The 144,179-nt window shown below is 43.0% G+C and overlaps 1 non-coding gene across 1 annotated transcript; it reads right to left on the reverse strand.

The window, feature by feature from the left end:
* Nucleotides 1–11,898: 11,898 nt before the first annotated feature.
* LOC132514151 (small nucleolar RNA SNORD82) lies at nucleotides 11,899–11,965 on the reverse strand. The gene has a single exon (XR_009538643.1). It is a non-coding gene; the product is annotated as a small nucleolar RNA SNORD82 (small nucleolar RNA).
* Nucleotides 11,966–144,179: the final 132,214 nt, after the last annotated feature.

Raw genomic sequence — 144,179 nt, forward strand, 5'->3', positions numbered from 1 at the left:
GTTTGATGTCTGTGAAAAATAAAACTTTTTGGACATTGGAATCAATATGTTCTGGTACAACGTAACTACAAATTATGCTTGTCATAGCGGAGAAATGCTGAGTCTGTCTCATTCTCTGTCTACCGTACAGTAGCCTTCCCCCCCCACTTGTGAACCTGTCCTGCATGTTTTTATTAGTAGATCCTACACTCTACTGTAGACTATTTCAACGGCTATGTTTAAAGTGACTTTGGTCTATCTTTACACATTTCTCCTGGTTTGTCCGTTTTAGCTGACAGTTTCTTGATTTTATCAAAGGGAGTGTGCACAAATTAAGATTCCCAATAAAGCGACATAAGGTCATTGATTTCAAAATAAATCAATTACCGTAGAACGAGCTAGGGCTTCAGCGTCAGAAGATCTGGGTTAAAACGCCAAACTCTACCAGCGGCTAGGCACTTGGCAGCCCTGATGCAGTTAGATTCTTTCTCTCCCTCTCTCTCCCGGGTACATTTATCTGATCCAACTCCCTAGAAGATTTTTTATTTTGTAAAATGCGGCCGAGATCTGTGAAAGTTCTCAGCCAAGTGAGAAGTCCTGCACGATGACGTCAAGAGAGTGTAACAGAGGTGCCGCAATGCACGGCAGAAGACCAGGCTCTAGACGGACGCTGACACGCAACCAGCTGCGTGCCCCCGAGGAAGCCCTGTAGCCACAGCGGTGCTGCGGAAACGGTGCAGATTGGCAGAGAGGGGAGACGCCCTTCCAATCCCCGTGTGCTGTTGGACATACTTGTTAGCTTTTCCCTCAACGTCCAAATTTGTAAAGAGCAAATGATACACCGGAGTCTCAGGGTTCGGTGGGAATTAAATCACATAAGGTGGTAGAGCACGGACGCCCGTCCCAGGGACTGGCATCTTCTCCGTGAGCGCACGTCCCCTCGAAGGCCCAGGCGGTGACCACACACCTGCCACCTGTGCCAGCAGGGGGCGCCCTCCGCAGGCCTCGCACCTGCCGACCTGGTGTCGCTCGCGACTCCCCTCCTGCAGGGGGCTGCCCACCGTGCCCTGAATGCACAGACCGTACCCACCCCTCAAGGCCGAGGTCGAAGTCACCTTCCCAGGAGAGCCCTCACTGTCCGCCAGCCTCAGCCAACTTCCCCTCTGAATTCCCAGAGCCATTAAGTGATTTAATGTATGGTATCGTGTATGAAAGATACGGCCTCACGCCCTCTCTAACCCTGTCACACTACCAAGCACTACGTGCCGCTCCCAAGGTTTTGAGATTCTTATTTAAGTACCGACTTGTGGGCGCTTCATGTTTTAAATCACTCTATTGACCCCTACATTCTAGAGTCCCTCGCAGTGTCGTAAGCAGCACAGGGCTCAACAAGTAATTTTCGACCTCACTGCTTATGGCTCTTCCATGTGTGCATTTAAACTTACCATCTTTAGTTTGCAGCAGGTTGACAAAAACAGAGGTAACTATAGAACATCGCAAGATTTATTTTTCCAGCTTTTATTTTCAAAATACATTTCCTTATGCCTGTCATTTCAACCTTCTACCCTCTCGGCAGTGAAAGACGTTTCAGACAGACTGAATTCCATTTTTTAAGGTGGCATCATCATTCATCAAGAGGTGCTGATCTGGGCTTCCCTGGTGGCGCAGTGGTTAAGAATCCGCCTGCCAATGCAGGGGACTCGGGTTCGAGCCCTGGTCCAGGAAGATCCCACATGCCACAGAGCAACTAAGCCCGCGCGCCACAACTACTGAGCCTGCGCTCCAGGGCCCGAGAGCCACAACTGCTGAAGCCCGTGCTCCGCAACAAGAGAAGCCACCGCAATGAGAAGCCCGCGCACTGCAATGAAGAGTAGCCCCTGCTCGCCACAACTAGAGAAAGCCTGCACAGCAACGAAGACCCAATGCGGCCAAAAATAAAATAAATAACATAAATAAATTAAAAAAAAAAAAAAAGAGGTGCTGATCTGACTTGACCAACATTTCACATAAGGGACACTGTTGCCTCTGTTTTTTATCAGTTTTCATTATGATTACTTCTCAATCCAAAAATCACATTAAAGATAATATTTCTCAATTAAAAAATCAAAATACACAGTTTAATAAAATAAATTTTAAAGCAAGACTGTATAATTTATATATACCTTAGTATTTCTACAGAAAAATTAACATTTAATTTGCATATTCAGATACCTGTTAACACTGACCTGTTTACTTGGAAGGTTTTGCTGTGCACATCTGTAGACCTAGCAGTTCATATTCACTGAACTCAAAAAATGGGGGGCAGTGTGTTATAGTCATATAGCTGTAGATGCAGCCAACCTGTGTGTGTGTGTGTGTCTGTGTGTGTGTGTGTCTGTGTGTGTGTGTGTGTGTGTTATTTTCCACTGAGGATATTTAGACACTTGACAAAGTAGAGAGTTCTCTATACAATATATTACTGAGTTTGACCACAGCAAATTCCCTGCCCAAGAACTCTTCTGAAGCATATTTTTCTGTCTTCCCAGGTCTTATGTCTAGTTCCCAGTTCAGTACAGGCAAAAAAAGATGGTGATGTTAAAAAAAATGAAACTGACACTTGCAGAAATAATCAATATGGCTTCCTGGCTGTGGATCACAGTACCAGTCCCATAGCTGTACTCACAGTAACTGCAAGATGATGATTGTTGTGGGAAAGCCCTACCTCAAGACACTGCGTGACGCAAAGACGGGAGATGAAATAAAAGGTAAATCATTTGAAAATTCACCTGGTCTGACCATGTTGGAATACAGAGTTGGAATGACTAATGGCAAAGCAATTTTAATGTTCTTAAAAGTAACAAGCTTTTTTCTGGGCTGGGGAGTGGTGCATTAATTTAGCAAATGCAATAAAACCCCCTGTTTTGCATTTGAACATCTCTTGAGATCAGAGTACAGCAAAATCATTCTCAAAACTTACCCAGATTAATATTCTGCTTTATCACCGTGCTAATGAGTATGACTCAACCAGGTTACAATATGGGATGTGGTCGGACTACAGCATGAAGTTGAAACAGTCCTTATTCACCAACAATAGTTTAAATCACTCATTTGAGAAAGGAGGAAATATGGTTCTGCTTCTGGTAAGTCATTAGAATACTGTATCTGACCACTTTTCCACTGACAGATTAGCATATCTTCACTTCAGTATGAGAACAAATTCGAAGAGCTTAGACAAAGAGACTGTGACACTATTTTTTTCGACAAGCCAGTACCTTTCTTTTTTTATTTAGTTTTATTTTTTTTTAATTTTTTTGCGGTACGCGGGCCTCTCACTGCTGTGGCCTCTCCCGTTGCGGAGCACAGGCTCCGGACGCGCAGGCTCAGCGGCCATGGCTCACGGGCCTAGCCGCTCCGCGGCATGTGGGATCCTCCCGGACCGGGCCACGAACCCGCGTCCCCTGCATCGGCAGGTGGACTCTCAACCGCCAGTACCTTTCTTATCTCCAAATGTGAGGGCCTGAGTATAACACATTCCAAACACCCTGATTTAGATGGGATGGAAGAATTTAATATATTTTAGAGGAGAGTATCATACCCAAAGTGGTTTAAAAGATGACAATTTTTTTCACTTAAAGTGCAGGAACCATTTATTCAAAACAATGTTCATATATAGAACACATGGCTTACCCAATGGAACTGGATGAAACAAACTCTTCTTATACCACTAAGCACAGCTACATATGGATTTAGTAGTTTTTCAGTGTGCTACCCCAGGAATTTTTCTAGGGTTCATAACAATTTATATGAGAGAATGTGTTCTGAGTTCTGAACAACCACTTACAAAGGGATTGCTGGAACTTTTCTAATGTAATAAACATCACCATGACAATATACAATGTTGCTTAATATTTGGGGCAGTCTTTATTTACCTTCAGTGATGATACAACTTGCAAAACCATGTGGTATTAAAGAGAAGGAGTCTGATTGTCTTCAATGAAACCGTTATGAAACTGGGAAGGTTTGCCTAATGTGTTTGACTCTTAAGGAGTTACTTACGGGAAATAAGAAAAATGGTTAATAGGTGCTTCCACATATGTGACAGGAATATTGCAGAGCTGGAAAATGACAAAGATGTGCATTTGTCTTGCAGGGGCCACAAAAGACTTACTTAAGTGAAAATCTAGGTCAAAATGCACTTTGGAACCCTGCTCTCCTCTGGGTATTGAAATAGAGATTATTGCTTTTATATCTCAGGACCCTGCCAGGCATGGTGTGAGTATCAGGGATGGGACAGGTGACACCAGATTGGAAGACAGTTAGAAACTAAACCTGCCCAGTTGTTAAAGGTGAGCTGCTCAAAACCCCAATCCAACAAAGGGAAGACACACCCACTGGTAAGAAGAGAGCCAGACAGGTGTACAAGAAAAGCCAAGAGAAGCCATCCGGAAGGACGGTAGATCGGCCTCAGGTTAAAAATGCAGGCTTTGGAATAGGTCAATCTTGAGGGTACGGTCAGACTCTGCCACTTCATAGGTATGCAACCTGCACCAGGTTTTTAAACTCCTGACTCTGAGTTTCTTCTTACGTAAGGTGGGAATAACACTTCACATCTGATACAGCTGTCGTAGAGCTCAAGGGCATGAGGTGTGCTAAGGGTCTGGTGCACCACAGTGACTCATATTAGTGCACCAAGCAATAGGACTTGATGCAGACGCACTCAGGTCTCATGGGTCACTAGACCCACGCACACCAGACGAGGAGATGCAGCAGGACAGGGTGCAGGCAGGCAGCTCTGTAAGCTGACAGCAGTGCCTCAGGGAATTCGGCTTGGAACCCACACCGGTACCAGCACCACCACCAAGGTGGCCTCCAAGATCGCTCCAGGAAAACAAATTCAAAACCAAAGGCACGCGAGCTACACAAATGCACCTTTCCGAGAAGTCCGCTGTTCCCTCCCTTCCAATCACCCCCAAGCCCTTACCAGGGAGAGAGACACTGGGAAGATGCTCACTGGTTAGCTCATCCTCAAAGCAAGGTCTGGGAGATTTCCAGCTTCTGGAAGTTTAGGGTTCCAGAAAGGACAGTGAGCTCACAGAGCATGGATCTGCTGACCAGAACCAGAAAAGGCAGCCAGCATGTCACAAGAGAAGGGCAAACTGGAATCTGGTTACTGCATCATTTGTGCAAAACCAAGGTTAGACTAGTAGATGGGGGCTTGATGCCAGGTACCACAGTGCTCCTGCAGCTAGAAGGGGATTGCATTTAGAGGATTAACTGACCCAAGCAAGGGACGCAGAACATTGCAAAAGAGCAGAAAACTGGCTCCACCAACAAGGTAGATACCCAAGTGTAAAGGGCACACTGCCTGTCAGTGTACCAAATGTGTATGCCCTTCAAGACCATTAACACATCTGGCTCTAGTTTAGTTCTCAAAACTGTTGCAAGGTGTAAAATTGCTTCTGTCCTTTCTCAACAGTTGCGTTGGCGTCTAAAATGACACGGTAAAGGTAAACCTCTGTTAACCGGGACAGAGAAGCTTTGAAAGCTTTGGTGTTCTAATGACTAACTTCAACATCTCATGTATAAACATGTGTTGTGTTTTAACTACCTGACCTCCCAACTGAGATTTATGTGTCTCCCTCTTTCATTTTCCCTTTATTCATAGTGCTCTCCCAACTCCTAACTGTAGCTAGTTTGATATCTAACCCGTGATTGTAAAGGACACACACCACTTGGCCAATAAAGATGGTGATAATTGGATGGGGGCTTCCATCTGGATTCGTTACTTAACCCTTAGCCAACAATTGCTTTCCTCCCAGAACTTTCTTTCCCACTCAAGAAATTAAAACCCCATTGTGACATCAAAAAACAGGTGAAGGCTCAGCTCTTTTCAGATCGTCTGCTGCCATAGTTTCAGGCCTGCATTCTTCTTGCTCCATTCTGCAAAACAGTGGGATTTAGCTCCCTTCTAAAAGGTGAGAATAAACCACACCATGAGACTTCCGGAGACTTCATTCTCTTTGCCTTTTCCGTAACGTTGGACAGGAGTTTCCCCACGTAAGTCAAAGGAGCTGTAGCAATTAGGCACAACAGAATCTCCTCCACGTACCGTTTTATCGAATGACTTCCTGAACGGTGCAGCATTCAGAGTTGTAACTACCACATGGCCCACGGTCAGCCCACACTGATCTACACCGGCCCTTGCAGATCATCTATCTTTTGGCTCAAAGTAATCCACATAGGAACAGCAGGACTCAGTCCAGAGTTTTATGTTTTTAAATACGATATATCCAGAAGAGTGGTGACCACAGTTAAGTAGCCACAACACGGGCAGCGCACTGCTTTGTTCTGTTAGCGGATCAAGTTAATGCTGTTTCTCTTCATACACGGTACACAGGGAAAGCGTTAATCCAGTTCAGGGCAGTTCACAAAAACCGGCGACGGGAAAGCAATGTAAAGCCAACTCTTCTGCAAATGTTTATCTGCGTACCTACACGTGCCTACATGTAGAGAATCTACACTGCTGCATATAGTGTCTCAGGTCCAGCTAGTTAACTAACTATAGATCGTTAACTAGCTATCTTCTCATCAGTCAGGACTCAACAGCATGAAAATGCTTCCACTTTTTAATTATTCATGTTCTGAGTGCCTAGTTTAGCCACCAAATTGGCTAATGGCTGAAACTGCTGTACCAACTTAGTGCTGGCTTAGCAGTCAAAGGGAAGGAGCTACGAGAAGTCCTAGGGGCTGAATTTATACCAGTGTAAATAAATAAACCGTGGATGAAGTCCTCCCTTCACAAGCTGCACTTGAGTACCCCCAGCCATCACCCAATCACTGCTCTCAGCAGGAACTGGATCCCTGCCTGAATCAGTACTTGAAATCTACAAACCATGATGCAATTATATTTTGTTTGGCTTTCACAGAAAATAAATCGCAAATCCTTCCGGCCCATTTACTTGAAAGGGTGACCTTCGTAAGATTTTCTCTATTGGAGCAAAGCTGTCTGTTAGGTGTCCCTGGTTCACACAGACACACGACACGGATCAACTGGTGAAAATGCGCCTACAAGTCGTTAACACCAGTGGATTCTCCCTCCAGACGACGCTCTGTGTGGCTCCCAGGCCGCTCATCGTCAGTCACTTAACCAGACAGGACAATGCTGTGCAACGCCACGGCTGCAGGCAAACCAGTTCTTCCGCAGGAACGTGTCGGTTTAGTGACTCGCGCTGAGCAATGAAGCTCAGGGGCCTGGCAACCATTTTTCTCCATGACTCGCAATTCCACACGGCTGGGCCCACCTCAACTTCTGTCAACTCATTCACAATCCTCAAATACATACAGTACTTGCCCAAAGAGGAAACCTGTTAGGGTGAGGACTCTGTGTGTAAGTTTCACTTTAATGTACTTCACACGTGAAAAGGAAGCTGAGTCTGTTTTGCTTGTAAATCTGAAGAAGCAATAGAGAACACAAGTTGAGACACGTTTCAGTGTTTAAAGGGGAACCAATTGGAATCGTGATATAGGAGTACTGCCACTAATTCTCCACATTTAGCACTGAGGATAAAAAAAAAATACACTGCACTTAGAAAGTTCTACTAAACAATCATCCCTAAAGTCTGGGGAAGACACAGTTACCTAGGAATAAAAGAAACTGTTCTGTTGCTAGTTAACAACTGAAAAATAATCCACGCAACACTGTGTCAGGTTTCACTTTACAGCTACTCTGTATCAGGGTTTCTCAACATCGGCAGTACTGACACTCTGACCCTAACCATCCTCTGTCATGAGGAAGGACCCTGTGTGCGCACTGTAGGCTGTTTAGCAGTCCCCCTGGCCTCTGCTCGCTTGACGCCATGATCACTACCCCACTCGGGTTATGACCATCGAGAATGTCTCCAGACACTGCCAAGTGTTGCTTGGAGGGCAGAATCAAGACGAGCTGAGGACCACTGGCTTACGGGAATGAGTAAACGGGAATGTCAGCGTTGGAGGCCTATCGGTTAGACGGTTAATTAGTTAGCAATTCAGGAATTTGTTCGACATTTACGGAGCGCAGTGCCAAGCGCTGTGCAAAGTACAGAGGATCTAACCGTGAATAAGACATCTCTCCTTGAAAGGCATACCGTTTACAGGGAGGGGAACAAGAGACCAACGGTGAGAACCTGAGCTGCCCCCGCGGAAGGGCTGGGCTGGTACCTGAGCTCTGAGGCGCCTCAGGATACGCACGAGGCCACCACGGGCTCTTAAACTGGAGATGCTGTAAGTGGCCTGAGCTGTATCCCAGGAAGTGTTGCCGGTCTCTGCTGGTACAGTGGGTTGGCAGAGAACAAGTCTGGGGCCCCAGCAGAGCTCTCAGCCTGTAACTATATCCCGGGAAATGGAGAGACGGGAGACAGGTCGGCAGAAAATGCTGTGACACGATGAAGGATAATGGATGGGTGTGTGCTGGGGTGGGGCTCGCTGAGGGGAAGAAAGAATCCAGCAAGAATGGGTCTTCCTGTCCCGGCTAGATGGTGACCTTGGATAACCCTGGAGAAAATGGGGTCTGAAAGAGGACTGCTGACGTGAGCTGATGTCTTAGCGGTCAGCTTTCTCCAGACAAAACCCAAAAACAAAAACCCAAACGGTATTTTCAACATTTATAAAAGTAATGTTTGAACCACTCAAATGACTCTGATATTCTAACAAAACATGTCTCCAAGAAGTTAAGTAATTTTTTGTAAATCAAATAAATTAAACTTATAAGCTTACGAAGTCTCTGGTTTGCAATCATTCCAACATTTTTTTATGAGCTTGGTGAAATACTCTTATACCTTTCATCTCAAATGTATATTTTATATTGGAATTATAGAGTCAATATGTTCAGGTTTTTATTGGGCACTGTTCTCTTAAACACTGCCCTGATTTACTCCCCAAATTAGCACAAAATGGGTTTGAATCCAATGGGCTCCTCTAATGCCTCTATGTATTTGGTGTCCAGCTTTCCCAGGTAAGGACACCCTTTACCGGGGAAAGTGGGATTCTGCTAACTAGGGTAATTTACTTACCTTCCTAAGCGTCTTCCTAGGGTGTCTCCTCAGCAAGCAGGTGTGTAATGTGAGACCTGGGGCACAGATGTACAGAGCTCCTTTTCTCCAAGACTTCTTCTCAGTCCCTCGTCTCGTTGGAGACAGACGGCATGTTCTCCGCATTTTGTGGTCTCACAACCCGCATCCCTTATCCAGGCTGCAGATTGCCTAATCACCTACTCTAGTCTGAGATTACAACACCCCAGTCCAGCTCCATCACCAGGACGCTCCAACTCATGTGTTCAGTGTGTAATTTTATTCTCAGTTCTTCACAAGACTCACTCTGTTGGAGGAACCAACACTCTTAGGATCATCTAAGTGGTCAGTGATTGGATGTTGTGTCTCTCTCAAGGCTGTGTTTTGATCCACTTCACAACACAAACGTGAGGCAAAAGGCCTCTGTGGAGAACAGTAAGGAGGTTCCTTAAAAAACTACAACTAGAACTACCAAACGACCCAGCAATCCCACTACTGGGCATATACCCTGAGAAAACCAGAATTCAAAAAGAGTCATGTACCAAAATGTTCATTGCAGCTCTATTTACAATAGCCCGGAGATGGAAACAACCTAAGTGTCCATCATCGGATGAATGGATAAAGAAGATGTGGCACATATATACAATGGAATATTACTCAGCCATAAAAAGAAACGAAATTGAGCTATTTGTAATGTGGATAGACCTAGAGTCTGTCATACAGAGTGAAGTAAGTCAGAAAGAGAGAGACAAATACCGTATGCTAACACATATATATGGAATTTAAGAAAAACAAAAATGTCATGAAGAACCTAGGGGTAAGACAGGAATAAAGACACAGACCTACTAGAGAATGGACTTGAGGATATGGGGAGGGGAAAGGGTAAGCTGTGACAAAGCGAGGGAGTGGCATGGACATATATACACTACCAAACGTAAAATAGATAGCTAGTGGGAAGCAGCCGCATAGCACAGGGAGATCAGCTCATGCTTTGTGACCACCTAGAGGGGTGGGATAGGGAGGGTGGGAGGGAGGGAGACGCAAGAGGGAAGAGATATGGGAACATATGTATATATATAACTGATTCATTTTGTTGTAAAGAAGAAACTAACACACGATTGTAAAGAATTATACTCCAATAAAGATGTTAAAAAAAAAAAAGCAAGGTCTTCGAATAGTGAATTTCATTAGACACAGAATGTGTGTGAAGTGCTGAGTAATCGAAAATGCTACTCTCTGGAGGCTTCTGTCCATAAGCTGCTGAAACAGAATTTCCAGTTTACATATGCATGGATTGTTTAACAATACACCCAGTTGCAACCATAAGTATGAGGTTATTTAACTGTATTTTTAAATGCTGTATTTCAGAAAAAAAGGAAAAATTCTACCTTTTATAAAATTTGTTTCCACAAATAAGCCACTTCCCAAACATCTCATTCTGAGAAAAAATCTGACCATACACTAGTACCTTTGTGAATATCACATGATACTCAGAGGTTTCTGTCTTAGGTAACGAACACGGACTTGTTCCCCCAAGTGAGATCACAAAGAGAAAGAGAAGACTGTATAGGGGATGGGGAAGATAGTGGATTCAGTCTGGGGCATGTTGAGTTTCATAAGAATTACAGTAAATCCATAAATTATTCTTTACCTCTCTAAAATATCCATTCCTTCCTTCCAGGCAAAGATAGTAAAATGAAGTCATGTGATAAATTACCCATATTCCAATGACATATGTCAAAAAAAGTGAAACTGACCACCTCCCAAATTGATCAAAATCTACACCACAAACTTTCAGAAAGTACTAGACAAGGAGAAAAACTAGTCCTGATAGAACAGAACAGGACTGACTTCTAATTATTTGCCTATTCCCATCCCTCTGAGAACATACTTGAGAGTCAGCAAGTTCTTGAGAATTCTTAATAACACTCCTGCATTTGGAAAGCTGCATAGAAAACACTCTGGGGGGCGGGGGGGGGGGAAGGTGAAATGAAAGGAAGAAGCAGGTGAGTCTGACTTCTGTGCAGGAAGGGAAGACTCCAGGGCCACATCTTGACGGGTTCCAAGTGTCTTGTGTGAGAAAGAGAAAGAGAAAAGGGCATAAATCCATTCTGGAAGAAAATATAAGAGAAGTTTAAAACTCCCCCAAAAGTTTATATTAGCTCTTTGAAAACCCTTTTAAGAACACGACTTCCAATTGTTAAAAAAAAGCTTAGAGGTAAGATGATACAAGTACTGAATTGAGATAAAAAAGAAAGACTGCAGAACCAAGGGAACAAAGGCGTCATGATTTACAGAATCAATGAATAAAGGAATCATCAGAAAACAAGATAGGGTGGACCATAAACTGGATTTAAAGGAAAGCTTTAAAGGAAAGCCATCAGAGAACCACACTGAATGAGCTGAAAAGGACAATGTGATTGAAGTAAAATCTGAAAGAGAGATGACGACCATTAAGAAGGATTAAGATGGGGCTTCCCGGGTGGCGCAGTGGTTGAGAGCCCGCCTGCCGATGCAGGGGACGCGGGTTCGTGCCCCAGTCTGGGAGGATCCCACATGCCGCGGAGCGGCTGGGCCCGTGAGCCATGGCCACTGAGCCTGCACGTCCGGAGCCTGTGCTCTGCAACGGGAGAGGCCACAACAGTGAGAGGCCCGCGTATCGCCAAAAAAAAAAAAAAAAAAAAAGAAGGATTAAGATGATCCAATGAAAAGATTAAGGACTGCCCCCAAATAAAGTAGGATTTTGAAACACATGAATTTGTGGATACGTACATATTATAGTTAAAATATTTTAAAACCTTTACAAGAAGAACAAGTGTCACTTTTACAAGCTGATTTCCTTGAGGAGGGAGGAGAAGAATGGGAGAATGTCAATGTAACTTTTTTCTTCATAGCACATCAGAACATTGCAATATAACATCAGGTTTCAGTATTAAGTCTCTTGGTTCATCACACGCGTGTATCTTTTTTTAAAATCTGAAGCAAATATGGTGAAAATGATTTAAAAAATATGTGAAATCAAGGCATTTACATTGTTTAATACATTAAACTGTGAAATGGATGATTATGAAAAAAATAATTTTCTCCTGAAATAATATAAAAGGAAACACACAAATCCAAAGAACCTAATTTTGGGGAGAGATTAGGTAAGACTTAACGGCGCTGGGATACATTCCAAAGCTTTTGCTTTAAGGATAAAAAGCCATTCAGGGGTTTAGACAGAAAAGAGAGACACCTTCACTGGAGGAGGAGAAAGTCAGGTTAGGCTCAGACTTCAAAGTCAGAAGACAACAGTGAGGTATCTATAGTTTTCAGCGGGGAAATGTGTCACCCAGTAATTTTATACTCCGAGGGTATTAAAAGGAATATAAGAGTAGCAGGCACCCTGAGGTGCCAGGGAACCACACCCTCCCTCTCTACAGCCTCCATGTCAACCAAAACCTGTGTCTGGAGAGGGCAGGACACACAGCTTCTCTGGAACAAAAGCACCCTGATGTGCAGAGCAAAGGACAGCCGCGGGTAACACCCTCTCAGTTGAATCCTGGGACCACACTTAGAAACAAATGTTTCCATTTCCCACCATGTTTCCCACCCAGCACAGGTGTTTGACAGCTCAAGCCGCAGCGGCAACAACACAAAGCAGAATAAAACAGCAACGAACAACACAACACTAAAGATAGGGTCCCTCCACTCAGGCTGAAGGACATGCGCTACCTCATGCAATCCTCAGAAGCCTCGGAGGGAAGCACCATGTCACGCACAGATGAGCTAACTGGGGAGAGAAACTTCTTATGTTGCTCAAGGTCACATAGAAAATTAGTGGCAAAACCTAACTTTGGAACTCGGTCTCAGTCCAAACCCGTAACTACTACAGTACCGAACATGAAAAACCACACGATGCTCTCAGAATTGCTGAATTTCAGACTTCAGGAAATAAGGAGAGAAAGATTGTTCAAGAGTTATTTTCAACACCTTGGAATTACATACCATACACAGGTATGGATAATCACACAGGGAACAAGTGTAAGGTGTTGGGAAGATCCACAGCTGAGCTGAGTCTCTCAAAAGTTGACCCTTTCTTGTTACTTAATATTCCACGTGTTCTCATTTGTAACCTTTCTCACTGTAGATAATGTACATTAGCTGCCGTTCACATTCAATTTACCAGAAATACATTTGAAAATAAGGTAATCTTATTTTATACGAGTCCTAAGAATGACTCAAGATGCACATGAGAAAATCTCCCTTTTCACCTAATTGCCAAGATTTCGGGAGACATGGGGAAAAGGAAATTAAAGGCAATAGGTATTTTTCATGTTGTGTTGGAATACACTGAAATTATAATCTCAGGATTCATATTCATTCCTATTTCCTAATATTTCCCAGGGGCCTATTATGCAATCACGAGCACGCATGTGCATGTGTACACACACACACACACACACACACACACACACACACACACACACACACACACACACGAAGTACCTTCCTCCCCTCCCTCCAAATGAAGGCAACAAATCAGTTTCTCTGGTAAAATCAGATTCATCAATTCTGGGCTATAGAAACATTTTCTGTTTCCCCAGTTTAGAAATTCTTAGAGATGTTCATGTAGTCATGTGAACCTTGAACCTTCAAGAATGAATTACAATATGCTCTACTTCCCATACTTATATGACTTCCTCTCCAAAACACATTACTTTTACTATATTTTCCCTCATACTGAGCAGCTGCTATGCTGTGATATTGAATCAACTTGGCTTTTATTGACCAAATAACTTCATATGTGTGAAAACAGGTACCACTTCAAGGGTTGTCAGATTTAGCAAATAAAAATACAAGATATCACATTAAATTTAAGATTCAGATAAACAGCAGTTAATTGTTTAGGGTATGTATATCTCATGCTCAAATGAAACAACTGTTCGTCTGAAATTCAGATTTACCTGGGTGTCCTGTGTTTCACCTGGCGGTCCTGAACACTACAGAAGAAAAAGAGGACAGAGCTGTGGCATTTACTGGGGATGATGCAAACCTAAAATGCTTTGAGTCGGTGTTGGTAGACTCCCACATATGGACAATATTCTAAAAACTGAAACTACCTATCCTCAGCCCCAAACTTTCATGCCACTCTGTCCCTTCGGTCCATGTTACTTTAAAACATCATTTTGACAAGCTTTTTCCTTTTTATTTACTCCCTCACTGAAATGATAAGGAATCAACCATAAAGGGAACTTACTGGCTAACAGTAAACTCTGCAGGTAAAAAGTTTTTTCACTGCAAAATCGCACTTCAGAGGGGCACAAAATAGCTGTAAAGGCCAAAGAAATTATTCGTGGGATGTTCTGAGAGGTACATGATGGCGTTACACTTGAGTCATGATTAACATTTTCTCAGAGTTTTCTTTTTTTCACAGCGACTAACACATCATTATTCCTCTTAAGTAATGAAAAGCTGGGAGCCTTGCCAAAAGTTACCTTAACAGATGCTATTTTATCATTTCAGTGAATTCCATCATTTTTCACATCTTGGTAATTATATTTCAGAGGCAGAATTCATGCTGAGTATGGTGGGCTGCTGCTACAAAACTAGACCCCAGAAATAAATTAACCAGATAGCTCCAGCAAGCCTGGGGGCGCAGGGGCCCCGGCCCACCTCACCTGCGGCTTGGTTTTCGGGAATCCACTGTTTCCTATTTTGTGCTTCATTTCAACTCACCTTTTCACACTTGCTCCAAATTGAATTACCTGTGGGGAACCATGAAACTCTTGGTTTCCTTTTGAGAAGCTTAACTCATTGCAAATATTCTGGAGTTTGGAGAAAAAAGAACTACAGGTTCTATCTCATTAGGTACTCATGCTTGAATTAAACCACGATAACATTCCCAAAGGACGCCAAGAGCACAGAAGGGCAGACTTATTTTTAAATGTTTGCTGAGGATGATGATAGTTCATATTTGTCTAATCTGACTTCAAATCACTTCAGACCTGAATCCAACTGGCCTGGATCTATAATAATGCCTTCACTAATATTCATTTGTTTCTTTGACATACCCGCAAATTCACAAAAGGAAACTCTCGGCTTTCCAGAGGTCAGTGCTTATGAGACCAAATGGATTATCTGTCCTGATAGCAGGGGATTCACAGAACATGCAAACTCCGTGCCAAACCAGCCTAGACACTAAGAGTAATGCTACTGATACTAGTCGGTGAGGAGGTAGCAATGGCTCAGGCAGATGTTCAGAGCTGCTCACCACGGCACTTAGGACTAGGAGGAAAGGAACATCTGCTCTCACACTTGTGAGACCTGGGGGGACAGTCACTTTTCATCCTGAGTGTCATTCATAACCAAGGACGGTCATTCCTGTTCTAAGGCACTGGGAGGTTATCTAGGCGAGGTCACCCTGGTAGAAGTTTGCTTTTCCACTGCTTTCAACATCAAATATCAACACCGTGGGGACAGACTCGCTGGCAGACGGCAAGGGATCCTTGTGCATGGAGGGAACTGAAGCTCTTTAAGGAAAAAAGAAACAAACGTCCAGCTGACGGGGTTGTATGGCCTGGAAAGCTGGCTGGGTGTCATTCGCTTGCTTCATTTGTTCTGGAAATTAGTAGGATGCTTTCATTAGCTGTCCTTTCAATTTGGCGCCAGAGCCAGTTTAAGAGAATCCTCATCTGAGAAGACACTCCTAAGTGTGGGATATAAGAGAGACACAGGACCTGAAAGCAATCAAGAATCCTCCTTCCTTTCTCTACGATTACGATAAAAGTGGGATGTAGAGGTGTACTGACCTGCTGCTGAAAGCAAAGAGAAGAATTTCTTCTAGAACAGGCAGTTAAAGAGAAAAATCTACCATCATCTTTAAATTAGAAAATGTCAAATGTGAGAATGGGGTAGGGGTCATAAGAGCAGCAATTAACAAACGCTTTATAAAACTGTTGAGGAAGGAAGAGGCACTCCTCTGCCTCCGCCCACAAGACTGTGAACCTGCTACATTTGCAAAGTGGAGCTGTTCGACCCTTGAGAAGCAGGAAGAAGTTATTCACGCTAATAAACGGGCAATCTCTGAAGTGTTTTTCACGATACCTTCCTATATGTCTAGAGGCTAAAAGGTTTTCTCTCCTCTCCCCTCCTTCCCTTTCATTTGTTTTTTCTCTTCTAAGTCTGAAGTCCAAAAGTTTACAGCCTGTTCTGAAAGACAGTTGGTTGCTTTGCATTAGTATTAATTTGGCTGTGTTGACTAAATATTCAGCTGCCAGCTGGATGCCTTACATGGTTTGAAATAAAATCCATACAAGTTATGGAAATGTTGAAAACTAAAATGAGCAAGGCTGTTTTGGCCTGAACATATTGTTTCCAAATTAGATTTTATGTGTAAAAATGTAAAATTTATGTCTATAAAAACTGTATGAAAATATACTTCTATGAGTTATAGCTATATATATATATATATATATACACACACACACACACGTTATATATATAATGGTTCTATCTATTGTGGCAGCTATAAATATAAAAGCAGTATATAATCAACAGTAAATTATGTATCACTCATCCTTTCTAGGAATAAATATTTTCTTTAAAAAATTATTTCAACGGGCCAATATCTGATTTATGTTTATTTTATTTCAAGTTTTTAGTTCTTCTCAGGTTTATAAATTTGGATCTTAAAAACATTTATAGTTCTGGCAAACAATTTTATGGAGTTTATGTATAAAAATACATGGAGACCATTTTAAAATCCATAATCCCTGATTCTGGGATAAAAGGGTGCCAGTCATTTCAACCCAATGGTTTTACTGTGACAAAAAGTACTGAAGGAAATCAGCAAGCGAGACTGGTGGGGAAATAACTGCAGCATAAGGAACAGCCTTTACTTCATAACCTGCAGAGCGGTCTGTATCCCGTAACTTATGTTGAAGAATTCACACGATCACCAATTTCTCAATACTCATTCCTGAGATCATCAGGAAACCTAGAAACAGATATCACCCCTTGGCAAACTTTTAAAATAATAATTTGGGATGCGGTATCACCAATCATTCCCTTTTGACTCTAAATCAAACGTGGTTAATTGTTGAGAAGCTACAGTTGACGTTGCACATGTAAATGCAATATTTGCTTTTTCATCACAACCCCCAACTCTCCTAACCCAGGACGAATTGTGTGCAGGGACCTGTCGCTTGAGGTCTTCCCGGTAGTGACAGGGCCTGTGCCACGTGCAGAAGGCAGCTCGCATGTCGGTCATCAAGTAGAGTTGCTCTCCACGTCCGATCACCCTTCTCTGCCCTGCCTAGTGAAGCCTGGAGCTGGGCCCTTCAAACACTCTTCCTGACGCACATGCACAATGTCAGGCTTGTCAGTAGACAGTGCAGGAGGGACCCTGCAGGGGGAAGGGGCTTCTTCCTCTCCAGGTTCTAATGACTCCCCTCCCTTGTTGCTCCTATGACCAGGTTTCCAGGGGTCTGCATGGGCCACCGAGCGGTGGTCACCCTGCAGCAACTTCTGTTCCTCAATAGCTTCAACCCGCTAATTTGGACCAGTCCTCTTCCCGGGCAAAGCAAAACTTATCCACAGTGGACTGCAACCACACCCTCTCCAATGAGTCTGAATCCCATCCACGGGGAGGAGCTCCTTCCCAAATTTATTCCCTCTCGCCTTCAACACTCTTCCTCGGGCCCTATCGTATTCTTTAGATAGATTCTCTTCTGCCTTTTCTTCACAGTTGACCTTCATTAGTTGTCAAAATAATTGTTTACTTTTCCCTCTGCCAATTACTGCTGTGGTATTTGTCTCCTGTCTGGAGTGTGATGGGTAACGTTCCCCAAATCCCCTTCATGGCACCAGGTAAAGGTCCACCCCACAAGAAGTAAGCATATTTTAAAAAAATCTTTTCCCGGGCTTCCCTGGTGGCGCAGTGGTTGAGAGTCCGCCTGCCGATGCAGGGGATGCGGGTTCGTGCCCCGGTCCGGGAAGATCCCACATGCCGCGGAGCGGCTGGGCCCGTGAGCCATGGCCGCTGAGCCTGTGCATCCGGAGCCTGTGCTCCGCAACGGGAGAGGCCACAACAGTGAGAGGCCCGCATACCGCAAAAAAAAAAAAAAAAAAAAAAAATTTCCCAAGTGCAACTCAAAAAGTATGAGCACTCCCACAAACACTTTCCCTAAAATAAACTAGTCCCTTCACAGAGTCTCCCAAACAACTCCAACATGGAGGCTTCTGGGGAGATGAAGAGGGTTACGTTACACAGAAATTTCTTCTTTTGACGTCTTGATAGTGATATCTTCAGACTGACCTCGATGGAGTGACCTGCGTCAAGACTGCCTCCCCTTAAACACAGCTTCTCAAAACTCCTTACCACTTATCCACATTTCATGTCTCATATTCAGTTTGTATATCTTATTTCAGCAAAACCGAAGTTAGGTTTGGAAGTGACCCTGGGCAGTTCCTGAGGGAACCTCGGTTTCTGCTGCCATGAAAGCCTTCCTTCGCTTTGATTTGGACGAGTATGTTTACTTTCCGTTACTGTGCTACCCTTTTCCAACAACTGTATCCCTTATTTAAATCCTTGTGCTTTCCAAAGACACAAAGAGGTATTCTGCATCGTTACATCTCTAAGGTATTTCCATAACATAGGTTTAAAAAATGTATTCCTCAGCATTTCATGCTATGCTATTTTTTTCCCCTGCGGAAAGGTTCCTATCTTTGAAAAATGGCACGTTTTCCCCCAAATCATAAACTACGAGCTAGCATTATGGTCCACAAAGATAAATTAGGTCTCACCGTGGGGCTATCTCCTCGCCTTCCTTTCTACAAAACAAGTTTATGTTGAATGACGACTATTTCCCAGGGGCTGTGAGGGGCACAGCATCAGAACAGAAAGGTCTCCGTGCTGAGAGCCTAACCTGCCTCGTCAATAAACAAGTCCACAAACGAATTAACCACCTGAAGGAAGCAGGTCGAGATGGGCTTGAACGTCTCAGCAGGGCTGGAATGTGCAGAGTCTTGCAGAAGTGCCAAAGGAAGTCAGCAAAGGCTTTACAGAGGGAGAGGCTTTTGTCCAATTGTTTTTAAGGATTTTGCTTTGGCTGCTTGTGAAACATGAATCGTAGACAAGCGGGAGAGAATCATGGGGCCATCTAGGAAGTTATCACTAGGTCCAGGGAAGAGATGATGGACATCTGAACCAGATTCAGTAGAGATGACGAAAATGGACCCGCTGGGATACACTCGAGAGACCAAGCACGGGGACTTGGGGGTTGAAGCAAAGGAATGAAAGGGTGACTCAGAGGTGTTTGGCTTAAGAAACTGGGCGGATAGTGGTATCATTTATTAAGATCTGGAAAACTGAGTAGATACTTTTAGGCAAAATTAAATGATCAGTTTGGGATCTATCTAAGCAGAAATGTCAAAACAAAACAAAAACAAACAAAAAACCCCCAACCAGTTGGATACAGCTCTGTAGCTCGTAGGAGAACTCTACGCTAACAGGATACGTGTAGGTGCTATGAACCTGTAACTGGCATCTGACGCGAGGAGAATGGATGAGACCGCTTCCGATGAGAGAGCAGAAACGAAGGGAAGGGCCTGGGAAGCAGGGAGCCACGCATAAAGCTGGAAGGAGGAAGGTGTAGCTACAGAATGAATCCCTTTCACATCGTGAACGTCCTGCTCAGCTCAGTGGGGATTCCCCTCACCCCGTACACGTCCTGGGCATTTCGCTGCTGCATGGGCTGCGTTTTAGATTTGCCCAGGCACTTTGAAATAACGCTGATGCCTGCGTCCCATCCCCAGCTACTTCTCGTAATTCGTCCACCCAGGTGGTTCCAATGTTCAACTCAGGTTGAGAACCATTGCTGGCAGCTGTGGACTCAGGCGATCCTGCTTAGATAAATGCCATTGCTATCTGGCTGAAGGTGTATCAATAGCTTCGCTATTTTCCAATATATCCGTGTCATTAAAGCGTCCCCTCATCTCTCCATCAAAATGTTTTATTAGGGGATGAATTTCGTTTAAGTATTCCATGTTCTGATCTAGAAAGGCAACCTTTTTTCACTCAGATTTAAAAATAGTGCTAATTTGAAATGGTGAGTATGGTCCTATATAGGTAGCTGGAGGATGCTACCAGAATCCAAGTGGTGGACACTACTCCCAACTAGAGCACATAAGAAAGATTTCCTGAGGATAATGACGCCTGAGCTACCATAATGGTACCTGAGCCTGATGAAAATGGACGAGAAGGGAATCCCAGACACAGGGAAAATGCAGGGAGACGTCAAAGAGCATGGCCTAAGAGAACTGCAACCTAGTTTCAGCTGGAATGTGAGGGACATGGAGAATGGCAGGACAGGGAATGGATCACTGCATACCACGTCTGCATGGCGGCCAGCCTGCACTTTATTCTTCAGGTGACGGAACCAATACAAGGATTTTCGCAGGGCAATGATAAAACCTATTTCTGTTTGGGAAAGATGACAAATCATGAGTGGGACACGGGTTTAAGGCGGTCAAAGGTATATTCAGCGACACCGGTTAGTATAATTAATTGCGTCTTGCAGATGAGAAATGACAAGGGCTTGAACTAAAGCAGTGGCAGAAGGAACCTGAGGCAGATGCAGATCTGGAATAAACGACTGGGTACGGAGGACCGAGACAAAGAGGACAACTGTATTTCCTAACGAGGCACAGAAGGGACAGGGTGCTTTCCAGTTAGGGAATTGGAGAATTCAGTTGGATGCCTGTAACACGTCCAGGTAAATGTGTCCATCAGAAAGGGGACCTATGCACTCGTTTCCTAGGGCTGCTGCAAAAAACTATCACAAACTCAGTGGCTTAACACAACTCAAATTTATTACCTTACAGTTCTGAAGGTTAAAAGTCCAAAATGGGCTTCACCAGGCCAAAACCAAGATGTCTGCAAGGATGCATTTCCTTCCGGAGACACAGGGGAGAATGCACTCTTTAGCCTCTTCCAGCATCCAGAGGCTGCCCACATTCCTTGGCTAATGGCCCCTTCCTCCACATTCAAAGCCAGCCACGGCTGGTCAAGCGCTTCTCATATTGCATCACTGTCTGCCTCGTCCACTTTAAGGATCCCTGTGATTACATTGGATCCGCGCGGATAATCTATTTTGTGTCGGCAGACAGGCAGCCTTAATTCCATCTGCAACTTTAATTCCTCTTTGCCACGTAAAGCAACAAGTTCACAGATCCCAGGAGTTAGAATGCAGACATCTTTGGCGGGTAGGGTCACTATTCTGCCCTTCTACAGTCTGAAATACGGCGTAGCTGTGAGGGGTTGGACATCCAACTTGACACTCCCCAGCACAGAGCCCAGAACAAGAAGCTGAGATTTCCCAGCAGGCTGAGGAGGAGAAGTGTCCGGGGATGAATGTTCAGGCTGGAGAAGGGAGAGGTGGCCATGACACAAGTAAGAACAAGCAGCTGGAGGAGAAGATGGAAGCAGGTGAGAGCAGCAGCAGTAACATATGGGTGAGGGAAAAGGTGTGAGTAATGGTTTTGAGCTGGATACAAATCTGTGCCTGGAAACTCTTGACATGTCGAAATAGCCCCGGAGGTAATGGCTTTAATTCTGAGCCACAGCAAAGACACATAAAACATTCCTTTTTGTTTTATACATTCATTGTATAAAACAGAGCAAACATATATACATCACTTCACATTTCTCTTCATGTCTGAATCACAACAAAAATCCTGTACCCATAAATGGAGTGTCTGACTGAGGAGAGCTATTCCAAGTAAGAATTTTCCATGGATTTGTTATGGCTGAATGTAGTGAAGTTGAAATAAAAGAATCTTCTTTGTGGTTCCTTTTAGATTAATGCGGTCCATTCCGGTGAAATGGCTGTATCTAACAATAATCAACCCTTCTTAACTCTAACAAAAACTTCATCATGTAAGGAACATGTTAGTTGTAGTAGGGGTTAGCAAGTCTTTGGACGGTAATTTTTTCTTGTTGTTCTGTAAGTTTGTTCTTATCTCCTTTCATTAAGTCATTAAAACATCCAGGTAATTTGGTAACTCTTTTAAGATGCAGTACGCACGCGCGCGCACGCATACACACACACACACACACACACACACACACACACACAGTTGATTCAAGGCGCATGGCGCACACACACACACACACACACACACACACACACAGTTGATTCAAGGCGCATGGAATGAAAAGACAAAGATGAGGAAGACTAATGGGATTAAATTAGGTATCTAGGGCTTCCCTGGTGGCGCAGTGGTTGAGAGTCCACCTGCCAATGCAGGGGACACGGGTTCGCGCCCCAGTCCAGGAGGATCCCACGTGCCGCAGAGCAGCTGGGCCCGTGAGCCATGGCCGCTGAGCCTGCGCGTCCGGAGCCTGTGCTCTGCAACGGGAGAGGCCACAGCAGTGAGAGGCCCGCGTACCGCCAAAAAAAAAAAAAAAAAAGGTATCTAAGATGTGTTCAGGGAAACATATTTACTATGCCGAAAGCCTCAAGGAAGAGTCAAGGCTTTTGTTAGAATTTTTAAACCATTTTTTTACATAACACAAATATTAGACAAAAAATATACAAATTATATATACATGAATGTAGGCAAATTATATATATACACCTAGAAAGAGGGAGAGGGAGAAAGACAGAGAGAGAGGGCAAGTCTTCTGAAGCATGTGCTGTGATAGGCTGCTGCCAAGCTGGCCTCCCTGGTGCTAAAGATCTGTATCCCCTCCCGTTCAGTGTGGGCGGGAGCTTACTTCTAACCACAGAACATCCAGGACCGCAGAATCCACTGATGACACTACGTGAGACTCCATCTTAGCAGACTGTCTGCTTAGAGTCCTGAAGAGAAGCCCATACCAGCCTGGAAGCAGCAAACGGCCCCGTCGTGAACTGCAAACAGAGAAAGGCACGTGCCTGAGAACTGTGGGCAGCCTTGAGGCTGTGAAAGTGGCCTCCAGCCGAGAGCCAGTAAAAAGTCAGGGCCTCGTGCGTTCAGCCCCAAGGACGTGGCTTCTGCCAACATCCTAAGTGCTCCTGGAGGTAGACTCTTCCCCATTCGGGCCTCCAGGTGAGCACACAGCCCAGACGACACCTCGGCTGCAGTTCCGGGAGACAGGAGAACACCCAGCTAAGCCACATCTGGCCTCCTGTGTCACAGAGATGGTGGGATGACAGACGCGTGTTACTGTGAACCAGCGCATCTGCGACAACTTGCGAGGCAGTAGAGAAAACTCGTAAGAGGCACTTTTAGAATTAAGTTCCATTCCATTTTTGTTATGAAGAAAACACCACATTTGCTAAAATAGTTATTTAAAATTAACTATGTTTTCCCTCTGATTTGTATGAATGGAAATTGGATAAATACTTTTTCTCTAAATTGGAAGTCTCAGTTTGAAGATGGGAAATTGTGCAGACTTTAAACAGCTGCCCTCATATCTAGCAAGGCAGTCTTGATAATTACATCTGTGGACCTAGAATCTCAGTGTAGCTGACCTATCCATGACCTTGAATTTTGGTAGTTTAATTTCTTAAACAGACAGCAATTATTAATTATATGTTATTGGATTACTGAATTTTTAATTTTTTACTGATTAATGGTTTTCATAAAGGTAGATACAATCTAAAGGTGTGTGTGTGTGTATATATATGTATATATATATATAACTATGAGATTATTTTCATCCAACATCAACCTTTTTCTAGTTTTTATTCAATGATTTATTTACCATCGTATACAAACACACGAGGAAGACTTGGTAGGCATAAGATAAGAAGAAGGAAGGTACTTTATCTCTCAAAGGATCATAACTCATTGTAGACTCTTTTCATTTCATTTTATTTATTTCTTAAAGTTTATTTATGTATTTATTTTTGGCTGCATTGGGTCTTCGTGGCTGGCGCGGGCTATCTCTAGTTGTGGTGAGCTACTCTTCATTGCAGTGCGTGGGCTTCTCACTGCAGTGGCTTCTCTTGTTGCAGAGCGCAGGCTCTAGGTGCATGGGCTTCAGTAGTTGTGGCACACAGGCTCAGTAGTTGTGGCTCACAGGCTTAGTTGCTCCGCGACATGGGGGATCTTCCCAGACCAAGGATCTGGGAACCCGTGTCCCCTGCATTGGCAGGCGGATTCTTAACCACTGCGCCACCAGGGAAGTCCACTGCAGACTCTTTTCTTATGCAGATATTGAATTCATTCTTCATTAACGCTTCTTTTCTTGATTCTACACAGAACCTACCAAAACTGCTCTCTTTCTACAACTCAGCTACACGTTGGAGAAGAGAAGTAGTTTATCCTCTCGGGTAGAATCTGAAGGGTCACATAAGGTCCTCTAGTCAAATGGAGTGAGCTGTAATATCATCTGATCCCGAAACTGAATGTCTCAAACACACCTGCTCGCTGTTAACCGCTGGTGCATCAACAACAAAGCTCTGCTGTGCTTTCACAACTGTGCTAAGACCTGTGGGAGATGTAGATGTGCCTCTCCTTGGCTGTACCTGGTTCAGAGGAGTGCTAGCATCCTGACCCATGAACTCACCTCTGTGATGTGGGTTAGGGGTTCCTAAAAGTGCCCCAGACCACAAATTTCTCATCACCACCCAGTCTCAGTGCCAACATTTTCACAGGTAACTTACTGAACTTATTTAGTAAGGAGCCAAACTAAAATGGAACTGACCTATTTGAGAGAAAATATATGAATTCATTATCAGATGCTGACTTTAGGATACATTGATTTTCTAGGGTAGGTGCTCCCCAGTTAAACTGATCACTAGTTAAAGCCAGGATAACATCAGAGAGAGAGTATTTTATTACAGAGAATATGATCAGGGATACATCCTGTGTTTTTCTGGGACAAACCTCAGTTATGAATCAAAAGGAAACAGCACAAATATTTTATTGAGCTGCTATTATGTACAAGGTATTTTCTTAAGTAGTGGGTATGTTAAAATGATGACTAATATATGACACACTGTTTTTATTTTTTTGCAGGGATAAATTGATTTTTTAGGGTAGGTGTTCTGCAATTAAACTGATCACTAGTTAAAGCCATGATAATATCACACAGAGAGTATTTTATTATGGATATCAGGGATACATTGTGTGTTTTTCTGGGACAAACCTCAGTCACGAATCTAAAGGAAACAGCATAAATATTTTATTGAGCTGCTACTATGTCCAAGGTATTCTTTTAAGTAGTGGGTAGGTGACAATGACGACTAATATATGACACACATACTTTATGTTTTTATTTTTTTGCAGGTATCAGTATCTTATTCTTTTTATTGCTGAGTAGCATTGATTATGGGAATATACTACAATTTGTTTATTCATTCTCCTGTTAGTAGACATTTGGGTTGTTTCCAGTTTGGGGCTATCTTTTGGGGAGCGTACACATTTCGCTTGGATATATACCAAGGAGGAGAAATGCTAGGTCATAGGGTAGGTGTGTCTCTATTAGGAACTTCCAAACAGCTTCCCAGAGTGGTTGTATAAACTTACACTGCCACCAGCAGTGCATGAGACTTCCAGTCGCCCCATATCCTCTCTGACACTTGGTAACGTCAGTCTTTTTAATTTTGAGAATTCTGATGGGTGTGTAGTGGTGTCTTTATCTTTTGGTTGAAGTATAGTTGATTTACTGTGATGCATACAAACACGTAACGAGATAGGGTACCGTGAAGATTTTGATGATGCTATAAATCAGTTAAAAACAAAAGGTCAGCGTAGTCATAGGGTTTGAGCAGGTTTAAGGTGTTACACAGCTGGAAGAAAGTCACCGAAGTGGGAATGTGCTCGGTGTACTTGGAGGATGGGCAGGTTTCTGTGGGGCTGAGACTTCAGTGTCGGGGAGGGAGGATGTGAAATGAGGATAAACGGTGGACTAGTCCTGCCTAGGGAATCCGCATGTCAAGTTATACTTGACATACTTGAATATACTTTATAGGTGTGAGAGGCAATGAGAAGGCTTAGGTCTACGAAGGTAACTCTCTTGATGTATTCGGGATGGATCAGAGTGGGAGAAACCGGAGGCAGAGACAGCTGTCGGAAAGTGAAAGAGAGGCTGTTAAGTCTGAGCAGGGAGGCGGGGAACTAGAAGCAGATCCTACGAGTCCCTGAGAGATCAAATCGGCAGAATTTCGCTACTGAAAGACATAAGCAGCAAGGGGGAGGAGAGTGGAGATAGTTCTGAGGTTTTGAGAAGAGCCAGCGGCAAAGTAACCAATTCAAACTGGAAAAAGAAGGAGTCGAGCTGTGGGGAGACACTGACCAGCCAGCCGGCCACTTTAAGACTCACAGAGCCTAGGGAGCAGAGTGGAGAAGAGGCAGGTTTGAAACAGACGCCAGCCGCCCACATGCAAGCGGTCATGGGAGAGACACACCTTTTTAATTTACAGGAGACCTAGCTTTGATCTGACCCCGACTCTTAGAGTTTACCTTGTCCAACTTGACAGTTAGATGAAGGGGGTTGTGCCGACATGGTATGTCACTGACTTCTTGTTTAAATATCATGGGTACGGATTTTACTAGGTCATAACCAAATGTGCTCTTAGATGAAGCTAACAATGCTTCAGAACCACAGGGCAAGAGTGAGGGAGGACATTGGCAAGAGATGATCAGCGTGACATAGCCGTATAAATCACCTCGCAGTGGACCAGCAGATATAAACGTCATCCAGTGTGACAATACGTGAGGCTGACTTGGCTGACATGCTAGCTTGGTGAATCTCTGTGTACACTCTTTTACGATGAGGTTCTAAATTATTTTTGTTGGCTTTACCACAGTTAAAACTTGCATCATGGAGTATCATTTGTACTTGTTTACCCAATATTTTCTTCTCCTTAACACAATAAAAAATAAACCTTTCGCCTTAACGTTATGCTATTGCTTTACATGTTTTATTTGTAATTTTTATTTATGCTTATTCCTTCAATGCTACATTGTAAAAAATTAATGTGTTTTTGCCTCTTCAAGCTTAACTATAAATTAATTGTTATGAACCAAAGACATTTCACCTATCATGAAAAACATAAGACAAACTGGCAGTCTGTTCTGTTCTCTATATGTGTATTGGCCTTCTCTGAAGTAAATGCATTTGAAAAGATAATGCATGTGTCTAGCACTGTGACTGGCCAATGTGCAACTGATAAAGAGTTTTACTCTTCCCTTGCCTCCCAGGTCTCTCACTTCTAACTCTTGGAGGTGGTGTTATGTTTCACACAGTTCAAAGACAGTTCTGGTCCTAGCCAGGCTGCCACGTAGTTGTTGGAGCTTGAAAGAGCGTTTACGTTCTCTGGTCTCAAAGTCTTCACGTACAGATTAAAGTGCACCTCAGCTCCTTGTCCTCTGACTTGTTGTCCAGCCAATCACATGCTTATTTCATGTTCATCTTGTTCCCTCTCCCTTTCTATGGTCCTCTTCATGAAACAAAATTGACATTCTCTCCTGAAAGACTCTATCTTTAAGCCAAGTCTCTAATGACTTTTATGGAAAGGAATAAAGCCATCCATTGATTTCATTTACCATCATTAAATGCCTATTAAATAACAGGCCCAGTTTCAGAAACTGGGAATACAGCAATGAACAAAATAGAGAAAGCTCTACTCCCGTGGAGCTTACATTTCCAACGTGGAGAGACAGAAAACAATCACGCAGTTACAATATAAATACACAGAATATATAACAGGGCAAGTGATAAGGAAAGCTAGCAGGAAAAATGTACCAGGTTGTGGGGATAAAGAGTGATAGGGTGGGCGGAATTTACGACAGAGCAGCCAGAGAGAAAAGTCTCTGATAGTGGCAGTAAAGGAGGGAGCAGTGCAAGCACCTGGCGGGGACACGGTCTAGGTAGCGGAAACCGTAAGCAGAAACACCCCCCAGCGCACAGCGGTGTGCTTGGCCCCACCTCTTTACAACAGGTAAAGAGGCTGAAATGACATCGGAGAGATCGCTGGGCACAAGACCACGTAGCTGACGCTGGTATAGACTTTGGATTTCTTTTCGATAGAGAAGGAAAACAACACAGGGCTTTGTTATGACTGACGCTGAAATATGTGAGTACAATAACATACAGTTTAATATAGAAGAATGATAATTTATACATTAAACCGACTCACTGTGGCTGAGTAGGAAGACAAGGGTAGAGAGGGGTAGACCAGTTAGACGGCCCTCACAGCCCTCAAGGTGAGTTATGATGCTTGTGTGGTAACTTGGTTTAGGGTGGTAGGGGCAGAAGTGGTGAAGAGTCCTTGTATTCTGCAGGGAGCTGGAAGACAGCCTGCGAAGTACGTGAAGGATTTAGATACAGAGTGCAAGAGCAGCAGGGAGCTCAGGAACGGCCCAGCTACCGAGGAGGAGCGAGTGGACAGAAGCTGCCCTTTGCTACAAGGGGCAAGGCTGCGGGAGTATCAAGACTCTTTTGTGGGTTCAGAAGCCGGGTGGGTGTGGGGTGATGGAACTCAGAAGTTCTCACACACGGACAGTTTCTCTGTGTAAAGAAACGAAAATATAACTACAAATCCAAATCTTGCTTTTACACAAGCATCGAGGTCATGGGTTTTGAGACGTCCTGGGCAGTCTGACTTAGTTTATACCCGGCGTGCCGGGGAGAAGAGGCAGTTTCTGAACTCCCCTCACTCCAGGTGGCGGAAGACTAGGCACAGAAAAGACACACTGCTCGTGATTCATTCAGCAAACGTGGATGGGGCGCCTGCCATGCGCCCGGCACTCTCCCATGGCCTTGGGTTACAGCAGTGCACTAACGGACCGTATCCCTGGGTTCAGTGTTGAACTCGACACCGCCTGACAGAACGTGCCCTGTGCTTGGCAGCCTGCCCCTCCACAGCTTCGGGGAGTAAAGGGCCGCCCGATGCCCCCTTCCCACACTGTGTCCTAAGGGGCTAGGAGAACAAGCAACATTGGGTGCTGTCAGGGGACCCCAGCGGGTTGCCCGTCTGCCTGCCCTCATCCTGGTACCGACCCTACCCCTCCTTTAGCCTGCCTCCCTGTCCCTCCCCACCCCCCTTCTAAAGCCCCCCACGGTGCTTTTGCACCAGGTTTCCATGCTCAGCAACCCCTCCTCGTCCTCACATCTTCCCCGGAGATTCTCTTCACCTTCTTTCCTTGGCACAAACCTCGTTTTTGCAGGATGACACAGCTTCACGTGCAGCCCTCCTTTTTCTCCCACAGCTTACAGAGGCGGCAAGGCTTGGAGGTGCCCTTCACTTTGCTCTGTCCTCTTTCAGCCGAGCACTCTCCTCCTTCGCGCTCCCTGTCATGGCCACTCCTCTCCTTACTGAGCCCCGATGCCCACTAGCGTCCTTTCCTAAAGCACAGCTGAACACTCTCGTGTGTTCTGACGTGATGTCGCTCTCCTTGCGCCCCTTGCCTCCGAGCCCTCTGTACATCTCTCCTTCGCTTCGTTTACCAGCTGGAGAAAACTGTGCTTTCGTACGGCCCTGCGAATAGCTTAGTCCTGTCCTCATAACCCCCTCTCTTAAGGTCAAGTGATTAGGAACCTGAATTCCATCTGCGAAGTTCCTTTGGGCATGTACACAATGCGATGGAATAATGACAGTAACACCTGGGGCAGAAAGTCACAGGTGCCGTCTAGAAGTCAGCCTGCCACGTCTCCCGATAAGAACTTCCAAGCTGATGTTTTCTTCTTACCAGTGGGAGTGCGACTTAACGGGCCTAACCCTGAAATGGAGAAACTAGCATATGTGTATAGGAAGAGATTGCTGATTGACTGAACTCACTTCCAGACCGTGTTTTCATCTAAACATGGCTGACAAAGCCTGCTAGCAGCTGACAATACTTCCAGACGGTGCAACAAAGTCAGGCCACAAAGACCAAGAGGAAGTAGCCAGATAAAATGAATAAGGGGGCAGGGAATGAGAGCAGGAAAAAACTGTGCATCTGTAAAGATTTTATTTTTTTAAACAATAATGAGAAGAGAGCAAGTACCAAACACTTGAGGTCTATGTTTTTGGCTGATCTCAACTCATTGATCTGAGGAGCAAAAGGTCAGACGTTTCAAGGGATCATTACATGGTGTTGAGTTGGATGAATCACACCATTCGTCATGGTTACATGGATGAACAGGCCCACAATGAGTGATGCTAGGCTCAAAATAATACTCTTTTTTTCACATATATTTTACATAGACTCAAATGTTTAAAAACAGTGGGGAAATTAAACAAACACTAGGTGGCTGCTGCTTCTATGCTCTTAAAACAACAGTTATTAACCTTCTTTTTTTTTTTTTTTTGCGGTACGCGGGCCTCTCACTGTCGTGGCCTCTCCCGTTGCGGAGCGCAGGCTCCGGACGCGCAGGCGCAGCGGCCATCATGGCTCACGGGCCCAGCCGCTCCGCGGCATGTGGGATCCTCCCGGACCGGGGCACGGACCCGTGTCCCCTGCATCGGCAGGCGGACTCTCAACCACTGCGCCACCAGGGAAGCCCTATTAAACTATTTTTAAAACGAAAAATAAGAGGCAGTGTGGTATATAGAATATTCACTGGAATCTAGAAAAAAATAATTTCTAGTCCCTGTTTTTTCTTTAACTGTCAACATGACCTTGGACAAGCATTATACTCTCCCTAAAGCATTATCTTCCGCATTTAAAATAACACATGTGACCTATCAGCATCTTCGATCACTTTCCCCTTAAAGCGATAGCCAGAGTGTATCCCTGGCGTCATGAAATACTGCAGACACGTTCACTAGTTTTCACTATTGTGAAGCACCTTCCAAAGCTCCAGGGATTCCTTTCTGCCCAAAGCTCCAGGTATCGCCCAACCCCATTTGATGGATGTAAACAAACGGCCTGATTCGATCACCCCTTGGCATCACCCACTCCCTCTCCTGATCGAAGAAGATTCATTGCTCTTGTCTGACCACAGTCAGCCTTCCACCCGAATAGACCCACACAGACAGCTGACTGAACTATTTTATGGCCTTGATGTCTGTCCCAGGACTGCTGTTTTATATGACCGCCATTTAATTGATCAGGCACTCGGCGTGATCCCACGGTGTCTGCTTACCTTAAACCTTTACACACCCAATCGACCTTGCTCTATAACTGAAGCCAAATCTAGGGGGAAGATTCTAATTTGTATGACTTTCTGTTAAAGGGGTGAATACTAACAATTGTCAAGATTTCACTGATTCTTTCTGGGGAATTCAAATATATTTCAATCACCTGTTGTTTTATTAAGTAGAAAATGCATCAAAACCCTCCATTCTACTAGTCATTGTCTTCCTAGGCCTAACTCAACATGAAAAAAAAAAAAAATTCCAGGCACAGGATACTGGGAATACAGAGCAAGTTCTTAGCAATGTGCACGGCACACAAGACTAAAAATATAGCCTTACTGGGTTACAGAGGATCTTCACCATATTTTCCACGTAAGCAGAACTTTGTTTTCATTATGTTATTTTTTGGGATTAGTGTTGGCAGAGGGATAATGGCAGAAAATATTTGGCTTGTGGTTAAAAACTTCACATGATAAAATTCCATGTGAAAATGTTTTTTCTCTTTTCTGCACCAGTACTTAAGTGGCTGATAACTTTTTCTTTTCTGTGTTCCTGGAATGCACATTTTAGACCCTTTGTGTGAGTTTCTGTGTATCTAAAACTACATATACACGGCCATAAATATCTGAAGTGCATACATGAACTACACACATCTGATTGCATACGTACATCTAAATGCACACAATATATATAGATCAGAATATATATTGTAAATATACAGCCTTCTAAACGAAATCACCAAGTAATGTGATAAACTCAACCCACCATGACGGGTATCAGAAGAAAATGAACATATTTCGCAGTTATGAGTTCCTGGTAAGGCTAGTGAGCCTTTCATCTAGAAATATTCACTGAGCATCTATTAAATACCTACTTCCTAAAGTGAGGCAGCTATAGGTGAAGGGATAGAAAAATAAAAGTTCTTTCTGCTTTAGTTCGAATTGTCTCTCTACAAAATTATTATACTCTAAAAAGAGTTGCTGAAAACAATTATAGAAAAGCGCTGGGTACACTTTTACAAAATTCTGTTAAAGCTAGGCCACTTGTTACATGAGGAAGAAAAATCCCTCTTTTTTTTTTTTTTTTGCGGTGCGCGGGCCTCTCACTGTTGTGGCCTCTCCTGTTGCGGAGCACACACTCCGGACGCGCAGGCTCAGCGGCCATGGCTCAAGGGCCCAGCCGCTCCGCGGCATGTGGGATCTTCCCGGACCGGGGCACGAACCCGCGTCCCCTGCATCGACAGACGGACTCTCAACCACTGCGCCACCAGGGAAGCCCGACAATCCCTCTTTGAGTAAGCCCCTTTCATCTTGTTGCTTTGGGGCTTTACCCATTCTGGTGTATTCAAAGCAATCTTCCGTAAAAATCTCCTTCAATATTCACCACAGGTTGCTTCCTCTCCATCTGGCTCCTTTCTCTTACCTTCTCCATCAATGTGCTCTGACAGACCTGATTCACCTTGTCCTTGTCCATTTTCCTCACCGCTTGAAGCAAATCTATCATCAGTGCCTACCAATTCTGCCTCTATAGTATCTTGATAATTCGTGGTTTCGCTCTCAGATACACTGTGCCACTTTCTGCCTCTACTATTTGTAGCAATGTCTTTGCCTGTCTCTGCCCCTACAATACTGTACCTACAGCAGTATGGCTGAGTACTCCATCAGGAAACACTGCTCCCTTCTGGCTTCTTTCAGTTACTTTTCTCTTTTGTTGTTACTGCTATTGTCTAACAGCTTTATTGGAGTATAATATAGATACCAAAAAACACATGCATTTAATGTATACAATCGATGAGTTTGCATATGTGGAAACCTACGTATGCATATACTCAGGAAACCATCACCAGTCACTAGAACTCTCTGCTCTCAAGGAGATTACGATTTCCTTTGAAAAATAAGTCCTGCTCACTTGAGCACCAACAACACGTTTGAACTGGAAGAATTCCAGAAAGACCGAGCCATGTCTGCGTGCACATCAGCAGTCCTGGCCCCCGTGGGGAGACTGGCTCAGGCCCCCAGGGTGGAGTGACAGCTCATTTCTACCTCCCTGAGCTGGATGCATGGACAAGGGGAGGAGATCACCTATTTTCAGCGCTGGAGTCAGAGGACCCCAAAGCCTCAGCAATTAGCCATTCGACCGAGCTCCTGCAACAGTTCATTTGACCAATGGCTTCTCTGCGAATCCCGTCTCCTCATGGTGACTGGCCTCTGCATTTCCAACTGGGGTGGTTTCTCTATCCCTGTCAGCCTCCAACCTAGTTTAAGACAGTTGTGTCTAGGGTTACCACGGGCTGGATGGCTCAAGCCTGGACATCTTTTTGAGCAGAAGGGGTTATACTCAGGCCTTGCTCTGAAACAAAGGGCAAAATCTAAGACTGTCCTGGACAAGCAGGGCTCTTTGGCCACCTCATCTCTTACCCTATTCTGATCTACCCAAAACCTCTGTTTGTCACAAACAGAAAATGATCAAAACAGGTTTTATCTAATGTAGCTGTGTGGAAAATACTGTCTTGATAAAGAGGCTATGGCAACAAGCTAAGGCTGGCGTCGTTAAGAAAGGTGTCTCGGGCTTCCCTGGTGGCGCAGTGGTTGAGAGTCTGCCTGCCGATGCAGGGGACGTGGGTTCGTGCCCCGGTCCGGGAAGATCCCACATGCCGCGGAGTGGCTGGGCCCGTGAGCCATGGCCGCTGAAGCCTGCGCGTCCGGAGCCTGTGCTCCGCAACGGGAGAGGCCACAACAGTGAGAGGCCCGCGTACCGCAAAAAAAAAAAAAAAAAGAAAACAAAGGTGTCTCTTGGAGGGAACGAGCTTTGGAAGAAAATGCGGAGTAAGCAATGCGCTCTGCTCCTCTAGTCCACGCGAGGGACTGCTTTTGCCTAATGAGTCTTTTTACTCAAGGCACACACATCTGCACCGCATCTGTTCTCTGTGGATCCTGACGAGCTGTGACCCTCACAAAACAGGCTCCAAGGCTCACACTCGCTGTCCAAATTCACACACTCAGCAGACTACATTATGCAGTCCTCCATTTTGGAGGTGAACACTGAAATGTTTATTGAAGAAACAATGTGAGTACAGACTTGGCTCCAAAAATATCCAAACTGGAGGGAGGGGAGGTACAGCTGAAAGCAGAGCGACCGTGAATGCATGCTTCGAAGCTGAGTGATGGAAAGTTTATTATACGATTATACTATTTTCTTAAGTTTTGTATTTGTCTAAAATCTAAACATTTTTTAAACATGCTTTTTCCCAGCCCTTTATATCTCTCACACCCAAATTCAATCATGTCTTCGCGTCTTGAGTCAGCCGATTTGAACTTGGCTTATTGGTGATTTCCATTTCCGCTTTCCAGCTCCTTCTAAAACATTAATATGCTGTTTAATCATTTCGCATTTGCACAGTGATTACCTATCATGGGTTCGTTACTGTCCTAGCACTGTGTCTAGAACAACCAATACAACATGACTCCTGCCCGCTAACAGCTGCGCAGGTGCTCACAGACATGCAGGTATGCATACAGGTAGGCAGGTGTGACCAAGTGTCAAGTGTGCTGGGCTCGTAGTCCACAACAGGAGCCGTGGTGCTTTGTAACTGGGGTGGCGTGGGGTGTGAGAACTCAGCAGACAGCAGGTGACCTCTGAGTAAGGAGATATCTGGTGACACCGTTCTAGGCAGATGGAGATTCAGGACCAAGAATCGAGAGATGTCATCTACAACTGGAAACAACTATAAGTGACCACAGTGCTGTTTATTTTGTACACTATATATTGACAGTCATCATTCTACCTGTAAAAAGAGGATGAAGAAAACTGAAGAATTATCCTAGGCGCAAGGCCATCATCGTATGACAATTTACAATATCTCAAAACAAAGTTAATTTTAAAGATCTATTTTTCTCCTTAAATTTTTCATTTCACTAATTTTGTTAAAGTCCAGCTCCTCCTTTCTTGATATTCACGGCTTACTGCTCTGCATCTCTTGGAGAAAGAGATATTTTGAATTGAAATAACACTGCCTAGTTCTCCGTGAAAATCCCAAGCAAATATTAATTATGAACAGTGACGCCAAGTTTTATTCCCAGATGCTCCATTATTTTCTGACTGCACCCAAACCACAGTATGCCACAATGTACAAAGTACATTAAACAGACACACGTGCCCTGCTGCAGCTGCTTGGGTATCAGCATTCTGTTATCTTCATGGACAACTGCCATGTCTTCTCATGATAATGGTAATAGTCAAGATAACAATTATGCCACTAGTCACAGTTACACTAAGAGACAGTATTGTTTCTTGAATACTTAACCCCCTGAAACCAATTTATGTAAGTTATCTGACTTTAGTATCAACACACTATGATCAGAGGAATCATTTAGTCCATTTTACAGAAAAGAAAAATGGGACTCCCTAGAGTTTATATAAGTTGCCCCAAGGTGCTCATCCAGTAAGTGACACAGGTGATGAATCTACAGCTCTGGTGCTGAGCTAATTGCTTCTTCCCCATTGTGTACCCACATGTCTATGTCAGGGACACAGCAAGTACACAATGATCTTTAAGCCAGTAGATAACACGCATTCCAAGATAACAAAATTCTAATTAGTAAGGTGCTTTCCTCGTCCCATGTGGGTAACAGCTTAAGAACAGTGATTGAAAATCAATGGAAAACAAATGAAAAGGTTCGACATTATATGCGCAAATGATATTATTTACAAATTGATATTCTATGAGAATTTTGCAAATTTCCAAGGGTGAAATATATTTATCTTGTATCTTGACTTAGGAAAAACATTATTTCACAAGCACCTAGGTCATTTTGTAAATTGAGTGTGTGGTTAATGGAGCGTGAGTTCCCTCAATTAGTGCTTCCCTGACTTGCCTGATGATAGGAAGCACTTTGGGAAACTTGTAAAAAGTACGTATGCTTGGGTATTAAACCCGGGGACACCAAAGCAGAGCGTCTACGGGAATTAGTTCCCAGCTTAGTGTGTCAGTCGACTAATCCACGTTGATTCAGGACAAGCAGAGAAAGGAATACACACAAAGATAAAAACACAGAAGCATTTTCAGGTTAGTCTATGGTCCCTCAGTTACCTTTCAGCAAAAATACTAAAAGAAGGTAGAAACAGACATCTGCCCATCCATGTGCTGCATGTGCAATTTAGCAAATTCCCAAAGACCAAATATATTAATTTTGTAACTTGACTTTACTGCTTAATAGGAGAAAAAAAAATCTCCCCACGCATAAAGATAATTTTTAAAAATTTCCATGCAGATCCTGGCTTGAAGTACGCACGCAAAAAGATAACTATGTGATACCTTTCTAAGCTTGAGGATGATAAAAAGTTTCCACTGCCCAAAACTTATCTTTAAGAAAACTTGCCTTTGTACAGAAAAGCAAAGCCATCTTCTTTATTCTACAAACACAATGCCATTCGATTAGAGGACAACTGTCAGGGTAGAAGATGATGTGTCCCAGACTAACATTATCAACATTTTCAAGTACTCTGGATACTAGGTTATACTCAAAATCAGTCTCTAAAAAGAGCACAAGCTTTTCCTGCAGTCTCCACCTCTGCTCCTTCCCACCAAACATGTACAGTTTATAGATTTCACAGTTTGAAGGTTCAAAGGCACCTTTATGAAGTGTCTCTACCTCATAGAGACAGATCCAAAAAATTACATTAAAAAAATTACAAACTGTATGATTTCCCCCTACCAAAGTGATAGTCATTAGAATCAAACAGTAGGATATAACCCCCAAAGATACCAGACATTAAAATTATCAATGCAGAATATAAAATAAATATGTATTAAATATCTAAACAAAAATAGAAGGAATTAACAACATGAGTAAGATACCATAAAAATGGCCAGGCAGGGCTTCCCTGGTGGTGCATGGTTAAGAATCCGCCTGCCAATGCAGGGGACACAGGTTCAAGCCCTGGTCCTGGAAGATCCCACATGCCATGGAGCAACTAAGCACGTGCACCACAACTACTGAGCCTGGGCTCTAGAGCCCACAAGCCACAACTACTGAAGCCCACATGCCACAACTACTGAAGCCCCTGTGCCTAGAGCCTGTGCTCTGCAACGAGAAGCCACTGCAATAAGAAGCCCGCGCACCGCAACAAAGAGTAGCCCCCGCTCGCCACAACTAGAGAAAGCCTGCGCACAGCAACGAAGACCCAAAGCAGCCAAAAATAAATAAATAAAATAAAAATGGCCAGGTAGATTTTTGAGAGACTACCAAGTAAAATGTTTTAAATGAAAACAAAAAAAAATTGAAAGTAAAAAAAAAAAATCAATGGAAGGATTATAGGCTGATTAAGATAGCTGAAAAGAATACTAATGAATTATAATATAGATGTGTAGAAATAACGCAGACTGAACTACAGAAAAGTGAAGAAGTATGAAAATTAAACAGAAGTTTTAGATTTAACTGACCATACGACAAGATACAAAATATATTCAAGTGGATTATTTTTTTAATGCAGAAGAGGCAATACTAAAAGAAAATGGTTGAGAACTTTGCAGGTTTGGTGAAACACACAAATCTTCAGAATCAAAGATCAACCAATCTCAAACTGGAAAATTAAAAAGATGAATCATATGCTAGTCAAATTGACAATATCAAAGACAAGGAGACAGAAATTTTGAGCCTAAAATGCATGTAATAGAAAAAAAATAGTTAAAGATTCCTATGCTAAGAACTCAAACAAAGCAGTTGAAGAAACAGAATAAACTCAAGGGAATTTACTCAAAGAAAGTAAAAGGATGGTAATAATAAAGATAGCACTGGGGCTTCCCTGGTGGCACAGTGGTTAAGAATCCGCCTGCCAACGCAGGGGACACAGGTTCGAGCCCTGGTCCGGGAAGATGCCACATGCCGCGGAGCAACTAAGCCCGTGCGCCACAACTACTGAGCCTGTGCTCCAGAGCCATCGACACAACTACTAAGCCCACACGCCACAACTACTGAAGCCCGTGCACCTAGAGCCCGTGCTCTGTAACAAGAGAAGCCACTGCAATGAGAAGCCCGCGCACCACAATAAAGGGTAGCCCTGCTCGCCGCAACTAGAGAAAGCCCGTGCACAGAAACGAAGACCCAATGCAGCCAAAAATAAAGATAAATTTATTAAAAAAAAGATAGCACCAACTGATAAATAGAGCAAAAAGACATGAAATAGAGTAGAACAGAGCGAAGTACTCAATTTTTTAACAGAAAGGTAAAATTAATAATCAACTGGAAAGCTGACCCAGAAAAAAAGGAAAAAAATAAATAAAGCACAAATAATTGATGCTGGAAAGAAACTGGGAAGATATCTACATTACACACAAAATTTCAAAATTTAAATCATACACATTCCTTTAAAAACATTAAGACGAACTCAAAAAGAAACTGAAATCCTACATCATCTGATACACATTAAGTAAAAATGGCATAATTACGTTTCTGCATAATGTGTGTATGCGTTATATTTCACAAAAAAAAAATTTAGAAAAGGAATATCAAAGCAAGGTAGCAGGATACAAGATTAACATACAGAAATCAATTGATTTCTCTATGCTAACAATGAAATATCAGAAAGGGAATATAAAAAAATAATACCTTTTAGAATTGCACCAAAGAAAAAAAAATCTTAGAAAAGGAATATCACAGTGTGACCACAGCTCCCCAGATTTCGTCTTTCCTTAGTTTGTGAGGCAACCAAAGAACTCTTTCATGCACCCAACAGAGCAGCCAATAGCCATATGTAGCCACGTAAACTAGTTAAAACTAAATAAAATTTAAAACTCAGTTCTTTCGTCGTGGCAAGCACATTTCAAGTACTCTCTACGCACGTGTGGCCAGTAGGAGACTTTTTCCTTTTTTAAGATGTTTTTGATGTGGACCCTTTTTTAAAGTCTTGATTGAATTTGTTACAATACTGCTTCTATTTTATGTTCTGGTTTTTTGACCACGAGGCATGTGGGGTTTTAGCTCCCCAACCAGAGATCCAACGTGCACCCCCTGCGTCGGAAGGCGAAGTCTGAAGCACTGGACCGCCAGGCAAGTCCCGGGATACTTTGCTAAAGAGATGCCGGGTTAGCTTCTGCCAAGGAGAAATTCGCAGATGAGACAGTGAAATGCAGACCGTGAGCAGAGTAAGGGTCCTTCACACGGTTGGTCAGCAAAGTTTTCTGTAAGTCTTAAATAAAAATCGTAGGCTGTCAACCAAAGAATGTTTTTCACAACAACTCAGCTCTACCGGTGTCTGACAAAAGCAGCCATAGACTGCTCGCCCATGAGTGGCCATGTCTCTCTTCCAATAAAACTTTATTTACACAACAGGCCGTGGGTCACATTCGCCCCAGAGGCTCAGGTTTGCCAACCCCCAGAATAGCGGGAGGGGCACACAGTGAGGACAGTGGTTTCACATTTCCTTGGAACGCTGTTCTGCTAAGGTGAGAAAGTGACTGCATTACAGGGGATTAATATTTATCCGCTCATGGTACTTGCTGAAGTACAACACATTCAACCAAAAAAAAAAAAAAAATCAGACCAGGACTTTTTTTCTCTCTCTCCCACGAAAGCAGTCCTGCACTCTAAATGCGCGTAAGGCCAGTTGAGATGTTTATCATCTCTTTCCCTCACGTTATGCTTCACAGACTCCCTTAAAGAATGCACCGGGATCACATGGGTCAGGCTGGCTTGAACTGTAAGCTACCTGGGGAATGTCATGTCCCTTTAACACCAATGTTTTCCAAACCTAAGAGGCGCTCCTAAGAGGCAGCAGCTCGGACAAGGCGCTGGACTGAGGAGCCCCGCTGGAAATGCAGCAGCAGCTCGTCAAGCAGAACCCTTGACCTCTGCCTTCCACGCCTCGAGACAAGCCTCCTGTCATCTCTGGCCCCTCGTTCTACGTTTGCTCCTTACTCCAATGAGGAATAAAAGCTCTGCTCCCTCTTGACTGCCACAAAGACGCCGTTCGGAAGGCCTTAACTCAGAGTTCAGGGCATACAGATTCAAAAAAAGCCTCCCGCAACCTCCCCAGACCAGAGATTAATTTAGCAGCAACCTTGGCCCCCTAGAGGCAGAAACACTTAAGGCTCTGCTGCTCTATCGGACGCCTTTACCAACAGCAGGGGTTGCAGGCACGCAAGGGAAAACACCGCTCACTGCTCAACAAATGTGAAATACAACACCAGCGCAAGACAGACAAAGCCCGTGTTTATTGAGAAACCATTCTGTGAACCACAGTGATTTCCTTCATGTGTAGGGCTGGGGCTCAGGCACGGGTTTCCCTATAAAAACACTGTGTCACCGTCTTGGACGTAACTCCTATGCCTGTCTCCACTCAGCTTTGTCTTCCCGGCAGCTCGTGAACAAAGACCATCTATGTAGAGAAAACCCAAGGACGGCAATGACAAAACCTGGGCTACTTTCTGGGTTTATAAATTTAGGAAATGTGCACTACAATTCTTCACTAATTGGGGGTCATATTTAGTAACCTCTTTTATGAGCTTTGCACAAAGTTGATACTCATTAAATAATTGCTGAATCCATAAATAACTCTCCAGCTAACATTACTATCTGACTGTACCTCTGTTAACCCATACTGTGTCTCAACCACATACTGCATCTTCAGAAATGCCTGAGATAGACAGATACACACATACATAATACATATATTCATAGATAGATGATAAATACATAACTAAATACTAGAGACATGATAGATAGAGGCATACATAATACATAACAGATAGATGATAGACAGATTGATTGATAGATAGGAATAAAGTAAATGAGCATTTACTCAACAGCGCTAAGTCTCAAAGTCTCTCTATATAATCTGCTTTTCAGTTATCCAGATAAACAAATTGAAGCTCACACAAGTTAAAATGGGATCAGATCACATGGATAAAAAGGAAATGAGTCGCATCCCAACCCTTAACTTCGCTTGACTCATATACCTGTTTTCTTCTTCTGTTTCCTTTAAGAGTGGGGTTACAGTTACTGATTCTTATAGGCTATTTACTTAGATGAGATAGCTTAGGACTATGTATTGCTTCTGCATAAAAACTGCTACCATGATACATATATGTGTGTATCATATACACGTGTTCTTTTTTTTTTTGCAAAGACTTCCTTCATTTCACATAAAGTTGACGTCAGCTGCTCTCAAAATTCAAGATTAATCAGGACCAGAAAGGATCTTTACATATCTAGCACAGGAAGAACCATCTTCCAAAACTTTAACAGATTTACTTAGAGTATGTATAGGTTTATCTTGAATTTATATCTTCAGGACAGGCTCAAAAGAAGTCCTACGTGCAGACATGTGCAGACGTTGTGGAGAAAAGGGATACAAAGTGTGTAGTTGGGAGTCCTGGGTAACGGGGACTTGCCCCAGTTTACTCCTGATGCATTTGAATTGGGTGGTTCCCAGGCTGGGAGGAGCCTCCCCGCACTGCAGAAACGTCCCTGTGTGGGCGCCCATCCGGGTGTGGCTCTGCCACTTCAACCTGCCACTCCACCTCTAAGCCTGGCTCCACCGGCACGCAGCGGAGGGCACTTTTTCTGATGTTTGCTCAATCAATCGCCTTTTTCTGCCAAGACAGGAATGTTCTTGGCCACCCTCCCAGTCTTTTCAAGGAGTCAGCAGCACTTCTGTGTCTGCAGAGGGTCCACAAGTCCAGTCACAATAGATACAATACACTCTCTTCTGAATTTGTCAACATGCGTCGCTCCGATCAGCCAGCTTTAGCTGCTGCTTTAGAAGGTAACCTGACTTGTCCTTGCAATCAGCCTTGCATCTGGAAAGATGTGTGTGTCGTGAGCATTTGCCGTCAGCTCTAAATTTCATGTCAGTCCCTACCACGAGAGAAAGCCACTGCTTGGCCGAAGGGCAACTCTCCTAAGACTTTCTAAGCTTTATTAGTTATTGTTACTATTCTTCTCCCGGTCCCACAGAAATTGATATTCTTCGTGAAGGTGCAGAGGCCAACCTTCAGAGTCAGATGTCTGGGTCACATTAACTGACGTTTCCAACAAGCAACCTGTCCAGCATTACTGGAGATCTGAGAAGCTACAAAGGAAACTAACCACATAGCACTTAACACTGTTTAAGAAATGAATCTATTCTTTTCTCTCCACGGTAAAAACATGATGTTCCAAAGCATACGGACATATACATTTTCTGACAAGATCTCTGCCTCCATTCTTGAGTGCGTTTTGATGTGAAAGGCCCTAATATACGTCAAGAATGCAAACACGCATTGTCAGCGCACGGCAAATCTGCTCCCTAAGCTTTTTCTTCAAAAATAACAGAGTTTTGTCTTGCTGCTGCTTATAAAACCCACCTTACAGGGCTTCCCTGGTGGCGCAGTGGTTAGGGGTCCGCCTGCCGATGCAGGGGACACGGGTTCGTGCCCCGGTCCAGGAGCATCCCACATGCCGCGGAGCGGCTGGGCCCGTGAGCCATGGCCGCTGAGCCTGCGTGTCCGGAGCCTGTGCTCCACAAAGGGAGAGGCCACAGCAGTGAGAGGCCCGCGTACCGCAAAAAAACAAACAAACAAACAAAAAAAACTCCACCTTATGGTTACCAGGGGGGAGGGCGGGGGAAGGGACAGTCAGGGAGTTTGGGACTGACACATCCACGCCGCTATATTTAAAATGGATAACCAACGAGGGCCTACTGTAGAGCACAGGGAACTCAGCTCGATATTATGCAACAAGCTACTTGGGAAAAGAACTTGAAAAAGAATAGATACATGTCTATGTATAACTGAATCACTTTGCTGTACACCTGAAACGATCACAACATTGTTGATCAACTATACCCCACTATAAAATAAAAAGTAAGAAAAAATGAAAAACAAACCAACAAACCCCCCCTTCCCCCCAGCAGGAGAGGCAGGTGGCAGGAAGACCTGGAATTAGGACGAGGACAGATTTGCAATGGGACAGGAGCCTTGCAACATGGTTTTTGGAATGACGGGAAACTATTTTTGAGGGGACATTCAAACTCTACATTGTTTCCTCTAATCTAAAAGAAAAGGTGCGCTATAAATCCTCCCCCTTCCTCATCTCTACCTCTTCACGTACCTTCCAACAGGGCACACACAGAAGAAACTACTCCCTCGTAACAGCCTGCAGGTGGGGCACATAATTTTGCACACATGCGTAGCAGGCCTCAAATTCTGCTAGCGTGATCGTGTACAACATGCTAATAGGAATCTAACAGAACTACAGCAATGCAGTGAGCGAAGACCCTGAGCTTTAGGACCTGGACGGCCGTGGAGACTGATCCTTGCCAGAAAGGACTGCGTCAGCCCGATAAAGGTACAAACATCCTCATCGGGATGGGACAGGAACCAAAACGGGTCCCAGAAAAGGGTTTGGCAACACAGAGGACTGGACAGATAACAGAGGACGGTGATGTTCCTTCTCCCTCACCTTTTCCTTCCACAGATCTGTATCAAAGGCCTGCTCTGTGCTGCGCAACACAGCCCGCATAGAGCTCAGCCTACGGGGGATCCCAAGCAGAAGAGTCCCCACCCCAAACCTTGCTGAGACCTCTGTCAAGTTCCTGAATAAAAATAAATTCTCAAATGTGAGCCCAAGAATCACACAGTGTTTTTCCTGTACATAAGCTGTGTGCAGACATGCACACATACGCTCATGAGAAAACCATGTCCATTTCGCTGTGCTCACCTAATACCTATTTTACAGTGCTAAGTACCGGAACAACTTCCGGGATCACTAAGGACACGTCCCACACCAGGAGGACGCCGCTGACAGCGGCTGCTGAGATGAGTGGCAGCGAGCTGACTTACAGAACGTGCCTACCGGGCTTCACCTCTCTTTGCAGGAGCAACTGTGAAGTCAGCCTCTCGTGACCCAGAAAGAGGAGATCTTTCTCCCCAGTCTGTCAGCGGGCTCTCCGTGTAACTGTCCTTTTCCTGGACTCACTTGCCTCGCTCCTGCACGACTGCCTTTTACAAGTTTATCCTCTCAGATAACACAGTCTTGTGGCACAGAAGAGACAGTGAATGAGTAGGAATTGTGGGTGAACTAAATGCCTACTAGATATAGGGACATAATGTGAATTTTCGAGATAGTAACCAAGTCAAAACAATTTCAATGGCGTCAATTACACCAGCTCATAAAGCCTGTTGGAGACGGGCCGTCATTTGGATTCTGCAATACGCTGCGTGCAGGCACTGGTGCACTGGTGGTAGGAGGCAGCCAGGAATGGCATCCTAAGCTGTTTCCATCTATTAACTCACTGAATGGAGAGCCAGGCTGCAGACCTTCCAGTCAACCTCCCGATCAGCCTCATCAACGTCATTCCCTTCTGTCTATAAAGCTTAGTGAGGACAGCATGCATCACATGGTAGCTTTATTTTCACAGCATCGTATACTCTTAGCACTAGCGGTGATGTCGTGTACCATGTTCTCAAGCTTTTATTATTTTATAGATGAAAAGACTGCAGACCCCAGAAGATAAATGAAATCCTAAGTTTCACAATCCTTTAGTGGTGAAGTAAAAACTAAAGCAAGGGGCTTCCCTGGTGGCGCAGTGGTTGAGAGTCCGCCTGCCGATGCAGGGGACACGGGTTCGTGCCCCGGTCCGGGAAGATCCCACATCCTGCGGAGCGGCTGGGTCCGTGAGCCATGGCCGCTGAGCCTGCGCATCCGGAGCCTGTGCTCCGCAACGGGAGAGGCCACAGCAGTGAGAGGCCCGCGTACTGAAAAAAACACTAAAGCAAGATGCCTGATTCTTTTTCAGCTAAATCTTGGATGCTCTTCAGCTTTTATTTGTTTTCATTTCAGTTAAATTCATATTTTTCAGAGTTTTTTAGCCTAGACCTGTGTAAGTCTTATGTTCTGACCTTGGCTTGAAGCAAGTTGACAGTAAAGTTTATGTCTTACGGACCTGGGAAATAAATACGCTATTTGCAAAGTCAACATGAAGGTTGCCTCGGTAACAAAAATAAGCCAAAGATGTGATTTGGTCTCAATTACATAAAACAAGAAAGTATTCCTTCTTTTCCATTTAACTAGAGCTGTTGAAGCGTGATACACATACTTAAGAGCTAAACGTGTTGGAAAGCATGAGCTTAGCTATCTGTGGGTACATCTACCCTCTTTCTTCATACAGCTCCTGAAAACGATGAAATACTTGCTTTGTTCCTCTGTGTGGAGGAACACTTCACAGAAATACACCCTACTTGACAGGATTATGCTCCAGAACACCCCTAAATCCTGCCCATTCCTGACCTGACTCCTCAGCATTAGACAGAATCTATGAAGAACTGTACCACCCATAAGCAAAACTGACTGAACTGCAACACTCCCACACGCCATTGGGGAAAAACGTAGGGCCCTTGCAGGCTTACAGTGAGTTCTGCCTACTTTCACTACACATTCATACCCTATATGCACACCTACCTGCTGCCCTTCTTACAGCTCATACACCTACACCCCTGAAGAAAGCTAAATTCGCACACAGGGAATACCATGATACGTCCTGGGAGGAAGGTCCTTTTGCTTTAAGGCAAAAACAGATTTCTGCAAAAAATGATAATTTCTTGTCTTTGGGGGACAATTTCATCTCCACATTTAAACAAAATTATGCAATAAGAATAGTACACTGAATAGGGCTGGTACTAGGTTCACATTTGCCTGTATCACCCCCCTGGCAGGCTGTTAGAAAAGGTGGAGAAACTCTATTTCTCCAGAGCCCACTCCGCTTCTCTGTACAGGCCTTTTCCTCCGTCTTCATGTATGCTCAGATCACCCCCACTTTAAGGGGGGGAAAAAAGGGCTTCCCTGGTGGTGCAGTGGTTGGGAGTCCGCCTGCCGATGCAGGGGACACGGGTTCGTGCCCCGGTCCGGGAGGATCCCACATGCCGCGGAGCAGCTGGGCCGTGAGCCATGGCCGCTGAGCCTGCGCGTCCGGAGCCTGTGCTCCGCAACGGAAGAGGCCACGACAGTGAGAGGCCCGCGTACCGCAAAAAAAAAATAGGTTGCACTAAATATCAACACCTCACTGCTTCTTCAAAGTATGCTGCGATTTTTCTGCATTTCTCATTCTCTCGCCTCTCTCCACACCCTCCCTCCTGAAATGCCTGTGATACGACTTCTATCTCCTAACTACGGACACAAATCTCCTGGTGTTAGGAAATGCCTCCAGTTGTCTGTTATCGCCCATCTCTGGACCTCTGGTCCACCCCGACCTCTGCTGGCAGCCTCTCCTGCACTGTGGCACTCTCCTGGCCCCATCGTGCTGGCCCCATCACTGCTGGCCCCGTATCAGGTCACCCCCTCAACTGTCTTTCCTTTTCAGCAGGCTGTGCCTTAATGCTGAGCTTATGCAAGGTTCTGTTGTGTTATTGTCTCTAGTTCTCTATATTCTCCCCTTTAGAAAATAAATCCACTTTCTTCTTCCATTGCAACCTCCATGATACTAAATCCCATCTAATCATTTGCAGACCCCATCTCTCACCCATGTTCTGCTCTTATATTCTTGGTGCCTATAGCCTGCTTGACTATTTCTTGGTCAACCTGAGCATATTGACCATCTTTATCAAATCAATCTTGATCAACCTTCCCCAAATGTGTTTCCCTCTTCTCCTCCAAAATACGTTTCTTCTTTACAACCTTCTTGCTAGTCATGCTACAATTCTGCTAGGTTGCTAGAAAACTTAGAATGCGTAGTTATCTTTGATGGTTCTGTTTCCTGTTACTTCTGTTGGCACAAGTTTGCTGCATACCTATTAATCTAAGGTGACAGGCAAGATTCTTTGAAATATTCTTTTGATTTATTCCTTCCTCTATTTATCTCAACAGTCAATCCTTTTTTTCCTTGGTCTACATGCAAGACTTCTCAATTCAGAGCAGGAAAATTCCCAGAGTCTAAGTCCCCAAGTCATTGGTCTGCAAAGCAGTCCGGGGGTACCTACATCCTGAGTTCTTGATATATGGAAACAATTAAACAAAGCCCCACTTCATTCCATCACTATGGCCTCATTTTGCTTTTACAGCTGCTGTACCACATATTCTGCTTCTGCAATGTTGCCAACTTCATACATTTTATATATTGCATTCCCAACTATATTAAAGAACTTATCAAGTAAAAAGAAACTAAGTATCATCTTCCTAGACTCAAATGGCTAGCTTCTTTAAGCTCAGTTTCATCCATTAACTGCAGAACTTGCTTTTCAAATTGTGTGAGTTCCCTGACATCTAAGAGTTCAGAAGCTAATGAACGACTTCTGTAAACAGTGAGAGTCATTAAATTAGGCATCCCCCCTCGCCTTACTTTAGAAATCACAAACTTTTGCCAAATGACGTGGAAAACTGTCTGAGTTAACATCACGTATCAGTGAGGCTTAAATATTCTCGGTATTCGGCTTCTCCACCTCAACCCCCCATGCATTATGTTCTTTTACTGTAGGACACGGTTCTGTGCCTTCTAAGACTCCATCTTTGGACAAAGAACCGTGCTCACTGGGTATCAGATTAGAGCAGGTGTCGCATTAGGTGCGGGGTCCAATCTAGGTGTTTGTGGGTGGCTCTGCTGTTCTTTCAAGGGGCTGTAACCAAACCCCTTTGCTCTCAAGAATGTCACCGCACCTGGGGTAAAGACAGAGATTTTTTGGAAGGCCCCGTGGGCAAGGCAGGACAGAACAGGAGGGCCTCAGGCTCTTTCCTCTTATCCTGTCCAACGGTTTCCTCTCAGCAGTCAAGAAGCGCTGAGAGTCACAGAGGAGAGATGAAAGACATCCCTGGAGGGCTTCAGACCCCTGAGATGACCCCTTTGTCATCTTTCGGAGGACAGCTCTTTGAGAGTGAGTGTCATCAGTCATCTTCAAATGGAACCTTTAATCTGTCCCGTGGAATCCGCCCTGTTCACTGATCCCTCTGTGATAAGGGCCATCAAGAAAGGAGCGCTGTTCACGCAGGACCTTCTGAGGAAGCTGAGCTCAGCCACACCTGTCACCAGGAGTCTCTGCCAGGGGTACCTATCGAGCAGCTGCTATCAATGGGGGCGGCGGCCCGTGTCAGCCTTAGTCTGTGGCTTCCAGCCATCCAGGCAACTTCTCAGGCCCGACAGGAGAAAGCAGAAGACGAGAGAATGAGATTCTGCATTGAGAACACAGCGTTCACGTACCGGACTCTCAGTCAAGACAAACTCAGAGGCACATATACACACACCCCCAGTGGGGAACACTCTGCTGTCTGACTCCAAATACCATCAGCCTACTCTGAAATGACAGAACTATCATAAACCACAGAGCCTATGCAACTTAAATAATTTCAGTTGCATCATATATATTTATCTTTTTCAAATAGCGTTAAACTTCATTAAAACCGTCCAGGATAATGCAAAAAAAAAAAAATGAAGAAAGGGATCTATGTTCAAATCAGCAGGTTCTATTTGCAAAAAGAGGGGTGGGAAGGTAAAACCCAAGTTGTTACTTGCAACTATAAATGTAAAAAACAGTAAAAATGTAGAGTTCCTAATTAACCCTGGATTAATTAACCACGTAGTAACCAATTAGCTATTATTCGTTATCCTTCCAAATAATTTAGAATTAGCCATAATTCCCCAGAGCTCCAGTGGGTTTTTACAAATCTTATGGTGTACAGGTGTGCTGTGCATTGCTGGATAAGTTCCAAATAGAAGCAGAGAAATTCCTTTTTTCCTCTCCTGGACAGTTCCCACATGGGGACATCTGAGCCATAGTTTGCTCTGTCCTTAAAACGTAAGGCACAGAAACTGATCACCAGAGGTCTTTTCCTGCTCCCACAATGTGTCCTGGCTGGTCTTTGGTAGCGTCTAAACCCGTCTGAGACTCAGACTTTCACCTTTCACAAGGGGCTTCTAGGGTGCTTATGGGGCTAGTCTCAAAAAGCCATTTTCATAGAATTCAAATACTAAATCACAAATACCCTCCACTACACACCCTGTATAGACTTCAGGTCATTTTTTTCAAACTGAGTATATTTACAAAATTTATAAATAAATTTGGGGCCTGTATTTTTAAGCAGGAGATTAAATGTTCTCTCAGGCTACACTAGCTACATTCGTCCACCTTATTTAACTCACATTTGGTACCCAATGACTGTACTGTTCTTCTCCAAGTATTTCCTGATAACTGCCATACTTTGGGTAATCAGCTTCCCTGTCAAATGGACATCCTTTGTCAATGATAAGGACAGCTGTGCCTTGTTACTGACGGAAGACAGCAAAGCATGAAAGTTTGGTACAAGGCATCCTAGTCTAGCTCTTGGAGTGTTGAGTTCTCTACAGAAAGCGAAATAAAATAAAACCCCAAACTTCAGAAGACAAAACGCCGGACTTCATAAGTATTTCCGCAGTTGAGAAGCCTTTCTCTTCAAGGATGTAACACAGCGTAGAGAAGAAGGAAGAGCAAGAAGGAGACAGCAGGGAGACAGGAACCTTGTTTACGTCCCATCTTCCTCGTTATCTGCCTTCGTGTTCGTTCATTTATGAAATACAGAAACTGCAAAACATCTTGAGAACTAGTTTCTCTAGATTCACTTTTCTACGGTCAGCTTGATTCAATAAGCATCATCTCGGGCTTCCCTGGTGGCGCAGTGGTTGAGAGTCCGCCTGCCGATGCAGGGGACACGGGTTTGTGCCCTGGTCCGGGAAGATCCCACATGCCGCGGAGCGGCTGGGCCCGTGAGCCATGGCCGCTGAGCCTGCGCGTCCGGAGCCTGTGCTCCGCCACGGGAGAGGCCACGGCAGTGAGAAGCCTGCATACCACACACAAAAAAAAGCATCATCTCCAAAACTTCATGTGAATCTTGAAAAACTTGGTGTGATTTCCCACAATGGCCAGAGTTTCATCAATTCAGTCTTAACCTTCCAAATGATTCTTTACGATATCTTCCATTTCCCCCAATCCATCATATTCCCTTAAATATAAAATTTTCGCTTTTGTAAAACTTTCCCTTATAACTGGCTACTTGTGTGCCTCTAATGCATTTTACTCTTTTAGTATGAAAAAGAATCTTAACGTGTTAGAAATCCAGATGCCTCGTTAGCACAGTAGGTAGCACGTCAGCCTCAAAAAATATTAAAAATCCCATTCCTTCTCTCAAAAGTGACTTCGATAAACTAGTACTTAACCTGGGCAATTCCAGGAGGAGCTAAGCCTTCTCAGAACAGGTACTACAAGGTCTTTTCAGGGTCTCCAGTTCTAAGACATAATCCTTAATCTCAGTGTATTTAAATATGGATCTGAAGAACTGACCTATTCAGTACTGTATGGAGCCCCTGAGATTTGATGAAGGAAAGAAAATGGAAGTAACAGTGTAGATACAAACCTTACTTCACAAACTTGGGGATGCACGTAATTGAATCACCGTTATTTTACTTAATGTACCTTAGCATTTATTTGTTCCTGGAATTCATGGAGCTGATGAAACAGTTTAGCTTTAGCTTCTCTTTGTGTTTAGGGGTTCGTGGGCGTGGATTCAGCCTACTTCCCCAAGGTTCTGTTAAGTGTCTGGAGCTTGTGTTCTGGGCTCCCATAGTAACCAAAGAGTGGATGTCAGGTGGCTGTGAGAGCGACAGTTCATCAGTCAGGGGTCAACCCAATATGCAGACCAGTAGAATGCCAACATCTATAGTTAGCTCTAGATCCATGGGAAATATACATACACATATGTGTGTATGTATATATGCAATTAACATGGAGATGGATGAGATATACCTATGTATGGTATCTGTATCAATACTATATTGACAGATAATATGCATCATATAGGTATATCTATAGATATGTAGCATGTAGATTGATAAATGTACATAAGATATAGAAAGATATAGCTATTACATATATTCCATATACATAAATATAGGGCATATCCTTCTATCTATATACCATATATATTCTCCATATTTTATATCTACATCATATATATATATATATATACACACAGACACATATATATCTCCCTATCCAATATATCCTATAGATACAGACAAACTGGTTCTACATATAAGCTATACTTCTCTCCAAGCCGTCACAGGCTTTGTAGAGTTACACACAGTTAGAGGGATTTGTTCCAGAGCTTTGCTGACACCCCTGCAGGGCTGGGCGAGCTGCTGCCATGAGGCTGTTGTCTCTGCGTCCGATGCTTCCAGCTGGAGCCGGAAGCCCACAGGGCAGCAGTCAGGAAGGGAAGAGGAGCCCCAGGTGGGAGGGATGGGAAGCAGGCTGAGCCCACAAGCGCTAGCGGAACCACACAAGGGTGGACCGACGCTGGTCATGATTGCCGCCTCGACCCTGGCGATGAGGGCTTCCTGCAGAACGCGGGGCCCCTCCCCAGGGAGCTGACAGACATCCACGCCTGACCTGTGACTTGGAGAAGCTGCGGGGGGAGCCGGAGAAAGTGGAGGACGTGCAGACCCAGCCGCTGCTTCACACCAACACGGTGAGTCAGTAGATCAGAGACAATGGGCGTGACCCGCAAAATGGCGGCTGCTTCCCTCGCACCCTCCTGATTCCCTCCCCCCACCCCCAAGGATGATCTCCTTTGTGGTGATTCATACAGGAGAGGGATTTCTGGGAAACATAATTCAGCCTAGCCATGCTGACATATTGCAGAGCCAACACAGAGGAGGACATGGCACAGGCTTCCAATAACTTTGCCCCAAATTTTAGTAACAGAATCTCCATATGCCCATAAAGTTTCCCGTAAAGGAGACTGCATTTCCTAGCCTCCCACGCAAATACATGTGGCTGTGTGGTTAAGCTGTGGCCAATGAACAGAAGCGAAGGATTACTTCCGGAGAGTAGCTTTTGAAGACTAGGAGGGAGGGCATCCTTCCTCTTTCTCGTCTCTCCTTCTGCTTTCTAGAATGTGTATCTGAGGGCTGGAGACCCAGCAGCCATTCTAGTGCATGAGGCACGGTAGAGCGGAGAGCACGGAGAAACCTGGGTCTTTGATGATTTGTGAGGCCACCATATCAGCCCTATATGGCCTCCGATATGTGAGTTAAGAGGAACTTTGATTGTTTCAAGCTACTACTAAATAATGTGTAATGCTAAATGGACACAGAAGCCTTGTGAATCAGACATGGGTGCACCTAGGAGGTTTCCTGGAAAACTCTAGCCTTATTCTCCAGCCCTATTCGCGTGACTCCTGGTGTTCTTAGCTTGAAGAACAGAGGAGCCCTATATGCCTTTTCTGTGCTGGGCATAGGAATCTTTTGCGCGAGTCCCTAAGGTCCTATGCTGCCTGCTATCTCCCTTGGGATCTGCTGAGGAAGCAGGGTTCCTATCTCAAGGATTTCCTGAAAAGGGGTGTGGTAAGGTTGCCAGGTAAATTATAGGACTCCTAGTTAAATGTGAATTTCAGATAAACAGTGAAAAAAAAATATTGACACGTCACACCGGCTTGCCCCTTCCATCAGCTGCAAAAACACAGCAGTTGCTGGAATGAGAGAGAAGGAAGCAGGAAAACTATAAAACGAGAGCCGTAACTCAAGAAACAAGGCATGTGAGGGCTATTGAATGTAAAGGCAAACATTCTGATGCAGCCCCGTCTATCTTGAGGAGTGCCCTGTGCCCTGCGTTTTAAACAAAATCAAAGGTTCATGGTGGTGATGCTGGATCTCTGGCCACATACATTAAATCTCCAGGTTCCATTCAAGGGTAAAAATATTTTATAAGTATTTTTCTTTTGCAAAAATGGATAATATGCTTTAAAGACACACGTGTTTTAAAAGGCTTCTGTTTTTGATAAAATTCACACCTATGGGAAAGCCTCAAAGACACTTGCTTTTTTTTTTGCTTTATTTTCAATAAAGAGTCGTCTAATAACCTAAAGTATTGATATACTTTCCCAGGTGCCTAACTGAATTACAAGAAGAAGAAAAACATGGTTTTACCTGTATCTACATGTCTCCATTTTGTACAGCGCACCGATATTTTCCGACATGTCATTTTAAAGACCTGAACCATTTTGATCTGGAAAAAAAATCAGGCCATCTACCTCAGTGAAATGAAACTAAGGTGCTGTTGAGGTGTAGTCCAGGAAGAGGACGGACGCCCAAGCGAGTTTTGAATCACACCGCGTTCATCGTGAATCTGCGTCTGATGAACCGTCCTCCTCCTGTCTGTTTCCTTTCCCCGGGAACAGAATCTGTTTAATGTCTTTAGAGTCTTCCATGTTCCCATGTATTTCAACAGCAACGGACCTGAATAGCACACTCCTCGCCACTTGACTGCGAAATCACAGACAGTATCAACCTTTTGTTTCCACTTCAACAGCCTCTAGCACACTGGTCCTTATATGAACTTCTTCTTTTAGGAAATCAAATGCCCGTGATTTCATCGGACTATCATGATTTCCCACCCACTGCATTCTTCACTGAAAGAAACCTTCCCACAAACGTTTTCGTTGTTCTGGTTGTTGATGGTGAAACCAAAGCACCAGAGAGTGTACAAGCATGCAGTGCACAGCTGTCGGCAATAAAAAGACGCAAGGCAGGAATATGAATACAACCTTTGCCCTGAATCGTCACTGGCGTCCAACGGATGCTTTAAGGTAGAGGGCCTCTTGACGCCGATTGCTACAACCTAATTAATGCAATTCTTCATTACGCACCCAAAACCAGAGACAGATTCGAAAACAAAACAAAGAAGGAGAGAACACCCGTAAGACACTTTTGATGACCTACCAAAGCTTGTGCCAAAACCAACAACAATCATATGCTGAAATCTCTACTTGAGACACTGTCTGGCAGAATCTCTCCTGCTACTACTGTTCATAAAAATGAAAAGCAACACTTTTCAACGTTCTTAAATCTCAGAAACGCCTTTTATTGAGTGTGACTCTGCTGCCTTATTAGATAGGGCTGGTTTATATCACAGACACTTGGGGCCTTTGGTGCTGAAGTTAACAGTTTACTGAAACAAGCTCTTCTAGTGTGTAGTGCAGACCTGTCCATATGAAGAAGTTGCACTCTACCATTTTACACCAAATCCTTCAGTTCACCTCAGTATTATACAGTAAATTACCCGTGTGGTGATGACTGTTATAAATTTTCACGGTTTTAAAAAGTTGTATTCTGAAATGATTGCTTTTGTGCAAGGTATGTCTCTAAAGGAGAGCAAAAAAGGGGCTTTATTTCTTCCAAAGCAGCTCTGTTCCTGGGTGCAGATATTCGGGGTGTTATTTATCCAAGGGAATCCAAAGGAAAGTATCTTTGAAAGTTTCCTCCAAATAATCGTATCTCAAAAACTATCTAAATCCATTCTGTTCATGAATCTGGAGAGCAAGCATTCAGGTTACAAGAATTTGCGTAGTGAAGGACAATGCATATATCCTGTTTAGCTCATATATGTTTGTCATACTTATTATAATGCCCCCCCCAATTTTTCCATTAAACTTGGCATGTGTGGTGATAATGTATAAGTCAGAGCAGATATCAGACTGTAGGTCTCATGTACAGTGTGAAGGAGAGAACATCACAGCTCATTTGCTTTTCAACAAACTATTCAACTCTGACAATTTATACTGAGTCTAGTCAGCATTGTTTCATTCAGTTTTATATCTATACATACAATATAATTTATGTATAGTTATATAAAATATATACATAAACATATAAATATCTATGTTTATATAGATCATATACACCTTATAAAGGAAAGATTTAACTTGTGTTATGTGGAAGCTCTAGTTAACACCGCAAAACAATTCTGAGTCATAAGGATTGAAATCAGAGTTCAGAGGGTAAATGAAAATACAAATGGAAAGGCAAAAGCCACAGGGGGAGGAGGCCCAGTAGGAAGGGACTTGAAGGAGGGGGTCTACACAGGTCTGTTAACCCTAAAACGTACACAGTGTCAGAGCTCGAGCTGGACGTGGGAGACTCACTGAGGCTCACAGTCAGCTGAGTCCAGACGGTGCCCCTGACTCACTCACAGCTAAGAGTCACCCTTTCAGCACCAGGACGCTGACCTGCTGACTCTGGCCAGGTTTCAGAGAAGCCGCCGTCCCCCCCCATATCCTCCCCTGGCCAGGGTCCCGCCTTCTTGCTGTCCCGCAATCACTCAACCCCCCAGGGCTCAGTGTTCCACAGATTCTCACGCCCACTAATCCCAGGAGGTGTGAGAGAACACGCATCATGAAGAAGGGACGCTGACGTCGAAAGGGGGCAAAGAGCAGAGAGAAACAGTCCCAGGAGGAGACAGAGAAGGAGGGAGGGAGGCTCCCAGGTCTGTAAGCAGGGCTGCACGTGCTCAGACTGGGGAGGACAAGAGAATGGACTCAAAATGGAAAAGCAAAGAGACAAGAAGGGAAGTGCTCGCCAGCCAGGCTCCAGAAGTCCCACCTCCATTTCCTCAGCACATCGAACTTTCCCGATTTTTAGAAAAGTACACGTGCATACACAAGATTCACACCCCAAGCCACAGAAATTTCTTTGAGAACCTACTTAGAAGCCCTATTTACATTCAAGAAATCTCTTTGGGATTCATAGAAGAGACAAGTCCCAGATCTCAAAAGTAAACATATTTCAAAAGGGTATTACAATGGTAAATGGGAGTGTTTCCTTAATTTCTCTTTCAGATTGTTCAGTGTTAGTGTATAGGAATGTAAGAAATTTCTGTGCATTAATTTTGTATCCTGCCACTTTACCAAATTCACTGATTAGCTCTAGTAGTTTTCTGGTGGCATCTTTAGGATCCTCTATGTATAGTATCATGTCATCTGCAAACAGTGACAGTTTTACTCAGCCATAAAAAGAAACGCAACTGAGTTATTTGTAGTGAGGTGGATGGACCTAGAGTCTGTCATACAGAGTGAAGTAAGTCAGAAAGAGAAAAACAAATACCGTATGCTAACACATATATATGGAATCTAAAAAAAAAAAAAAAAAGGTTCTGAAGAACCTAGGGGCAGGACAGGAATAAAGACGCAGATGTAGAGAATGGACTTAAGGACACGGGGAGGGGGAAGGGTAAGCTGGGACGAAGTGAGAGAGTAGCATGGACTTATATACACTACCAAATGTCAAACAGATAGCTAGTGGGAAGCAGCCGCATAGCACAGGGAGATCAGGTCGGTGCTTTGTGTCCACCGAGAGGGGTGGGATAGGGAGGATGGGAGGGAGATGCAAGAGGCAGGGGATATGGGAATATATGTATATGTATAGCTGATTCACTTTGTTATACAGCAGCAACTAATACACCACTGTAAAGCAATTATACGCCAATAAAGATGTTAGGGCTTCTCTGGTGGCGCAGTGCTTGAGAATCTGCCTGCCAATGCAGGGGACACGGGTTCGGGCCCTGGTCTGGGAAGATCCCATATGCCGCGGAGCAACCAGGCCCGTGTGCCACAACTACTGAGCCTACGCGTCTGGAGCCTGTGCTCCACAACAAGAGAGGCCGCGATACTGAGAGGCCCATGCACTGCGATGAAGAGTGGCCCCCGCTTGCCGCAACTAGAGAAAGCCCTCGCACAGAAACGAAGACCCAACACAGCCAAAAATAAAAAAAAATTAAAAAAAAGAAATATAAGTGTTGTAAAATCAGAAAAAAACAAAAAAAAGATGTTAAAATAAAAACAAGCAGACACACCGCATGGCCCCATGCTAGCACCTGAGCTCGTCTGCCTGAGGGCTCCCTCTCCCTGTCAGAGCCCACTTTACCTGCCTGGACCTGCTGACAGACTGACACAGCACAGCAGCTCTGGTCAGTGACACACAGGTGAGACTGTGTAAAAATGCTCCATCTTCCTTTGCCCTCGGGTGGGATGATTACGTGGTACGTTCCACTCTCCTGTGCAGAATCTCCAGGGGATACTAGGCTCCAGTCACCTGTGGGGTCACCTGAGCGACAGCAGACACCCTGCTGGCCACCCTCCCTCCCTTGTCTCAGCCCCCAGGCCCCCCCACCACCGTTCCACTGGACCCCCTCCCAAGTAACTAATGCATGGGGATGTTCTTCTCCGGGCTTTCTTCTGGGGTAACAAAAACTCACACAAGAAGTCCTTTACAGAAGGTAAGATACGCATTTGAAAAGAAGGGGATTTCCTTCCGAAGACAAAGGGATACGGTCACGATCCTGGGAACTGTAAGAGTAAAGATTGCTTTGTTAACTAAGGTCTTCTGTAGAATACAGGAGTTGGCGTCCTGATGTTTATGGAGAGAGTGATTTCATACATTGAAGGGCCGCAAGCCAAGGAATGCACGTGGCCTCTAGAAGCTGGAAGACAAGAAAAGACACCTCTGGAGACCCCAGAAGGAAGCAGCCCTGCTGACACATCGATTTTAGCCTGTAAAAGCAATTTTGAACTCCCAGTGTGAAGATCCGTACGGTAACAGAGGTGTGTTCTTTTAACTGCCAGGTCCGTGATCGTTTGTGACAGCAGCAACACCACCGCCACCAAGCTGATGTCTCTGGGGACACTGGGCGCTAGGAACGAACTCATGTGACAGCTCACTCATTTGGGGAAGAGCGCTCTCCTGCCCACCTTCCCCGGATACCTTCCTCTTCCCTACCTGCCTTCATTTTCTGCTGCTGTGTAGCCAACTACCACCAACTAGGCGGCTTCCGGCAACAGTCAGTTATTAGTTCACCGTCCTCCAGGCTGTGCTCTCTCATCCTGGCTACGGCGAACAATGCTGAAGTGAACATGGGGATGCAGTGATCTCTCCGAAATCCTGATTTTAATTCCCGTGGCTCAGTACCCAGAAGTGGAGTTGCTGGATCGTGTAGTAGTTCTGTTTTAGTTTTTGGAGGATCCTCTGTACCATTTTCCGTACAGAAGATGGTACAGAGGATCCTCTTGTAACTTGGCTGCAGCAATTCACACTCCCACCAACAGTGCACAAGGGTTCCCTTTTCTCCACACCCTTGCCAATCCACTCCCCCTCCCCCGCACAGCCTTGGCGGAGGTCTCATTTTTGGTTGTTCTACCCAGAGGAGTTAGGCTGAAATTATTTTGTTACTGTTTCTGGGTTTCTACGTTTTAAGAGCGAATCTGTTTTTCAGACTAATCATTTTGTACAGAAAAATGTCTTCCTGACCATTTAATCCATGAACTCATGGCTATGAAAGACTGTTAATTTCTTTGATAGATATTTAACTGACTCCAAAAAAGGACGGCCGATTAACAGGCCAATGTTATAGCTGATGCTGACTTGTGGAGAAATGGGACTTGGTGGCCATGGATTCATTCCTCAACTTGAACTTTTCTGACAGCACCTTTGGTCACCTGGATGATGATATAGGTGTTCCAAAGGACGTGATTTGGAAAGAACAGTCAGTGAGTTAGAAAAGAGAAATCAGATCTCAACCATCTGGAACAAGCTCTTAAGACCAACATAATTTTTTTTTTTTGAAAATGCGAGGGCACGGATATTATATCAACATTAACAGAAACTCAACAATAACAATTAAAAAGATAAAAAAAACTCTACCCTCAACCTTGCAACCCCATAATATCTTTTATACATTTTTGACTCAGTTTTCCTCAACATTATTTTACTCACAGATATTATTTTAACATAACAGTGAAATATATAAAGTCTTGAATTTACGATTTTAAAAAATCCATAAATATTAGATGTGGGAGAGTGGCATCTAAAGTTACTTTAAAAAGTTACTTCACTACGAGTTCAATGTAAATCAATAGAGTAATTATTGTCTCAAAAGCTAATGCAATTCTGACTTCATTAATGAATCTAGGAACACGAGAAAAGTAAATAAGCAATAACTCCATTCCTCATGTTTAGAATACCCCGAGGGTGCTGTTCTCAGTTCTAAGCCATTTGACACGGGTATTAACAATTTGGACAGATGCTCTAAAGGGTGAGGCTCACAGCTGGAGCACGGGAAGCCCTCCAATGGAAAAGAGAGTTGGGAAAATGGAGCAAAGACCTGGAGTAGAGACACAGTCACAATCCTCGAATAACAGAAATTGTTTCATTTAAAGCTGTTCAGAGTCGCTGGCAAGGATGGCCCAAGAAATAAGGCAGCGGCATTCCAGAGAGATCTTCTGTTTCAGAACAAGTAGGAGCTTTCGATCTGCTCAAAGCTGGAAGTGATTGTCTCAGAAGGTAATCAGTTCCTGATTCTTTAATGAAGGCCTCTGTAGGGATTTTGGTGAGAGTATCTGTGAATGGGGTAGACAGCTGGATTGGAAAACTTAAGTCCCTTCCAAATATAACATTCTGTACTCCTATGAGATACAGATTTCCAGAAACTAAAAATTAAATTTTTGTGCTATTCTCCTTCCCTCTTCTGCCCACCCTCCCACTGCAGTCTGTGCAAAATGAGTACCATGGCTTAACTTTCCTACTTATATAATTCTAGAATTTGTTGCTGTAGCTCTCTGAAAATGTGGACGCTGGAGTATGTAACCCTACTTTTATAATGTAAACAGTTCTCTCTCTTCTAACGCACAGGAACAACGTTGAACATTTAGTCAAGTGATGGAAAAGAGATGTATTAAAGGACAATGGAATTTTGTTTCAAATTTTGGCAAAATATGAGTATTTCCCAACTAAATGAAGGAGAAAGCATTTGGCTAATCCAATATTTTCTGATTTTTATTTAAGACTCATTTTTCTATTCTACTTGGCTTTGCTGTAACCTATTGAAGCCAAGAACAATTAGAACACCAAGGGGGTTTTGAAAATATTTGAACTTAATTCACAAAGTTAAAGGTAAGTGGACGTTATAGACTTAGAAGCCAAGCTGTAAGAAGTAAAATACATACCAGAAAATGATTCCCTTGAAATTTCCTACGGTAACAATGATCATAAAAATTCCAAATGTCATCAAGCCAAATATAACACTAAACACCTGACTAAAAGGCACCATAGGAAACACACCATAATTTTTATTTTTGTAATGTTGAAGTAGGGTGTGTCAACACTGAACAGTTAGAACATTCCAAAGTGAATTTACCTCAACATTATTGAAATAGACACTTCTCCAATCTAACAAATGTTTGTGTGTCTCCTTCAAGCCCTGATTGAAGGTCTTCCCACTTGATAATGGCATAGGATAGCACGGAGCCAACTGGGTGCTACTCAAGATAGCTGGGTTGGCACCCAAGAACAGGACAGGGGAGATTACAGCTTAGGAAAATGGCCAGTAGCACAAGCGGTGCCTTATGCCCCCAGGACTCCGCGATGACAATCCAAGACACTAAACCATTTACAGGGTGTGTCTCTAAGCCAGTACGTTTTGGGCAAACACACTGAAGTGACACACCAAATTCACCCACATCCTTCTGAGCAGTCATCTTTAACACTTATTTAAAAATGCTTCCCCGCCCTTAATCATTTTTGGATTCTCTCCTCTTTTATAGTATCCTTATATAGAAGGATGCAGCCAAAAATCATCCTGGGCACAGAAAGGCTAGCAGATGTGGTGAAATCATGACGCTAATTCAATTTGCAATATATATTAAAAAAAAAAGTGAAATGTTTTCTTGAAATAACACTTGACAGCAATCACAAGAGTTTCCAAAAATCATGGTTTGAAAAGTTTACACACTCACCCCAGGCACCTCTGCAAAAACCTATCAAAATTAGGAAACAGTGTTTTGTAAATACCAGTCTGAAAACTGTCACTACTGAAAAAGAAATTTTTACAAACCCACAAAACTTGACTCTGAAAACCTAATTTTCTAACATGTATTGACTCACTGAATGACTATACTAGGATTTCTTTGCTATTGTGTTTGGGAGATACAGGGAGTCCTGTAACTATACTGAAGGCGCGAAAAGGGACAGCAATATGTTATAGGCATGTATTTTTAATCTTAAAAAGATCATTTTCCATGAACACTCCAATCTGCTAAATGCACGAACCAGCAGCATGACGGATTTCAGTCGTTTTCCTGGAGCACGCCTCACTGCCGGCAGTGCAGGACCTCTGTCTCCTACGATTGCTGTGCAGCTCTCATGTCCTTCCCCGCAGCTCACCAGTCAGGCTGCCCGTCTCCCACATGACGCCCTGTCACCTCAACTTTACAAAAAAACCAGCACCTCTCCCCACTTGTCTCTGCAGAGGGCTCTAGCGGTCCCTTTCAACCGCTGAACACCTCCTGGCTGCTGTCAGAGCTTGGCCTGCCCTGGAACCGCCAGCCTGGGCTGTCCGTGGGTCCCCACCAGTCAGCTGCAGACTGTTGACACATCACTCCAACAGCTCCTAGGGGGCCTCCAGTCGCCTCTCGGGCGCTCTGCCCTGCAGCGAGAGTCGTTAGGGTGGGACATAAAAAAGGCTCACTGGATGCCTCTTCCAGTTAGCGCTCAGTCAGTTCCCCACTTAAGCAACTGAGTGCAGTAACCCCTGCAGCAGTCCTCATGTTTCAACAAGAGGTAGTAAATGCTTCTTTGAGAAATTGTATGGTGAGTCAAAAACTCTCCTGAGAAAAGCTTTATGATGTACAGAAACACCTCTGAGCCACCACCTTTAGAATAATTGATCTAAAAATAGTATGTCTTGGGGCTTCCCTGGTGGCGCAGTGGTTAAGAATCTGCCTGCCAATGCAGGGGACACGGGTTCGATCCCTGGGCCGGGAAGATCCCACATGCTGCGGATCAACTAAGCCCATGCGCCACAACTACTGAGCCTGCACTCTAGAGCCCACGAGCCACAACTATTGAGCCCGCGTGCCACAACTACTGAAGCCCACGCACCTAGAGCCCGTGCTCCACAACAAGAGAAGCCACCGCGCAATGAAAAGCCCACGCACCAGAATGAAGTATAGCCCCCGCTCGCCGCAACTAGAGAAAAGCCCGCATGCAGCAACGAAGACCCAACGCAGCCCAAAATAAATAAATTTTTAAAAAAGAGTATCTCTTACTTTCCTTTCTTTTTTCAAAACCTAACATAATCCCTGACACTCTGCTCTAATCAATATGTGCTCTCTCAACTGAAAATTTTAATTAATCAAAGAAAGAAAGAATGGATGGATGGATGGATAGATGGACGACCCACTCACTTAATCAATCAACCAACCAATCAGTGAAAACCTGGCTTGCTGTAGTTCTGGCTTTGCCACTGGCCAGAAAACTCCCTTTTTATATAATTTCCCTCATTTGTTGCAGGGACTTAACATGAAAAACGGAGATTCTGCATTTTATTTACAAGTTACCTTTTAAACTCACTTAATTTTATTGAAAACATATTTTTACCAAAAAAAAAAAATTGCCTATCTTGAGTTTAACTAAATCAGTGGGGGGTCATCAATATTGACTGTCTCCAAAGCTAGTGGTCAGCTCGACCTCCTACAGTAAACATGTTTTAAACACTTAGGTAAACAAAAAAGTTTTCTGAAGCAAATGTTCTAACAAGTGTCTGTCAATAATAAACATATTCTAGACTCCAGGTTATAGGTCAATGATCTTTGGAGCTACGAAAAAAAGTCTTTCAATGCTACAGAGAGGTCACACTTTCAACTTTATGAAGATGAAATTCAGAATAAAAATAGATTTCTCTTTAATTTTTAATAGCACTTGTGTAACTATTTATTGACCTCCGCCTGTCCGTCTAAAAAATGTAAGTTACTATCTCAAAACAAAAGTGTGCACATATTCCCTTTTATCTTCAGGGATTTCTAATAATTGCTGCTTGAAGCCCATCGCTACTGCTTTGGTGACAAGTCTCAACGAAGGATGAATTTAAATTTGTTTCTAATTTTAAAGTAAATTTTTAAAAAATAAAATAGGGACCAATGAGGGGCTTATAATTGGTCTAGGATCACTCGTAACCCTACCAATGAGTGGGGTTCTGACCAATAAGTTTCTTTACAGGGGGTCTCTTGTGTGATCAAGTTTTGAATCTCCCACAGGGCCCAGCAGTGTCCTCTACATGTATTAGAGGCTCAAAAGTTCTTGACGAATTAATACAGAAGTAACTCTTGTTCCTACCCTTGTTTTCAGATAGGTCCATCACATCGTCAGTTGCTGGACCAGCCCCACATTCACCGGCGTTTGGCAAATACTCTATTTATATAGAGAGAAGACTGCAGTGGGAGGGATGCAAGTTACAATTCACATTCTCTGACTTCAGGGGTTTTTGAGACCAAAGACAAGTGCACTCTTTAAGAAAATGAACAACATCAGAAGGTGATGGGTGAGAAATACGAAGAAGCTACGCAGACCATGAGTGTTGAGGGACTAAAGCAGGAGGAACCATCGGGACTTCCCTGGCAGTCCAGTGGTGAGACTCTGTGCTTCCACTGCAGGGGCGCAGGTTTGATCCCTGGTCAGGGAACTCAGGGATGTCTCCGGGTGGTTAGCTGATGACCACCTGCGAGTGGACAGAGCCTGGCTTCACGACAGTGTGCAGCAGATCTGCCGGTCTGAGCGGCTACATTACAGGTCAGAACTCAGGACTGGGGTAAGGCAAGTCCTAAGCCCCTCGAGAATTAAGATACTACTAGGACACAGAGACGGACACAAAACGATGGCTTGGTGGCTAGCGGCAAGCACAGCCCAGTTGCGGATCACAAGTGTAAACTCCAGGCAGACTGGTTTCAAGCCCCACTCTCTCACCACATCCCTCTCCACCTTTCCACCATCGCCTGCCCTACTCCACAGGTGTATTTACTTCGCGGGGAAGCAGGAAGCTTGGTTCCAGAAACCAATATAGCACAGGATGTGCCTTGATAACTTGAGAGTCCTTCTCACCCATAGGCTAACACAACATAATGCAGCTTCGAAATATTAAACTCAGTTTCCTTCATGTGCTCCCCCAGTCCTCGCCCCGGCCCCCCCACAGGACAGCACTCTGTGCCTGGTGCCTTCTGAAATCCTCACTTATAAGGCTTCATGACCTCACCCCAGCTCCATCAATGTGTTCAAGAATCAGAAGTCTCCATGTCCTGTTCAACCCAAGTATTCGAGCACCTCCTAGATTTATCTAAGCTCTTGGCTTGTGTACTCAACTACCAACTAGATTTATACAAAGCAATGCCCCGCCATGACCCCAAACGAGTATATCCCTAACTAGAATTATTTTTTCCCGTGTGACGGTCATCCTTTCTCCTTTTTCCAAGCCACGCAACAATCAATCTTGGACATCTCCCTTGCCTTTCCTCAAACCTCCCTTTGACTCTCCTTAACACGCAGCATCATCCCTTTGTTCTAATCCTACTGCTGTGTGTTAGCTCCGGGTCTCAAAATCTCCCTCCTGGAGGGTGGCGCCAGTGTCCTAAATGTCGTATCTCCCCTCACACACTAAGTTTATCCACACCGCCAACGGACGGGTTTTCCTAAACGCGACCCCGACCATGGAACTACCCAACTGAGACTCTGGAATAGCTCCCCAGGGTCAACCTAAAAAGATACAAAGCAGGGCACGCACAGCCCTCTGCTGTCGGTCCCGACCAGTTCCACAGCCCCGTCTCTTGCCATGTACCCTTGCTCGCTGATGCGTGTGACAAACTGCTGACTTCCATCTGCCCCAAGTCACAACTGTGTCACGGGTCCATGCCGTTGTTCCTAGTGCTACTGTACCAAACTACCTTTTTCCTCGCTGCCTCGACTATCGTTTCCCAGTTCCAATATCACCTGTTAAGAAGCAGTCCAACTGTCTCCACTGAGAAACTGTTCGTAAGCATCTTCTCAAGCACCACACAGAAGCCACCTCTCCATTCTCTGAAACCCCAGGAGGTCAGAGGGCACACCTAGCACATCTGTAAGTACTGAGAGCCTCATGTGGTACCAGGCCCTCACTAGCCATCTGAGAGAAATTTGAAGGCATAACGTGAACAACATTTTGAATAATTGCAAGTCAAACGATAGGGCTTACATTTGCTCCTCCGTAATCAAATCCTCCAGTAAGACAGAAGCGAAATATAAGGCCGAGTAAACACAACTACCCAATATAGGCAAAAAGCTATTCCCAAGACATTTGCAATATTATCTGACATAATTCATATCTCAGGGCAGACCATTAACTGTATACTGTGACTCCTGGGAGCTCTGGATAAAGAACTATTTCTAATTTTACTAAGAATAACTGTTCCATAGCCATGTGATATATATTTAAGTAAATACTTTAGTTATTGTAAACAAGAACAACTTTTACAATTAAAAACTGTATTACCTTTAAATAACTTTACAGAAACCTTTTGAATTAAAGCTTCGTTCTGCTCAGTTAAATGTAAAACCCTAGACATTCATGCAAGGAAATGATCTACCATAATATCCATTCAAATTCCCTTCCCCAGATTGTTTTTCAAAAAATAATGAAACTGTGTCCAAGAGGAGTTAAGAGAATTTCCTGTGGTTACAGTCGTGTTAACAACAGAATTGAGATTTAAATCTTTTTTTTTTTGCCTACTTCTCTATGTCACAAACAAAAACAACTATTATTAAAACAGCAAGAAAAATGCAACGTTCTCTGCTTCAAACACAAACGTTCATTCATTCGAAAAAATAGTTAACAAGTGTGCCCCACATATTTGGCAATACTCAGGGACAAAGGAGGTGAGATGCAGGGGAAGTGCATTGGACTTGGCATTATAGAACATGATTCTAGCACTGATGAAGCCACCTCCTAGTTACTAACGTGTTAGGAAAACCTAAGCGTTAACCGACATCTTACTCTTCGACAGTCTATTACTGGAATCTCAAACATCTTCAAGTATCAGCCAGGATCTTTGGTGAGAGCTGCTGAGTGGCTCAAAATTGGCAAAGTCGGATGCAACTGACAAATATTTTACACTGATTACTGTTCTAAATGTCTAAAGGAAGGAATTCTCATTTCTTTATATCTTCAAGACCAACTCATGGTATCTGTTTATACAAGAATAGGAGACCGAGTTCCTGAATCTAATAGTTTAGGGAAGGATCTCTGCTGCCTAGGGGTAAGTTACAGATTCTTAATTGGTGCACTGCTGGAAGCCAGAAAACAGGAAATTGCCTTTCTGTAAGAGTGCGCTATATAAATCAGCCCAAATCCATGGATTCTGACAACTGTGCTAAGATCTGAATGTGGACCTATTTCTCATCAGCTTTTCTTCCCTCAAATCCAGGGGTCTGGGTTTATGTTTTAAAGTCCCTGAGTTCCTATAGTTAGCAAGGACCATATGATCATTTTGGAAAACAGTCCAGCCCAGTGTTCATGGGTAGAACACTGCCCCAAAGCATACAAGGTCTTCACAATTAGGTAGAAAACAATAAGTGATAGTGTCCTCTTAGAATAACAAAAGAAGCCCTAAAGCGCCTTTACAGTACGATTCAGCTCACACAGAATGCACCGATGTGGCTTGTAAAAGCAGCATGAAAACACTCCAGGAGACTTCCTTTCTCTCCTAGCTTGGACGTAGCTAATCTCTTCTCCGGAGGACAGCTCTTCGTATTCCGTGATGAAGCTCAACTGTCCACCAAGGGGAGAATATGCCAAGCTTAAACACCAACTTCAGTTGTACTTCTTTTTTTTAAGTGAAAGAAAATTGTCCTAAGACACATATCAACTGTGTAATATTTATACATTCCAAGATAAGTAAATAAAATAAATACAGCTAGTGTCAATAGGAGAGCTATTTCTACAACCTAAGCTGATAGCAATTAGGCTCAGGCCTCCATCTTAACTGTCAGTGACTCCAAGTAAGCTATGGAACTTTACCACACTTTCTCCAACTTGAATCCGGGGGCAAAGGGTGAATGTCAGAGAAGAGAAAATAAACAATGAGATAGAGAAGGTTGAAATAAGTCTGGAACAATTTGAATATAGAAAGCATAGTAAGTAATCAATTAAGAAAATCAATTTTTGAAAGGCTTCAGGAAACATGGCAAGAACTGTAAATGTAGAATTATCTCAAGACAATACTATTTATATTGAACAAGGTTTCTGAAACTTGGAACTATTAACAGTTGGGGTAATTTGTTGCTGGGAGGAACCATTTAGCAGCAGCACCGTGGCCTCAACCTACTAGATGCTACAAGCATGCCCCCTTGGCACGGGGGGAAAAAACCCACCTCCGGTTTAGAACCACTAATAGATAAGTATTCCAGTGGTCGTTAAAATGTCTCTCAAGTCAAACAAAACATTAAGAAGTGGGTTACCCACTACACGTGTGTATATTTTCACTGAGCAGTCGGCAAAAGTGAGCCTTGGTAGTACTTTAATGACTAGAAACCAGACCAAAGACCTCCCGTGAGCCCCTCAGCCTCAAGTCTGGGGTGGAAAGGGAAGGATGATGTGGGAAACTGAAGGAAGCATGCCCAGGACATGGTGTGAAGGGAAGCGGGGGGAGAGGGGAGAACTGAAATGAATCCTGTTGGGGCTGCTGAAACACTTGGTACAGGGGAGAAGAGTGGGGTGTGTGCTCGTCATGTGCCAACACTCGTTTCCTAAGTTACCAGGCTGGCAGCCATCACCAAGCTCATGGCTGACATGACAACGGACAGAGCCCTAGGTCAGCCTGGGTAGGTGAGTGTGTGATCGCGGAGAATGCTGGATTCCCCTTGGCAGTGACAGTCCTGTTGCTTAAGTGGTCTGAGGCCAAAAGGCAGGAGAAATCAGAACACGGCAAGGTGAGAACTGGCGCGTGATTCCCTCTCGTCTTGGGACTTTCTTGAGATGCTGGGACCGTGGATCACAAGCTCATGAGACAGTTGCAAAGGTGGCACCGTACTGCTCCAAGAGAACCCAGGTGGAACTTGTGTCATTTAAGCACCCACATTGAAACAAGAGAGGCTGACAGAATTTAAAGAGATTCATTGCATTAAGCTTGCAGGGCATACCATTACAATATGTAGAGATGAGTACAGACTAAAAAGTTACAGAAAAGAAATCTAAGACAGGCACTGCCTGAAAAAAGAGTTAATGCGTGAAAGAATGTATGAATACATTGTTGGATTTAGTGGAAAATAAGCATTACATAAATAATGACAAAAAGAAATTATAATCCTCCAAATAAAATAGGAATCTGATAGCTAGTGGGAAGCAGCCGCATAGCACAGGGAGATCAGCTCGGTGCTTTGCGTCTACCTAGAGGGTGGGAGAGGGAGGGTGGGAGAGAGACATAAGAGGGAGGGGATATGGGGATATAAGTATAGGTATAGCTGATTCACTCTGTTATACAACAGAAACTAACACAACAGTGTAAAGCAACTATACTCCAATAAAGATGTTAAAAAAAAATAGGAATCTAAGTCCATATTGAGATCATTAAATATGGAAAGGAGAAACCTCTTCCATACAGTACAATGTTAACCAAAGAAAGTAGAAGAAATGATGGAATTAGGACATCATTCTTTGGCAACCATCATTCAAGAAATATCAATGGATTATAAAACTAGTGGTTGCAAATTTGATGAAGAACAGAATGTATTCATACCCTCAAAGCACCTCTGCACAGAATACTTATTGCTTACAACAGAAACACCTGTAAATGTCCTCTGTAATCAAGTGATCACATTTAAAAATCACAATCACAAGTCATGGGACGAACCTAGCAGCACAGGGGACTCAAGGAGAGTGCAGAATCCCACTGACGATGGTCCTGCTAAAGATACACAACCCAAATCTAATCAAAAGCAAAGACAAGACAAACTCCAAGCGAGACCCAGCGGACAAAATACGTGACGTGTAACCTTCAAAAACATCAAAGTCACAAAAGGTAAAAAAAAAGGCTGAGGGAACCTATATCCGGTTGAAAGAGACCACAGAAACAGAAAAACTAAATGCAATGCACGATTCTGTACTGAATCTTTTTGCTATAAAGATCAGTATTAGGACAACTGGAAAAACTTGAGTAGGGTCTGTGGTTGTCGCGTGCCAACATTAATTTCCTGATTTTGATGGTTGTATTGTGGTTTTGTAGGAGAATGTCCTAGTTTGTAGGAAACACACACATAAGTATCATGTCAACAGTTGGCTTCAAATGGTTTGGAAAAATAAAAATTCCTGGAATTGTTTTTGCAACTGTGCTTAAGTTTAGGATTATTTCAGGGACTTCCCTAGTGGCTCAGTGGTTAAGAATCTGCCTGCCAATGCAGGGGACACAGTTCAAGTTCAAGCCCTGGTCCAGGATGATCCCACATGCCACGGAGCAACTAAGTCCTTGCGGCACAACTACTGAGCCTGCGCTCTAGAACCCTCGAGCCACAACTGAAGCCCATGTGCCTAGAACCCGTGCTCCGCAAAAAAGAGAAGCCACCACAATGAGAAGCCTGCACACCACAAAGAAGAGTAGCCCCGGCTCGCCACAACTAGAGAAAGCTCGCACACAGCAACAAAGAACAAAGACCCAATGCAGCCAAAAATAAATAAATAGATATTTTTTTAAAAAGATTATTTCAGTCAGCTCTACCCACCACCAGTCCCTCCCATCAGGAAACTTACACAAGCCTCTTAGATAGCCTCATCACCAAAGGGCAGAGAGCAAAAGCAAAAAGAACTACAATCGTGCAGCCTGTGGAATAAAAACCACATTCACAGAAAGATAGACAAGATGAAAAGGCAGAGGGCTATGTACCAGATGAAGGAACAAGATAAACCCCCAGAAAAACAATTAAATGAAGTGGAGATAGGCAACCTTCCAGAAAAAGAATTCAGAATAATGATAGTGAAGATGATCCAGGACCTTGGAAAAACAATGGAGGCAAAGATCGAGAAGATGCAAGAAATGTTTAACAAAGACCTAGAAGAATTAAAGCACAAACAGAGAGGAACAATACAATAACTGAAATGAAAACTACACTAGAAGGAATCAACAGCAGAATAACTGAAGCAGAAGAATGGATAAGTGACCTGGAAGACAGAATGATAGAATTCACTGCTGCAGAACAGAATAAAGAAAAAAACAATGAAAAGAAATGAAGACAGCCTAAGAGACCTCTGGGACAACATTAAATGCAATCAACATTCGCATTACAGGGTCCCAGAAGGAGAAGACAGACAGAAAGGACGAGAGAAAATATTTGAAGACATTATAGTCAAAAACTTCCCTAACATGGGAAAGGAAATAGCCACCCAAGTCCAGGAAGCGCAGCGAGTCCCATACAGGATAAACCCAAGGAGAAACACAGAGTAATCAAATTGGCAAAAATTAAAGACAAAGAAAAATTATTTAAAGCAGCAAGGGAAAAGCGAAAAATAACATACAAGGGAACTCCCCTAAGGTTAACAGCTGATTTCTCAGCAGAAACTCTACAAGCCAGACGGGAGTGGCATGATTTATTTAAAGTGATGAAAGGGAAGAACTTACAACCAAGATTACTCTACCTGGCAAGGACCTCATTCAGATTCGATGGAGAAATCAAAAGCTCTGCACACAAGAAAAAGCTAAGAGAATTCAGCACCACCAAACCAGCTCTACAACAAATGCTAAAGGAACTTCTCTAAGTGGGAAACACAAGAGAAGAAAAGGATGTACAAAAACAAACCCAAAACAATTAAGAAAATGGACACAGGAACATACATATCGATAATTACCTTAAACATGAATGGATTAAATGCTCCAACCAAAAGACACAGGCTTGCTGAATGGATACAAAAACAAGACCCATCTATATGATGTCTACAAGAGACCCACTTCAGACCTAGGGACACATACAGACCGAAAGTGAGGGGATGGAAAAAGATATTCCATGCAAATGGAAATCAAAAGAAACCTGGAGTAACAATACACATATCAGATAAAATAGACTTTAAAATAAAGAATGTTACAAGAGACAAGGAAGGACACTACATAACGATCAAGGGATCAATCCAAGATGAAGATATAACAATTATAAATATATATGCACCCAACATAGGAGCACCTCAATACATAAGGCAACTGCTAACAGCTATAAAAGAGGAAATTGACAGTAACACAGTAATAGTGGGAGACTTTAACACCTCACTTACACCCATGGACAGATCATCCAAAATGAAAATAAATAAGGGAACAGAAGCTTTAAATGACACAATAGACCAGATAGATTTAATTGATATTTATAGGACATTCCATCCAAAAACAGCAGATTACACTTTCTTCTCAAGTGTGCATGGAACATTTTCCAGGACAGATCACGTCTTAGGTCACAAATCAAGTCTCAGTGAATTTAAGAATATTGAAATCATATCAAGCATCTTTTCTGACCACAACGCTATGAGATTAGAAATGAATTACAGGGGAAAAAAACGTAAAAACACAAAAACACATGAAGCCTAAACAATACGTTACTAAACAACCAAGACATCACTGAAGAAATCAAAGAGGAAATCAAAAAATACCTAGGGACAAATGACAGTGAAAATACGATGATCCAAAATCTATGGGATGCAGCAAAAGCAGTTCTAAGAGGGAAGTTTACAGCTATACAAGCCTACCTCAAGAAACAAGAAAAATCTCAAGTAAACAATCTAACCTTACACCTAAAGGAACTAGAGCAAGAAGAACAAACAAAACCCAAAGTTAGCAGAAAGAAAGAAATCATAAAGATCAGAGCAGAAATAAATGAAATAAAAACAAAGAAAACAATAGAAAAGATCAATAAAACTAAAAGCTGGTTCTTTGAGAAGATAAACAAAATTGATAAACCACTAGCCAGACTCATCAAGAAAAGGAGGGAGAGGACTCAAATCAATAAAATTAGAAATAAAAAAGGAGAAGTTACAACAAACACTGCAGAAATACAAAGCATCCTGAGAGACTACTACAAGCAACTCTATGCCAATAAAATGGACAACCTGGAAGAAATGGACAAATTCTTTGAAAGGTAAAAACTTTCAAGACTGAACCAGGAAGAAACAAAATATGAACAGACCAATCAGAAGTTATGAAATTGAATCTGTGATTAAAAATCGTCCAACAAACAAAAGTCCAGGACCAGAAGGCTTCACAGGTGAATTCTATCAAACATTTAGAGAAGAGCTAACACCCATCCCTCTCAAACTCTTCCAAAAACCTGCAGAGGAAGGAACACTCCCAAACTCATTCTATGAGGCCACCATCACCCTGATACCAAAACCAGACAAAGATACTACAAAAAAAGAAAATTACAGACCAATATCACTGATGAATATAGACGCAAAAATCCTCAACAAAATACTAGCAAACAGAATCCAACAACACATTAAAAAGATCATACACCATGATCAAGTGGGATTTATCCCAGGGATGCAAGGATTCTTCCATATACGCAAATCAATCAATGTGATACGCCATATTAACAAACTGAAGAAACAAAACCATATGATCATCTCAATAGATGAAGGAAAAGCTTTTGACAAAATTCAACACCCATTTATGATAAAAACTCTCCAGAAAGTGGTCATAGAGGGAACCTGCCTCAACATAATAAAGGGCATATATGACAAACCCACAGCAAACGTAATTCTCAATGGTGAAAATCTGAAAGCATTTCCTCTAAGATCAGGAATGAGACAAGGATGTCCACTCTCACCACTATTATTCAACATAGTTTTGGAAGTCCTAGCCATGGCAATCAGAGAAGAAAAAGAAATAAAAGGAATACAAATTGGAAAAGAAGAAGTAAAACTGTCACTGTTGGCAGATGACATGATACTATACATAGAGAATCCTAAAAATGCCACCAGAAAACTACTAGAGCTAATCAATGAATTTGGTAAAGTTGCAGGACACAAAATTAATGCACAGAAATCTCTTGCATTCCTATACACTAATGATGAAAAATCTGAAAGAGAAATTATGGATATTATGGAAACACATTTACCATTGCAACAAAAAGAAGAAAATACCTAGGAATAAACCTACCTAGGGAGACAAAAGACCTGTATGCAGAAAACTATAAGACACTGACGAAAGAAGTTAAAGATGATAACCAACAGATGGAGAGATACACCATGTTCTTGGATTGGAAGAATCAATATTATGAAAATGACTCTACTACCCAAAGCAATCTACAGATTCAATGCAATCCCTATCAAACTACCACTGGCATTTTTCACAGAACTAGAACCAACAATTTCACAATTTCTATGGAAACACAAAAGACCCTGAAGAGCCAAAGCAATCTTGAGAACAAAAAACGGAGCTGGAGGAATCAGGCTCCCTGACTTCAGACTATACTACAAAGCTACAGTAATCAAGACAGTATGGTACTGGCACAAAAACAGAAAGATAGATCAATGGACCATGATAGAAAGCCCAGAGATAAACCCCCGCACATATGGTCACCTTATCTTTGATAAAGGAGGCAGGAATGTACAGTGGAGAAAGGACAGCCTCTTCAATAAGTGGTGCTGGGAAAACTGGACAGATACATGTAAAAGTATGAGATTAGAACACTCCCTAATGCCATACACAAAAATAAGCTCAAAATGGATTAAAGACCTAAATGTAAGGCCAGAAACTATCAAACTCTTAGAGGAAAACATAGGCAGAACACTCTCTGACATAAATATAGCAAGATCCTTTTTGATCCACCTCCTACAGAAATGGAAATAAAAACAAAAATAAACAAATGGGACCTAATGAAACTTCAAAGCTTTTGCACAGCAAAGGTAACCATAAACAAGACCAAAAGACAACCCTCAGGATGGGAGAAAACATTTGCAAATGAAGCAACTGACAAAGGATTACTCTCCAAAATTTACAAGCAGCTCATGCAGCTCAATAACGAAAAAACAAACAACCCAATCCAAAAATGGGCAGAAGACCTAAGTAGACATTTCTCCAAAGAAGATATACAGATTGCGAACAAACACATGAAAGAATGCTCAACATCATTAATCATTAGAGAAATGCAAATCAAAACTACAATGAGATATCATGTCACACCAGTCAGAATGGCCATCATCAAAAACTCTAGAAACAATTAATGCTGGAGAGGGTGTGGAGAAAAGGGAACACTCTTGCACTGCTGGTGGGAATGTAAATTGGTTCAGCCACTGTGGAGAACAGTATGGAGGTTCCTTAAAAAAGTACAAATAGAACTACCATATGACCCAGCAATCCCACTACTGGGCATATACCCTGAGAAAACCATAATTCAAAAAGAGTCATGTACCAAAATGTTCATTGCAGCTCTATTTACAATAGCCAGAAGATGGAAACAACCTAAGTGTCCATCATCGGATGAATGGATAAAGAAGATGTGGCACATATATACAATGGAATATTACTCAGCCATAAAAAGAAACAAAATTGAGTTATTTGTAGTGAGGTGGATGGACCTAGAGTCTGTCATACAGAGTGAAGTAAGTTAGAAAGAGAAAGACAAATACCGTATGCTAACATATATATATGGAATCTAAGGGAAAAGAATGTCAAGAAGAACCTAGGGGCAAGAGACGGGAACAAAGACACAGACCTACTGGAGAATGGACTTGAGGATATGGGGAGGGGGAAGGGTAAGCTGGGACAAAGTGAGAGAGTGGCATGGACATATATACACTACCAAACGTAAAACAGATAGCTAGTGGGAAGCAGCTGCATAGCACAGGGAGATCAGCTCGGTGCTTTGTGACCACCTAGAGGGGTGGGATAGGGAGGGTGGGAGGGAGGGAGATGCAATAGGGCGCAGATATGGGAACATATGTATAACTGATTCACTTTGTTATAAAGCAGAAACTAACACACCATTGTAAAGCAGTTATACTCCAATAAAGATGTTAAAAAAAAAAAAGATACGCACTGAATGATGACATTATATAAACGTTAAAAGGCACACAGAAATACTTCATTTTGTTATATCTATGTTTGTTTGTGTATGCGTATGGATACGTGTTTATTACAGGCCAATTTCAGTACAAGTGTTACCTTTGGGAAACGGGAGAGAAGGGGAATAAAAGAAGAGCTTTCGATTTAAAATGTAATATATATTTTTTTTTAAATGTAATATTTTTTTGTGTGTGTGTGTGTTTTTTAAATGTCGAACCAAATGTGCTAATTGCCAACAGTTGAATTAAGGTATGAAATATGAGGTTGTCCCTTGTAAGACAGTCTATATTTTTCTTTTTCCAGAATGGAAAAATACTGTACAAGGAAATAAACTGTTTTCCAAAGGAGAGTTCATTGTGACAAAATAAAGCAAAAAAAAAAAAAAAAAAAAAACCAAGGGTGGGGTCATGCCATGAAAGGAGAGATGTATGGACATGGATGCCTATCTCTCTGATGCAGCATTCAGAACATTTCTGACCACCCACACACAACAAAATGAAAAAGAAAATGCATTATTATTATTCATGATTTTGCATTATCTGCGCCCACACCTTATCAATCTAACCCAAGAGGAAAAGCATGCAAAGAAGGTCCATCACCAACATTACCACCCCCACCACAGACACAGCCAAAGTACTGCAAGGCGGCATCTCTAACAACGTCTACACAATGGCACCTGCGTGTGGTTCGGCAGGTGTTACGCACAACAAAAACATGGAAGATCGGCAGTACAATGAGAAAAATACAGTAACTTCCCAGCAGATGGCAAGAAAACACCTTGAGGAAATGGAGCCATGTTTTGAACTCCTAGGAAGGTGGCAGTGGAAGAAATGGTGACACTATCTGAGGCCACTCCTGTTATTCTGTAGCACAGTATTCTATTTGTTTTTGTGATTTAATACCATCTGCCTTTCCTAAACCTTGTTTATTTGCCCAGCTACCTGTTACTCTCTTCCACGGTCTTACCCGTTAAACAGATATTCCATGAAGCCAGGGACCCATTCCGTTTGTTCACGTTCGCATCTCAGCCATCTAGCACACATGCTGGCACCCACTAACTTCTCAATCAATACTGATGGCATAGACCCAAAAACAACAGATGAAACATCTCCTATCCGGTCCTTCTAATGCATGTAAACATCTTGCAGATCACTGGTATTTTGAAATGTACATTAAAACTACATTGGCGCTGGGCTTCCCTGGTGGCGCAGTGGTTGAGAGTCCGCCTGCCGGTGCAGGGGACACGGGTTCGTGCCCCGGTCCGGGAAGAACCCACATGCTGCGGAGCGGCTGGGCCCGTGAGCCATGGCCACTGAGCCTGCACGTCCGGAGCCTGTGCTCCCCAACGGGAGAGGCCACAGCAGTGAGAGGCCCGCGTACCACACACACAAAAATAATAATAAATTTAAAAAAATTAAAAATTATATTGGTGCCATACCAATACTTAAATGACACTGAAAAATAATATGGATGTTAATGAATGAATTATTGCCTCTGAGCAAATGGGACAGATCAGTGTAAAACCTGATCTTTAAGCAACGTATTTCACCATATTGCATATGGAGTTGATTCTAACTCCATATGCATTCATTTTTAATAGCAAGCTTATATTTTACTGACAAAGAGAGTACAGCCATTGTAAAACATAACAAAGTATATTGCTGGTGTATCAAATAACAAATGACAATGAAATCAACGGTACTCTTTCATACAAAAATTGTATGAGCTTGCAATACTAAATTGTTCAAGACAGAATCTAGCCAACTGATTATATAATCACTGTTCAAAGGTGACCATGACCTATGTAAGATATCAACTATTTACATATTTAAAGCTAAAGTCACTATTTGAAAACCCACAATGTGGCTGAAAAATAAAAATTACTTTTTGAGTTGTATTATTAATTGATTAAAGACTTACATTATGGGATTACTATCACCACTTCAGTAGATATTTATAGATGAAATAAACTAAGGCATTTTTATTTATAGCTCTCTTACAGCAGGTAGTAAAATAATATATTAATAGAAAACTGTTGTGGTTTTGGAGTAGAAATTATTTCTGTGCAATGTTCTACAGCCATAAAGTTAGATCAAATATATTTAAGAACTTAGGCTGAGATGATAAGACAGGGAGGAACCAAGATGGCGGAGTAGAAGGACGTGCTCTCACTCCCTCTTGCGAAAACACCAGAATCACAACTAGCTGCTGGACAATCATTGACAGGAAGACACTGAAATTCACCAAAAAAGATACTGCACATCCAAAGACAAAGGAGAAGCCACAATGAGACAGTAGAAGGGGCACGATCACAGTAAAATCAAATCCCATAACTGCTGGGTGGGTGACTCAAAGACTGGAGAACATTTATACCACAGAAGTCCACCCACTGGTGTGAAGGTTCTGAACCCCACGTCAGGCTTCCCAACCTGGGGGTCCAGCAACAGGAGAAGGAATTCCTACAGAATCAGACTTTGAAGCCTAGTGGGAATTGATTGCAGGACTCCGACAGGACTGGGGGAAACACAGACTCCACTCTTGGAGGGCACACACAAAGTAGTGTGAGCATCAGGACCAAGGGGGAAGAGCAGTGGTCCCATAGGAGTCTGAACCAGACCTACCTGCTAGTGTTGGAGGGTCTCCTGCAGAGGCGGGGGGTGGCTTTGTTTCACTGTGGGGACAAGGATACTGGCAGCAGAAGTTCTGGGAAGTACTCCTTGGCGTGAGCCCTCCCAGTGTCCGCCATTAGCCCCAGCAAAGAGCCCAGGTAGGCTCCAGTGTTGGGTTGCCTCAGGCCAAACAACCAACAGGGAGGGAACCCAGCCCCACCCATCAACAGTCAAGTGGATTAAAGTTTTACTGAGCTCTGCCCACCACCAGTCCCTCCCATCAAGCTTCTTAGATAGCCTCATCCACCAGAGGGCAGAGAGGAGAAGCAAGAAGAACTACAATCCTGCAGCCTGTGGAACAAAAACCATATTCACAGAAAGAGAGACAAGATGAAAAGGCAGAGGGCTATGTACCAGATGAAGGAACAAGATAAAACCCCAGAAAAACAACTAAATGAAGTGGAGATAGGCAACCTTCCAGAAAAAAATTCAGAATAATGACAGTGAAGATGATCCAGGACCTCGGAAAAACAATGGAGGCAAAGATCAAGAAGATGCAAGAAATGTTTAACAAAGACCTAGAAGAATTAAAGAACAAACAAACACAGATGAACAATACAATAACTGAAATGAAAACTACACTAGAAGGAATCAATAGCAGAATAACTGAGGCAGAAGAACAGATAAGTGACCTGGAAGACAGAATGGTGGAATTGACTGCTGTGGAACAGAATAAAGAAAAAACAATGAAAAGAAACGAAGACAGCCTAGGAGATCTCTGGGAAAACATTAAACGCAACAACATTCACATTATAGGGGTTCCAGAAGAAGAAGAGAGAGCGAAAGGACCCGAGAAAATATTTGAAGAGATTATAGTCAAAAAATTCCCTAACATGGGAAAGGAAATAGCCACCCGAGTCCAGGAAGCGCAGTGAGTCCCATACAGGATAAACCCAAGGAGAAACACACCAAGACACACAGTAATCAAACTGGCAAAAATTAAAGACAAAAAAAAATTATTTAAAGCAGCAAGGGAAAAATGAAAACATACAAGGGAACTCCCATAAGATTAACAGCTGATTTCTCAGCAGAAACTCTACAAGCCAGAAGGGAGTGGCATGATATACTTAAAGTGAAGAAAGGGAAGAACCTACAACCAAGATTACTCTATCCAGCAAGGATCTCATTCAGATTTGATGGAGAAATCAAAAGTTTTACAGACAAGCAAAAGCTAAGAGAATTCAGCACCACCAAACCAGCTCTACAACAAATGCTAAAGGAACTTCTCTAAGTGGGCAACACAAGAGAAGAAAAGGATGTACAAAAACAAACCCAAAACAATTAAGAAAATGGTCATAGGAACATACATATCGATAATTACCTTAAACATGAATGGATTAAATGCTCCAACCAAAAGACACAGGCTTGCTGAATGGATACAAAAACAAGACCCAACTATATGCTGTCTACAAGAGACCCACTTCAAACCTAGGGACACATACAGACCGAAAGTGAGGGGATGGAAAAAGATATTCCATGCAAATGGAAATCAAAAGAAAGCTGGAGTAGCTATACTCATAACAGATAAAATAGACTTTTAAGTAAAGAATGTTACAAGAGACAAGGAAGGACACTACATAATGATCAAGGGATCAATCCAAGAAGATATAACAATTATAAATATATATGCACCCAACATGGGAGCACCTCAATACATAAGGCAACTGCTAACAGCTATAAAAGAGGAAATCAACAGTAACACAATAATAGTGGGGGACTTTAACACCTCACTTACACCCATGGACAGATCATCCAAAATGAAAATAAATAAGGAAACAAAGCTTTAAATGACACAATAGACCAGATAGATTTAATTGATATTTATAGGACATTCCATCCAAAAACAGCAGATTACACTTTCTTCTCAAGTGTGCACAGAACATTCTCCAGGATAGATCACATCTTGGGTCACAAATCAAGCCTCAGTGAATTTAAGAAAATTTAATCATATCAAGCATCTTTTCTGACCACAACGCTATGAGATTAGAAATGAATTACAGGGGAAAAAAACATAAAAAAACATAAAAACAAATGAAGGCTAAACAATACGTTACTAAACAACCAAGACATCACTGAAGAAATCAAAGAGGAAATCAAAAAATACCTAGACAAATGACAGTGAAAACACGATGATCCAAAACCTATGGGATGCAGCAAAAGCAGTTCTAAGAGAGAAGTTTACAGCTATACAAGCCTACCTCAAGAAACAAGAAAAATCTCAAGTAAACAATCTAACCTTACACCTAAAGGAACTAGAGAAAGAAGAACAAACAAAACCCAAAGTTAGCAGAAGGAAAGAAATCATAAAGATCAGAGCAGAAATAAATGAAATAAAAACAAAGAAAACAATAGAAAAGATCAATAAAACTAAAAGCTGGTTCTTTGAGAAGATAAACAAAATTGATAAACCACTGGCCAGACGCATCAAGAAAAGGAGGGATAGGACTCATCAACAAAAGTAGAAATGAAAAAGGAAAAATAAAGAAATAAAGAATAAAGAAATTTACAATTTATAAGAAATTTACAATTTCTTTACAATAAAGAAATTTACAAATAAAGAAAATTACAAACCAATATCACTGATGAATATAGATGCAAAAAATCCTCAACCAAATACTAGCAAACAGAATCCAACAGCACATTAAAAGGATCATACACCATGATCAAGTGGGGTTTATTCCAGGCATGCAAGGATTCTTCAATATACGCAAATCAATCAACGTGACACACCATCTTAACAAATTGAAGGAAAAAAAACATGATCATCTCAATAGATGCAGAGAGAGTTTTCGACAAAATTCAACACGCACTTATGATAAAAACCCTGCAGAAAGTAGGCATACAGGGAACTTACCTCAACATAATAAAGGCCATATATGACATACCCACAGCCAACATTGTCCTCAAGGGTGAAAAACTGAAAGCATTCCACTAAGATCAGGAACAAGTCAAGGTTGCCCACTCTCACCACTCTTATTCAACATAGTTTTGGAAGTTTTAGCCACAGCAATCAGAGAAGAGAAGGAAATAAAAGGAATCGAAATAAGAAAAGAAGAAGTAAAGCTGTCAGTGTTTGCAGATGACATGATATTATACATAGAGAATCCTACAGATGCTACCAAAAAACTACTAGAGCTAATCAATGAATTTGGTAAAGTAGCAGGATACAAAATTAATGCACAGAATTCTCTAGCATTCTACACACTAATGATGAAAAATCTGAAAGTGAAATTAAGAAAACACTCCCATTTGCCATTGCAACAAAAAGAATAAAATATCTAGGAATAAACCTACCTAAGGAGACAAAAGACCTGTAGGCAGAAAATTATAAGACACTGATGAAAGAATTTAAAGATGATACAAATAGGTGGAGAGATATACCATGTTCTTGGATGGGAAGAATCAACATTGTGAAAATGCCTCTAGTACCCAAAGCAATCTACACATTCAATGCAATCCTTATCAAACTACCACTGGCATTTTTCACAGAACTAGAACAAAAAATTTCACCATTTGTATGGAAACACAAAAGACCCTGAATAGCCAAAGCAATCTTGAGAACAAAAAACGGAACCTGAGGAATGAAGCTCCCTGACTTAATACTATACTACAAAGCTACAGTAATGAAGACAGTATGGTACTGGCACAAAAACAGGAATATAGATCAACGGAACAGGATAGAAAGCCCAGAGATAAACCCCCGCACATATGGTCACCTTATCTTTGATAAAGGAGGCAGGAATGTACAGTGGAGAAAGGACAGCCTCTTCAATACGTCGTGCTAGGAAAACTGGACAGCTACATGTAAAAGTATGAGATTAGAACACTCCCTAACACCATACAAAAATAAGCTCAAAATGGATTAAAGACCTAAATGTAAGGCCAGAAACTATCAAACTCTTAGAGGAAAGCATAGGCAGAACACTCTATGACATAAATCACAGCAAGATCCTTTTTGAACCACCTCCTAGAGAAATAGAAAGAAAAACAAAAATAAACAAATGGGACCTAATGAAACTTCAAAGCTTTTTCACAGCAAAGGAAACCATAAACAAGAACAAAAGACAACCCTCAGAATGGGAGAAAATATTTGCAAATGAAGCAACTAGAGAAAGGATTAATCTCCAAAATTTAGAAGCAGCTCATGCAGCTCAATAACAAAAAAACAAACAACCCAATCCAAAAATGGGCAGAAGACCTAAACAGACATTTCTCCAAAGAACATATACAGATTGCGAACAAATACATGAAAGAATGCTCAACATCATTAATCATTAGAGAAATGCAAATCAAAACTACAATGAGAGGGCTTCTGTGGTGGCGCAGTGGTTGAGAGTCCGCCTACCGATGCAGGGGACATGGGTTCGTGCCCCGGTCCTGGAGGATCCCCCATGCCACGCAGCGGCTGGGCCCATGAGTCATGGCCGCTGAGCCTGGGCGTCCGGAGCCTGTGCTCCGCAATGGGAGAGGCCACGACAGTGAGAGGCCTGTGTACCGCAAAAAGAAATAAACAAAACAACAACAACAACAAAAAAGAAAACAACTACAATGAGATATCATCTCACACCGGTCAGAATGGCCATCATTAGAAAATCTAGAAACAATAAATGCTGGAGAGGATGTGGAGAAGAGGGAACACTCTTGTACTGTTGGTGGGAATGTGAATTGGTATAGCAACTATGGAGAACAGTATGGAGGTTCCTTAAAAAACTAAAAATAGAACTACCATATGACCCAGCAATCCCACTACTGGGCATATACCCTGAGAAAACCGTAATTCAAAAAGAGTCATGTACCAAAATGTTCATTGCAGCTCTATTTACGATAGCCAGGGCATGGAAGCAACCTAAGTGTCCATCATTGGATGAATGGATAAAGAAGCTGTGGCACATATATACGATGGAATATTACTCAGCCATAAAAAGTAACGAATTTGAGTTATTTGTAGTGAGGTGGATGGACCTAGAGTCTGTCATACAGAGTGATGTAAGCAAGAAAGGGAAAAACAAATACCGTATGCTAATACATATATATGGAATCTAAGAAAAAAAATGTCATGAAGAACCTAGGGGTAAGACAGGAATAAAGACACAGACCTAGTAGAGAATGGACTTGAGGATATGGGGAGGGGGAAGGGTAAGCTGCGACAAAGTGAGAGAGTGGCATGGACATATATACAGTTCCAAACGTAAAATAGATAGCTAGTGGGAAGCAGCCGCATAGCACAGGGAGATCAGCTCAGTGCTTTGTGACCACCTAGACGGGTGGAATAGGGAGTGTGGGAGGGAGGGAGACTCAAGAGGGAAGAGATATGGGAACATATGTATATGTATAACTGATTCACTTTGTTATAAAGCAGAAACTAACACACCATTGTAAAGCAGTTATACTCCAATAAAGATGTTAAAAAAAAAAATTGTATGGAGACACAAAATACCCCAAATGGCCAAAGCAGTCTTGAGGGACAAAAACGGAGCTGGAGGAGTCAGACTCCCTCACTTCAGAGTATACTACAAAGCTACAGTAATGAAGACAATATGGTACTGGCACAGGAACAGAAATATAGATCAATGGAACAGGATAGAAAGCCCAGAGATAAACCGATGCTCCTACGGTCAACTTATCGATGACAAAGGAGACAGAGATATACAATGGAGAAAAGACAGTCTCTTCAATAAGTGGTGGTGGGAAAACTGGACAGCTACATGTAAAAGAGTGAAATTAGAAGACTCCCTAACACCATACACAAAAATAAACTCAAAATGGATTCGAGACCTAAATGTAAGACCAGATACTATAAAACTCTTAGAGGAAAACATAGGCAGAACACTCTTTGACATAAATGACAGCAAGATCCTTTTTGATCCACCTCCTAGAGTAATGGAAAGAAAAACAAAAATAAACAACTGGGACCTAATGAAACTTCAAAGCTTTTGCACAGCAAAGGAAACCATAACCAAGACGAAAAGGCAACCCTCAGAATGGAAGAAAATATTTGCAAATGAAGCAACTGACAAAGGATTAATCTCCAAAATTTACAAGCAGCTCATGCAGCTGAATAACGAAAAAACAAACAACCCAATCCAAAAATGGGCAGAAGACCTAAATAGACATTTCTCCAAAGAAGATATACAGACTGCCAACAAACACATGAAAGAATGCTCAACAACATTAATCATTAGAGAAATGCAAATCAAAACTACAATGAGATATCATCTCACACCAGTCAGAATGGCCATCATCAGAAAATCTAGAAACAATAAATGCTGGAGAGGGTGTGAAGAAAAGGGAACACTCCTGCACTGCTGGTGGGAATGTGAATTGGTACAGCCACTATGGAGAACAGTATGGAAGTTCCTTTAAAAACTACAAATAGAACTACCATATGACCCAGCAATCCCACTACTGGGCATATACCCTGAGAAAATCGTAATTCAAAAAGAGTCATGTACCAAAATGTTCATTACAGCTCTGTTTACGATAGCCCAGAGATGGAGACAACTTAAGTGTCCATCATTGGATGAATGGATAAAGAAGCTGTGGCACATATATACAATGGAATATTACTCAGCCATAAAAAGAAACGAAATTGAGCTATTTATAATGAGGTGGATAGACCTAGAGTCTGTCATACCGAGTGAAGTAAGTCAGAAAGAGAAAGACAAATCCCGTATGCTAACACAAATATATGGAATCTAAGAAAAAAAATGTCATGAAGAACCTAGGGGTTACACAGGAATAAAGACACAGACCTACTGGAGAATGGACTTGAGGATATGGGGAGGGGGAAGGGTGAGCTGTGACAAAGCGAGAGAGAGGCATGGACATAAATATACTACCAAACGTAAGGTAGATAGCTAGTGGGAAGCAGCCGCATAGCACAGGGATATCAGCTCGGTGCTTTGTGACCGCCTGGAGGAGTGGGATAGGGAGGGTGGGAGGGAGGGAGACGCAAGAGGGAAGAGATATGAGAACATATGTATATGTATAACTGATTCACTTTGTTATAAAGCAGAAACTAACACTCCATTGTAAAGCAATTATACTCAAATAAAGATGTAAAAAAAAAAAAGAAGACACTGATGAAAGAAATTAAAGATGACACCAACAGATGAAGAGATATACCATGTTCTTGGATTGGAAGAATCAACACTGTGAAAATGACTATACTACCCAAAGCAATCTACAGATTAAATGCAATCCCTGTCAAATTACTAATGGTTGGGCTTCCCTGGTGGCACAGTGGTTGAGAGTCTGCCTGCCGATGCAGGGGACATAGGTTTGTGCCCCAGTCCGGGAAGATCCCACATGCTGAGGAGCGGCTGGGCCTGTGAGCCATGGCTGCTGAGCATGCGCGTCCAGAGCCTGTGGTCCGCAACGGGAGAGGCCACAACAGTGAGAGGCCCGCGTACCACAAAAAAATTACCAATAGCATTTTTTATGGAACTATAACAAATCATCTCAAAATCTGCATGGAGACACAAAAGACCCCGAAGAGCCAAAGCAGTGTTGAGGGAAAAAAACAGAGCTGGGGGGATCAAACTCCCTGACTTCAGACTATACTACAAAGCTACAGTCATCAAGACAATATGGTACTGGCACAGAAACAGAAACATAGATCAATGGAACAGGATAGAAAGCCCAGAGATAAACCCATGCACCTATGGTCAACTAATCTATGACAAAGAAGGCAAGGATATACAATGGAGAAAAGACAGTCTCTTCATTAAGTGGTGCTGGGAAAACAGGACAGCTACATGTAAAAGAGTGAAATTAGAACACTCCCTAACAGCATACACAAAAATAAACTCAAATTGGATTTGAGACCTAAATATAAGACTGGACACTATAAAACTCTTAGAGGAAAACATAGGAAGAACACTCTTTGACATAAATCACAGCAAGATCTTTTTTGATCCACCTCCTAGAGTAATGGAAAGAAAAACAAAAATAAACAAATGGGACCTAATGAAACTTCAAAGCTTTTGCACAGCAAAAGAAACCATAAACAAGATGAAAAGACAACCCTCAGAATGGGAGAAAATATTTATTTGCAAATCAATCAACGGACAAAGTATTAATATCCAAAATATATAAACAGCTCATGCAGCTCAATATTAAAGAAAGAAACAACCCAATCCAAAAATGGGCAGAAGACCTAAATAGACATTTCTCCAAAGAGGACATACAGATGGCCAAGAAGCACATGAAAAGCTGCTCAACATCACTAATTATTAGAGAAATGCAAATCAAAACTACAATGAGGTATCACCTCACACCAGTTAGAATGGGCATCATCAGAATATCTACAAACAACAAATGCTGGAGAGGCTGTGGAGAAAAGGGAACCCTCTTGCACTGTTGGTGGTAATGTAAATTGATACAGCCACTATGGAGAACAGTATGGAGGTTCCTTAAAAAACTAAAAATAGAATTACCATATAATCCAGCAATCCCACTACTGGGCACATACCCAGAGAAAACCATAATTCAAAAAGACACATGCACCCCAATGTTCATTGCAGCACTATTTACAATAGCCAGGTCATGGAAGCAAACTAAATGCCCATCGACAGATGAATGGATAAAGAAGTTGTGGTACATATACACAATGCCATAGAAAGGAACTCAGCCATAAAAAGGAACGAAATTGAGCCATCTGTTGAGACGTGGATGGACCTAGAGACTGTCATACAGAGTGAAGTAAGTCAGAAAGAGAAAAACAAATATCGTATATTAACGCATGTATGTGGAACCTAGAAAAATGGTACAGATGAACCTGTTTGCAGGGCAAAAGTTGAGACAGATGTAGAGAACAAACGTATGGACACCAAGGGGGGAAAACCACGGTGGGAAAACCACGGTGGGGTGGGGATGGTGGTGTGCTGAATTGGGCGATTGGGATTGACATGTATACAGTGATGTGTATAAAATTGATGACTAATAACAACCTGCAGTATAAAAAAACAAACAAACAAAAGAACAACTACTACTGAACTTTCTTTGGGTTATTTGTATGGAAATATGTTAATATAAATGTTTCAGACATTACATGAAATTTCTAAAAATCTTACATATTCTGGTATAATGTTATAAGTCACAATTCTAGTTATTACTTTAAAATGTGTATCTCAGAAATAAGTAAAAAAAAGATTATTTCAAAATAAAAAACAAAGTATTATGCTTGGATTAAATTTCTTTCAACCAATGGGAACTTTAAAGGACTTTAGAATAATTAGAAATATTTTGCTAACACGTTGGTGAGAATACATGTTCCTAGTCAGTAGAAATAACTTGGGAAATAAGTAAACTTTACTTCTGCATAATAAAAATACTTACTATTCAAAGACACTGGATTTGCTAAGGAGTTTGAAAGAAGAAATATTGCCTTACAGGAAAAATACCCTTGATTATTTTTTACTATTTTTTTTTAATGCCAAGGATAGCTATATTGCTGGTACAACTATCTGCTTTAAAATATTTTTCAGGGCTTCCCTGGTGGCGTAGTGGTTGAGAGTCCGCCTACCGATGCAGGGGACACGTCCAGAGCCTGTGCTCCGCAACGGGAGAGGCCACAACAGTGAGAGGCCCGCGTACTGAAAAAAAAAAAAAAAAATTCAGAGCCCAACTGTTTTATCTGATTAAGCTGATTTTTCAATGGATGTGTGTATGTGTGTGTATGACACACATATTATTCAAGTTCCAATAGCTTTACATTAATGATTGTTGCACAGCTTGTTCTGACCACAAAATCCTGAGGCACATTAATTTTGAGTGCCTAGTCAGGTAGAGTTCAAACAGCCCAGCTAGCGAACTGGAGCAACACCGGGAGGGCTCTTTAAGCAATAAAAGTTACGTTAGAGAGATCGGTCTCTCCGTAGCTTCTAGACACTGTTCCAAGTTGCCAAGTCTCCCACACTACGGGGCTAGTGACAAGCCTTGGTATGAGGAAGACATTAATTCAGCTCAGAGCTTCTCCACTGGGGGTTATTTTGTCCCCTGGAGACACCAGGCAACATCTGGAGACATTTTGGTCACCACCACTGGGGCATGGGTGCTACTATCATCTAGTGGGTGGAGGCCTGGGATGCTGCTCTGCACCCTCCAGTGCACAGGATGGCCCCCCACAGAGAACGGTCCAGCTCTGACTGTCCATAGTGTGGAAGCTACAAACCGCTGACCTAGGCTGTTGTCAAACACCCCCCTTGACAGAAGGGGCTTAGCATAGTTTGGTCCCCCTGGTTTACCCACAAAGTGGGTAGATTCCTACTTTGTAGATTCAGAAGGAGATTCCAAAGGACTCAAAGGGGAACAGGGAATGATCTGAAGAAATACTGTAGAAGTGTCCTAAAAGGATATTTTTTTCCTTTTTTTTTTTTTTTTTTTTTGCGTAACGCGGGCCTCTCACTGCTGTGGCCTCTCCCGCTGCGGAGCACAGGCTCCGGACGCGCAGGCTCAGCGGCCACGGCTCGCGGGCCCAGCCGCTCCGCGGCACGTGGGATCCTCCCGGACCGGGGCACGAACCCGTGTCCCCTGCATCGGCAGGCGGACTCTCAACCACTGCGCCACCAGGGAAGCCCAGGATATTATTTTTGATCATACTTTCAAAAACTATGTTTCTATGATTATTGAAAATTATTCTCTGGCGTGCACAGAGTAATGGGCAACATGACCTCGTGGACTTTGAGTGCAATGATGCCACGGCCTCGCAATATTCAGTCTACAGTCAGAGTGATGCAGATCTCAAGGGAGGTTAAAAAAGTTTCTCACATTTGAAAATACCATACATTTCATGAGCCAGAGGTCATGTGGTAGGGAGCTGGGTTGCTATAGAGGTAGAGGCAGAGAGAACTCTGAAAAGAAGACACAGGAAAATGAGGGGGAGACATTGGTGTGCACTTTCCAAAGAGCTGTGGAATGTGAACCTTGAGAACAGATCCTGCGAGCGAGGGCCTGTGCTGCCCTCCATTCACAGAGCAGCTAAGCCTTCCAGGTAGGCAATACTCTCTTGCATCTTGTTATCCCCGCAAGACGGTTCCCTCTTGATGGTTTTTAAGAAAAACACACGTGTGGCAAATTCTGATTTAGGCGTAAAACAAGTGAATTCATTATTTATTTGTCAATAAGTAGAGTTTAAAAAAATGTATTAACTTTCCCATTTTCAGGCAACCTCTGCTCTTTTTACTTGATCCAAAATGATGAATTACGCTACCTCTACTTGACTTCTAAAAGTTGTATGAAATAATAGGTTTTTAACCCATAGCTACTTTTATTTTTTTTTTAATTTTTTATTTTTTGGCCGCACTGCGCGGCATGCGGATCTTAGTTCCCTGACCAGGGATCAAATCCTCACCCCCTGCAGTGGAAGCTCGGAGTCTTAACCACTGGACCACCAGGGAAGTCCCGACCCATAGCGACTTTTTAAATTCATTTATTTCTTATAATACTACCATTCTTGCATTAAATATCAGAACCTATATATCAAACTTCAAGGTCTGTAACCTGGAAGTACTGTTCCCCTGAAACACATTACATCTCAGATATTTCAATGGAATGAATATCGTGTTGCAGATCATGGAGAACCACAGGGGTTAAACCCAGTCAAGAACCTTAGGGGAAAACCAAAACCAATACAGAAACTGCCCTGTAAATATTTCAAACCTGAAGACCCAACGCAGGTACAAACAAGGCAGGAAATTTGGGGCCAGAGATTCAAGATGTGGTTGAGAAAATTCCAGAGGAAAAGAACTGGTGTAGAGGAGGAATCATCCGGGGTAACTGACCTTTTTTATCTTTTTTTATTTTTTTTTTATTGGAGCATAGTTGCTTTACAATGTTGTGCTAGTTTCTACTGTAGAGCAAAGTGAATCGGCCAGGACTATGACTCGCCATGTGTTACCACGTTTGCTTAGTAATGAGTCCCCTCGGCATCCACACAGCATTCATTCGATAGCTGTTTATTGAAGCCACCTGCGGGAGAGCTCCTGTACAAGCCATCAGTTGCCTTCTAGTCTCTGACACACCTTTTTCCTACCCTGCAAATACTAATGGCAGTTACTAGTCACCGAACGCTCACAGGCATTAGAGCCACTGCTCATGACCGTATGATGCAGACATTGCTACTTCCTAATCACACTTGCAGAAACAAGGTTGAGAAACAAACGTGGCCCGAATCACAGAGCTATTAGAAAATGCAGCCAGGCCTGGAAAGGCGACTCCTGCGATTTCTCACTTCCCACTGAAATACCTTTGAGCAAAAGAAAGACAATCTCTCTCTCTACCACTGAAAGCTATCTGACCACGCCTGTCCTCAGAAGACACAAGAAGGACCTCCACTCACGATAAACATAATGGAGGTAAGCAAGAAAAAACAGTAAGTAGCTACCTAAAGCCAAATCAAGCTATGTGGAGACCATGGATAATATAGTAAGTGGGTACATCTAGAAAATATATTCCCTAAATATCTATGCCCGTGAACTATTTTTTGAATGGAGGAGGAAAACTATCTTAATACAGATAACCATGTGCATATTCTTCTGTGTTTGAGGTAAGAAATGTATTTCACGCATGCAACATAATATCCTAACTTAGTTGGCAGAGAACCACTCATCCTTATTAAGGACAGAGTTTAGCCTCATGGATAGAATTACGAAGTCTGCTTCTAGTTTACCACACTGCCCCATGCATTATTAATTTGCAGAATTTCACATGATTGAAACAGAATATTTCAGTTGATTGTCAACTGCCTCAGAGTTTGAGGGTCAGCCAGAAGTCTCTTTGTTTAACAGGAGGAGTGTCTTCTTTTTTAGTATCTCCACTTGAAGACACTGCATCGGCTTCAAGGGGGAAACCAATTACACTCCTCCGGTCACTTGAGAAGTTATATGTAAAAACAGGAATTGACTGACTACTTGGATCCAATTTAATTTTTTCTGCTCAGGAGCTGGTATTCTGGAGAGTTAGCTGGCTGGCCTTCGGCTTAATTCGAATTCTGAGAATTCCTGCGCGCAAGTCATAAACCAAAGGACCTTGCTGACCCACTGTATTATCCGTAGTTCAGAGTCAACTGCAATTATTCCACTAGGTAGAAATACCGTGAGGAAGCAGGCTGAGGGCCTGGTGTGCTGTTCCAATCCCCTCCCATTGCCTAGTCTTTCTACAGCATCAGGACTTGTGACACCCAAATACAAAGTGGAATTAACAAGGCAAAGAAATGAGTTACTGAGAGAGAGGACCAACTTGCACACTCTCAGGATAGAAAGGATATGGTAAGTATAGAAAATGTCTCCAGAAAGAGGAAATACACAGAGAAGAGAGGGCTGAGATGGGACTTTGGGATTTTCCTGAGTTGGAGTTCAGAGTGGTGTAGAGATTGTAAGGACTCGTTTCCTGCAGAACAAAATGCGTGTGAGCCCCACACCCACACCCGAGCCAACAAAACGTGTGTGTTCTAAAGGTGGCAGACCTCACTGCAATTTAAAAAATAAAAGTTCTTTTTAAAGTGCATCAAAAGAACAAAGTCAGACTGGCTCAGAACTCTCCCCCACCATGTTAAGTACCAAAGACATTAGACCCAAGTTAATCAGCTCTTGAGGAAACAGCTCCTGATCTGAGAATTTTCTGCCCATCTCACTTGTCATTCAGGGAACGGGAACAATGAAAGATCATTTTAGGACGTGCACGGACTGAGAGTATATTACCCATGAGAAGTAAATTACACTAACCTCCCTCGTATAAATAAACCTGAAGTCAAGAATATAACAGTTGATATGGAAATAGTTGTGGCAAAGTCAAAAATCTTGTAACAGGAAAAACTCCAACACCCATGCTATTTATATGGTCGTAACACTTAATAAAAATGTACAAATAATGCTTGAAAATCAATGTAAAAGATCATTTAAAGAGGATCCAGATGCAAAATTCTACAAGAAACAAATGATAACTAACAACTGGGAAGACTGAGGAAACACAAGAACACTGAAAAGTAAAATTTTATTAATCCTGGTGACAACAGAAGACAAAGGTATTAAAGTGTATTCTTTAAAATATAAGGGTAACCTTCAGTAGAAAGACCACAAGAATCATATGCATTCTAGAATTCTAGGGAAAGAACAACAACAAAAGAGTATATGTAGGGGAATGGGAACATAAACACACACACAAGAAACTATAATAATCAAAACAATATATGCAAAAAGACAGAATTAAGATCGCACACATAAGCTTAAAGACTCCAAAGTTCACCTATTGAAAAGTCACAGACGAAGTGAGAGAGTAGCATGGACATACATACACTACCAAACGTAAAACAGATAGCTAGTGGGAAGCAGCCGCATGGCACAGGGAGATCAGCTCGGTGCTTTGTGACCGCCTAGAGGGGTGGGATAGGGAGGGTGGGAGGGAGGGAGACGCAAGAGGGAGGAGATATGGGAACATATGTATAGGTATAGCTGATTCACCTTGTTATACAGCAGAAACTAACACACCACTGCAAAGCAATTTATACTCCAATAAAGATGTTAAAAAATAAAAGTCACAGATAAGAAAATATACAGATACATAATTTCCTAGTTTACCTAACAGGCAAATAAAAGTAAAACTAATGATAACAATAAAATAATAATGCTAGAATAAATTACCATGAAAAAAATCTCAAGAATGTGATGAACATATAAAATTATAAATTGTAACCAGAAAGTAACTGGGAAAAATATATGTTTGAAAATACCCTTGAAATTTTTAACAACAACAACAACAACAGTAACATACGATACGCACCATCATACGTTAAGGGTACTATCCAGGTGCAACAATTATAATAATGTTTTTTTTGTTTTGTTTTGTTTTGTTTTGTTTGCGGTACGCGGGCCTCTCGCTGTTGTGGCCTCTCCCGTTGCGGAGCACAGGCTCCGGACGCGCAGGCGCAGCGGCCATGGCTCACGGGCCCAGCCGCTCCGCGGCATCTGGGATCTTCCCAGACCGGGGCACGAACCCGCGTCCCCTGCATCGGCAGGCGGACTCCCAACCACTGCGCCACCAGGGAAGTCCTATAATAATGTTTTTATTTAAGCAAATTCATATGGATAGTTTCAATATCAACAGTACAAATAGCTAATCCTGTTATGGAGGATCCAAGTTTAAGCATTCCATTCAAGATAATAAGGAAGACTATATTATTCACTGACACCTTTTTGAACAATAAAATTTGAGCTCATGGGCACAACAAATTCCTTTTGCGATGGCTGAGAAATTAAATATAAAAGTTTTTGAGAACTAGATGAAAATATGAGTGAATATTTATCTCATACTGCAATACACAATGATCTTTACAAACAGAAAACAAAATAGGTTAAAATTTTCACTATATATGAATTTAATTTTTTGCATTTTAACAAAAACATGGAAAAAAATTTACTCATTAAACATCTAGGAAAAAATGTGCAATCTATGTGGTGGAAAAGGTTTTGTAACGGACTGAATGTTTGCGTCCTCCCCAAAATTCATATGTTGAAGTCCCAACATCCAATGTGACGTATTAGGAAGTGGGGCCTTTGGGAGATGACTGCATCGTAAGAGAGGAGCCTCCATTGTGAGGTCAGTGTCCCTCTAAGAAGACACATCAGTGCTCTCTCTCCCCCGTGTGATGCCATAAGGACAAGCTGGCCATCTGAAAGTCGGGAAGAGAGCTCCCACCAAGAACCTGACTATGCCAGCACCTTGATCTGGGACTTCCTGTCTCCAGAGCTGTGAGAAATAAATTTCTGTTGTCTAGACCCCCCAGCCTATGGTATTTTGTTATGGCAGCCCAAGCTGACTAAGACAGATGTTAAAATACCTTTAATAAGCAAAGAATATTCAAAAGTCACTAGGAAACTGTTGTACAACTTTGTACACCAAAAAAGGTGCTAGCAGCTATTTAAAATAATTTAATCTCAATATTATTCACCAAAATAATGAGATATTTCTCATCTATTAAATTCAATAAGCATTAATAGAAATAAGGAATAACCAGTGAGTGAGAGATCATGGAAATAAGCCCGTGCATATTCTGTTGTTGGGACTTTAGTCAGACTTTCATTAGTATAATGTTCCTGAGTTGAAACTGGAAAAATATATTAAACATAACTCCATGGGGGGAGAGGGGAGAGGAGGATTAATGACCAGAACCATCCTATTAAGAGAGAAAGAATTCTGCAGTAAATGGTATCAGGACAACTAGCTACCAATCTGGCTAAAATAAAAGATTCAGAGTTTCACATCATATCAAACACTGACTTTAATCCTCAGTGACTTAGTGAATTTAACTAAAAATATAAAATGCCAAGAAGAAGGCACAGATGAGTGTCTCATCTCCTCAAGGTGAAGGATTTTTAATCTTTTAAGTAGTGGAGGAAAAGAATCATTTTCTATTATAATGATACATAATAATTGTAAGTATATATAATTATATATAAACTAAATCATAAGTTTTTTAGAAACTTATAAAGGTTATCCTAACCCTTCAAGAATTAACCCATTTAGCAACGTTACCAGTCATATTTCTTACAAACTTGAATTCCATTCTTAAACATTTGAACCAACTGTCTTCTCCATCAGTGTTTATGTATTTTCACTCAAATTAGGATGTGAATTCCTCCTAAGTAGGAACTGTCTTAGACATCTTTGTCTACTCTATAGGACACAGCTTTGTAATTAATAGGTGACCTTTATTTAGATTTAGAAAAAGCATTATATATGTATTTTTACTTTATGTTCAACGTTTTGCTAACAGTCCATGTCAGAGTGACTCCATTCCCATGTTTCCCTGGAATCTGCTTGGCCCCCTTTCCATAATTATATGGATTTTTTTTTAAAGCCTAGACCTCCGTGATTTTCTAGAGCTCCACTAATGATTACAGTTCCTCCCATGGCCTGCATCCTTTACATCAGTGGTTCTTTTCTCTGAACCATTCCCCCTCTGTACCAGAAATACTTCACGGTACCTTTTTAACTCTCCTTAAATAAAATTCATGGGTACCATAGTCTACCTACATATATTATTATAAATATTATAGGAAACAATGCCCATTGCAATGCAAAGCAGAAACAAAGACACTATAATTTTTTATAATTCTGTTTTTAAATATATAAATATTGGGCACGATGACAACAGAATGCAGAATGAGGCCGTTACAGGGTTGCTCCTATTTTTAAACAACAACTTAGATATAGGAGACCTAAGACACTGTTCAAATGAATAATGATACTTTCGAAAAAAACTGACGTTTTGAAAACGGATAAGTATGTTGGTGCCTAGTTGTAAATCTACCAAAAATATATAATATCACGGGCAGCCTGATACCTGAGTATCTACCCACAACTCAGAGAGCAAGGGGGATTTTCAAAAATGACGAGATTTTCTCAAGTAGTGAACTCTCAGTGGTATTCTCAACGAACGAAAGTAAAATATTTCTTCGAGTGACCTGCAGGTTGCATTCCTCCAGTACTCAATATATGTTAGAACCATAAAGAGAATGTCTTGGGTTTCTATGTATAACAAAGTTAGCTTTTGGCTTTGGAGAATCGTATATAACTTTACCCTGTGGGGCATTCAAAATGCTGTGAGTGACCTGGGGCCCTTCTCTATTGAGTTACTTCATTGCCTGTGGAATCCCGCCAGGACTGTGGCAACTAAAGCACCTCTGAACACCTATTTCAGAATGTTGCTATTTCTTCTGATCTTTCTTTTTGTTTATTGGTACCATTTTTTTTTTTTTTTTTTTTTTTTTTTTTTGCGGTACGCAGGCCTCTCACTGCTGTGGCCCCTCCCGCCACCGAGCACAGGCTCCGGACGCGCAGGCCCAGCGCCATGGCCCACGGGCCCAGCCGCTCCGCGGCACGTGGGATCCTCCCGGACCGGGCACGAACCCGCACCCCCTGCATCGGCAGGCGGACTCTCAACCACTGCGCCACCAGGGAAGCCCTATTGGTACCATTTGAAACACAACTTGCTCACATTCTCAGCCTCTTCCCCCTCTTGTTAAGTCCTTCCTCTGCCCCTGTGTTTACCTTTGTATAGATTAACATTTGCAAATGGACTCTATTTTTAGTAACACACATAGATACATCTCCTCAGCAGGAAATATAAGTGATTTTTTTTAACATCTTTATTGGAGTATAATTGCTTTACAGTGTTGTGTTAGTTTCTGCTTTATAACAAAGTGAATCAGCTATACCTATACATATGTTCCCATATCTCTTCCCTCTTGCATCTCCCTCCCTCCCACCCTCCCTATCCCACCCCTCTAGGTGGTCACAAAGCACCGAGCTGATCTCCCTGTGCCATGTGGCTGCTTCCCACTAGCTATCTATTTTACATTTGGTAGTGTATATATGTCCATGCCACTCTCTCACTTCGTCCCAGCTTACCCTTCCCCCTCCCCGTGTCCTCAAGTCCATTCTCTAGTAGGTCTGTGTCTTTATTCCCGTCTCTTGCCCCTAGGTTCTTCAGACCATTTTTTTTTTTAGATTCCATACATATGTGTTAGCATACGGTATTTGTTTTTCTCTTTCTGACTTGCTTCACTCTGTATGACAGACTCTAGGTCCATCTACCTCACTACAAATAACTCAATTTCGTTTCTTTTTATGGCTGAGTAATATTTATAGGTGATATTTTTATTAGCTGAGTTAATATGAATTTAGTCAGAAGGGTTTTGGTAGAAAGAATTCAAGGAAATTCAGCGGATGAAAACTTAGAGATAAAACTGATAAGCTCATCTATTTCATTTATTTAATGGGAAATGGTATTAAACGAAGATACATTTTTAAAATCTTGTGTCACAACTGAATACTTCTGTATGCCAGAATGGCCAGAATGTTCAGTCATCACATTAGGAAAGTTAAACTTACTCGAAAGCATGAGTTGTTTGTGCTCTCCTTGCGTCAAGCACTTGGCTCCTCCTATGAATGAACTTGTTCTCATTCATCCAACAAACAGGCTGCTGTTGCATGAGTGGCCTGGGGTGACACTTCTGTGGGGATGGAAATCCGGTAATCAACTCTGACGGTATCAGTGCAGTATTGGGTAGCTTGAAGCCTGGGTTTCAAATGCTCCCGGACAGCAGCGGCCGTGTATTCCTGCTGTGGCTGTGGATAACATTTCAGGACGGAAGGAACTCATCTGTCCCCACTGATACGGTGTTGACAAGACTTCTCAGCTTCTCCCAACCTATGAATGAGTCCTAATAGAAGGTTGGAATGAAGGGAAATTCCTCCAGCATTTAAACTTGATTAGGAATGCTTATCTGCACGATGACAGATGCCAGCCATTCTCTCACAGTCCAAACTGTCACCAAACCATGAGCTTTAGGGAGAGCAATTTCATCTTAGATTAGCTCATGGTGGTGAATATTTATTGAGCCCTACCCATGCACGAGGCACTGCACAAAGTGGAAATGCAGAAGCAGACATAAAAGGACCACGCATGTTGCTGTTCATGAGGAACTCCTTGGTTATTAGTCATCAAAGTACTTTCACTCAGCATGAAAGAAATGAGAGCCCTTTCAAGCGTGAGCTGGTCATAGCGCTGCTAAAATGCAGAAGAGAGAGCAGAGGAATCACATCTGTCTACTGGGCAGCACAGCCCAAAGGTGACTGGCACCTTCCCCCAGGCCATACATGTAACGATGCATCCAAAAAAGCCAAGGCACTGACAGTGACTGTAAAATAAAAGCTTTGGGGGCCTCCCTGTTGGCGCAGTGGTTGAGAGTCCGCCTGCCGATGCAGGGGACGCGGGTTCGTGCCCCGGTCCGGGAAGATCCCACGTGCCGCGGAGCGGCTGGGCCCGTGAGCCGTGGCCGCTGAGCCTGCGCGTCCGGAGCCTGTGCTCCGCAACGGGAGAGGCTGCAACAGTGAGAGGCCTGCGTACCGCAAAAACTAAATAAATAAATAAAATAAAATAAAATAATAAAAGCTTTGGGGTGCCACAAAGGAGACAGTTTCATCAAGACATTAAAGAGGGACAGGAGGTAGAGAAAATTCTCTCCTTCTAGAGTCACATGTTTTACTGTCCAGTGAGAAGGAAGTCTATTACATCAGCTGAAAGTCTTAGAACATGTAGCTCAGGCACGTGGCTGTCCACGCACCGTCTGCACCCCAGCAGTGCTGCCTTTAGCTAAACCGAGGGGCGGCGGTTACGTGATGAGGAACAGTCAGCTGGAACCAATGTCAACAAGCCAATGTGCGCCAGGGAGGAACAGGAGGGTCTCAGCACCACCTGATCTAAGCAGCCCAGCGATGTGACTTTTCCCACAGTGAACAGAAGGTGATACGGGGTCACCTGCTCTCTCTCCTGCAGCTCCCCTGCAGGCAGCCTTGCCTCTGAGGTGGCCACAGGCCAAGAAGCAGAGACCTGAAATGGGGCGTCCAGCTCAACCAGAGAGACGAGCGACGAGCTCGGGGTCAGGGACGTCTGGAAAGGGAGAGAGGGTTCCAAGAGGCGCAGAGGACAGGAACGTAGGGACGAGCAGGTGCCTCTCACAGAAGAAGGGGGTCACAAGCTCGCTTCTTAGATAACAAAAATGACTGATTATATATATGTCCCTCCAGGTCAGGTGAGGGAAAATTCTAGAAGCGGAAGTGTTGTTAGCTTTCTGAATAAAGCTAGTAAAAGCTACAGGTACCAGATTTCCAACTTGAATAAGCCTGGGTGTTTTGGCGTTTTTTGGTATAGAAATTATTAATTTTTTTATCAGAATCATATTTACCAATACTGTTAAGCCACTGACGTGAAATATCACCTTTACTACATATTTTCTTCATGTGCATATCTGTTGTAAATACGTGTGTGTGTGCTGACAAATACAGACAAGCCTTAAGAAATTCTTAGGATTTTGTTAGGTACAAAGAATCTGGAGATTAATTTGGGGCCTACTAACATCTGTATAATACTGAGTCTTATACAGTCTTATATCCCCTATGGAAGGATAAAATATCTATTCTTCTTTTCATCCTCCACTAAACTTTCCTCATTTTCTCTGGGTGTTTTTTTTGTTTTTTGTTTTTTGGGGTTTTTTTGGTCATACTCCAAAAATTGATGCTGAGATACTATGGGTGGGAGATGATCTAGCACTTTTTTTTTTTAGGTAATTGCATTAGAAATGTAAATTATTATGAAAATAAAGCTATTTTAATTTTCCCCCATGTCTCTGCAATCTAGGTGAAATATTTCTCTCATGGTCTTTGTTGTGCTGAGTTTTGTCACTCTGTGTATCTTGATTATATTGTACGATAAATTATGTAGCAGCAGAAATAAAAATGCAACTATACATGGAAAACCCTCCCAGTCTTGGTCACTCAGAATTCAGCACTCCACTTCTGCGCCGGAGGCCGCCAATACACTTCTCTTCCACGTGGGTTTCACGGTTCCTCACCTCAGCTCACCACGTCTAGATTGGTATCATCTGCTGAATCGTCTTTTCTTTCCTTTAGCCAGGACATCCCATGGAATTGCATTATTAAACTGATTTCATTCTTGTCTTTAGGGCTGCCAACTGCAAATTGGCACTAGCCATCTGCCTCTACACGGATGAGGTCACTGGCGACTGCAGTCGCTGACCTCTAACACCCCCTGAAAGGAGTTCAGGGCAGAGATCAGAAATGAGGCGTTTGTGCTCTGGAAAAACTGGCAGAACAGGCCTGCAGAAAGTTAGATCTTTTCAGGAGAAGATTTTAGGGGTCCAACTTCTTGCATCTTCTCATATATAGAAAAGCACTAAAATCATTAATGGAGACGTCTGCTCCTTGTGACGAGCAGCAACTTTCTTGTGACCGGCAGCAACGTTCCGCCAAAATGTATGCTTCGTTGCACGTATCCTCCTTCACTAGAATCACATCTACGCTGACCTCCGCTCTCCCTCCTCAGGGCAGTTCCTCAGGGCGATCTGAGAGGCTGCATCCCAGGTTACAGCCCTCATTTTGCCCAAAATAAAACTTAACTCACAGCTCTTACGTCGTGCATTTTTTTTCAGTCAACAGACATATTCTCGTTTGTTCATAAATCTAGTTTAGCGCAAACTTATATTCACGCCCAACCAAAGCCTGCCTCATACTCTTATCTACCCACTTTCCATGTTCGCCTCTGATACTGAGGAAGGGAGCGTGGACAAAAGGAAACTTAGAACAAAGTGAAATTCCTTGTTCCCGTGAAGCTCCTTCTCTTGTTAACTTCCATTAGTCTCATATCTGCCTGTAATTTTTCTCCAGTTTTGTTTTGTTTTGTTTTAAGATGTTGGGGGTAGGACTTTATTAATTAATTTATTTATTTTTGGCTGTGTTGGGTCTTCGTTTCTGTGCGAGGGCTTTCTCTAGTTGTGGCAAGCCGGGGCCACTCTTCATCGCGGTGCGCGGGCCTCTCACTATCGCAGCCTCTCTCGTTGCGGAGCACAGGCTCCAGACGCGCAGGCTCAGTAGTTGTGGCTCACGGGCCTAGTTGCTCCGCGGCATGCGGTATCTTCCCAGACCAGGGCTCGAACCCGTGTCCCCTGCATTAGCAGGCAGATTCTCAACCACTGTGCCACCAGGCAAGCCCTTTTCTCCAGTTTTTATCTTCGGGGTTCGTGTGTTCTCTTTTTTAAAATTCTTAATCCTCTGTAGCACGAGTTGCCAAGAGCTGTCATCTTCACGTATAGCAATCAGATCGGCTTCTTCGAACTTCCTCGGGTATTTCTTTGATTCCTGAACCATTTTAGCACTCGCCTAATCCCCAAAGATTTCTTCTTGAGGGGAATAAAGGAGCCACTAGGTGAGAACTAACTTGAAAAGCATTTCCCAAACATTTTTTTTCCTCTGTTGAGCAAACAATTGAGTAATAGCAACCTTAAAAGCCAAATAAAGGTTTCCAAAATAAATGCTTGCTTTGCCAGAGAATATGTGTAAAGGTATTTCAATAGCTGCAATAAAACAAATACTTGCATAATGGGCAAACAACACATCAGAAATATTTTTGCATTCCTTTCTGAGCACCTGTGGTTACTAAAGCTTCATTTCTGACCTGTCCAAGGACTCAGGAGATACTGGGGGAAAGTATTTTTCCTTCCTCCCTACCACATACAGTGAATTTAGTTAAAAAGTATTTTGTTTGCCAAGAGGATTTTTCTAGTTAATACACACCCATTTCAAATTGTGTGCAGTTCCTTGCAATTCAGCCCTCACGGTGGCAATGTGACAGGAAAGGGTTGAAAAAAGGAGAAGTTGGCACCACTGAAAAGCAATTACGGCAGGTAATTTGATTTGACTGTGAAGGGCCTCGGGAAAAAATATTCCCACCTAAATTCCCCTCAGGAATGTGCGCTGTGCTCACCGGTTATCACCAGCACAGTGTCATTTTGCTTACTGCAGTTCCAGACAATTCATCCTTCTATGTGACAAGAAATTCTATCAATGTCTAGTCAGGGATACGACAGTGGGCTTCACTGACATGAAAGAGGTCGATTCGGTGTCTAAAGTCTCATGAAGTTTAACAAAAAATAAATGTCATCCCTACGGCACCTACTTTAATATGTGTTATAGTGCAAAAATATACCTCCAGAAATACTTAAAATTTAACCTTATGTGGTCTACTTTTCTCTTGAAACTAACACTTACAATCCCATACATTTAATACTGTTGAAAATTCTACTCGAATAGAAATCTCAATTAGAATCTACAATTCCACCGATACTTTCTAAATGGCAAGATTTAAAAATTATATAAAAATTCTACAATTTGCTTCAGTGGTTCTCAAGCAGAAGCAAGTCTGTTTGTCCACCCTTCTGTTCCCCAGAAAGGTACGTCTGTAATATCTGGAGATACTTTTGGCTGTCAGGACAGGGTGGGGCCTCTGGATCTAGTGGGCAGAGGCTGGCGAAGCTGTTCTGCACCCTAGCATGCCCAGGACCGCTTCACAACCATCATCCAGCCCAAATGACCATGATGCGAAGGGCGAGAAACCACGGTTTACTTTGGGCATTTACCTTTTCTTGATAAAACAAGTCTAAAACATGAGAAAATATATCCTTTAAATGAAATGTTACGTATTCTGAGGGTCTGTACATAAATATAAATAAACTAGGTATGAGATAAGAAATAGTCTTCTGGAGAGTAAAATTCTTTATACCCTTTTTTTCCAAACTATGATCTCCTATTTTCCTAAAGAAACACTTAGGAAGCTCTTACTCCAAGACATCTCAGTTCGATGAATTTTCCAGAAAAAAAATGATTCGAACATTAAGTGAAATTAAGTCAGAAATATTCAACTTCGGTTCAATTTCTTTTAAAGTACTACATGGACTTCAAAGGAAATCTACATGACAAATGAGTTAGCAGTCAACCTGCATTCCAGGTATTACAGGTACTTGTCAAATGGAGGAATTGATGTTTCTCGTCTCTAAAACTTTGATAGAATGATTTTATTACAGACTCTAACCTTGGTTGCTTATTGAACTAGCATCACGTAAAGAGCTAACCTTATATAAAATAAGAGTGTTAAAACTGGGGGCCACCTTAATCAAATCAGCAGCAGCAACGGGACTGATGAAAATAATGTGCCTTCTGACAGAGTGCAATGAAAAGAACAGTGCATCACTTCTGTGCTACCCCTGGCAAAGACGTGCAGCCCAGACATAACCATGAGGAAATACCAGATAAACCCACACGGAGGGGCATTCCATGAAATGACTGGCTTGTACATTTCAACTGTGCCAAGATCAAGAAAGTCAAAGAAAGATGAGGAACCAGATCAAAGGCGAGTAAAGGGACGTGATGACTAACTGGCTCCTTGTGCTCTAAAGGACATTATTAGGACAACCGGTGAAGCTTGAATGGGGTCTGATCACTAGAAGGTGGTAATGTATCTGTGTGAGTTTCCTGCTTCTGGTGCTTGCACTCTGTCTACATACTACAGACATGCACACTACACTCTTCAGGGTCCAAGGTGTCAGATGGGTAACTTACCTCCAAATGTTTCCGGAAAAGAGAAAGTTCTTTGTACTCTACTTGCAACTTTTCTATAAGCTGGTGATTGTTTCAAAATAATATATGTGCAACATTTCTCAAAATATATATATATATAATCTCAAAATATATATATATATATAAAAATTATTGTTTCAAAATTACGTCTATGTACCTTTAAGTTGTACCAACTCAACCCCAATGTAACCACACTGTTCAAGAAAAAAATTTTAAATTAACCACACCACAAAATTTAGGAACCAATATGAAATGTGTTCACTTAAGGTTACACCAGTAAGACCATCTCACTGACCACTGAATGAGGCAGGTACTTCGTAATAGCCAATAGGTAGAAACAACCCAAATGCACATCAACTGATGAATGATAAACAAAATGTTATATATCCATACAAAGAATATTTTTCAGCCATAAAAAAGAATGGACTTGTGATACGTGCTATAACGTGGATGAACCCTGAGAACACTATGCTAAGCGAAAGAAGCCAGGCACATATATGATTCCATTTGTAGGAAATGTACAGAATCGGGAGATCAATAGAAACAGAAAGTAGCTTACTGGTTGCCTAGGGCTAGTTGGGGGCTGAAGGCACTGGGAATCATAGATGAAGGATACAGGACTTCTTTTTGAGGTGATAAAACTATTTCAAAATGGACCGTGGTAGGGTTTCCCTGGTGGTGCAGTGGTTAAGAATCCACCTGCCATTGCAGGGGATACGGGTTTGATCCCTGGTCCGGGAAGATCCCACATGCCGCCGAGCAGCTAAGCCCGTGTGCCACAACTACTGAGCCTGTGCTCTAGAGCCTGCAGACCACAACTACTGAGCCCGCATGCCACAACTACTGAAGCCCGTGTGCCTAGAGCCCATGCTCCGCAACGAGAAGCCACCGCAGTGAGAAGCCCGCACACTGCAACGAAGACCCAAAGCAGCCAAAGATAAATAAATAAAATAAATTTATTTTAAAAAAATACACTATGCTTAAAAAAAAAAAAGGACCATGGTAATGGCTGCAGATTTGTGAATATACTAATAAAACACTGAATTGTACACTTCAACTGGATCAATTTTATAGTATGTGAAATATATCTCAATAAGGCTATTAAAAATAGGGTCAGGCTATATTTCTTTTCTCCTAAAAATTTTGTAACTTACACAATGTACTCTGTTTATCCACTTGTTCATTTATTCTGCAAATACCGTGCCGCTGAATCCTGCTGAACTCAAACATGGGTAAGAACAGACACAGTGAAGTGGCTACCGAACATTCCTTCCTCTGTCACTATTCACCTGTTTATAAGTTACTCATGAATATGAATGGGCACATGAACATGAATGAGCACACGTGAAGAGAACCACGTATACGGACTAGGCTCACAATCTCGGGTATCCACAGTACCGTTTAAACCTTTGTTTATTGAAGAGGGACAGCTTAGTGCATTCACTTAAACAACTTGCACCTTTAAATTGTGACTTGACAAAACTGCCACATTCCCAGGGTATGAAATATTTGGAAATCTACTAAATACCACTGTGTTCTTGGTTTAAGCCACACATGCACAAAAACATACAGTTGTAGGGATTATGTTATCAGATGGACCCATTCTCCCAAATCGTGTTGTCCACGTCATTCTTTCTTTCACACTCCCCTTCTCTGTCTCTCCCGCCATTTATCAAATACACTGATGAGGGTACCAGAAGCACATTTCTTTGGAATTTGATTTTGATTTCTTCTCTTATTTTAGGAATGGAGCCTCCAGAGAAATTTGTTTTAGCTTCCTCTTCCTCAAAGTCTACTATGACCAAGTGAGTGTCATTTTTCTGTTAGAGTCGCAGATTTAAACCAATGGTTCTCTAAATCTAGTCTTCCAATCAGCAGAAACAGCGTCACCTGGAAGCGTGAGAGAAATGCCGATCGCTGAGCTCCACCCCAGACCAACTGAATGGGAAGCTGGGGGCGGGGCCAGGCAACCCGTGTCTTCACAAGTCGTCCAGGTCATCCCATGAACTCTAATGATCCAATGACCTGGATCATTACTTCTCAAAGTCAAGTGTGTGTAGATGTCACCTGGGAACTTGTTGAAAAGGCAGGCTCCATCCTGATTCAATAGGTTCTGCTAGGGCACAGAAATCTGAGTTTTTGGAAGAGCTCCACTTGCTTCTAACTTAGGTCACTGGGGCATGGTGGGCAAGGTCAGGGTCACTCTCTCCGATGCATCAGTGTTTACGAGAAATCCCACCACATCACAGTGTGGCTTAAGGAATGGGATTCATTGGGAAACGGGGCAAGTTCCAAAGCCATGGGCAGTGAGAAAAGAGAAGCCATTGCTTCCATCCTCTCGTCATCCTCCAGAGAGATGTTCGGAGCCCAGCATGGCTGGACACACAGTTTTGGCACTTATAGCCCCTCCTGTCATGAGGAGCTGAGTGTGTGTGCAGCCCTCCCAGCCCCAAAACACACACACACTCACACACACACGCGCACACACACGCGCACACACACACACACGCACACACACACACTCGCACTCACACACTCTCTCGCTCACACACACACACACTCACACACACACACACACTGGGGAATGGAGGGAGAAGCCCCTGGATCCCAAACTGCCCACTGTCCATGCAATCCAGAGAGACCAGTGAGGGCCATACTGAAAGCTCCGCTCGTCGCACCGCAAATGTCTACAGACCATGCGTGGAGAAGTGTCTTCCTAGACTATTATGCAAGCTCTGACCTTCTGGATTTCCTTAATATGTGGCTTTTTCCACCTCCCATCCTAGAGGAAAACAATTATTGAAGTGCCTTGCTTGTGAGATTTCATTTCCTTTCCAACCCTGATCACAGGCTCCCTCCCTCCTACAAAGGGAAGGATGTGAGGTCATGGATGTGTTGATTAGCTCTATGGGGGAACCCTTTCACAATCTACACGTACACCAAATCATCACCGTGTACCCTTTAAATATCTTACAATTTTATTTTTCAACCATACCTCAATAATACTGAAAAAAAAAAGAAGAGGAAACCAAGTTAGAAGCACCCCTGAAAGATCTGGTCTCAACATGGCTCGGTAGGTACGCTATATATTAAATTCATAGAGTCCATATCTTCAAATGAAATTGCAGAAGAGGGTTAGGAGAGCCAGTACAATGCAAACACAGCCTGGACACATGAAGCCTTGGGGTGATGTGTCCCGACTGAGGTTAGCAGTAGGAGGGCTTCCACAACACAGCCAGCAGCCCAACACAGAGCCTCAGGTGCTTAAGACAGGGATGGGGGTGAGGACGGAGGGTTGACACAGATGGGAAAGGGCAACCCATCCCGTACCACAAAGCCACCAGGCGCCTGATTCCCAGGCTGCTTTGTTGAGGGTGTACATGAAACATCCTTGCACAGACGGAGTGTGTTCTCTACTGGGGCAGGGTTGAAAAGACAGGAGATAAAATGAGGGCCTCCACCCAGTTCTCGGAACCTCAGGATTCTAACTGTTCATCCTCCCACTGTGGTCGGGCAGGCGAAGTCATACGTGCATTTGAATCCCAGCACAGGAGACTGAAAACGACAAGCATTCTTTTCTACTTGAAGGGGAAATTCAAGTTGGTAACAATATTCCGACTAGGGTCTTTCCAAGGGGACAGACTCCAAGGTTTTGCGCGTAGGATTAAGTTCCTCAGTCCTGAGAGGTGCTACAGGGTGAACCACTTGCCAAAACGTTTACCCTTCCAGCTGATGGGAGAAAAGTCCTAATAATGCCTTCAAAGGGGGACTGGTGCGATTCCCTCAGAACCACACAAGGACCAAGGGACCCTTCCCCCACATCTTCCACTAGAGACCAGCAATTTAGCTGCATTTAGGACAAGTCAACATCACTTTTGCCTTATTAACTTTGTAATAATAATAATAATAATAAACGAAGCCCAGAAAGTTAAAACATTATTTTACTATTTGAATACCATTTTAAAAATACACACTAAAAGTTAGAATCTGGTGTTCAACAGCAAAAGTTCAAACTATATATATTTTTTTAATAAAGGACCAAGACCAGTTGCTAGTATATTACCACAAACAAAACCTGTTTGCGGCCACATTATGGAAAATATGTTTTTTAAGCATTAAGTCAAGAAGCCTAGTATTAGACTTACAACCAGAGGGCAGGGCAAACCCAGTACCACTGCCTAGACTGGTCTTTTATATTGTAGAACAGTGCCCCCTGCAGGAACAACAAATATCCTTTACTTCAGAGTAAAGGTTTTCAGCCACCTAAATTTTCTGTGTTACCTTTGGTTACTTAGTAAAGTAACAGACAGGTGAGAAGTCTTGTTAGGATATTTCATACTGAAATCACACTATGTTTGTAGCACTAATTCAGATCACATACAATGTGCAAAAACAAATCTTTAGTTTCTTCCTAAGAAGAAAATATTAAACCGCATTATAAAAATTTCCACAAAGGGAAGCTGTTTGCCAAGCATACATAATAAACAGATACAAACCACCTTTAAAGCAATTAAAAACTACAAACTAAAGTTTACCACTACATGCCATGTCTCTTCACTGTGCAGTGGGGAAATGAATCCCAAGGTCAGAGAACTAATTAAAATACATCATAGGGGACTTCCCTGGTGGTCCAGTGGTTAAGAATCCACCTTCCAATGCAGGGGATGCGGGTTCGATCCCCGGTCGGGGAACTAAGATCCCACATGCCGCGCGGGGCCAGTAAGCCTATGCGCCGCAATTACGGAGCCCGTGAGCTCTGGAGCCCACGCACCACAGCTAGAGAAGCCTGCGTGCCACAACGGAGATCCCGCGTGCTCCAACCAAGACCTGACACAGCCAAATAAACAATTAATAAATAAATATTTTTTAAAAAAATAAAAATAAACTACATATAGTGTATTTCCACCTATTTGTTCTCGCTTTAAAATAACACTATCTAAAGTTATATGTTTACCAATGAACTATCCCTACGTTCTATTTATGATAGACAAAATAATCCCACAAATCCGGTCTATCCTGAGCAAGCACTGCTAAATTCTGAAAGGGCTGGGGAATAAAGAAGTTAACAGTAAAAAATAGATATTAAATAAAAAATTAGATATTTTATTGTCAACTAAATCGACAATAACAAAGTACATAATCATCCAAAATATTTCTCCTTAGGAATTACTTTTAGCGAGTACAGGTGCTGTAGACTGAGTTCTCCAGAAGCAGATACTGAGATGGACCCAGCAGGGGGGTACTGTCAACTGAAATTTTAAAAACGCACACCCTGAGCGCTGCGAGTTTCAGTTTTATTCAGGGGCTGTACTGAGGACTACAGCCGGACTACAGCGTCTCGGGAGCTCCGAGGGGAAGCTCCGAAGAGGCACTGGGATAAGCCAGAGAATATGTGATTTTCTGAGGAATACACACAGGCAAGCACACCTCTCAGGAGGTGTTTACTGCTGGTCACGAGGAACAGCTACCTCCGTCAATGATTTCCGTGCTTTTCTATGTATGGGTTGATAATTCTTTTCCTGAGATCTCTCTAACTACAGAAGGGCTTGGTTTATCGCAAGCACAGAGCACCTCAGGCTGGTTTTCATCCTGAAGCCCTTTCAGCGTGCACTGTTGGTCAACTACGGCAGCGGCTCATGACTTAACGCTTGCAGAACCCAAGCGTGAGCAACCGTCTTTGTTTTACAGCATGACTCACGGGTCGACACACGTGGAGGGCAAGGAGCAGGCGGTGGCAGAGGAGAAAAGCAGGGCTGCCAGGCAGCCCTGACCAAGCTTTGGCCGAGCCCCGGGAGTGCGGGAGCAGATACACCTGTGACAGCCGTCCTGCGCCGCCCTGGAGTGACGGGACTTCCTGTCTCTACCCCAAGAACTCTTTGCACGGGGTTCACCCCGGGAAAGATAAGCGCTTGAGCAAAAGGATGCTCTGTAGCTGAAGCAACTCCCTCCTAACCACTCCCCGCCACCCACGCTGGGCTGCAAGACCTTCCTGGGAGGGGCATCTGGGCGGACTGCCGCGAGTCCCCCTCAGTCCACCTCTGCTACCCATCCCTGCTCGGGGACCACGTCTGCCTCTTCTAGATCCTGGATCCTCCTCTCAGAGGAAATTCAGCACAAAGCCAGTAGGACGAACCACAGCCCCAAGTGCCGCATCTGATCTTAGACACGCCCACCCTCAGCGACCATCTCTGCTGGCCGGCTAGCTTCCCTGATGGGGCAACACAGGTCCTCGACCCTGAGAAGCAGGAGCCCAGACACCACGTTCTTCTGAACGCAGCCTTGCTGCACTTCTTCATTTCGGGGAAAATAAGTCACTTTGGAGACACACCTCTTCCTCCCTCCGTCACCGAGTTAACAGCCACCCTATCTCGTCTCATGACGAAGGTCTCCTCTTCTTGCCTATTGGAAACAGAGGGCCTCAAGTGCCCAGGCAGCAGCTGTGGCTTACCCTCTCACTGCATTCTTCCTTGTCCCCTGGCAAACGTGTAGCGTCTTTGGGGACCAGCGCCTGTAACCCTGCAAAGCTGAGCACTACAGGGGCAGGAAGCACAGAGTCCCCCGGTGGGTCCGGAGAAGTGATCGTTCAGTGGGGACCCTCCTGCTTTTACTCCTGGTTTCAGGACGTGTGTCATCGCATCGGAGACACAGTGCCATATCCAACCTGTGACTGTGTATACCACATACTGAAGGACAGCAGCCCATCTTCGCAGGCAGCCTCACTGCCTGTCGTGAATTTATCTCGTCCTCTGACACCTTGCGCTGTCCAGCTTCTATGTGATACGGGGTCAGGCTTTAGCTTCTTATTCCCGTGTTTGTCTCTTCTCCGATTCCTGCCCTGACGCTGTTTTCCGTTTTTGCTCTTTGAATCAGGGCCACGGCCGACAGCTGTGCAATTCCGCAGTGCCCAGCACCAGGGGGCGCACTTTATAAAGGATTATCTATGTGAACGGCTGGTGCAGCACAATGCCACCATCTCCACTGAATAAAAAGAACATCTCAAAGTCCATCACAGTGGCTCAGAGATGCTTTTTTGATATTGAGAGTTGGTGTCTGAAGAGAAAGAAATGAACATCACCAGTGATTTTCATCAGGACAAATTGTTATCTAATATTTAACTCCTGGAAACGCTATACAATTTATAAATCATTCGTATATAACTAAAGAAACACCAACACATTTAATTATCATTATCTCCACTGCCATCATAAAAAAAAAATCACTATGCCACTAGTGTGAAAAAAAAGAGTTTTTCTGAAGGTCCATTCTGTGAGACCATATGTTTTCAACAGAAAAGATGGGCAACTGCCTCTCCTTAAGTTTTATAGTTTCCATTTCCTATGCTTCTTCTCTCTTACGGTTTGTATGGGTCATAAAACCTCTGAGAAATTTGAAATATCGAGGTGCTTTCCCTGAGAAAATGTAACGATGGACATGCACATACAGTTTTCAGGTGTTTATGACCTCCCTAAAGGCCATGCATCGATTTGGGAAGGTTCTCTGGGTTTTAGAATTTGGTAGCCAGGGTGAGTAGAACACTCACTGAGTTTGGGTTCAAAAGCTTGGTGTTGGTCCTGCTTCTGCCACTTGCTGACGGCATGGCCGTGGGTAAGGCAACACTCTCAGGGACATTTTGTCAACTGTAGCATGAACATAATTATTTTATGTAATTATACTTTACACAGTGTTTATGGACATCACATGAGAACACAAAGAGGAAAACCTCTGCACAAAGCTGGCTGCTTAACTTTTTTTAAAAAGTCAGATTAATAATAATGTTGTTTATGTAATACTTATCACTATGGTTTTCTACAAATAGTTGCCCCTCTCTAATCTCTTCTATGCTTATTGACTGGACCCATCAATCCCCAATCTCATAAAATGAATGAAGTGTTTGCCTTTAAGATATTTTCCCCCCATTAAATTGGGTTAAAAAAACCTTAATAACATCCACATTGGATTTAGGCACCTGTGCACCTAAAAATACAGACAATTTGATTGTGCATGTGCCTGGATGGGCTATTTCAGGGCTACGCACGTCTAAAGGTACGCAGTATGAACCGTAAAAGGGCCGGTGAAACGCCACGAAGATCTCCACAATTAAAGAGCCATTGGTAGGAGAGAGAGGCTGATATTTGAAGTTTCCTCTGGTATCCACAGCTTAGCTATATTAGTTCAATGAACCAATTAATGAATGCATGTTCTTTGGACATCCACTAGATTCCAGGTACCATCCTAGATAAGCCTGCAGTAGGAGACACAGAGCCGCCCTCAAATATTTTACAAGAAGCCTCTTTCCAGAGATGCCTGATGCACAGTCACTCACGATGAACACCGTGTGGGGTAGGGACCTGTGTGCTGGGGAGGACGGGGGCAGTCAGAGCTTCGCTCCACACACACACACACGCACACACACACACACACACACGCTCTGGCAGGCGCACAGGGAGCTGCAGCTGGCAGTTGGGACAAAGGCTGCAGCTAGAAGCAGAAAGGAAGACTAGTTGGAAGAAGCTGGATCATTCCTGGCACAGAGAACCAGAGAAGGGATGGAGAAAGAATGGCAGGAAGGTGGGACAAAGGGAGGCCTCTCGACGGAAATAAGATACCCTTGCATGCTTAGTCCATTGGAAAGGGGATTAACGAAATAGTATTTGCAGGAGTTTAGAGATCTTGGCAGTCTGAGAGAGAGAGAGAGACAGAAGAGACAGAAGAGAGAGGTTTCACATTAGCTGCAGGATCTGAGAGCCATTGGACTCAGGAGAAAGCACTTGAGTAGTTATTGACTCTTCACCGTGAACTTGTTTGCCAAAGCTTGCTCTGCTCAGAGAGCTAAACTGTACACAAGTCCCCAGAGCTGCATTTCATTTGATCTGAGATATGACTTGAGAATCTAGGCTCAGCATCCCTGAAGTCACTCTTCTGAGGCACATATGAGATTTCTATCATAATAAGAAAAGTGACCTATGCCGCACAGAAGAGTTCCAAGTTCCAGGTGTCTGCCGTAAGTTACGTATCACTGTCAACCACTGCATTCAGGGAGAGTCACACGCGAAGGTCAGGGGCAGCAGGCCATCCTTTCGTGAAAATTCTCTGGGGCGCCAGGACTTTGAGAGGGTGTGGTGGAGACAGTGCCTGTGTCACAGCGAATAGGAAGATGGGTTAGAGGGCTTGGAATCTTTTTGTTTTCTAATAAGCCAAAAGGCTTGAACATAATAGAAGAGGTTGAGAAGAACTTAGGAAGGAACATTTTGCCTATTAAATCCATGCCACAGCCAATTTCACATATTTAATTCTCTCACTTCAGTATAACCTGAATGTATTTGTCACCTCCCCAATCGAGCATCTACATTCGCTACATTTGACAAGATGTTTGCAAAAAGTCTTTGCATGTATCCATCTCTTCACAGTTTCTAACCGATGGTTCATACCTTGCCGTCCCCAAAGATTCAGGCAACTGTGGTTCATCCCTTCTTGGTTACAAACAGATGGTTTTCACTAGCTCAGAGCTTTGCTATCTCTAGAATGGTTTTTGAAAAGTACAAATCTGTTACTTACAGGGAAGACACCCAGGAATGATTTCAATATCCATAACAAGTGTGTTGGTAAAATGGCATGAAAAATTGAACACAAATTTCTTTTCCTTTGTTGTAAACACTGAGCAAGCCCAGAATATTTTCTATAAAAACAGACATTTAATTTAAGAGGCAGTATCATGAATCCCATTTTCTTACCCATAAAATATCACTTCCAATCACGGTTTAGGGGAGGAAAATATGTGATAATTTGCAACTTAGTCCTATGCCCTAAAGTTTAAACAAATCATCAGCATCTCGGACAAAGGCAAGATGACAGTAGTGAGGTTTTTTAAATCTCCATAAATCCTTTTGCAAAAATAGAAAGAGCAACTGAGAACAGAAATGGATACTGTACTGATTTCCTACTGCTGCTGCAGCAACTGGCCAACACATTTCATGGCTTAAAACAGCCCAAGTTTATTATCCTATAATTCTGGGGATCCGAAGTCTGAAAAGATCTTATTGTCCTAAAATCAAAGTGCTGGCAGGGCTGTATTTCTTTCCGGAGGCTTTAGGGGAGGGTCATTTCCTTCACTTTCTTTAAAGTCTGATCATTTTGTTAGAATACACCTTTATGTGTATCATTTGGGGATTGGTTTTCCTAGCTATCGAGTGTACCTTTCCAACGTGGAGATTCAAACCATCCTTTATTTCAAGAAAATATCCTTGAATTATCCTTTTTAGTATTGTTCCATTCTATCGCTACATGTTTTATCTCTTGTAGATTATCATGAAGGGTATGCAATGCCCTCAGCAATGGTTTCATCTCTTGAAGATGAAATACATGGCAACAGAAAGGAATTAATAATAAAAATTATTAAAATAGTAGGATAAAAGAAAAATAAATTAATAGAAAATAATAATAAGCCACGTACAGATAGCTAAATCAGGTTAAAATCCAAGCAGATGCTAATTATTGGAGATGACCTGGTGGCCCTCAGTCGTCAGGGACAGGGAAGCCCTGAGGGTCAGACGACCTCTTACGGTGGAGGCTCAAGGAGAAGAGACCATTGGAATTGACCTCTATCTCACCCTTGCGGATTTCATTTGCATCTTACACATGTGAAAGTCGTTATTCCAGGGCTACTCAACATATTTTTCATTACTATTGACACAAGACCATCATAAGGCAGGAGATTCCTAACCTAAGAACACCCCAGCCAGGGCACCTTGTACATGTGGACACCCAGCTTGAACTGAGCCAGAGAAAAGCAATGACAGAGCTGCACGTCCTGTTACAGATCCTTCTGTCTCCAGACGAGCCCACAGATGACACCAGATGTTCAAGCGTCACAAGACCTTCTACCTCACTCTCCCCAGCGCCAGGCCAGATGGCAGTGAGAGGAGATGCTATCTCTCCGTCTTTCTTTCTCATTCACTTGTCAAGTGTAAGCCTTTTGCATGTTGGTCCCCAAGTAACTGAGAGCAGGAAAGTGGCCAGGTGTGGCCCATCCTCTATAGCTCCCTCCCAACTAAGAAACGAGACGCTCTGAAGGTGTCCATGGCGAACACCTGGCAGGGTACCGGGGGCTACAAGTTTGGCAGAGGGAGGAAACTGCTAAGAATACTCTGTCCCCCAAATCTCTTTGTGTTCTCCCTGGATACCAGCCTACACCACCTCCTGAAAGCTCCCCAGAGGCCCTGTCACACAGGAAAGCTCCGCTAAGCCAGAGGACGTTTTTAGTACAGCTGGAGTTGACAGGCCTCTCTGTCTGAAAGGCCAACGGGAGACTCTCTCCCTCTTGGCAACAGCTGCCTCACTTCGGATGCTGTAAAGGCATCTGAGAATAAAAAGCACTCTCCCATGCCGGCTCATGTGTCTTCACTGCAGCTCTTTCTCCTACACACGTGCTTGGGGAGTGTGAGCTCTCAGTGGGGGTCACCTGCTCCTCTGTCTCTCATCCTCATACCTAAAGGCATGCTAGAGAGATTATTTTTTAATTTTGTTGCGTATTTATTTATTTTGGCTGAGCTGGGTCTTAGTTGCGGCACGTGGGATCTTTCGTTGCGGCACGCGGGCTTCTTCAGTTGCGGCATGCATACTCTTAGTTGCGGCATGCATGCGGGATCTAGTTCCCCGACCAGGGATGGAACCCAGGCCCCCTGCATTGGGAGTGTGGAGTCTTACCCACTGGGCTGCCAGGGGAGTCCCTAGAGAGGTGACTGTGAGTGCAGTGTCTGCCAATCTATCGTTCTAGTGACTGACAACAGAAATTGCCTTTACACTATCACACTGGGCTTTATTTGCGTGAATCCCTTTGCTCTCAGTGCCTCTCCCTACCCCGCAGCGGTATGTGGGTTTCACTCCCCTCCCTTTCTCGCCAAGAACTGTCCAGCGGGCCCTATTCAGGGCTGCCCTGACCCACCAAGCCTTGCCTACCCTCCTCCTCTCACCCTCTCTGCCTGGCCTCTGGCACCAGCAGCCCCTCCTATGACCCTCCCCGCTCAGAGGCTACCTCGTGAATTCTGGGGTGAGAGGACCACACTAGCTCTCGGACACCCTTCCTGCCCCTGGCGCCAGTGTCCTGGGGAAGAAGCTCTGTGGCCACGACGAAGCGGAGGCAGAAGGAGTTTGTCTTCACGCTCTCAGCCACCTCATGGAGGCCTTCCTGGTTCCGAGCGGTAAAAGGATCACGGAGGGCTGATACGAAGGAAAGATGTTACGGAAGAAAGGAGTCCTGCTGGATCCTTTATGAGCGGACAAGGAACTTAGGACATGTCAAGAGCTGATGTGCCCTATCCTCTGGTTTTGGTCTCTGTAAACGGGTAAAGTTGAAAGAGTGAGATTTTCTTCTGAGTAACAACATTGTTCACCCCAACTTTCAAAATGTTTCCAGAAGAGCTAAGCCTTATAGGCACGTGGGTATGGGGCCAACCAGCCCCTCTTTCCAGCACTAAACAACCAGCTATCCCCAGATTCCATGGGGCCAGAGCAAATATCTATGCTGGTGATACTGGGTGAGTGAAAAGGGGCAATTTCCATGTCGCCTTGTTCCTTGGTCAATGTGCAAAACATATACTTTTACTGCATACTATAAAAATATGCATAAATGGTAGTCTGACTTCCAGATACAGAATATTCAAATCAAACAAATGCAGCTGAATTATTTACTACTTCCATGTGTATTGTGCTTTACATACATTTTTACAAACTGACCAGGAACACAACTTCTATTTCTAATTGGTATCCAAAAGAACCACAAAATTACAAATTAATTTCTAAGTAGACTGTTGGGATACAGCTTCTTTGTAAGCTAGTTTTTATTAACTTTCTTTCATTTGCAGTATTTCTCCTATAAAGCAGGAGGAGGGGAGGGGGAGGGGAGGGGAGGGGAGGGGAGGGGAGGGGAGGGGAGGGGAGGGGAGGGGGAGAAGAACAGGAAGAAGAAAAAGCAGCCACAGAATTCTTCCAACATTGTGCTGAATGGCTTGAGGAGATGTTCAGATAACTTGAGCTGTCTGTCTCCATAACAACAGCAAGAACAGCATCCCAGTAATAATAACGATGACCGACCAACGTGCTAACGTGCACGCACAGCAGTCTTCTGGGCAGAAAGATATCCTTGTGAGGGCTGTTAAGGCACTTGAGTCTACACCCCTCTGAATGCCGACAAAACCAACACACCACGTTTAGAACAATGATGTTCAAAGGCCCTTTAAAGAGGAGGCGGAGGAGAGGACTGAAATCTGACTGATCATCTCATTGATCTTACAGCCAGCGTGGTCAGACCTAAAGTAAATCCACCCGCTGCTGGAATCCAACTGGATCAAGTTTCTGAAACTTCAAAGCTAAGGATGAAACCCTGGACTTCTAGGACTCACCATAGTCAGTTGTACTCCATGAGGCCTTTGGGGACCAACCAGCTGGCCGTCCCCCTAGTGACACCTGACATCCAAACATCACCCCCATGCGCCCAGTTGAGCCCTGCTGTTCTGCGTGCTTGGACTGCTACCAGCTGTGTGCCTATCTTAATAAAGGGAGGTCAAGAGCTAAAAGATACTCAGCAAGAGAAAGGATGCTGTGATAACATCTAGGTTAATTATCCAAATCTCCTAGGATCTACAAACGCCAAAATGCTTCTGTATTATTTTGCGGCCATAACAAAGCACCACAGACTGGAGGGCTTGCACAACAGAAATGGATTTCACAGCTGTGGAGGCCGGAAGTCTGAGATCAAGGTCTCCGCAGGTTGGCCACTCCCGAGGCCTCTCTCCTCGGCGTGTAGATGGCCGTCTCCTCCCCGTGTCCTCCCACGGTCGTCCCTCTGTGTGTCCCTGTATCCTAATCTCTTCTTATAAGGACATGGGTCAGAATGAATCAGGGCCCAACTTAATGACCTCATTTTACCTTAATTACCTCCTTAAAGCCCTATCTCCAAATGCAGTCACATTTTGAGGTCCTAAGCGTTAGGACTTCAATATATGAATTTTGGGGGTGACACAATTCAGCCTAGAACAGCCTCCCAGAAAAATATATTTCAAGAAACTATAATCATTATATGTGATGGTATGGTCACTTTATTTTTCATTTGACATAATAAAAGAAATTAATAAAGCTAACCTCCATATTATACTCAGAGTAGAGAATATTCCTAATGTACATTCACATACTTCACTGAATGGAATACTGAAATCCTTGTCAGATTTCTTCTTGTCCTTCAGTGCAATGCAGATTTGCACTGGGGTTTAAGAAAAATAATAAATTTCCCTTACACATTCTCCAAACTGCCAAAACTTCAACAATATGAAATTCCAAATATCATGTTTTTGGACAACTTAAATTTAGGTAAGAACTACCTTTCAGGATATTTTATTATGAAAATTCCATAAAGCTCTTCCTACAAACACTGTTTTTGACAAACCAATTTACTGCCTATGTATTAAGTGACAGCTCATTTCAAGAAAGAGGGAGAGAGACAGTGAAGGGGAGAGAGAGAGAGAGGGGAGAGAGAGGGAGAAAGGAGAAAGTGTCAGTTTATAAACAGTACATTGACAAAGAACACTAATATTTAAAGATTTAAGATTCTAAAAGTTAGAAAAAAGAGGAAGATAGGTATTAATTTTTCAAGCATATAATAAATGCAAATTTTATCAATATGTATTACCAAATATTCTTGCTAAAGAATGTATGAGCATTAATGACAAACGGAGATTAGATAAAAAGTCATAAAATCATTCCATAGTACAGGCTCAATGAGAAACATGTGAGTTTGTGTCTTTAGTTCCTTTATAATATATCTTAGGTGCACATAATATACTATAACATCTTAATTCAACAAAGAATCATCAAGCACCTGTTATTTCCAAAGCAGTGAGGCTAGATTTTGAGTGATCGAGGGGGTTAAGGAATGGACTATAGGGCCATGTTCCCAAACAACTCCCAGTTGTGAGAGGAGACAAACAATGAATATCCATGCTGAGGTAGCTGAGGAGAAAATGCACGAAATATGAAACTCCCGTTTCTCCTACAGGTCAACTCCTACAAGGACTACTTTCTCTCCTTCCCTTCTCTTCCTCCTGCCCCATATGTCACCTACTCTCCACCCCACTGCCTCTGCTGTGAGGTCACCCTGCCCCTGGCCACACAACGGCACACTGAGTCACCACCAGGAGCCACTCTCCGTGCCCCCCGTAGAGCCCCTACGACCACCTGGGTGTCCTCCATGCCAGTGCGGAGCAGAGGCCCATCTCCTCAGCAACAACGCCTGCGTTTCTGGTCGGCCGAGCGTCCCCTCCCCTCCTGTTCACATGGGGCAACCTCTACAGCTGCTGTGTTCCAGAATTTCCAACTGCAAGCAGGGCAAACGCCCCTGCGCCCTGGCTTCCCTTCCTGTCACACTTGGTGCTGCCCTTTCCCACTGCGGGTAACTCCAAAGGAGGGTCAAGATGCGCTACTGCACCATTCGAGCAGCTGTCTCCTTTCTTGCCTCCTATGCCTCCCTGAAGTTTTTATGGGGAGAGAAACTTCATTGAAGTCAGGGGTCTCCAAACTAGCCCAAGGAGGACCAAATCCAGGCCCGGCCCTGCTTTTTTATGGCCCGAGAGATAAAGACTATTTTTTTTAATCTTTTTTTAATGGTTGAAGGAAATCAAAAGCAGATTTGGTGACACACGAGAATGATTTAAATTCAGATTTCAGTCCTCAACGTTTCACTGGCACAGACACACTCACGGGCTTACGCGTTAGTCTGTGGAAGCTCTTGCGCCAAAATACAGAGCGGAGTGGTTGCAAAGCCTAAAGTATCTACTATCCGACACATTACAGAAAAAGTGTGCTGATCCCTGCCTTAAGTCTGACCCTCTACTCTCTCTATTCTAGGACTTAAGTAAGACTTGACGTGCTGGCCCAGCCTTGCTTTTGATATGTAAAGCTGGCTATAAATCCCCCTTCTCCCCAGAAAGCCTGCCTTTCAAGATCCTGCTTCACCTCAGGTTCTCAAAAAAAAAAAAAAAAGAGCGGGCTCTGGGAGTTAACAATGACCCCATTATTTCTTCTTTCCACTCCTGCTTTAGAACTCCTCACCGGCATTTTAGATAATGGAGATCCTGGTTCCTTGGAGGCGGGAAGCTGTACCCAAGGACAAACAAGACCACAAGAATGATTTTCAAAAACCATCACCTTCGGTGCAAATACAAACTACACCAGGGAGGGTACGGAGGGACATGCACCATAAGGCAATAAGGAGACGGGAACAACGGAGGGACTGAATGAGACCTTGAGAGCCGAGAAGGATGGTGGAGAGTGCACACAGGAGGGAAGGGCACAGCCCGAGAAAATAATACAGGCAAAAGCCTCAGAACCTGGGCGCTCGGGCCGTTCCTCCAGGAGCCTCGCGGTATTTGCGGACAAGGAGATACTGGAAAGGAGGGAAACACAGTGACCTCTTAAAAGGCGAACGATCCCAGTCGCTCATGTTCCGAGGCAGATGAACCAATGTTGCAACAACTCCAGATACATATTGTCAATGTGCGAAAGGGGATGCAATACGCCTCGTAACCAAGATGCTCGGACTTAATTGCCTGCAGGCAGAATGTGGGAGAAACCAAGAAAACATATTCACATGAATCATACCCTATCTCGTGAACACAAAGAAAGACATAAATGAAAAGGACAATCGATACACAGCTCAGGGAAAGGGGAATCTGAGCATTTTTTAGTCTCTTCCTGTCTCATTTTCCCCACTTGCTTCATAGTCTGCTCTTTCCAAGTCAGATGCTCTGTGACTCCTTGTGTCTATCCGTCTTGTTTATTTTGGCAGCCCCCTCTAATTCCTGCTTAGTAATATTAGGTATTCGATAAACATCACTGAAATGAACATTCCAAGATAGGTAATTCCCAACAAGAAATCTCAAAGGAATGAAAAACGAGTCCATAAATGGTCATGACTGTCATGTGACCAAATAAAATAGGAAATCATAGTGAGTCTAGTCTATCCTAATTTGCAGAGCAGATGTGTTCCTGAGCTATTGAGTGAAAATAAGTTATATTAATGCCATCACAGAACTCCTTTATAGAACCACATTGCATTCTACTCTTGTAGAACACATCTGAGCACCGTGACAGAAGGATGGGATTTAAGTTCAAGAAAATATCAGATGTTTTTCTTATTAAATGATCAAATACAAGATGTTGACTTTTCTCATGGAACATGTTTCATAGCCAGGTCCAGTCATACGGGGGAATGGCGCTGCACAGTGACTCAAGGGCACTGGATCGAGAGTAAGAAATGGACTTAAATCACTTGATCTGTCTGGATTTCAGCTGATGGAGTTCAGGACACACTACTCCAAAACAGGGTACCTTGGTATAGGGAATATTTCCAGCTGAAGGAACCTGAGGAATGGCACTCGCAGAAAACCCTCACTGGACGGTCAGCTCCCTATGGCCAGAAGGAAGGAGCACCTTTACCTGGGACGACAAAGGCACACATAGAGGAATTCGCAGGCACAGGGCTTGCAAAGGTTCCCCCAGTTCACTACACTCAGCTCGCCTCTCTTCTATCACCTCTTCCACCATTTTCTAGTCTTCACCAAACCTGGCATAAAAACACTCGGGTTTAACCGTTTCTTCGGGTCTTCATTTCCTTATGAAGGCTCCCATGTCAGGGAAACCTTACACTAGATAAATGTGTATGCTTTTCTCCTGTTAGTCTGCCTCTTGTTACATGGATCCCAGTCGATAACTTAAAAGGAAAGAGGAGGACTTCCCTGCTGGCGCAGTGGCTGAGAGTCCGCCTGCCGATGCAGGGGACGCGGGCTCGTGCTTCGGTCCAGGAAGATCCCACGTGCCGCGGAGCGGCTGGGCCCGTGAGCCATGGTGGCCGCTGCGCCTGCGCGTCCGGAGCCTGTGCTCCGCAGCGGGAGAGGCCACAACAGTGAGAGGCCCGCGTACCGCAAAAAAAAAAAAAAAGGAAAGAGGAAAAAGATCAGTTTCCTCCCCTACAGGGCACTTCGTCTGCCGAATTTGAAGAGGATGTTTGAAGAGGACGACAGTTAAAATACCTTCTGGTTTTAGAGCCCATGAAATTGTTCCATCGGATTCTTAAATATTTAACCCAATTTGTTGAGCGGCCACTACGCAAAACATCATGCCAAGCATGCGACTGGATTCAAGAAGAAATGGTGGAAAGAAATGAAGAGTGGTCCCCCCAGCCTCAGGAAGCTTCCGTGCTCTTTGCCCTCGGGCAACAATCCATGGGACCAGGAACTGCTGTTCAGTTCTCTAAACAATGTCCCTAGATCTGGATTTAAGTGGATTCTAATTGCTTTCTTCAGCTTTTGCCTAGATGATTCCATCCTTTCTAGGTGTAACACCCCTAGTAATTTGTGTTTTAATGAAGAGAGTCACACCGAGGCATGAGATTTATTTGCAACGTTTTTTGTTTGCTTGTTTGGCTGCGTTGGGTCTTCGTTGCTGCACGTGAGCTTTCTCTAGTTGCGGCGAGTGGGGGCTACTCTTCGTTGCGGTGCACGGGCTCTAGGCGCGCGGGCTTCAGTAGTTGTGGCTCACGGGCTTAGTTGCTCCTCGGCATGTGGGACCTTCCCGGACCAGGGCTTGAACTCGTGTCCCCTTCAGTAGCAGGCAGATTCTTAACCACTGCACCATCAGGGAAGTCCCCTGCAACATTTTTATTTCCACAAACGTTATGTTTCCACCATCACATGGCCTGCATTGGTACGGCTCTGTGGTCACCTCCATCAAAGCCACCTCTAGCAAGTGCAGTATCTGTCTCCCGACTGGCTTCCTTCACTTCACTTGGGTCACAAAGCTTCTAACTCAGATACCATGTGAAGCTACACAGTGCTATGCTAACTGGCCTTACTGATTTGCAGGCACTATAATTTCACTCTGTGGAACACATGCCTTCTTGGATTGGCCATGGCCTCTTTCTTGCTTGTCACTGAGCAAAATCTCACAGTCACATGTTCTTAGAGTAGCTTGGCGAGTAATTCCAGTCCCACTTTCCTCTGACTCTAACTTGTACAGGATTTAGCAATGTTCTCTAGCTGGCAGGTTAACTGATGATGGAGTTATTAAATTTATACTTTCAACCCCTCCAGGAAATTCATGACATCCCACTGAACTTTGCCTCTGCTCCTTTTAGCTTTTACGATGCACCCAGGAAAGATAGTTCTAATTTATTATGCATTGCAATATCAAAAAATTTTGGATCTAGAAATATAGTATACTGGAAGTACAAAATCCTCATACCTTCTTCTTAAAGACCTCCTCGTCTCATTTATCAAATTACCAATTGATAAAAGTTCAAGTGAATACAAGTATGACTAAAATTACATAAATGCATCACATAGGCACTCTCATCACTATGCATTTATGTCATGCCTTGTATTCCACTTATTTATCTATTTCTTCCTCAATACTAACAGTAAGAGCCGTTTCTACATTCCAAATTGGATCTGGGAAAACCTCCAGTGGGAGGAGGTGTAAAGCGCTGGTGGCGTTGGTAGAGCTGAATTCTGAAACGTACCCCCTGGTGGTGGTGGAGTTGTGGAGACGTTCAGTGCATCTGCTTCGTTTCCATATTTGCTCCTCGTGCACTTTGGAAGCTCCTAAGATATTTCTTAAGTTATACTTGAAACAGAGGTTAGTTATCAGCTTTCAAGGCAGCATCAGTGTAAGCAGCAAGTAATACTACCGTTAGCGCGTATTATGTTCTGATCGTTAGATGCTCTCACTATTGTGCATGCCTTAACCCTGGCCACCAAGAAATGTACCATAAGACATTCTAATCTTACCCTCCATCTACCTCATCTACCTTCACATGCACATATGTGCACCATTTTGGATTGACAAGCTTTTCAGAAGCTTATATTAGTTAACCACCTCTAACAAGTTATTTATCCACTTGCAAAGTAAAGGGAGAGAAGTACAAGAGGAAGGGAAAGGATTGTATGCTGCGTGTCTACTACCCACCTAATCTGTTAGGTATTTTACACACGTTTTCTGTCATTAGCTCACATTTATGGCTTAACACTCAAGAGTTATGAAAAATAAAACACATAAATTCTGCATAATTAAATGTGATTCCTGAGTGAAACATGCTTTATCTTCTGAAACTGGCAGCCCAGCTTTGCCCCAGAGATGGACTCCAGTTGTGATTTGCAGGATATATGCTTTCTGGCTGATCGACAAGCTTGGAGATCAGCCGGGCAGCAAATCTGAAAACAGACCAAGAGTGGGTATTTGCCAGTGACTTCTTGGAAGGCAAACATCACAGCCCTGAGCTTAATTTGGACACCACAGGCTTAAGTAAAAGTTCTGCCAAAACTAGAGTCAAGCAGAGAATCACAGCGTTGGAAGGAAAACCCAAAGGAATCATTTCCAGGAAGACAAATTCTAAGGTGGTCCAGGATGCCTGGCAATGCTTTTTACTGTTTTTGAGACAACGTCTTTATTTTTAATCTGATGGGTGTAAACTCCTGGCCAGGAGAATCTGTGTGATGTTAGAGCAATCCAGTCCTCTCACAGGATTTCTAATTCTCCCACCATGTCTCTCAGCACGTACCAGCAATACGACACACTTTTCTTTCTCCCTCCCTTCCTTTCCTTTCCTTTCCTTTCCTTTCCCTTCCTTTCCTTCCTTCCTCCCTCCCTCCCTCCTTCCTTCCTTCCTCCCTCCCTCCCTCCCTCCCTCCCACCCCTCCCTCCCTCCTTCCCTCCTTCCTTCCTTCCTCCCTCCCTCCTTCCCTTCCTTCCTTCCCTTCCTTCCTTCCTTCCTTCTTCTTTTTTGGCCTCGCTGCAGCATGCGGGACTTCCCTGACTAGTGATCGAACCCACACCCCCTGCAGTGGAAGCGGGGAGTCTTAACCACTGGACCACCAGGGAAGTCCCACAACATGCTTTTCTTTTCCATCCTTTTGTGAGAAGCCATTGAGAATATTGAATGGTAGGAAGAACATTCTCATCCAGATGATATTTCTACTTTATTTTCCCTTTAAGCTTTGTGGTTGAAGACACCAGGTCTACTCACTGGCTTACGGTTCCCCATAACCTACAGCATTACTAGCATGGAGTGGATTCTCTCTGCATATGCATCATTAATTAACCAAGGTTTGTGTTAGGACAAGCTATCATCAAGGAATCAAGACTGCATCTAGAAATGGGGATCTGATACAGAATGAAGGCACAGAGGCCGACCAGAGAGGAGAAGGAAGCAGCGATGCCATCATTCCTCTCGCCTCCTTACCTCAGTCCCTCGTTAGATACAGGCAGCGGTGGAGAGAATGCAGGCCAGGTACTCCCTGTCATTTCTCCCTGGAAATGACATTTTTTATCCAGGAACACACATTTTATCCAGGAAAAAAAAGACGTATCATGTGGGACGATTTCAGCTCTAAGTCAGGAAGTCTTAACTCCAAAGTGCTTTTATAATGAGGGAAATTATTATTTCATATAACAGGAAAGGGAACTGTGGCAGTTCCAAGACTCCCTTCGCCCTTCAGGGCACAGGAGAAGCTACTGCAGTTCTCCAGGCCTCACGAAGACTGGCTGACATCCACGAGAAGACAGTGTACTGCTTTCTGGTAGGCTTCTGCTTTCCCAGAAGCAGACCTTTGATCTCTTACTGAGTTCTGCTTCCAAGCACCCTCACATGTCATGGGGACGGTGGATGAACCTGGAACACGCCTGCCCTGCCAACATTGTCACCGGGGTGCTGAAGGCTTCCTCCCTTTATTACGACCGAGTGTGACCTCAGTGGCCACAACAGCCACTTTTGGGATCTGGCTCTTAAGGCTGCCTCAGTCCCTCCCCCCACCCACCCTATCCCAATCCCACCCCTGCCCACAGTCCGCCAGACAGTTATCTGTGTGTAGCAAATGCTGGCCCCATTTTGAGGTTTCCTGTCCTGTCTCTGGTGTTCCTACCACCGCAAATACATCAGCTCATTCAAGTGAAATCGAGGTGGGTAGAGAGGGCAAAGCTTTACCAAGCTTCACCAGAAAGTTCCATTGTATCCTCATTTTGACCCCCATCAAAATTCCAGTTCTATAATACTTTCTAGATATTCTGCACACTATAGACACTCATTCAATGTTGCTTACCTTGTGTCTTTCTAAAACAGAATCCTTCCCTAAATATCATTTTGTGAGTTTCAAAAGAACTATTCAATGATTTTTTTAGGAAACAGCTCAGAAAGTTGGAATAAGAAAAGCCAACTGAATGCTAAATTGACTGCAATGTCTTTTTATTATTCAAGGACAAATTTAATCATTTTTTAAAAGAGTTCTAATCTTCATTATCTATTAAACCTATGAAAGCCTTAAACATTATTGTCTTGCTATCAAATGGCATATACAGGAAGAGAAATTACACTTAGTTTTACTACTCAAGGAATTAGAATTACTATTCCAGTAACAGAATTGCTATTACTCTTCATATTAATTTCTTATGAATAAAGTTCTAAAAGAAAAATGTATATATATATTGCTATTTAAAGCAAGGACCATATACTTTTATGACATCTCTAAATTCACACTGAACTCTGCAGCTGGCTACATTCTTCTACACACACCAGCTCTCTGTGAGGCTCTTGCAGTAACACAATGGAAGCACTGCTATTGGTGGTACCTCTATGGATGATTTAGCTGAAAGTCCTGTGTGACAATGAACTGACTGAGGATGAAGAGTCTGAAGGTCAACCCAGAACCCAAGACTTCTAATTCAGAATCTCATGCCCTTTCACATAGTATTTTTAAATTAATTTTTAAAGAATTTCTCTTGTGCAAAATATCTGAAAGCAAATTATCTCTGTCATTGGAAATACTGTTTTGTAACGTTCAGGCTCATGAAAAGTCTATCTGGACGAACGACAAAGCATGACAGCTAGTTCACTTACATTCTAATGTTCAAAGCACAACGATGTAATGTAATCATTTTGCATTTGATTTTACTTCCAATCTACTTTACAACCAGTTACCAGTTTTTCCATCCTTGCTATCTGGGTCTTTAAAGTCTAAGCTGATATCACGTTTGCGTAACTGAAGATACAAACATGAGGCAAGAGAGAGAAAGGTGAGATAGGGAGGTTGTCAGGATAGTATTGTGTGTCCCCTGAGGATAAAACATCCAGCTGACAGAGACCAGCTTTTCTGCTGTTTCAGGATCCACCATGTTTTCTATGTCGCCCCAGTGGGACTGGTGGACATAGCATGCTCTCGCATGACCCACGTGAGAAAGCGGATTGCAGATCCTATTTTGAAGTTCTGCCTCAATAGAATGGCCAGGGCCTAAAGGCAAAGGAATGAAACGAAGGAGCTTGTTTTAAACGCCATTCTAGCATCATGCTTGAGGATCTGTCATAATGTCATGGAATCCATAACCAGAGACTTGAAAGTCCCTGCGCACAAACCCTGGAAATCGCTGCGGCCCTTCCCCTGCAGCGTGCCCTTGCTCGCGCCATCTGTTACTCCTGAGGGCTGCTTCTGAAGCATCATGCACAGTGGGTCTTCATGTTGCGTTTAGGCACACTGATCTGTTCCTCTTGACGTTTCCTGGCTGGCTCTTATAGTAGCTTTCAACCAGCCCATCTTTCTTGGACTGGAGTGTATTTGCAATGCCAAGTTCCACTGGTGAGCTGGAATACCCACTTCGGACTTTTGGACACTGCATTAAGAATCCTGACCCCAAGAAAAATGGCAAAGAGTCCACAAAATGTCATGAAAACACAGACTTTGTTCATTTATCAGAGCATTATTTTGACACATGCCCTGATCTTCTTTGGTCATAAAAATTGTGAAGAAATGAAGCAGTGGTACCTGCATGGACAGTAGGAATTCAGGCTCCATGCTACCCTCCATGAGGCCATTTCCCAAATGAAGCTAGTTCCTCAGCCTGGCCCAGTTTGTTCCCATCTCTCCGCCTTTGCCCTGAATGCCAGACACTAAGATCCATGACTGCCTCGCAGCTAAACCCATGAATAGTGTCACTGAAGGGGACACGGAACCTCACGTCTTTCAATGTCTGTCCTTCGGCCATCAAATGCCACGTTATGTGCAGTCCACATCCTGAGAGCATGCAAATCTTTCTTTTCTTTTCATTTCCACCCAGATCATCCCATGAGCATTTTGAAAAGTGTTTTTCTCAGTGAATACACATTTTTCTTTCTTTTTTATTTCTGGATAACAAGAAAGTTTAGAAACTGCTGAGCCAGCCCACTTATAGCTAAGCCTTCCTGTTGACCTGTGCTTTAATTTCTGCTTTCCAACTCAGTCCCCTATTGGTAATAGGCTGTACACCCAAATTCCAAGCTGGATGGTTTGGACAATGACCCACAGGGACTGTTCCTGCTAAGCATTTCCCTCCGTCTCACAGATGGACTCAGTTTCTGCTTTCTCTTGCCTGAATCTTCATGCATTCCCCTAACCTTCAATGGCAACTACTGAAGCTATCAAAAAGCCCTTGTTCCCCATGGCCCTACATCCTAGGTTTACACTCTGTCCTGTCCTAGAATCATCTAGAAATGGGTATGATGATGGGGACTCCTCTGGCCTTCTGCCCTTCAGCTCTTCCTCACCTCTACACAGATCCCACTGTCAGCTATATTAGTCATTCTGCAGCCTAACTATGCATTACTATTACTCATGTATGTACGTATACACACACGTAGGTATGATGGATATCTATGTATGTGGGTGTGTACATGTGCAGACATATATAGCTATGTATATATTTGTGTGCGTGTGTATGTGTGTATGTATGTATAAGTCCCACCTCCTTGCTGGGGAGAAAATAAATTTTTAAAGTTGTCTACTTTATTTAGTGCCCTTAGAGAAGGATTAGATAAGCAGATATGGTTTGAAATGAGAGGAAAAAAATGTCATCAGTGAACTGGTAAACTCTAGAACCACTGCTCTTTCCAGTCAACTATCAATATTTCAAATGCCCCTATTTTTGCAATATCACCTTACTTTCCAAACAAACATCTACAAAGATCTGTTGATTTCATTTTCAAAACAAATGTTATGAAAGACCTAAACACAAGAAACTGACTCACAAGGACATGTGTCCTATCAAATAGACACAAAAACCTTTTTAAGGAGAAAAATGCAAACAGATGATGCTATACATGATTGTTTTTTATGAGTTTTCAGAAACACTTAGGAAAAAAGTGAGAACCAATGCTGAGTTGTCAACCAACCTCACCAGTGTCAGACATTCCACAGGATTCTCATGTGGCTGTGCATGCGTGATGCAAGGAGCAGATTTGGAATCAAATAACCATGAGACACATGTGAAAATGTATTAGAGCACACTTGTTGCAGAGAAATTAAACAAAGGGGGGGAAAGCCATCTGCAGGAAAAACAAAGGTGGAGACATATGGCAAAGCTGTGTTCTCATCAAAGAAGAGAACAGTAAATAAATTACAAAGCAGCAGCAAGGTGGAGGAACAGAAACAAGGCCCCACAGAAAACAGCATTTCCTTGGAAACAATTCATTATCTTGAAGGAAATTAAATAGAGGTCTTTTACTTTTAGACAGAAGAATATTTCATATGGAAATATCAGTTCCAACACAGATAGGAAAAAGGAAAGAAGATGAATTAGTGTGCCCACTGTCAGCAACATTTTTCTCTCTGCAGAATTTTTTGTTATTTACATTAAGTACTAAGCTTGTCAACAGTAACAAGATAAGGAGCAAGAATAAATTACTTGGACCCAACAGTTCAGAACAGAGCCGAGGGCGCAGCTAGGTCACGTGCTGTATGAATCCCACATAAAGATCTGGGGAAGACGTCCACCCATGAAGACAGAGTTGGATTTTTATTTTCTCCACCAGGGCCCCCAAACTACTCTCCAAATGCTGCTAAATGGTGAACTGTATCATAGGCATGCGTTACACTCTCCTGCACAGGCTTTGGGTAGCACGCTGGCGATGTTCCTCCCTGCACAGGGAAGCCACCTCTGTCCACCTGAAGGGCTGAGAGGACCACGTGAATCACTGAGCAGAAAGCAGCAGGAACACTTTCTGAGATGGGGAGGCGGCCCGTAAATGGGAACTGCCTTTCCTTTTATCTTTCAGCTTTCTTCTGTAAAGAAAAATGTATTTGACTACAATTCCTAAAGGCCCCTATTGTAGGGAGCAGCTTAGAGAACTGTAGAGCAAAAACCTCACGTCCAGGTGAGCAAGAAGAAATAAGAACATAATAATAGTAATAAGCAGCTGAAGTATATATATTGGAAAATGCAGTGAAGTAAGTTTGAGTAACTAGATATTATTAAACCCTTATTTTTTTTTTTTTTTTTTTTTTGCGGTACACAGGCCTCTCACTGTTGTGGCCTCTCCCGTTGCGGAGCACAGGCTCCGGACGCGCAGGCTCAGTGGCCATGGCTCACGGGCCCAGCCGCTCCGCGGCATGTGGGATCTTCCCGGACCGGGGCACGAACGCGCGTCCCCTGCATCGGCAGGCGGACTCCCAACCACTGCGCCACCAGGGAAGCCCGACCCTTATGTTTTTATACCACTTCATGTTTATAAATCATCTTGTAAAATTACGAGATGAGATCAAAAATGATGATATATTTTACAAATGAGGGAACTGTACCTTGGAGGGACACGCCCCAGTCGTACAGCAGATGGAAAGCAAAAATGAGATGTCCACTGCAGTCTCAGGAAAGCTAACCTAGTGTTTCCACAAAGTCATGTCCCTCAGGAATTGGGGAAAGCAGAACTCTCCACGGCCCTCTAAAATACCTGCTTTTTTAAGGAGCTATATAACCCCATTCTAATGAAACTCTACCAACACATACCTAAAGAAAATTACCAGCTGTCTCATTATGGTTTGGGTGAAAGTCACTAATTCATTGACACATAAAAATGGGAAGGTTTTTCTAAAAATAAGTAATTCAATTCTTGAGGCAAAAATTATCGATGTCGGGGCTTCCCTGGTGGCACAGTGGTTGAGAGTCCGCCTGCCGATGCACGAGACACGGGTTCGTGCCCCAGTCCGGGAAGATTCCACATGCCGCGGAGCGGCTGGGCCCGTGAACTATGGCCGCTGAGCCTGCGCGTCCGGAGCCTGTGCTCCGCAGCGGGAGAGGCCACAGCAGTGAGAGGGGCCCGCGTACCACAAAAAAAAAGACAGTGATGCAGAATCATGGAGGGGGGCAAAAAGAGGGACCCTACTTACACGTGCCCACCAATGGCTAGCCTCGTATTACCGGTAGGTATTATTTACTACTTCCTTTTAATTATTTTTATTTAAATTAAAATTTTTATTTATTTTTAAATTTCTATTTCTAATCTGTAATTTGAAGATCAGAGATCAACACTTAAAAAGAGGAAGGAAGAAGGATGGATGGCAAGGGGGGGGGCAGGGGGAGGGAGGGGGGGAGAGAGAGAGAGAGAGAGAGAGAGGAAGAATGAGAATAACGGATCTTCTATTAACTCCAGATGCTGAATACACAGTTACTGGAGCTTACTGATGGACTAACACAAGGCATGTCACCATCACTGAAAAACAAACTATGCCAAGGGGCAAAAGACAGGTGTTTCAAGGTTCTCAAGGTTCTTCTATCTTGCTGGGAATACAGGAGACCACACACAATAAGGTCTCATGGCCAAGCCAGTAAAATCATGCCACAGGGTAAAGGCATCCCCAAGAAGCATTCCCAAGAACGCACAGGGCAAAGACGGGCGCCAAGGCAGACACTGATGGAAAAGCAGGACACGTGGAATTCGATGAAGGGTGAAGTCGGAGGCAAGGGTCTGTACACAACAAAAGCTCTGAAGGCAAGTCGCCTATAAGATGTTCACCATCTATACCAGAAGTGATGAGATGCTGAGTTGATCACTTTTAAGACAGTGGAGAAGACGCAGTAGAGAGACACTCTTAGATGCCATGACATTTTGATGATGTGACATTAAGAACTAGCGTCAACCAGGGCTGGGGGAGCAAAGTGGCAGGAAATGTTCACATGGATAACTTGAGCAACTATTTATTACACCAGTAAGTACCACGGTCTCAGCACTGGGGGTGGTCTTGGAGATAACAGAGATGAAGGAAACATGATCTGGTCTATAAGGAACTCAGAGTGTCACAGAGCCACACCAGAAAGAAAGCACAACTCGACGCATGAAGCCACAGAAGAGAGCTCAGAGCGACGAAGCTAGCTTAGCAGGCGACGGCAGAGGAAGCGTTACGTGTGATGGGTGAGTCTGTAGCGGGCGCCTAGGGTGAGGAGGGAACAACACAGGCAGAGGACGGGGAAGCAGGCGGTACAACCGAAGGAAACACGTGTGCGAATAAGGCCTGAATGAAAGAACACGGATGGTGGAACAGGAGAAAACAGCTCTGAAACTGAGCGTGCACACACAGAAGCACGGGATGCTGCCGCAAACAGGGCCGGGGTCTGAGACGGTTTAGACCCCACTAGACCTGGCAGAGAGCCAGTGACGGAAGCAAAGTGCTCAGCTCAGAGGCATCGTGGTGATTTAAAGTGCGGGCTTTGGGATCATACAGCTCTTTGGTTCAGGCTCGTCCAATTCTCAGCCGTATAACCTTGGGAAAGTTACTGAACGCCGGGAAAATTCAGGTTCCTGATCTCAAAAGGGATAAAATAACTGCCCACCTCTTGTCCAGGTTGTTGGGCAGAACACATGATACTGTGATGTCTAGTGCCGAGTGGAATAACTAGCTCGTAGTGGGTACTTAGTAAACTGTTTCTAAAATTATTAAAACGCCACACATTTGCACAGAAAGATGGAAATATGGGTTCCTGTGGACTCTGGAGTAGAAATTCACATTGAGGTGCCTGGCAGGAGGTAGCATCCAGGGAGACCCGTGCCAGGACACAGAAAGGCACTGACTCAGACGGTGTCAAGGCAACCCCAGGGAAAGGCAAGGCATGCAGCCTGGAAGGTACCGGCAGGAAGCATGTTTCTGGATCTAGGACACAGAGGTAGATTCATAAAATAACCCAAACACGGGCCTAGAGCCAGAATGTCTGCAAAGCAACTACGCAGTAAACCAAGAGAGGGGAACGCAGGGTATCTGTAATTTTACAACAACCAGAGGATTAAACTGCATTTAAAGATAATCAATTAGGGCTCCAACCTCTTACAATCATCTGACATTCCACACCAAATTGTGACTACTCTACTAGCTTTGCTTTTGCTTTTATTGACTATTTTTTTGAGAGCAGTTTTAGGTTCACAGTAAATTTGAGAGGAAGGTACAGAGATTTCATATGTACATTCAGCCCCTGCAGATGTCGAGTCTCCTCCATTATCAACCAGAGAGGTGACTGATTTCAGTCGATGAACCTACGCCGACACAGCATTATCACCCAAGTCCACAGTACGTTAGGGTTCACTCTTGGGGTTGTATATTCTGTGGGTTTGGGCAAGTATCCATCATTATAGTATCATTAAGAGTATTTTCACTGCCCTAAGCTTCCTCTGTGCTCTGTTTATTCATCCCTCCCGCTTCACCTCCCCAGCCCCAACCCTTGGCAACCAGTGATCTTTTTACCGTAGCCACAGTTTTTCCTTTTCCAGAATGTCCTCTAGGTGGAATCATACAGTATGTAGCCTTTTCAGATGGGCTTCTTTCACTTAGTAACATGCATTTAAGGTTCCTCCATGTCTTTTCATAGTTTGATAGCTCATCTCTTTTTGGCATTGACATTCCACTGCCTGGATACACCACAGTCTACGTATCCATTCACCTACGGAAGGACATCTTGGTTGCATCCGAGTTTTGGCAATTATGAATACAGCTGCAGAATACAGAATACGGGTTCGTGCCCCGGTCCGGGAAGATCCCACATGCCGCGTAGCGGCTGGGCCCGTGAGCCATGGTCGCTGGGCCTGTGCATCCGGAGCCCGTGCTCCACAACGGGAGAGGCCACAGCAGTGAGAGGCCCGTGTACCACAAAAAAAAAAAAAAAAAATTGATTCTAACGAGTTCTCCACTGTAGAAAGGTATGCACTTTTGCTATCGCCAGAGCAGCAGAAAGCTCTAAAAGTAACGCTTCTTGAAATTAATTTAGTATACTTATTTCCTCATTATTTTGAAATCTGAAATTGATCATATCAGGGATATTAGAGTGTAAATTTTATTGAAAAAAAGTTTTATTCCTGGGAAGTGTAACTCAATTGCTTGTGCAAAAGCCAAAATGTGACCTTTTAGAAAAATCATCTCAGAAATGTCTATTTGGAAAATTAGAACTGGATGTCAGAGCTACCTACTCCTAAAATACATCTTTTTTTTTAGATTAAAAAATATGAAGAACCACCAAAGTATAAAAATAATGGAACAAACAATATTCAGATGAAATGTATTAGACAATTAAATATTCTTTCACTGCAGCTTATGCATAACATATTCTTTTTTAAATATTTATTTCATTTATTATTATTATTTGGGCCGCATCGGGTCTCAGTCGCGGAATGCAGGATCTTCGCTGCGGCATGCAGGATCTTTCATGATGGCGCCCGGGCTCTACGTTATGGCACGCAGGCTTCTCTCTAGTTGTGGCACGCAGACTCCAGAGTGTGTGGGCTCAGTAGCTGTGATACGTGGGCTTAGCTGCCCTTCGGCATGCTGGATCTTAGTTCCCCGGCCAGGGATCGAACCCATGTCCCCTGCACTGGAAGGCAGATTCTTTACCACTGGACCACCAGGGAAGTCCCACACATAACATATTCTTGTTAAAAAATCACACTGCTTGTCCAAGGTTATCATATTTTAAGGTCTCTCCTGTTTTTCGAGAAACAGAAATATATAATCACCATTATGCAAGTCATATTAAAAATTAACTGCTCGGGGCTTCCCTGATGGCGCAGTGGTTGAGAGTCTGCCTGCCAATGCAGGGGACACGGGTTCGTGCCCCGGTCCGGGAAGATCCCACATGCCGCGGAGCGGCTGGGCCCGTGAGCCATGGCTGCTGAGCCTGCACGTCCGGAGCCTGTGTTCCGCAACGGGAGAGGCCACAACAGTGAGAGGCCTGCGTACCGCAAAAAAAAAAAAAAAAAAAAAATTTTCACTGCTCGTGGTAAATTGTAAAGTGGGTTATTTGAAAGATTTCCTTTCAAGGGGACAGTGGAGGACGGTAGATAATCAAGCCCCGTCCCTTCAAACAGAAAGGCAGAGGAAAGACCTCTGAAGAAAGGCCAACTGCAGTGGTCAACCCTGCCACCAAGCCCAGGGCTAACTTCAGGGAAATTTTCCGCTACCATATGGTTTTGGGACAGCAACATAGTTCCAAATCCTTATTAGTTTTCTTAAAATGTTGATGGCTTGGATGTCAGAGAGCTAGCTGTGTGGGGGGTTCCCAGGAGTCGGAAGTTGCCAGTTGGTTCTTACATCATATGCTGGTTTGAGATCCAAAGGAAGAGCTTCATTGATCTCGTAAACAGGTAGAAGCACAGAGCAAAATAACTCAGTGATGTATAGATGATAACAAGATTAAAGGCACTGATTTATCCTTGGAGAAAAATAACCAAAGCGGTCTGTAAACACTATGAGTTGTAAAAGTGTAGAACCTGGCATGGTTATAAAACTTCCCTAGTTCCACGATAACTGCCTAACTTTATCAATCTGTGCATTAACCTGGTACATCGACAACATTGCTTTTGATTAGTAAGCAAAGCTGGTGTCTTGCGGCCGTGTGATGCTTGATGGATAGGAGCAACTCAACCCAGCCAGGTGGTTTATGCTCCCTTGAATGCACACAGGAAAATCAGTAGCTGCTTGGTATTATAAAAAGCACCTCTCTGTTCAGGAGTCCAACTCCATATACAGCTTTTTTTTTTTTGCCACGTAGGTGATGCAATGCTCAGAAACCGATACCTTTAGGTAAGAAAAACACACTGAAAGCCTAACAGACTCAGGAAGGCTCAGAGTTCTCTCATTTTGGGGGTGACAACTGAGCTGTCGCAGATGAGCATTCTAAGCAGGTGACAAGGGACTTAGCAATTAATGTTCATTGTTATGTGTGCAGTGATCTTCACCCAGCTAATGAGCCAGAATTTTCTAGGACTTCTTAAAATCGTTTCACCGGGTCATCCTTGGTTGGTCTCATAATCCCACTATTCCAGAAAGTGTATCATGAAGCTTTGGACATTTCCGTGTTGTAAGACACTCCGCACTGATCGGATTAACTCAGAACGGACTCTGATGAGCGTGACTGTTTCAGCATCTGTAGTAGAGAGGCGTCAAAACATATTGATTAATTTGAGCAAAACCAGATTTTGATAAGCTCTCCCTACCTCCCTCGTTCTTCCAAGCAGGTAGAGTAGGGAGTCGATTCTCTCCAAATACTGAATGAGTTTAAGCTCCTTATTCAGAGGAAATGTCTGGTTTCCTTGATGTTTCATTCTGTATTTTCATTTCAGCATGAATATCGCAGCTTACTATGTGTCCTCTCCAAGTGAAACGGAGCAGGACCCTATGGTCCTTCCCCACCATGTCCTCCCCCTGCCTTTTGTCTGTGGAAACACTTTAGCCAAAGAATAAGTTTAATCAGAGAAGTAAGAAAATGCAGAAGCAAAGGAAAACAGTCAAAGGAGACCAAATAATAATAATTTAGTCATTAAGCAAAGTCAAGGACCTTTTAGTTCCTCCTCAAGGGCTATAGATCATATTCTGAGCCACATCCTGTGAGCTGTCTTACAGATACGAAAAGCCCCAGCAGGTGGAAGAAGTTAACTGTGTGATGACCAGACCATAGTCATGACATAAGCTGCCACAATTCCGAGAAGTGGCCTCAAAGAAATGGAAACAAACCGACCCTGGAACTGGAGATTAACTGTACTTAAAACTATCAAGATGATGCTGGTCAAACCACCGATGACCAATTTCAAGATGACGGTCAGAGCTGACTGTGCTGTTTCTACATGCAGTCTCCTCCCTCAGCCTATAAAAGCTCTTGCCCACTGATTGTCGGGAGCGGGGTGCGGGGGGGGGGGGCGGGGGGGGCGGAGTCAGCTTTTGGACAGAAGTCCACCCTCCTCCCCAGCTGCCAGCACCCAAAATAAAGCACACTTTCCTTCCCATCAACCTTACGTCTTTATTAGCTTTTCAGTGGCGAGCAGCCGGACCCCACTTCCGGTTACACAAGGAGCAATTCTTGATTGATACGCGAGCTCCTTTTTGTTCTGCGGTCAGTTATTAATTCACTCAAGGTTCTTTGTATGTCCAATATGTGTTCATTTCTTTGCTAAGTGCTGGGGATGCAAAGACAAGTACGGCATGGTTTCTGCTCTCCAGTCTAGCACGAGAGAAAGACTTGCAAACAAGTAATTCCAGTACAATGTGCTATGAATCATGATAAAGGAATGTGTGTGGTGCACTAAGAATACAGAGTAGGGACAGCCAGCGTGTCTTGGGAGACTCTGGAAAGAGAACTGGAAGGCACTAAATGTCTCTTTTAATTGACCCCCTTCCTCAGACAATGTCTGGGGAAATTTGCTAACCTTTCTTTTTCAAACTAGGTAATAATAACAGTATGAACTTCTTGGACTCTAAATCCTAACAATAGGAGTTATACTTTTCTTTTTTGAGTAACAGGGGCCCACTGTTTGCCAAGGAGCCATCTGGGACAGCCAAACGCATTTCCAACATCAGGAGTGAGACCACTGCCATTTTGAAATCAAGGAAAGTGTCAGTATAGTTTGCAAAGAGTTTTTCTGAGACTTGTAAGTGAAGGAATCTCTAATACGTCAAAATCAATCTCTGACTTTCACCTACAATATACGACAAACAAAACTGAATACTCCAGTCTCCTGGACGACGCATTGCACCTTCAGGGTACCGTTCAATCCCTGGATTCCTCAAGGAGGTAAAGCCATCGATGCTGGGTAATAGGAACACCTACCGTCCTTGGTTTCACTCTGATGGATGTCAATGGAAACATTCCACTTTCCGAGAGCTGCACTTCCGATTGAGTCATCCCAGAATAATAACTCCAATGACGGGGAGACGTGCTTACTATTATCACAGAAACATACCCACATCCACGGATTCATGTGTGTACTGAACACAGACTTCCAGTAAAGCCAGACTGCTGGCTGAGAAGTACCTTAGTTATGCTGGGGCATGTATATCCTAGGTTATGCGGACCTTAATGCCAATATCAGATTTGACATTGGCTGAGAAAGTCTCAACCGAGAAGACAGCACCAAGGCCTGTCAGAGCAACTACAGGTCAGATCTCTTGGTCAATGTCAAATTTCCTTTTGGACAGAGGTCTCATAAATGTCGTCATCAGGCATGTCATATCCAGCAGGGTCCATGTTGCCCTGCATGGTGTTAAGAAAACTACTACCGAGGCAGCTGATAAAGCTGTTGATCTGTTTTATTTTTTAATAAATTTATTTATTTATTTATTTATTTTCGGCTGTGTTGGGTCTTCATTGCTGTGCGTGGGCTTTCTCTAGTTGTAGCGAGCAGGGACTGCTCTTTGTTGCAGTGCACGCGCTTTCATTGCGGTGGCTTCTCCTGTTGCGGAGCACGGGCTCTAGCACGGGCTTCAGGAGTTGTGGCATGTGGGCTCAGTAGTTGTGGCTCACGGGCTCTAGAGCACAGGCTCAGTAGTTGTGGCGTACAGGCTTAGTTGCTCCGCGGCATGTGGGTTCTTCCCAGACCAGGGCTCGAACGCATGTCCCCTGCATTGGAAGGCGGATTCTTAACCATTGCGCCACCATGGAAGTCTCTCTGTTTTCTAAATTTAATTTCCTAAATAACAATTGCTAGCATTCACGAGAAGGTGCTTTCAGGAACCGAAACAGTGATGACATGTTCCCTGCATAAATGAATCAGATGAGATTATGAGACCTCGGTATTGCAAAACTTAGGTGGGTCACGTGGAAACACAGCATAGTTCTATTTTTAAAGAGCTCTCATTATCATAGCAAAACAAAGAAATTCTCTCAGCTTGTCAAGAAGCATCCTGCTTACTCACATGGTGTCCAACACGACTCCAAAGCAACCCCTGAAAGCCCAAGGTGGGCACTATACTCAATTCCCTTTAGAAGGAAAACAGCCTCCCAAAGCCTCAGTTCCTTATCAGCAGGAGATGGTATAATTTATCATCCAAACCAGGGCACGTGAGAGGGAAAGGGGGTGGGCTTATCAGCTGGGTCAGTGGGCAACAGGTGTCAGCTGCAACTGTCCTGGGTAAACAAAAAGTTACCCCAGTTGTCAGAAACAAGCTTGTTGTTCCATTCAGTCATTTTTGCCCCTGACTACACATTAGAATCATCTTTGGAGAAAACAGACATACATAAGCATACACCTATACCTACATATGCATACACATGTTTACATGCACAAATACATACGCATATACATATACTGAGATGTCTAAGCCCTACTGCAGACGAATTAAACAAGATTTCTAAAAATGGAGTGAATCTTGGGCATCGACAATTTTTAAAATCTCCCCCAAGTGATACAAACAAGCAGCTGGGCTGAGAACCACTGAACTGGACACTCTCCAAAGCTTTTCCAGATCTCAAATTCTGGGAGTATAATTCCTGAGAAGGAAGTTCCCACCCTTGCTACGGTCAAACTTTTAGTCTCCTTTCTAGAACACAGAATATTTCATACCAGTACGATAATAACCGACACGTATTTATGAAGAGTTTATACTTTACAAACCACTTTCTCAACATCATCTTTTTTTTTTTTTCCTCACATTAACTCCAAGAGAAAGTCAGGTTGGTTATTATTGACTTTCTACAGGTGAGGAAATTGAGGTTTCAAAGATCAAATACACAGGTACCAGGCGTCTTCTACAAGAAGCATAGGGAATAACCATGCCCACATCTTGATTAGCAACGGCAGCAGACAGGAGCAGGTGCCTGGGATTCCTGCCACACGGGTCTGAATTCCACTTCTATTATTTATTAGCTTGATAAGCTGGGGCAAGTTACTTAACCTCTGCAAATATCACATCTAAAATTAAAATAATGCCAATGCTCTTGTTCTGTAGCGCTGTGGGAAGTACTGCGTGGGAGTTACATGGCAGACCTTAGCCCCATGTCAAAGAAACAGTAACGACTGTATCATTGCTTTTGTTGCTGTTACTGTTACTCCTCGTCCTCTTCACCCTCGTTTTACTGCTATAACTATTACTATTACTACTACTACTGCTAGAACTAATGACAATCATCCCTGCTACAGGCAGAGTCACTGGCCCTGCAAAGAGACAACCTTAATCACAGGAAAACCCTTTGAGCCAATCTTTACCCTCTTCCCACATACTCTGCCCCCAAACCAAAAGGAAACATGAGTGTTCTTCAAATGAGACACTCTGTGGAATCAGACACCCCCAGCCATGTAACAATGTTGAACTCTGGAAGTCTTTGGTATACACAGCAAACCGTCAGACTCTAGACAGATGCTCAGCTGGATGTAGAAACCGGGGTGAGAGCAGCCTTGCAGATGTGCTACGTGAATGTGCCTTCGAGGCAGAACCTATTGGGTTGGCCAAAAAGTTCGTTTGGGTTCTTCCGTAACATCTTACAGAAGACACCTAACGAACTTTTTGGCCAACCCAATATTTATCAGCTGCAAGGAGCACACTTAGCTGGCAGCCTCCAGTGGCAGCCCCCTGGGGTCTGCTCCCGTGTTTAAATGGAAGCCCCACACTTTGGGGGGAAGCCCCCAGCCTTTCCCCATTGATGGAATATGGTCATCAGTACGAGGGTCTGGCCATTTCTGCCCAGTGCCTTGCTACTCGAGGGCCATCTTTGCACTGCAGCTGCCGCTGGACCAGGAATGCAATCTGTGGTTCTTCGTCCTCCATCCCCCCTTTCACAGTATCCGATTACACTGTGGTATATAAAGACCTTCTGGGGAAAAATAACACAAAGCAGCCCCATACATGTCAAACAACGCTGTCAAGGACGGTGGGGTGGTACCCTATACAACTGAGAAACAGTGAAAACAACACAAAATGCTTTGTTCCAGAACTGTATTATTTCATGACTTTCTAAGAGGTTATTTGGAAAGCTCTATGGAGTTAGGAAACATGTCTGACCTGTCTCTCTAATGAAGTGCCTACAACATGAGGCTTAAAAAAAGTGATTATGGACCATGTTCTACTCATGTCGTCTTTGTTTTGCAAATTAAATTTGTTATGCCACATGAGCTCAAAGATGTGAATATTTTAATAATGCCAGATCTATAAGTTGCAAAAAAAAGGAATTCGAATTTTAAAATGCATTCAGTTTCAAGGAATTGGATTTCTTGAGGATATATTTTTCACCTACAGAGAAAAGGTATTCTAAATTACTGTGTTTCCATTTTAACCACATAATTTCATTCTCATTTTGGTAATTCATATTTTTCAACACAATGAAAACATTAAAAACAAGCAAAAGCTAAATGGTAAATTAGTTTAAAATACTAGTTGGACCTAGTAACCTAAATGTTCTTAACGTTAATATTATTATGGTTAAGGATAATCACAATAAAATAGTTACCATATGACAAAAGGTATTCTATACTCTTTGCATGTATTAATCCATTTGGCTTCAGAAACATTTTACATTTTAAGTATAATCATTACCTTCTTATACACATTGACAAACACTTTATAGGTTATTTGATCTGGTAAATTACGTATTTTTAATGTTAGTATTGTTATGGTTGAAGATAATAATTATGCAATAGTTAAATAGTTCTTACTATGTAACAAACAAAATTCTAGGCTCTCACATATATTAACTCATTTAGCCTCATACACATTCTATAATTTAGGTGTAATCATTACCCACGATGTATGAATTAAGGAACTGAAAAACAGAGAGGTTAAGTAACCTCCCCAAGGTCACACAGCTACACGTGGTACACCCTGGATTTGAACCAGTCTGCATGAACCAGGAAAAGAAATGCCGACTTACCTTAAGCCACATCAATTAAACTTTCAGTCTGTGTGTATGTAAATGCACACGCAAACTGAGTACTTTTAAATCAAACTGATTTGACTTCAGCAAATGCATCTGAATTTTAAAATCCAAACGAGTATGGTCTTTGTCAGAGTACTCACCCTGAGTATCCGAGGCATGCTCAGTGTGCTTTGGCAGCCGCCTCTCTTGTTCAAATGAGTCTCTCACCTCGCGGAAGAGCTCCTGCAAGTGATGAAATGAATCAGCAAAAGCTCCACAAGAAAAGCCAGCTCAGCACTCAGACCTGTCTGGATCTAGGCCAGAACCAGAATTTTCCAACTGTGCATCAATCATTTTGTCAGACCTCTTGCACAGTCAATCATCAGTAAATAGTCATTAAGTACCTACTGTATGCCGTTCCCTCAGCTAAATCCCAGAGCTTTTAAAAGGTAAGTATGACTCTACTGAACTAGCAGTATTCACAGAAAAAGAATCCAATTTATATCAAATATTTATCATTTGCCCCTCTACGGGATAGTCAGTAAAATACCCTAAACTTTTGAAGACGATTCCAAAAAAAAAAAAGAGCTGCCTGCCTTTTCTGTGACTATGATGCAGTCCTGATCATGTACTTTTTTCCAGTTTTACTGAGACAGAACTGACATACAGCACTGTGTAAGTTTTCAGATGCAGAACATAATGGTCTGACTTACACACATCATGAAATGATGACAATATGTGTAGTGAAGATGCATCATCTCATATATTAGATACATTAAAGAAACAGAAAAAATATGCATTTTTTCCTTGTGATGAGAACACAGGATCTATTAAGATTTCATATAAAATGTGCAGCAGTGTTAATTATCTTTATTACGTGGTACACTACATGCCTATTACTTACCTTACAACTGCAAGTTTGTACCTTTCCACTGCCTTCATCTCATTCCCCCTCTTGCCACCCCCCACCTCATAATCACAAATCTGATTTTCTTTTTCTTTTTTTTTTTTTTTGCAAGTTAAGTTTTATTTGGGGTGAAATGAGGACTGCATCCCAGGAGACACTGTTTCAGATAGCTCTGAGAAACGGCTCCAAAGCAAAGGGGGAGCCAGGCAGTTTTGCAACAAAGGGCAGGTAGTCTGAATGTCGTAAGATTATTGTTAATTAACGAAAACCAGACATCTCAAGTTAAAGAATTTAGGGCTTTTCTATGTATGGGAAGATGCAAGAGTCTGGGCTCACTGAAATCCTTCCTTTGATAGGCACCTCAGGATCTGGGACCAGTATCCTGTGTTTTCATATCCTGAGTTTCCTCAGGGCTCACCGCGGGGAGTGGCTGCCGTCTGATGGCTGCTAGATGGCAGGTATTCTTCCCTTCCTGAGTTCCCTCAGGGCTCACCCTCTCACCTGGCTGCAATCACTGATGACTGTGACATCCTTTGTTTACTGATAGGGCAGGAAATATCCGATTTCTCAAATCATCCTCTTGGTCAGGAAGTCGACCAATATTTGGCAGACACGCATGACCAAATTTAGTCCCATGGTGCTGGGAGGCTCATCCCAGATCAGGAGAAAACTCTTGTTGATATGCCACTCCAGGTGCTAATTCCCGGTTAGGCCCTGTTGATAATTAAAGATTCTCTGGATCCTCTGTCTATTATGATCCAGGAAATGTTCTCCCTTATTGCTTCTTCCCATACCTAGAACCACATTATTACAATTATTTTATAAGACTCATAAATGTGATCTATTTCCTCAAGATGTTTAGTCATCATCAATTTTGTTGGAGACCTGGTTACACACTGGGTACTGTTTAAGAGACAACAATCTTATAAAATAGACAGGATGTAAGTAATGCAGCTAGTAACACTGACAAAGCCACAGTGTAGCAGGGAGACATAAAGCACAAACAATTTGGAAACAAAGAACAAATTAAAACACTGATTAGTATAACTATTTGTAATCCAGTTGCAATAAACCCTCAAGTCCACAGGAGAGCCAGCTGGAGAAGCCAAATTCTGGCAAGTCTGAACTCTTTTTCTATGAGTCTGTTTGTTCTTGAAGTATAATTGACCTTCAACACTATGCTAGTTCCTGCTACACAACGCAGTGATTTGATACTTCTATACATTTCAAAATGATCACCATGATTAGTCTGGTTACCATCTGTCACCACACAAAGATATTATATAATTATTGACTCTCTGATGAATGCACTTTTAAACTCTTTACCCAGACTGTGAAATTCCATTGGCAGGATACAGCTCAGGAGTCATGCTGCTTTAACACGTGACCTGACCCCAGGGACTGGGTTAGGCAGGATTCCACATCACTGGTGCCACCTTAATTTAACGCTTACACTCCTGTCTTGCAATGGCTGGTGTCATCTTTTCTCCCTCATTAGACTGTAGCCTACCCGCCTCATTCATTATTATATCCACAGGCCTGTGAAAATGCCAACACACAGAGCACTCACAGGTGAATATTGCTGTAAAAATACATTCATAGACTAAGGAGACAGTTAATAACCTCTCAACAAGACTGTGTGGAATAAAACACTTACTTCAAAGTATGAGCTCTGACGGGTGTTAAAAAAATCTATCATACTACTTTATGGACAGTCTTGCTCTTCGTCCATTTGATACTTCTAGCACTGACACCCATGGCATGTTGTAATTTATAAATTTAGTAAGACACAAGTTCAGACAGCATTGTTAAAGCTGTTGGGAAGACATCATTTAGGTGGTGAAAAAGCCTAGCAAATAATCAAACATTGACATCTAATATAATCTTTCTTCTCTTTATATCATTCACAAGGGGACACTATTATGCGTTAAAATGATTTCACAAGTCTAGGTTATTGATAAGATGTCTGGAAGCAAGATATGCAAACAGGAGTCTTACATACATTTAATATTAGGTCACTGTATCATCAATAAAGTTATTGGCAGTTACTGGGTTAGATTATCTCATACTGATGGCTTTTTATATAATGTTTCATACTAAGTTTGAGATAGAAATCTCTAGAAAGTAAATTATACATTATATGTGCCTATGTGTGTTGGGAATATACATCATACATATTAATTTTACATGGGTAGTCATTACTTTATCTAAATTTGTATTTGTTTGTATCCTTTAAATTTTCTATGAAGAATATGTGTTTCTTTAGAAATAAGACAAATATTTTATTTCTTAAAAAACTAAACTCTTACAGGAGTAGAAGTAACTCACACTTCTTTTGTGAAATGATTCCCCCTTGAGTGTGCCTGTGTATATCCATATACAAACATAGTTCAAAAGCCTATTTTCATGACCTAGAAGTTACATTAGCAATAGCTCTAATTATGAGAGCTCATTAACAGGAAATTATACTAGTTAATATAGAAATTATACTTTTTTTTTTTTTTTTTGCGGTACGCGGGCCTGTCACTGTTGTGGCCTCTCCCGTTGCGGAGCACGGGCTCCGGACGCGCAGGCTCAGCGGCCGTGGCTCACGGGCCCAGCCGCTCTGCGGCATGTGGGATCTTCCCGGACCGGGGCACGAACCCGTGTCCCCTGCATCGGCAGGTGGACTCTCAACTACTGCGCCACCAGGGAAGCCCCTGGAAATTATACTTATTTTTAAAATTTAGTTTTCCTCACTAAAAAAAATAAGTTCATAAAGTAGACTCTAAGGAACGGCTATTTAGAACCTCAATGAACATTTTAGATACAAATAAACATAAAAACAGTCTGAACAAGTAACATACTCTGTAGCCATTTGACTTTTATTCAGGACAGAACCTAATTCATCTACCTTTAAATCAATCAGTACTCTATAAAGGTGAAGGAGGCAAGAGATGAGAGGGACAGAAATGACCATATTAATCTCAGCTTTCTTTTTTTTTTTT

Source organism: Lagenorhynchus albirostris, chromosome X (genome assembly GCF_949774975.1).
Source record: "Lagenorhynchus albirostris chromosome X, mLagAlb1.1, whole genome shotgun sequence".
Taxonomy (NCBI): Eukaryota; Metazoa; Chordata; class Mammalia; order Artiodactyla; family Delphinidae; genus Lagenorhynchus; species Lagenorhynchus albirostris.